We start from the raw sequence: 142,683 nt of genomic DNA on the forward strand, positions 1-142,683 counted from the left end.
TGTTAGCCCCATGTTACTACGGGAGAGGCAGATGCAGACATTGACATCTTTGCTGAGCTCTCAGTGCAGGCAGCGGGCTCAGCCAGGCTGGGGGCTCATCTCAGTGCCTTAAGCAGTGCTAAAAAAAAATGGCAAGAGGGGATAGTGCAGAATGGAGGAGGGTTGTCCTCGCTCTATGAAGCTGTTAATTTGAGTGGTACGGTTGCTCTGTTTTAAGTGGATAAACATTTTAAATAATGAAGAATTGATATGCATGATAGTAAAAATAAACTTGGCAAACAGAGCAAATGACCAAGGAAAACTGACCAGCTTACTTGATAACAGCCACAGTATGTGTGTACAGAGTAAGACACCCATGTTGAGCCTGTAGTTGGAAATGAAACCACATAAAAAACGCATAATTATTCTATCTCAAAATAATATTCATATGGTATAGTCTCCTGACAGAGTCACAGATAACAAATTGTATGCCAGATTGTCTGTAACAGGATTCTCGGACGAAAGTTCTGAAGGTTTCCTTGTAACCAGAGAAACAATATATTTGATTGACCTATTTTCAGATTCCATAAAAAGACTTTTTTAAAGCAAATTGTTCTCAGCCGTGCTTCCTTCAGTCTCACAAATTGCTGTAGTCAAATCTTGCCAATATGTTTGATAGGAGGGGTGGACTTTTCCAATTATAATGTGTAGGTTTCCTCTTTTATGTCCTTGAAACAAACAAAAAGAAGTTCCGTAACCTTCTTGAAGGAACTGTAGCAGCCATTTCAGTGTATTTAGGCAGGTAAAAAGCAAAAAAACAACCACGGTGATTCTGCCACCACCCTGGTCAGCCTGTGCAGGTGCCCAACCACTCTTTCAATGAAGAAATAGTTCCTAATAGCCAGCCTGAACCTCCTCTGAACTTTACCTGATGTCACGTTTTTGTACTTCGGTTCACTTGTTGCTAGTGCTGTACAATGGTTGCCTTCATACTTGGCATGTCTTCACTTCTGTGATGATGTCAATGTATGTATCTGATAAAGTGGTCTTTGAATGAACGGTTGGGTAATGGAATTGGGTTCTCTAGAAAGCAGTATCTTTCTGAGGAGTGTTATTTTTTTTTCTTTACATGGTAAAGAAAGGGCAGAAGCTGCTGGTTATTTAAACTGCAGGCTTACTGTAGTGGGGAAAATGTCTTCATTGGGAACTGCTGTCTTGCGATGCACAGGAAAATGGCACATTTTAAATAAAATCTTGCTCACCTTTAGCTGGTTGATGAGCTGTGCACTGTGAGCTTGCAGAAAGCTGTCCCCAAAGGCAGAGCTAACCAAGTGTGGAGTTCTTCCCAGGGAAACAATAGGCTGGTGCACCACACCACAATGGAAAATCTTACAAAATGCTGACAGGCTGTTCTGAGAGCATGTGTAGTCCTTCCATTGGTTGGGATATGAAATCCTAAAAATTGTGTGTTTAATCAGCCCATGCTCAGACTTCAGAACTGCAGGCTTCATGCTGGACACTGGTGGATGGTACAGCCACAGCACAGTTCTGTCAGCCTGTTTTGTTGAAAGGTAAATCCTCTCATAAACAGAAGCCCATTGGAGTTTCCGGGCAGGGAGAGCTGGGAGCTGTGGAACTGACAGGGAAGTTGGAATGTGGTGTGAGTGGGGTTGAAGTCCATACCACTGAGGAAACAGTGCTGAGTGTTGTTGGTCAGTGTAACTGCAGTGAGTGCTGCAGGTCCAGTGACATCTGTGTGATCCCAGCCCTGAACAGAGGCTCCCAGTGGGATTCACCTGGCTGTGGCCCCATGTTCCACATAGCAGTGCTGTGCTGCCCCAGTATATGCTTCCTCAAGAGTCATACTATCTGTATCCAGAGGTGCATTGGCTTATAGGGCCAAAGGCACGTGTACCTTCCAGGAAAACCCATCGACAGCTTTTTCCCTGTGGAAGTTTTAGCTGGATCTAAACTTGATGCTTCAGATCAAAGGGCTAGAGTAGCATTTCCTTCTTTTGAATCTTATTCCTAGTTGGTAGTAGGTTGTCTTTTAACGTTCTTACAGGATTAAAATACATGGGAGGTTTCTTCAGTTGTATTTACACACATGAACTGCCATGCTGTCTCCTTCACTTGTGCTGAGGAGAAGCTGTATCTGAAGACTGCAAGCCCCGGGGGCAGATTGGGTGCCACCCACTCCCCAGAAACCTTTGGCTGAGATTGTTATTGTTCCCTGTTGGCCTTGTGATGTATTTGACTCCTTTTCCCTGAGTTTGGCCGCTGGCTCTAATACAGTGTTCTTCTTAGAAGTAAAAATGAAATAGCTTTTTCCCAAAAACGTGTGGCGTTTCTCCATATGCAAATTGTGGTTAATTCACAGGAATGAAAATAAATCATACATCCTGCTTTTTGGTCAACACTTATATGAGCTGTCCACAACTTGAGAATTAGATTTAACGAAGCCCTCTGTGAGTAACTTCAGTGGTGAGATGGCAGTTGCAGCTGGGATGTACAGCATTCTGCCAGTTCTTGCTTTGGGGTGGCTGTGGTTTTACTGGTTCTTGTGTAGAGTTTCTGGTGTTGCTTGTAAGAAATAAACTTATAGTCATGAGTTGAATTAAATTCTGGAATCTTATGCATCTGGATATAATACATTGAAGTAACTGTTTTTAAAACCCACATCTCTTGGTGTGTCCAGTGAGAGCAGGCATGACAGCTCTCACCTTGTTCCTTACAAGTTTATTCTGAGCTATAAATCACCTTTCTGAAAAGAGTGGTCCAAACTTCATGCAGATTTATATAAAAATCACCTGCCTGCAAGCACTATTCTAAAGGATAACAGCTCTTAATTTACATTTCATCTTTTTTCTGTAGTAAAGCCTGTGTTCTTGTTTTGCAGCTTTTGTTTTGCAAAAAGTTAATATGCTTTTCCTGTATTGATTATCAGTTATGTGCCATTAATACCTCCATCTAATAACCAGTCCTGTGTTGCTCAGTGGGGCCCATAGCATATTATGTAAAGGTTAATGTGTGGATTAGTGATGGCAGTGCACAGCGTGAAAGTCTAGCTGTGGTACATATCTATACCTCACTCTTTTGTTTGTTACTTGTGGAGGGAGTTTGTGCTCCTATCTCATATAGGCATCTAACTGAAATACTTGGGATCCTTTGACACAAAGTATTGATACTGGAATGTTTCCTTTGCATGCTGTTGTGATAATCAGTTCTAATTCCAATACGAATTTGAGGTCACTTCCTAAAGAGTAGGTTAAACGGGCGCGTTTTAGCACAGGGAAATACATTTGGGATTGTTATTTAAGTATGTTGCGTTTGTAAGTGAATGTGAATCCCACTGATGTTATACTCCTACATTAAAAAAAATATTTTTTTCTTTATAGAACTGACAGTGCATCAGCTGACCAGGACAATTTAAAATACTCTTCATCCAGAGATCGGGGCAATTCTGCCTCCTATGGATTACAACCCTCAAATTCAGCTGTGGTGTCTCGACAAAGACACGATGATATCAGAGTCCACACTGACATACAGAATGAAGACAAAGGTATTCAGATTGCTGTTTCATGTATAAGTTTTGAGGGAATGTTCCAAGAAAGGCAGTATACTCAAAATGCTTGAGAAACTTTAAAAAAACAAAACAAAAAAAGGAAAAAAAACCTGAACCAGTGCAGCTTATTGCCACAGTATCACTATGGTAAGGGATTTATCTGGGATCAAAAAAAAGCTGTGGTTGATATGAGCAGTGAGAAAATATGTAGTTGCTTTAAGGGAAAAATGCAAGGAAAAACTTAATGCATTAACAGTTTTCCTGAAGAATAGCATTTTGGATGTGTCTGGTCTGCAAGTTGTAATTTCTTCCTACATAGTGCTTGGTGCTTCTGGGGTTGGAAATGGGCTGCCTGGTTTGAGGGACCACTGCTCAGAGCATCTCCTGTGGCTTTACTGTGGCAAACTGGAATCTTAGGGAATCAAATCTGTCTTTTGTCATTAAGGGAAATTTCTGCTTTTCTTTGCTTTAGTCTGACTTCATATGGATTGCACAATGTATGGGTTGTATTATTGCAGAGTTGTGTTGCTTTTTTTTTTTTTTCTGAGGGTGTGGGGAGGATGGAAATACTTCATCTAGAAGACAGCTGACATTTCAAAATGGTATCCATTGTGAAAGAAAAACTTGTAATCTCAACTCTCTAATTTCTAAATACAGAGCTGAAATATGAGGATTTTCTGCTTGCAGAATTCCAGTGATATTAGTGTGGAACCTCAAAAGCATTTGCACTCCCTCTTCTTTTCTATCTTGTATCTTTCTGTACGCAGTTACACACCACATCCTGGGGCACTACAGCTGGGTGCACTGATGCAGATTTACTTTGTGCAAGTAGTGAGTGCTGTTCATAGGAGAAAGGAGCATGAGTCAAGTTTCTGCTTATCTTCATGCTGTAAATGTTGATGAACTGATGGCCTTACTAGAAAGCAGATAGCAGATATGCTGACAATGAAACTAACATGGAGGGATCTAGTGTGTTTCAAATCTACTGGATTATTCTTAAATACCATGTGCTGGGATAGTGAAACAGCAAGTTGCATACAAGTCAGCAAGGAAGTTTTTCTGAATTTACTGGAAAGCAGCTCTTGGAGAGGAGGAATGTACCTGTCGCTCCCTCAAGTACTGTGTCTTACAGGACGTGTCTCTGCGAGCTCAGCACTTTGACTCAGCAGTTTTGTTCAGTTGTGACTTGAAAAGAGATGTGCAAAACCAAATTCCTTGTATTCCTTGTTCGCTTTTATGTTTTAAGAAGTTTGTAAGCTTACAGGTGAGTTTAACATCTGTGTTATTTTGTTTTTCTTGCTTGAGATTCTTCGGGTACAGCGTTGGAGTCTGCCAGCGGGGAACTTTTGTTTAAAGAACTTGTAGCTTCCCTGTCCTGGATGACCATAGTCACAAGCACCTGGAATCCTTGAGAGGTTTCTTTTTTCCAGTTTCTGATGTTGATAGCACAAAAGACTTCCAAGTTCACCATTTCTGGAAGTTCCTTTCTGAAAACCACCTGGGCTGCAGTTATGCACCTCCCCTAGCAGCCTGTTCACTGCTTTAGCACTCTCCTGGTTAAGGATTGTTTTCTTGTATGCAGTTCAAATTTCCCTTGCTGCAACTTGTCACTGTTAATTCCTGTCCTTTTTCCATCTCTGAGATTAGTTGGTCTTTTTTTTTTTTTTTCTTTTTTTAAAACAAACTTTCCCATTAGTTAGTGAAAGTCTGCAGCTAGCTATCTCCCCTTCTCTACTTTACATTCTGAAATGAGACAGGTAAGTTTGCAGACTTCAGTTTTTAAATTTAAATCCAAGGCCTCTTGAGGTTTGTATTCATAGATTAATGCTCCCCATCTCTGCATTTTCTGCTTTCTGGTTCGTTACTCTGTGTTACTGAAGGGGGAAAAAAAAAAACAACAAAAACAAACACAAAAACCTTCTACGCTAGTGTTCATGCTGTGGTATCTGTACATTTCTGCTACAATTAATAATGGTGACGTAGCTGAGCTTGTTCTTATTTGCTCTCAGATTTGATATTTTAATAGAAATGAGTCAGAATTTGTATATATTAGAATTTTCAAGTCTTTTGAGAGCAGCAGGTAACTGAAGAGAATTATGTAATATTTACAGCCTTAGTGCCTGAAAACTTGCCCTGCTGGTCTTCACTGACTCAAAATGATGGCAGTGCTGTGCTTGGTGTTGTTACCAAAGATGTACCATATGTATGTCAAGTGGGATGATGCAGGCTCGTGTCGAAGTCATGTCAGATAATGTCAGAAATGCTGGAGCACTTACCAATGCCTTTGCAAGCAACCAAAACCTGATGAGATTTTTGTATGCACTCAGGTTGTGAAGTAACACCAAAGTCCAGCTGTATGTGACAGCATGTGTTTGTGATAGCTGATGTCTGTGGTCTGAATGCATGATTCTGACACCCTCAGTTAAATTAACCTCTTGTTGCTTTACATTTTAGTGATATACTTCTCTTCAGTCATAAATATTGTTAGTAAGTTCCTTCATAGAACTATGATGATTTGTTATGGCAAATTGACCTGAAGGAAGGAGATGTGCTGCTTTGTTTAAAAACATGGTTTTATGTCGTAAGTCAAAATGTGCATAAATTATCTTTGCTGTAGCTGTAATTAACTAATTACAGATGAGATTCTGATTAGGAGTTTTCCATGGAATCATGGAATGGCTTGAGTTGGAAGGGAGCTTAAGGATCTGATTGGCATTTTTGTAATGGCACAGTAGTCCTGTGTGTAAAATTGCACAGACTTCTCCTGGCAGTTCACAGCTTCTTTTTATCCAAAGTTTTGTATTTGAGATGAATAACATTTTATGTCTACTAAGGTTCAAACTGACTGTGAGGTTTGGAAGCTTTTCACTTATGCTGCAGTCTCAGGAGGTTCCCTCCTCATGTACAGAAGCACCTCTCCTTTCCCCCAGGCTGACTTTTATGTACTGGTGCAGGTAAAAGTGTGGAAATGCTTTTTCTGAAGGAAGCCTTGCATATCCTTCATTGCTCCAGGTTTCACCTTTTTAGCTGAGCCATTGCTGTCTCTAGCAAAGAGAGAAGCTCAGAAGGGTGACTGGGCCAGAAAGGTGATTGGGCAGGTAGACTTCCAGGAGGGCTTCAGCATACTGGGAATGTACATAGCTGTCAGTTTCATTTCTGCACGGTACTGCAGAGGAAGGAGCAGCCCTTAGTGGTGGGGCAGCCTGGAAAACACCTTTGGCTTCCTCATTTGAGTGTGCAAATACTCTAGGAGTAAAATGAGGGGTCTCAGAGTAGAAATGATTGCCCTACTTGAAACGACCCTTTTATTTCTGTTTTGTACTGCTACTGAAGATGTACCATGTCGTTCTCAAGTGGGAGAGTGTAGGATTGCATTTAATTAAAGGTTGTGCAATATTAACATGTAAAAAATGCTGACTGCTGTATGTTTAGGGAGAGTTGTTCGATTTGTGTGTCATAGTTTAAATAATCCATCGCTTATTCAGAGCTTTCTCTTGGGTGTTTTTTGAATCTTGTGCTATGAGTTTATAATAAAAACAGTGTTGAAATTTGATTTGTGTGATGAAGATTGAATAAGTGAATGCATTGAGCTGTGTTTGATGGTAGGTTGATGTGAAAAGCCTTGTAAGATACAAGAAAAAAATATAAATAAAGCCTGAAATACAACAATTAGCATTTTAAAAAAACCAAACCCTTCTATTGCAATGGACTTTTATATGTGCTTCAGAAAAAGAATGAACAGATTCTGAACTCGTGCCCTGGAACCTCACTGGATTTAACAAAACACTTGCATGTAGAAGAAAGAAAGCTAAAAAAGGTGGTAGAGGTTTGAGCTGTTGATTTGCACGTGATTTGAGTAACTCCTAATATGCTGTTCTACTGAATGCAGCTTGTGTTGATCTCGCCTTGCTTTTTCCACAGGTGGCTACAGTGTCAATGGAGGATCTGGGGAAAATACTTATGGTCGGAAGTCGTTGGGGCAAGAGCTGAGAGTTAACAATGTGACCAATCCTGATTTTACCAGTGTTCCGCATGGGAATCGTGCTTTAGCCACAAAAGACATGAGGAAATCACAGGGTAAGGGTCTCATGGATTTTCAGTTAGGGGATCTCTTCTGGCCACGGCTTGTGTTCAGAATATTGAAAGAAATTTGCTACGGAATGGCTCCAAAGAAGTGAATCTGCTCTGAGAGTCGTTGAAAATTAATGCTTGAGTAAAAAGTTGCTAACAAGGAGTCCTGAGCGTGGGAAAACGTGTAACGGTGAGCTCAGCCGTTATCTGTTTGCGCTGGCCTGCGGGTCAACAGTCATTGTAGCAGGTGATTAGTCAGATATGTGCTCTGAACCAGCCATGTTCGTGCTGCCTCTTGCTCAGCTGCAGGTAGATGCCAGGGAGGAACTGGAGGCATGGTAAGAATGTGGGCACAGTCATGTGAGGTGCAGCAGGAGGAAATCAGGAGTTGCAAGAGGGTGAAAGAATGCTTGGCGTGCATTTTATTTGAAAATGAAGGACTCACTTTTCCTGCTGATTGGGCTTAAATAGTGTTTTTTATTAAAAAAAAAAAAAAAAAAAAAAGGCTGTTGCAAGGACATTGGAATGGAAATAGCGACTTTATTATGACTAAGTGCTGTCATTTATTGCATCACCTAAACTAAGTGGTAGCTGAGTCACTGTCAAATCTATGACTAGTTTATAAGAGGCCCTTTGTAAATATATAGAAATGTAGTCTTTCTCCTCAGGATTTTATGTTTTAGAGAGGACAAGGTGAAAAAGGAGCGTTCAGTGTGCTTTGCAAGTGGTGGAGCTGAATTGCAGGTAGCGATGTGTCTGATGCAAAAATCTGATCTTTGGGATGAGTTAAACTGATTTTTATAATCCCTTTCTGGTGCTTTGATATCAAAAATTTTCAGTGTTTTTTCATGTATTGTCATGTCTGTGCAGGGGCAACAAAGGATTGTTTAATGGAGAGCTCAACATAAATAGTGCTTTTAGGAGCAGAGTTAGGAGGCAGTCTTCTGTTAGTACTCACAGAAAGTTCAGACTGTTGTAGGTGTGTGAGCACCTCTGCAGCCAACAAAACGTTGGGAATCTTGAATGACTGCAGTCACAGCCTGCGATGTGTGTGCTTGTGCGTAATTTATCCTTCTCCAGGTGGCAGATCTTGAGTCTCCTTGTTAACTGGGGAGCTTTCACCATTCTTGTACATTTCAGTATGTCACTAAGATTTTTTGGAAGCTTCCGTAACACACACCAGGGTTATGCTGCAACAGGGTCTTTTAAAATATATGTATTTTTTCTTCTCTGCTATGCGTGTAGCAATTTTAAAAGTAGTTTTCTTTTGTGAGTTCACGTATGGCTGACAGCCTGCTGATTTTCCACAAAGTTGAAGTCTTATACGTGCCTTAATTAGTGCTCTGATTAGCATAGTTTCAGTCATGCTGAGAGTTATTTTACTCTTCTAATTATTTTTTTATTACTTTATCGTTGTGACTCAGCAGACAGCTAATGCTCACTGTCTTAGGGACTAGCATTAGTGTTTATGAGGTATTAATTGATAAGAACAAAGCTGCTTTTAGTAGAGAGATTTGAACAGTATGTCTTGTTCCAGTAGCAGTGGAAGCCTGTCTCACAGCACCTTGGTGGTTTTGTTTGTGGAGTTCTAGTTTTAGGATTTGTTTGGTATGTAGAACAGCACAGCCATGTTTTCAAAATAAATTACTGTTTACCACAAAGAGATTACAAATAAAATTAAACACAGAGAAGACAACACTCAAAAGCTGTAGGATGTGAATTCAAGGGTTCAAGAAAATGAAACCACTTCGAGTCTGTTCACTGTTCTTTTCTTTTGAAACTGAGGAGCCCAGTGACACTTTTCTTTTAAGGGACAGAGGTTACCTTCCAAAGATAGAGAATCTATTTATAAAAACTTACTTAGAAATAATAACGTCCAGTATTTTCCAAATGACTGCATCCTGTTTTGCCCTTTAAGCGCAGTGTCTGGTGACCCAACCCAGCTGATGCCTGTGTGGTTTCCAGCTGAGCAGCAGGGATCAGCACAGACAGGCAGGTGACTGCTGGGGTCTAGGCAGTGCTCAGCAGAGTGAAGCTGAAGGGATATTGTAGAACAGACGTTTCTCTTAATCAGGAGGCACATCTGTTATCTGGTAATGGATTGTGTTAAGGGGCTGTTGATGCCTTGAATTGTTCAAGGACAGGTTTATATCTTTCTTTTGAGAGGCTTTGTTTGTGGACAGTGTAGAAGAGAAAAATTTCTACATTTTGTTCAGCTTAGTCTTTAAGATGCATTCAGTAATATATAACAGGATGCTTTCCTAGTTGAGTGTTCCCATGGAATTATTCATGAATAGCAGTTGTACATTTTAGTATGTGTGTACTATAGTCTGTATTAATTTCCATCCTAACCAAACCATGTATGTTTTGTTTTCAAACAATTCCATTTGAGCTTTCCAAAAGCATTTTATTCCCTAGGGGATTACTGACCACCTACCACTGCCCAAGCTTTAAAAAAAAAAAAAGGCAGGCATGGTACCCTAAGGGCAGGCTGTATACTTCCTGTAGTCCCTTTCTTCCTTTTTCAGGTCTGATCAGATATTTTTTTTCCCCAGATGGCTCACTGTACCAAGTCCCTTCTTCTGAAGTTTGGCTATGTGTTGACCATTGGCAGGCAAGGATTCAGCTACAGTTGGTAGCTAAACTCTGGTCAGAAATAAAAGGAGATCCTCAGAGACAAGCAGATATAGTGCATATACTGCAGTTCTTAGGCTGGCATCGTCAGTCACTCAAATGCAGCTTCAGAAATGCTTTTGCTAGTCATCATTGCTTGTATGTTTCTCAGCAGGCATGGCTTTTCCTCCTCTATTGGAGACTGCAGTTTCCAGATAAAGCAAGGGAAAAGAAACTCAATTCTTCTTAAATAGCCTTTAGTCTTTGATGAAATCATAACATGTTGAAGCAGGCTCTTGTCATTACCTGTCAGCGTGTCTTGTGTGGATGTTCTAGCTAGGAAGAAAAAGTGTATTTGAGTCTTCTTGCTATTTTAATGTTTGCTAAGCCTCCCCAATCTTTCAGAATGTCAGGTGTCTTCAGAGTTCATTTCTGAAAATAATGCCTGGCAAAAAACAGGTTCTCAAAGCTGATTTTATTTATACTCTATTTTAAAATTCAGGAAATAGGTATGTTCCTAACAGAACAGGTGTACCTCTTTTCTTTTTCAAAGCAGAACTTTGATAGCTATTAGGCTAACTGTAATTGTTCTTCTGCCAAAATGACAGCTTTCTTGAGCTTAAATCTGGTTCTTTCCTTCAAGAAACAAGTTGCTTTTTTTACAGAAGGTTTGGTTTAAATATCATTTGTTGAACTGTTTTGTTCATACATTCAGTCACAAATCTTAGTTAACCTTGTGTCAAACCGTTTAATTAAAAAGAAATAATAATACGTGTATTTTCTCTTATATATGAGGAAGCAAAATTGAGGATTATGTTTAAAAGTAAAACCAAGTGTTGCTTAGTAGTGGAAGGGTTCTATCCAGATGCTGGCCAGACCACTGGAAGGCGTAAGATATTTTGGTGGCTGAATTGGATTCTGTGTTTTCTCCATATCAGGATGTTTATTCTTAACTTTTTTCCACAAATTACTATTAAGACTTTCTGAGTATGCAAATGCTTATTTCAGGCTATGTATCTTACTGATAAAACATTGTAGAGAGAAGAAATAATGGTCTTTTTTTTCAGAGCGATCGTTGTCTTATTCTGATGAGTCTCGACTGTCAAATCTTCTTCGGAGGATTACTCGGGAAGACGACAGAGACCGAAGACTGGCTACTGTAAAGCAACTGAAAGAATTCATTCAGCAACCAGAAAACAAACTGGTAGGTTTGTTTTGTAGTTGTTACTTTTCTGTAGCACTGGAGCATTTTTCTCTTCATAAAACTGCCTTTCAAAAAAAAAAAAGAAATTGGTATTGAAATCTGTCTGAGGAGTATATCTTATCTACAAAAAGGAAAGTGTGTTTCTGGATTTTCAGTTCTTTCTCCATCATTCAGGAAGTTTTCCACTGCTTGATTACTGAGTTGTGCATATAAATATGGCATTCACTTGTTTTTTGACTGTTTTTTTTTTTTTTTTTTTTAAAAAAAACATCCTTCAGTTCCTTTAGCAAAGAAATAAGGAAAAAGCAAACCAAACATGTTTTCATCTTGTTCAATAACTATTTCTGTATTTTAAATGAAAAATGTGCATTTATTTTTACAGTTGTCTGTGTAGCTCATTTTAAAGCTACTAAGCTTTCTGGCTAAGCATATACAAATACTAAATTGTGGCATAAGTACATGATGTCTTATCCAGGAGCCTTTTATCCCCATGTGCATTGCGTAGTATCCTGAGACGGCTATCAGAGTTTCCTTCAATAGCTCCCTGTGTGCTGGGCAAGGAAGAAAGGATAGTCTGATCCTTTGGAGAAAATGTGACAGGAGGTTTTTGGAAGGATGGCTCTCTTGAGAGGAAGAGTGGCAGTAGTTAAATGTTTTATTTCCATGGCTTACGTTTATGGAAAGAGTCTTGTTATAACAAGTCTCTTAGTAATTTGCAGTTTAATCTGAATCTCACCTGGAATACAATTGCTCAAAGCTGTTGACTCAGTCTTTGTACCATAAAGGGTAAATTCAGAGGACATGAGATGTAAGCAGTGCTGTTACGCTGTAATATTTTCTCCATAACTTTGCTCAGTTTGTGACACACTCAGTGGTTGCTCATAACTCTGAAGTGAATAGGTTTCATATGGCTTTGAGATCTTTTTGATAATCCAAGGCGTGTTGATGGTTATTTTAAATCAGCTGTTGTAGTGGCAGCATGTGTTTGGTTTTCATTTACTAGGCTGAAATCTAGGCAGATTTTTTTCTGGGAAGATGGAGGTATCGCTGTTAAACTGTGTGTAATGTTTTTGGTCTGGGCTTCACCAAGGCTTCGGTACAAGAAATGCTTCGCTTCCATTGAGTGATTGTTGGAGAGAGGGATGATCTCTGACATTGAGAATTGCAGAGATTTGGTGTTTGGTTGTGGTTTGATAGACAGTGAATTTGTCAATATTTATGTGCTCCTCTCACTTCCATGCTTGTCTTTCTACATAGATGTGACAGTTGCAGCCCTTATTTTTCAGTAATTGATACATGCTTCTTCTGCCATCTGTTTTTGAAATGTGCAAGATTTTAACTCTGTAGGTATTACAAATTAACTGCAGTGTCTTGTGAAAACAATTGCTTCCAACAGGGTTTTGCTTTTCAGTTATCTTAATTATAGCCATCACCTTATTAGATACTGGTAAATATGGGCAACTTAAGGAAGCTATGAATGCTTCATCAAGCATCTGAAGAGAAGCATAGCGTGCTCTTTGGAAGAAACGTGATAGAACATTCTGGGTGGTGAATATATATTTCAAGTCCTTTAAACTTGAAAAAGATCCCACAGTTTTTCAGCATTGCTCAAAACAAGAAAAGCACCTTGTATGTGGATCCTCTTTTGTGGAGTTAGGAATAAAATAAGTCTCTTTTTTTCATTAGGTCTTTGGTATTTGTTTGTTTTAAAATGAGTTTCTGAACTCTAAAATTGTCAAGTGTTTCTTAGGGGTTCAAGGGAACTCTTTCAAGGGAAACTTTCTCTTCTCCCAACTAGCAAATGGAAATAAAATTGGATTTCAAGTGATCTCTCCAATGTTGAGCATAAAATTTTATAAAGTACAGCTCTTAACCTATCTGTCCCTCTTGCAGTTCTGTACATCATTAAATGTAGTTTAACAGGGATCTTCTTGGTCTTGGGGTTGAAATGTAGGTGTGCTGAACAAAGCATAGTAATAAAAGTAACTTGGCAGTGCCCTTGCCATGGACTGGCAATTTATAAATTGTATGGGTATCTTTTTCCCTTTTGCTGTAACCTCTTTTGCAGATATCAGGCATGTTTTTCAAATGTTTACATTGTCAAAGAATTTAGTTCTCCAGACTATTACTGATCAGTTAAGTGAGTATGGCAGCACAACATTGATAAAGGTAGGACCCTAGGTCTGTAGCCACTACTGATGGGCTGAATGGTGAGTCTCACATCTATGATGTAATGTCAAGCCCCATTCTATATTTAGTTCTAGCTGATGACAGGAGGCTGCCAGTGTATTTTTGTGGTTACTGTAAATAAATATGAAATATAACATGTGGGATAATATTTCAGTATTGCTTAATATAGTTCCTGCTAGTCTGCAGAGGCCATGGAAATTGTAATAGCATCCTATTGGCAAACATAATTGCCAGGGATGTTCTTAATGTGGATATAAACAGGACCTGGTTTGCAGAGTTATTGTGGCATTATTATATTTATGCCTTTTATGTATTCTGTGTTATAGGTACTAGTTAAACAACTGGATAATATCCTGACTGCCATTCATGATGTACTCAATGAAAGGTAAGCAAGAAAAACTAAGCAGTTTAAAGGTTTTAAAGAAGAATAGTGATGATGTTAGGTTTCTTGTTTTGAGTATAGAAACACTGTAGCATGAAGGAAAGGTTGAAAGAAATTCACTTATGTTTCCTGGATATGACAAAACATATTAAAAGGATGGAACAGGAGGACAGCTAAGACTCTTAAGCATGTCAACAGTGCTTTTAGACTGTCCAGAGCATGCTTCACAGAGAGGATTTTAATGCATCTATGTGCCTTTTATGTTGTAGGTGGTGTGAATTCTGTCTCACTACGTTTAATTGGTTAGATATAGTATTGTGTTGCTGTGCTTATCTGGCTTTCCCATTGAGCTTTGGTTTTTTACAACCTGATTTGCCTTGTTTCCATGCAAGTAGGAACAAATGCAGAGGAAGCATAGGAGTATGTAGGCCTTTTGGTGTTTAGTTCAGTGCTGCTACCCAAAATTAAGTCTTTGTTAAGAACAACATGTTGCAAGTAGATTGGCCAATATATTGTATTCTTTTAAAGATACTTCATAGAAAATTTATTTTGTTATTAATTGCCATTTCAACCTTCTGATCATTATTGCAAATAAGTAGGAGGGAAGCAGCTTTGTTTGTGCATATATTTTTCTATTTTGGAAAAATGTTGACTCTGTTTTTGGTGGTGCTTTAACATCTGGAGACTCCACATTTCTTTTTTTTTCCCCCAAAATGCAGTAGCAAATTGCTTCAAGAACTGAGACAGGAAGGAGCTTGCTGTCTTGGCCTTCTTTGTGCTTCTTTAAGCTATGAGGCTGAGAAAATCTTTAAATGGATTTTTAGCAAATTCAGCTTATCCACAAAAGATGAAGTTAAACTTCTTTATTTGTGTGCAACCTACAAAGCACTGGAGACTGTAGGAGAGAAGAAAGCCTTTTCATCTTTAATGCAGGTAAGGCTACAAGTTAAAACAGGAATATTAATGACGTGCAGTGCGTGAATTAATGTTTAAATTAGAATGACCGGTAAGTAATGTCTGTGTTGACATAATAAGTAAGCACAGTTAAAACTGGGAGGGGACTTTGTATGAAATTCTTTGGTATTGATTTCGTTAGAAGAAAATGTCAAGTCTTTGTATGATAGTGACATCAAAAAATGTGCTTCTTAGGGTGTATTGCAAATCCAAAGTGAAGAATCTTGTTGAGAGCAAGACAACTTAACCCAAGCAAACAGTACACGTAGCCTGGCCTGTGGATTGCTTTTATGTGCCACCTTCTGTCTGTAATGTCGAGTTTGAATTTTATGGTATTTGAGACAGAATAGAATGTGTGCAGACAAACTTGATCCTTTGGTTCAAGTTCTAGGGTCTTATTTTGGGTGCAGAGCAAGTGCATTTATGTCTCCGTTTGGTTTCTGTTTTATGGAAACTAAAAGCTTTCAGCAGGAGAAATAAACCTAGAACAAGTTGGCCTTGGCTAAACAGTTGAAGAAAAACTGTCCTTAAACTTTAAAATTGTTTGTTATATCTCAAGCAAATATTCAGGTGAAATGGGTCTTTTGAGGCCACCTCTGTGGTGCTTTTTAGTGTTTTCCTCCCAGCAGGTGTGTTGAGAAGCTTAACTCAAAGCAGCTCACAGAAAGCCTGTCTCTATATTCTAGCTGTTTGATGGGCTGTGTTAATGAAGTGAAATGTCTAGTAGCATTGCTTTATTTTTCAGCTTGTAATGACCAGCCTACAGTCCATTCTAGAAAATGTGGATACGCCGGAGTTACTGTGTAAATGTGTCAAGTGCATTCTTCTGTTGTCCCGATGTTATCCGCACATCTTCAGCACCAATTTTCGGGTAAGCTTAATTTGTTCTCTGTATTTTTCTCTCTGAGGTAGAAAAGTTGCTGTTATCTATTTAAGTAACTTTTTTCCCTTCCGTTTTCCCCCAAAATTTCTTTACAGGACACAGTGGACATACTGGTTGGGTGGCATATAGATCACACTCAGAAACCTTCATTGACTCAACAGGTGTCTGGTGAGTTTGGCTGAAGGGCTGCAGATATCCATTCTGGCTTGCAGAAATTGGAGTGGGATGCTACACTAATCTGGTTCTACTAAGGTGAAAGGTGACAAAATGAAAATGAGTTTTTGGCTCTGCAACAATAGATTTTGTTCCTAATTTTTGAATTTTTTTGCCATTTTATGATGGAAAGATGGGACACTTTAGACTGTATTTAAGCATCAGTTAATTTGTGCAACTCCTTAACAATTAGTAGGTTTATGAATTTTAAATTCTCAAAAATTAAGTGACGAAAGATAAACTGTCTTTTATATACCTAAAGAAACTGTTGTGGGATAGATGCTTTAGTTTACAAAAATATCTTTTTTGTGCATTAACTAGTTCCTTTGTTTTAATTGGCCTGCTGTTTTTATGTAGGATGGCTGCAGAGCTTGGAGCCCTTTTGGGTGGCTGATCTTACTTTTTCTACCACACTCTTGGGTCAATTTTTAGAAGATATGGAAGCTTATGCTGAGGTAAATAAGGCTTGATTGTATATGCCAGAGTTAACTGTTACAGATTTCATTAAGACATACACAGCTGTTATTTAGGCATGTATTATCCTTGCAGAAAATGAAATTCTAGGGTTTTCCTGGGGAAAAGAGGGTCAGATTGCAGAGTATATATTCAAGTTATATGGAATGGCAGTTGTAGAGTGCTCATGGACTACTTGGACTGCAGTCATATCCAGGCTGTCAGCCCTTGTTGTTGAGAGTATCATGTTAAATAAAATCATAAAAAGAGAACTCCCTTTATTTTTAAAATGCTGCAGTGAAGACATTTTTACTATTTTTCCTTATTTTCTTTTTGTCCAACATTGGTGTGTTTTGGTAGAGGCTATTAAGAGGGGAGATGCTTATTGTTTCCATAGATTAATGGTAAATGTCTTTTTAAACAATAACAGTTAGTTCTGCAGAAAACAATGTAGCAAGAGGTTCGGCTCCTAATAGGAAACTGGAGCATAATGATTTAACTTTTCCTTGACACTGTAGCCTTTGCTTGTTAATACAGCATAGAGTTTTTCTGAAGCTGTCATAAGATGAAGAATTTCTGGCTCCTGTACATTTTTATAACTGGATTGTGCTGTAGTCTACATGTTAATGCAGTGCTAGCAGAATTGCCTTGCATGCAGATGGTATGGGTAAGGTTGTACTTCCTACACAATCTGTGTAACTCAAAGCAGAATAAATCGTTCAGTTCTATTAGCACACTTACACTTATGCTTTTACTTCCAATGGTACAACTCCAGCATTCACACATCTCTTTGGCTCTCTTCTGCCCACAGAAACTCGCACTGCTGTAACTATAGGCGCATGATTGAAACTATTAAGTTAGCATGGTAGGTTAATGCTTAGCAGCTTGTCTGCTGAACTGGACGGTCTGCATACTCCTAGTCATGGAAGAGCCCTGAGATAACATGTTAATTTAAGTTGTGGGGAAGGTGATTCAGGCTAGTGTGTTCAGTCTTGCCGTGGGGTAGACCAAGGCTATATCTGTACTGCTGAGATCAGCACTGGGAAGGCTCCCAGGTACTGCTGCCAGCTGGCATGGAATAGCCTGCTTCCCCAAATCAGTCTGCAGATAAAGGTAGCTGTGTGTAAACAGTGTGTTGGGGGTGGCCACCTGGACATCCTGATGCCAAGCTGTGGCTAGAAGTTGTTTGGGATGGTGGTATGAAGGAACCTGCTGCAGCAGTGCTGTGTGTCGTGTTCCAGAGACCAGAAGCATTATAAGGCTGTGTTTTAATTTTCAAGGTACAGTCTAAGAGCACTGCATTTTAGTGGCTAAGGTATGGAACGGCATTTAATTACTATTCCGTGACTCGCATGTCTTTGTGTGGCTATTTTCTGTCTTTGCAAAATTAAGTACATTGGATAAATACATCTAAAACTGTACGTTTGGAAACTTGCTATGATTAGTTCTAGTATCAAATGTTGGTCTTCATGTATTTTAACTGTTAGTAATGTATCCTGACATACCTGTGCACTGCAGGACCTCAGCCATGTGGCTTCTGGGGAGTCCCTAGATGAAGATATTCCTCCTCCCTCTGTATCACTACCTAAACTGGCTGCACTTCTTCGAGTTTTCAGTACTGTGGTGAGAAGCATTGGGGAGCGCTTCAGCCCCATTAGAGGACCACCAATTACGGAGGCGTATGTAACTGATGTAAGAATTGAAGTTTTTGCTTTTCTTCATTGCTGACGTGATTTATTATCATGCGGTGACAGTTTTTTTGATTGATGAATATATGCTAAGCTTGAATCAAGTATATTCCTTTAAAGAATTGTACTGCGAGAATTTTATTAAATGTTGAGGTACATTGTGGCAGTGGCATATTGGAAGCCTATGCAGAAGATGTGAATGGTTTCTTGTAGGCAGTTGATTTTATGCAGTTAGATTTGTGTCTGTTAGCTTTTTGTTACTGTGCAGTTACCATTTGTTCCAATTGCTGTGGTGTTATAAAATCTGAAATTGTGTGCTTTATGAAGTGTAGTTCTTACGTTATTTGTGGTGAAGTTACATCTAAGTAAAATATGATAGTAAAGTCCTCTTGTGCTATATAGGATTTTGTTCGTGGTTAGTGTAATACAGTGCAGTGTGAGAACTAGCTGCTATATTTCTGTGTCATGACCAGTAGAGGGTGTGAATGACATTAAAACAAAGATTGCACAAGATAAAAATATCTGTAATCAACGTTGTGTTGTTGTTGAGCTGCACAACTGGAATCTGTGCTCCTGCAGAGTTCTGTTAGGGACAGAACAACTTCTCAAATAAATAACAGTATTGATTTCCCAAGTAAAGACAAGAAAGTTGTGTAACTTGTCTTAATCTGCAGAGGATTCTTGTGATGTAAATTCCAGAAAGAGATTTAGTCTGTTTTTTAGGAAAGAACAGGAGTTTGTTATCAGTTGTAGAATGGACGTCTGGATAATGGATTTGGGTTTTCTGGGTCCATTCAGGCCTTTAGCTGATAAGAAGCAAGCAGACAGGAGTTTATTTCTCTTCTTATACCTGTGCAGTGCAATACCATGGTGTATGTGATTCAGAAAAATATTCTTTTGAGAGAGTATGCCATGATGCAGAGTATGTTAAGGGGTAGAACATCAAATGGATGCAAGTATAATTAAATAACATAAGGTTCTTGTCTCTTTTGGTTTTGAAATGGATTAATATAGATGTTTCTCTTAACTTTCCAGGTTCTCTACAGAGTAATGAGATGTGTGACTGCAGCAAACCAAGTATTCTTTTCAGAAGCAGTACTCACAGCTGCCAATGAGTGTGTTGGTGTTTTACTTGGCAGTCTGGATCCAAGTATGACCATACACTGTGACATGGTTATCACATACGGATTGGATCAAATGGAAAATTGCCAGACTTGTGGCACTGATTATATCATTTCAGTCCTGAATCTGTTGACACTGGTGTGTACATGTTATGTTATTTTTCCCATGAGGAAATACTGTTGTTTTTTTAAGGCAGAATGCTTTTTTCTGTCTGTGATAGATGTATGCTTAAAATTCTACTTTTCCTGATTACAAGCAAGAAATTTTATTGCTAGTATTCATTCCTGAAAAGCCTGTGTTGCTAGCTTGTTTTTAGTTGCTAGCTTGTGCTTTTAGTTTTAGCCTGAATGTTGTTTTTATTTTGTTGGCTTCTTTATGTCTTGCTTGACTGTTGGTCTCTGCAGTTGATGCCACAAGAGTTTGAGTGCTTAATATTCTCAGTTTTTCTATTGAATGGCTTATGCCATCACCTGGGAAATCAGAATTCTTCAGAATGGAGCTCTTAGAGCACAAGTTTTTAAACTCCATGGATGCAGGTTGATGGAGCCATTTTCTCTCAGCTATTCTGTCAAAGCCTCAAAATGACTAATTCTTTGCATGGGTTTGGGAGGGCAAATACCAAATATTTGTGTTGGTGGGAGACTTTTAAATATACTCTATGCAAGGTAGAAAAAGTGTTTTGATTAGTCTTTTGTAATTTATTGTAATATAATTAAAGATATTTATTTAGAAATTGGTTAAATACTTTTGTTTTATCCCCAGATTGTTGAACAAATAAATACAAAACTACCATCATCATTTGTAGAGAAGTTATTTATTCCAGAGTCTAAACTGCTTGTGCTACGTTATCATAAGGAGAAAGAGGTAAGAGAATTGTCTCTGCAGGTGTTAATACAGCCTTACACATATAAAGGGTGCAAAATGCTGTTCATTTTAAATAAGCTATAAGAAAGCACACGTAGCTAGTTTGTGATTTTGGTATTTGGGCTCAGTGAGTGTTTGCAAGTTTTCTGCCTGATACGACAATGAAGTGCTTAGTTAATGTGGCTTTCATAGTCGGTGTGCATTATGTGAGTGGTCTGGAAAGCACTCTACGGACTGTGGATGATGCTTAATTACAGAAAACTGAAGATTAGGGATTAATATTGACACTAAGTTATCCAGCTTTTAACTCTGCAGTGGTAATTAATTTCATTTTGATTCCACACTAATAGTTTGCTTCTTTATTTCATACTGTCAAGGTTGTTGCAGCAGCCCAAGCTGTGTATCAGGCAGTACTGAGCCTGAAGAACATTCCTGTTTTGGAGACTGCTTACAGGTTGATTCTAGGAGAAATGACCTGTGCTCTAAACAGTCTTCTCTATAGTTTACATCTTCCCGAGGCCTGTTCTGAAATCCAGCATGACTCTTTCAAGAAGCATGTATTCACTGTGGAAAATGCAAAGTTTGTTGTTATATTTGACCTCAGTGCCCTAAGTACTATTGGAAATGCTAAGAACTCATTAATTGGGGTGAGTAAAGATCATATAGATAAAGTCTGTGCAATTTTAACTTCGTGCATAATGAAAAGTGTTTTCTAAGGTAGAATGTCTTAGCAGGGTTATTCCTGAATTGAAGCCGTTGTTGTCGGAAAAATTCTGCTTTTGAAAGTTGCCAGATAAAAGCAGCTTCAGTGTCTCTGCTGGTAGTGTGTCAGCTGTGCAGAAATACTTGTTATGGGCTATTCTAAGTAAGCATAAACTACTCTTAACAAATCGTTTAAAAAGGGGAAAAAATCAGTTATGATCAAGATCAGGGAATTAATGGAGTTGTAAAACACTGTTTTCCATGGGAACAAGTGAAACAATGGTTAACTGTATGGAAGGCTGCACTTGAAAAGTGAATCCTATTTGTTGTGTTTCTGTGCTTATGTTACAATTTTCTTATAGATGTGGGCCCTTTCACCAACTGTGTTTGCACTACTGAGTAAAAATCTGATGATTGTTCATGGTGACATAGCAGTTCATTTTCCTGCTGTCCAGTATGCAGTGCTCTATACGCTGTACTCACATTGTTCCAGGTACGGAGGCTCGTAGTTCATCAGTATTTTAAGAGCACTAGGATGAGTTTATTTGAATGGAATAAATACGGGATGGAGGAATGTATTAAATAGGGTTTAACAATTAAAGTTTTGCCCAACACACTCTGATCAGTTTTTATTTAGTAAATTGCAGGGAGCCTGCATCTCAGGCAGCAAAGCATGCTCCAGCTTAAAGTTTGACATCTAATTTGGAGGAAGATAAGGAGTCTGGAGTTTGAGTAGAGGGAAGTGAGGAAGAAAATGTTTGGGTTTTGACATTATATGTAGTCGTGTGATGTTATAACCATATTAACTTCTGCTTCCTTTCTTTTTGTTTCTTATATACTGTAAGAAAATATCTTTTTTTTCTTTTCTTGCCTTGCCTTTCAGACATGACCATTTTATATCCAGTAGCCTCAGTTCTTCCTCTCCTTCCCTGTTCGATGGTGCAGTTATTAGTACTGTAACCACAGCAACAAAAAAGCATTTCTCAATCATACTGAACCTTTTGGGGCTATTGCTGAAGAAGGATAACCTTACTCAAGATACCAGGTAGCTGTCATTTTCTTATTAACCAGGAAATGTCTTCTCCCAGCGGAATGACTTAATTTGGAAAATGGGATTTATTTTCTTGAGTAAAACGTGGTGTAACTTTAACCAGTGAGATGTTTGGTTTTTATAAAACAAGAGTAATGGAGCATATGTGGGAAAAGTAGCTGCTCACTTTTACACATGAAAATTAAATAAATTGCAACCATCATATGATCTATACATTAAAATCAGAGCTGCCAAACTTCACTGAAAAAAGGGTTTTGCTAATTGAAAGTATCCTACTAGAAGAGCTGCGTGCCTGCTTTACCGAGATGTTGTGAAATCTAAGGATGATCTTAATGTTACAAAACCTTTTAAATAAAAGAGGAGGACTGTGGTATGATGTTGAACTGTAACATGAAGTAATTTAAGTTGTATTGAAAGGAATTTTTGTGACTGTATGGAGTAACTAATAGTTCTTGTTTTCTTTTTTGAAGGAAACTGCTTATGACATGGGCTTTGGAAGTGGCTGTTCTGATGAAAAAATCAGAGACATATGCACCCTTATTTTCTCTCCCATCTTTCCATAAGTTTTGCAAAGGACTTTTAGCAAACAGTAAGACTTTATTCATTGACTGTCTCTTTTATGCCATAATTACATACAACCTTTCTTTTTTACATATCATGGTTAACTGTAACTGTGATTGTTCTACTTTTAGAAGTGCTTCTGGTCTTTATTATGTGAAAACTTGCACTCCTGTCCTTTTTTCCCCGAACACATCCCTTGTCATGACTTAAGCAAACAGTTATTTTCTTAAAATAATACCTCATGGATGTGATGGTAATCTACATAAAACAGCAGCAATGTCCTAATTCTACGAGTATGATGTGTATGAGTATTATTTGACTAAGAAGCAGCAGAACAATTCCATAACATGATGCATTGTTCTGGACTTTAGAATAATCTGGAAATTGAGTTATGGGAACAAGTGCTTTTGGTAGCTTAGTACTAACAAGAGCACTATGTTTCCAAGATCAGGAGTTGCTAACTTTTATTCTTACTGGAAGTAAATGGTATGTGCCAATGAATGGAGGCCATAACATAATTAGCTGATCAGAGGTCAGAAAAGGTCGCACAAAGGACAAGTGAGGCAGGTGACTTCCTGTTAAACAGAGTATTTATCTGATACAGCAAAACTACCCAACTAAATCAAAACAGAAATAAGGCATAAAGCCTCTGAATAATAGCTGTTCTGTAAAAATACGTGGATGGTCTGCAGCAACCAGAGTAATGTGTCAGTTATCTGTTTCTAGCAACAGTAACTTTTTCAATTCCTTAATTTAGCCCTTCTGGAAGATGTGAATATTTGTCTTCAAGCATGTAGCAGCCTCCATGCCCTGTCTTCCTCCCTACCAGATGACCTTTTACAAAGGTACTTGCACACATTATATATGTTATTTGAATTATGCTGTTCATGGAAATGTTAAGACTTTTTTTCCACCTGCTTTTTGTTGCAGATGTGTTGATGTGTGTCGTGTTCAACTGGTTCATAGTGGTGCTCGTGTGAGGCAGACTTTTGGAAAACTTCTAAAGTCAATTCCCTTAGATGTGGTGTTGAGGTAAGTTTTTCAGATTCACTCCATATGGAGAATAGTTTTCTTTCTTTCTTAGAATGCTTTCTGTAGAATGAAAAATAATGCTTAATGGATGTTACCACATTTTTTTCTCTCCTACTGTGTGATTTAAAATCACTGCTCAGTAAACTAGTAAGAGTATGAACAAACTTGATAAACTATGCTGCACTTCTTGAAACAAATTATGACTACTTCTAAGGTCTGTGTTATCCAGAGCTTCAACAGCATTTTGTCTTACTCTTACCATAAAGAATTAAACCGATAAAGTGTGTTGTCTTATCTCCAAAGAGTATGCTAATTTCCTCTCATTGTATGTGTATAAATACATATGTCTTCTGCTTCATTTCTTTCTGATCTATTCAATTACATGGCTTGTTTTTCCCACTGTTCCTGCAGTAACCGTACCCACACAGAAATACAAGAAATTTCGTTGGCTATAAGAAGTCATATGAGCAAAGCTCCAAGTAATACATTCCACCCACAGGATTTCTCTGATGTCATTAGTTTTATTTTGTATGGAAGCACTCATCGAACTGGGTAAGAACTTCTTTTTAAAACTGAAATTAATTGATGTTGAATAAATAGTGAAGAATTTCAAACTGTCTAATTTAAAATTTATAACTATATTGTTACACTGTTTTATCTTCAGTCTTTTTTTTTTTTTTTAAGGTTCCTTTCAAGTATTTATAAATATCCTCAAATATACATATTCACATTATGCATGTAGCTGCTGAAAATAATCTCGTGAGAGATTTGACTGAGAGCAATAAGTAGCTGGCATTTTTTTTTGTGTGCATTATAATCGTGTTACTGTATGAACTTGTGTTTATGTACTGATGTTTTCTTTCAGGAAAGATAATTGGTTGGAAAGGTTGTTCTATAGCTGTCAAAGGCTGGATAAACGAGATCAACCAACCATCCCTCGTAATCTGCTAAAGACTGATGCTGTTCTCTGGCAATGGGCTGTTTGGGAAGCAGCTCAGTTTACTGTTCTTTCTAAGCTGAGAACTCCCCTGGGTAGAGCCCAAGATACATTTCAAACAATTGAAGGTAATGTAAAGATTCTTTTTTTGTAGGATTTTTTTGTAAGTTTGTGTGGCTAAGAAATTCATGTCCAAGGCAAGGAACGTAATGGTTTTATTTTTCAGTGATAATAGATTTTAACATATCTTTGTGTAAGGTGCTAAGAAAAGCAGAATATCAGTTGCATAATCATGATTTTTTGAGAGATTTTGTTTTAGCGTTGCTGTCTATGGACATGTTGATTTAAAGCGTTATCTCGTGAATGTTTTTTTTTCTTCCATGTTTTGGTGGCATATGTAGGTATTATTAGGAGTCTTGCAGCACATACACTAAACCCTGATCAAGATGTTAGCCAGTGGACTACTGCAGACAATGATGAAGGACACAGCAGCAATCAACTTAGGCTTGTTCTCCTTCTACAGTATCTGGAGAACTTGGAAAAACTGATGTACAATGCTTATGAAGGATGTGCCAATGCCCTCACCTCTCCACCCAAGGTTTGTGTCTGATGTTACTAGAAACCATCTGTTGACTTGAGGAAAACGTTTTCAGGATTGTGTGGGTCTTAAATCTGAAATATTTTGGATTCTACAGCATTTAAGCACATACTCTAATGAAACTTGAAAAGAACAGCTTCTAAAGCAGGGTTTGAGAATGTTAGTTTGTCTGGCTACGATGTAGTTTTTTCTTAGAAAATGGGGGGTTGGGAAGGAAGAGCTTATTTTTGGAGTATCAGCATGCATAGTGATAGAGCAGTAAGCAAATCCGAGTACCAGATTTTTATAGTTGTTGCTTGTCTGTATGTTGTCAGTAGTCCTCTGCTGTAGCATTATTTGGGATCTCAGATTGCCTTTTGAAGAATTAAAATTTGTAAGATGCCGTTTTCTGTAGTTTTAGATCCTTCACTGTTGAAATAAGTTAATTACCAGACTTTGATATTACAGTAATATGTAATTTAATCTTGAAGTGAATTAACATTTTCAGCTTAGTAGTGTGCCAGGTCAGCTGCATGCTGTGCATGATTTCTGGGTACTTGCATTCAGAACATTCAAAATGCAGATTTTTAACATGTTTCTTCTCTGAGGCTGAATTTTCAGCTGAGAGGTCAAGAAACCTGTCATGACTTTAATTGTTTTTCATATTAAGCACTGAATGCAATTATTTGTACAAAAGACAGGGATTGTAAAATTGTCCTTTTCTGTCTTAAAAGGTTATCAGGACATTCTTTTATACTAATCGCCAGACGTGCCAAGATTGGCTGACACGGATTAGACTTTCCATCATGAGAGTTGGGCTGCTGGCTGGCCAGCCTGCTGTGACAGTCAGACATGGTTTTGATTTGCTCACAGAAATGAAAACTAATAACAGTTTATCTCAGGTATTCTCTTTTAAAATGCTGTTGACTGTTGTAAAAAATATCCCTACTATGTCTTAAAATTTAATCTAATGCAATCAGTGGGTATTAAACCAAGTGTTTTGTAAGAGTGGCTTTTACATGAAACGCAAGTTTTGAGGTTTATACTTCTCTGTTGACACATTTTTGTGGTTAGGTGATACTGTGGATTGGAGACTGCAGTGACTCTGCTCATTCGGCCAAGTAACGTACATAAGTGAATGCTGTTTGAATTGAGCAGTTTTGGCTTAAGCAAAAGGCACTGCTTAAACCCTAAGAAACTTGCCATTCTGCTCTATTGGTTTGAGGTTTGTGTCAGAATCTGACTTGTCACTGTGAGCAGGAGGGGTGCATCGTGAGGGATTTTTTCCTGCACGAAGTAACTGGCAGATAAACATAGGGGTGGGATGAGGGAATCAAACGGTTGTTTGCTTAAAAAAATGTCAGCAATTTGGTTTGGTGAAACCTTTCAACTAAAGAGATTTGCTAGGTGTTTCTTACTCCTGCTTCTTTATGAATTCCTAGATTTATTTTTAGGTAGCTGTAGATCTCTGTACATAGTGACTACGAGCTATTAACATTCAAGATGGGAATTTGTGGCATGAATGCTTTCTTGAGTACCACTGCTTTTCCAAAGGCAGTGTTAATGGAGGGATGGACAGAGTACTACACTTGTGTGGGCATATAATGAAGAACTGCTTTACTCTATTCAAGCACTTAACATGCAACTCTTACTTCATTTGAGATTTGTTAAATAAAGGTTTTGGTTTGGTTTTAGGGAAATGAATTGGAAGTGACAATTATGATGCTGGTGGAAGCTTTATGTGAACTTCACTGCCCTGAAGCGATTCAGGGTATAGCTGTCTGGTCTTCTGCTGTAGTTGGGAAGAGTCTTACCTGGATCAACTCTGTAGCTCAACAGGCAGAAGGGCGGTAAGTTTTTGTTTTGCTTTGTTTTTTCAGATAATTGAATGTTACAAATTTGGACTTTGTTTCTTCCTATGCATATTTCTACTGTTTATTAAATCAAGCATTTTTAGATATTTTAATTTTAGTTTATCTGTGTTATCGGGATTTTGGTATAAATGGTGTTCAAAGGTTCCTTTTTTCTTAGTTTCTTCCACGTAACGATACTGTTTCAGTTTCTGTTGCAAAATATTATTGCTACAAATATCTTCTATTTTATGTTCTGGCCAGTGGCAAGATGTGAGTATTGGTCATGGTTTGCCAAGAGAAGTAATCCAAGGGAGATGCTTTGCAGATTTATTTTTCAGTTTAGTTTTAGAACAAAATGGCTTTGGCTACAGTTACTATTTGGTTGGTTGGAGTTCAACGTAGCATGTGCCAGAATTGTAGTGATGCTGTCTCCTTAAAGCAGTACATACTGTCTTCTGTATGAAATGAAAAATGGGCATTTTTTGATTAATTAGTTTGTCTGTTAGCAGAAGATTTAAAAAAAAAAAAAGACACTCAAGATTTTAATATTTACAACTATTTTCCCATTTTTGCAAGATTATTTAAAATAGTGTGCAGGATTGTAACGATACCTGAGGAGTTGCTCAGAAATATCAGACTTAATATGTGAATTGTTTGTTCTAGACCCAGTTTTACAATTCTCTATTAAATATTTAACTCATTTACTTGCATTTGGGTGTGACAGCGTGACAGTCAAATTTAGGTCTTGCATCTACTTCAACCTGGAATTGGTTTGAAGTTGGATTACATCTGAATGGAAAATCTTTGAGGCAATGCTAGAATCTAGAAATTCAACTCGCAGGCTTGTTTTGATGTTAATCAGTCTTTCTGTTGCTGAAAATAAGAAATGAACATTTGGATTGTTGTAAAGAAATGTTGCAAGAACACCACTGTACCAAAAAGAAAACTGATTCTGTAAAATGCTGACAAAAATATTAAACTATTTAAGGTTTGAAAAAGCAACTGCGGAGTACCAGGAGCACCTGTGTGCCATGACAGGAGTAGATTGCTGTATATCAGGCTTTGACAAAACTGTTCTGAAGTTGGCCAATTCCAACAGTGTGAATAACGCCAGCCCAAAGCACTCCTTGAATGGTCAGTATTTGTTGGTTTCTTCTGGAAAGTGTGTGCATAAAATTAGAATGTTCGTTTGTAGCATGTGATTCAAAATTAATTGACCTGTTTCTGCCTGCAGTTAAATTTAATCACTTAATGCCATTGAAATGAACATCACATATACATATGACAGTTTGCAGTATTGATGTCTAGCTGTGTGAGATTCATAGGTAAAGTATTGTGTTTTAGTAGGTTAATAAGACTTAGTGTTTACTGCGTAGATGTATTATAGCTGCACAATTGATTAAAGGTTTTCTGAGCTGAGACTTTGCTTCATTATTGTCTCATCTTTGAGAAGAGAGATCCTTTGTTCCTAATTCAGTCCTTCTGTTTTCCTATTTTGAAACTCCTTTAGATAGGTGGATGGAAGTTTTCCAAAACCTCCCTTGAACAGATCCTATATATTAATTTTAAAAATAAATAACTAAAAAACCCAACCAGGGGAAAACAGACGGAACATTCTTCCTCCACTCTGTACTTCCTTAACTATTATGTAACAGTTAAAAAGAATGATGTTTCTTGAGTAAAGATGTGTTACGTTTGAGCAACGTAGTTGTTATTTTGAAGCACGTAGGTATGTTTAGATGTACATACTGTTTTTTGTTGTTGCTACACAGGAGAAACTAGAAAAACTGTTCTGACTAAGCCAAGTGACTCTTCACCTGAAGTGATAAATTACTTGGGTAACAAGGCATGTGAATGTTACATTTCAATTGCTGATTGGTCTGCTGTTCAGGAATGGCAAAATATGGTCCATGACTTGAAGAAAAGCACGAATAATACCTCAATCAATCTGAAAGCAGATTTTAACTACATAAAGTAAGAATTTCATTCCTTTATTCAGAAGTGTCTTACACTATTGAAGGTCTTGTGGATTTTAGTAATAATGTCATTGAAATAAAGGTGTGATAAGTGTCCTCCTTAGGGGAGGACTGTAAATATCATAATTAACATTGTGGGGAGTTGCCGTGGCTTTCTGACCGTTGAGGTTTTTAAGTGTTCAAGAATAAAGTTTTTGAATTGAAAGCAGAAGTTAGCAAACTTAATCTGGTTCTGCTAGTAGAAGGTGAATCCTTTCACGTGGTTAACTTCTTAGAATGCCTGTCGTGGTACAGTTTTTGAAAGATACTCTAATGTAGAAAGTATATTAATATATTAATGAGGTGGATTTAGTGGCATAAATGTTTTTGTTTTTAATAGTTTTGAATTCTAGCTTTTGTGCTTCTTAAGCTTTGTCTGGTTCCTGAAAAATATTGATGATGTTGAAATAGGCCTTCAAGGTTTAAAGGTCCTTTCATTTAATTTGGCAGCTTTTGATTACTTTCCATTCCTGTTCTATTGCAGCTAAGCTTAGCAAAATCCTGAAATTACTTGAGTTAAATGAAGTTCCATCCCAAAGCTTACTTTCTATGCATAAAGGAAAAAAAAACTGTTTTTGTTTTTAAATTCTTGCATAGTCAGACTTTCTATGGTCAGGAAGAAATGGTTAGAAAAGTATTATTCATGGTCTGTTAATACATCATTTCCAGCTGCAAAGTTTCTTTTGTTTGAATGAGAGAGATTTAGTTTCTGGAATGAAGCAGGAAATGTGAAAATAAACCTGTAAAACTTGAATTGCAGATCTCTGAGCAGCTTTGAGTCCGGTGAGCTTACTGAATGCACTGAGCAACTGGAATTATTACCAGGAGAAAATATCAACCTACTTGCAGGGGGATCCAAAGAAAAAATAGGTATGTTAGTTGAAATAAGAAGTGACATGAGTTGAATTACAGAAGCAGATATTTCTCTGTTTATCTGTGTGACAAACGGTAACTTCTGAATGCAGTTTGCCATGTTTGGTGGACTGATGTGTAACCTTTATGAATTAAGCTTCAAAATGATTTGCAATGATAATTTGAAAAAATAACTTGTGATATTTAAAAAGTCTTTTGTGGAGTTAGTGTGTTGTGAGTAACTTGTTCATATGAATGGATAGGCATATAAAAGTGAATTTTTTCCCTATGACCGTTGCTTTCAAAAATTCATTCTTAACATGTGATATTTGGAAATTCTACTTAGTTTCAATTTGTTTTCTCTTTGTAGACATGAAGAAGCTCCTTCCTAGTATGCTAAGTCCTGACCCGAGAGAACTTCAAAAAGCAGTTGAAGTACAACTTCTGAGAAGTTCGGTGTGTCTGGCAACAGCTGTGAACCACATGGAACAGGAGCAAAAGTGGCAGTCAATATCTGAGTAAGTTACAACATGTTATAAATGAATGTAACCCACTGTGACAAGCTGTTCTACTTTTCAAATGAAACTTTGTGAGCTGCATAATCTGTACTTCAGCATTTATAGTACTGTTGACTCCTAGATTACTCTGTTACGAAGCATAAGCTTACTCAGGGGACATGAATTGGTGTTTAACTTGAGACTGTTGAGTCAACATGTGACTTGTTATGTTTTTGAATGATTTCTTGATCGTCAATATGCAGATGTAGGAGTTGCTTTTTTCTTCAGTATTTTTGATACTGTTTTCTAATAAATAGTCCAGCTAACAGAAATAACTGTTAACTTTTATTTCAGAAATGTTATAAAATACTTAAAACAAACATCACGAATCGCTATTGGACCTTTAAGACTTTCCACGCTCACTGTGTCTCAGTCTTTACCAGTGTTGAGCACTCTTCAGTTGTATTGTTCTTCTGCTTTAGAAAACACTGTCTCCAACAGGCTGACATCAGAGGTATGGCTGCGTGTTTTAGTCAAATCTACGTTTCACAGTGTTCTAATTCTATAGCCATGTTATGAAGTATTGAATGTAGAACTAAAGAATCACTGAGGTTGGAGAAGACCTTCATGATAATCAAGTCCAGATGTCAGTCAGAGCTACTGAGTTACATCGCTAAACCGTGTCAGTTAATGCCACACCTGAGCTGCCTCTAGGGATGGGAACTCCGCTGCTTCCTTGGCAGCCCAGTCCAGTGCTTGACCATCTCCTCCAAGAGGAAACTCTTCCTGGTGTCTGGTCTAAATCTGCCTGGCAGTTTGGGACTGTTTTCTTTGAACCATGTTAGTCACACTGTAAAAAGGCCTTTTTAGTTTTGTGAAGTTCTTTGACCATGTGTTTTATTTTAAATTTACGCTTCAGATGGATTTCTGTAGCTCTAAGTACACCAGTTCTTTCAACATTTCTTTGAAAAGCAACTTAGAATAAAATTGTAATAACACTGTGAAAGTAACCTTTAAATATGAAAAAAACAACACAATTAAAAACAATGTCAAACTTCAGTGAGCACAGATAACCTGTTTTCTGGAACAATAGGAACGATAGTGCTTGTTGGTGAGCTCATTCTTATGGTTGTCCTCTCAAAATCAAGCATGTCTTCATAGGTCTACATAATACATATTTGCTTTTCAGTCATACGATTTGACTGCTAATACTGATAATAAGAATGCTTGCTTTTCACTAAAGTAGTCTTTGCTTGTAATAAAAGCAAATACTTATTTATTAAGCTGTCTTGACAGCTGTACAACCTTCATGCCTCTTTCAGGACTGTCTTATACCTCTCTTCAATGATGCTTTGAGGTCATGTAAACAGCATGATGTGAGGCCGTGGATGCACGCACTGAGATACACAGTGTACCAGAATCAACTGATGGAAAAACTTAAAGGTATATAAGCTCTTATTTTAGTGCTAAAAACTGTTAAATACAGAATTTAAACTAAATTTTCATTAAAAGTGGGAGCTGCATCTTGTATTACTAAGATTAGTTTTTAAGTTCAAGGTTTTGTTATTTAGATGTTTTCCCTTATCTAAGTGTCTCAATTCTTACTGAATGCAGACTGTTGTTAAGAAAAAGGAGAGTTCTAATTCCACTTCAGTTGCTCATCTCATTGTACTTTATTTCATTTTTGAATGCTTCAGTGATAGAAAGTGGTCATGAAAACCCCGAAAGTGCATTTCTAGATCAAAAATAATTAAGTGACAGAAACATCAAGGAATTTTTAGGAAATGCAAAAGGGTTGACCAAGTTCTTTACTGATGGCAGTACACAAAATACTCCTATATTGGAGAGAAATTATACCCTGGATGAAATTATTGTTTGTTGTTTTTTTTTTTTGACTGTGCTTAGTATGTCTTGTTTTCTTCTTCAGAACCAACAGTCCCAATTAAGAGTCATCTAATGGAGCTGGGCTTAACAGCAGCAAAATTTGCACGAAAGCGAGGAAATATTGCCCTGGCTACACGGTTGCTTGCCCAGTGCAGTGAAGTTCAGCTAGGAAAAACCACCACTGCACAGGACTTGGTTCAGCACTTTAAAAAACTGTCTGCACCAGGTCAGATAGATGAAAAGTGGGGTCCTGAACTTGATATTGAGAAAACAAAGCTGTTATACACAGCAGGTGAGTATTACTAGCAGAAATTGTAGATTCTTGAGCTGCTTGTCCTCATGGCCAGGCTAAATCCTCTGAGTAAATCTTAATGGAACAGCATCATTAGTAATTGCTTTTATCCTATTAACTGTTGTCTCAATCTGAGTTTTCTTTGTAAGATACATTGTTATGAGCCTTATCTGAAAATACTGAATTTCAGAAGAAGTGTTTTGAATGAAGTTAACACCACTAAAAATATGCTTTGCATAATGTGCAGGTCAGTCAACACATGCCATGGAAATGCTGAGTTCTTGTGCCATATTGTTTTGCAAATCTGCCAAGGCTGAATATGCGGTTGCGAAATCTATTCTTACGCTGGCTAAATGGATTCAAGCAGAATGGAAAGAGATTTCAGGACAGTTAAAACAAGTATATAGAGCTCGTCAGCAGCAGAATCACACTGGTCTGTCTACCTTGTCTAAAAACATATATACCTTGATCGATCTCCCAGCTGTTAATGCATTGGAAGAGGAATATCCCAGGATTGAAAGTGAATCTACAGGTAGATTTGTTATTGCACTTAGTTTTATTTTGTTAAATTAATTTCTGATGGTTCCACTGAGGGATAGTGCTAGTTACAAAGGACAAATACTCCATCACTTCTATATATAAGTATATATATACATATAAATATATTATATGTACGTATAAGCAGTCTCTTTTTGTATATGCACAGTGTCTTTTTGAATAGGAATGGATGCACAATTAAAAAAGAAAACACAACAAACAAACAACCCTTGGTATTTCACTTTTCATATTTCTTTCCTGATATCTTTGTCACTTTATTTCTTGCCTGAACATGAAACTGTAATGTATTTATTTTTTATGAAGAGGATATAAAACCTTGTCATGCTTGTCTGCTTTCAGCTCTTGAATTTTTTTTTTTTTTTTTCAAAGTGTGAATGAGATCTTTTAGGTTGAGCATTAAAGCAGCTGTATTTTTAAGGCCTTGCAAATATGAGTCATGGTCACGTAGCTTCCATCTATGTTTAATTTGAAAATTTTGTTGTTGCCACTAAATACTCAATTTTCTGCAGACTTTTCATAGTATGCTTTCATAGCATAGCATTTTTGTGTTTCTGGAGATCATGAGCCTCTTGCTTCAGTTTCATCCTTCTGTGACAGAGAAAGCAGTTGTAGAGCACAGACAGTGGTTGTTAGCAAATGAAAAACTGTTTTGCAGTTAGTGTCAAAGCTGAAAAAGAACTGCTCTGGAAAATTTTACATGTGGGTACTAACTTAACCAAAAAATTATGTACTTAAAATAATTTGCTGTTATTTTATATGTTGAGGTAGTCAGAAGTACCTGTTATGTTGTAATGTATGTTGCTCCATTTCTTCTGTTACAGTAAATATTGGAGTTGGAGAACCTGACTTTATCTTGGGACAGCTGTATCACTTGTCTTCAGTACAGGCACCTGAAGTGGCCAAGTCTTGGGCAGCCCTGGCTAGCTGGGCTTATAGATGGGGCCGGAAAGTAGTTGATAATGCCAGGTAAATTCATCCTAATGCTTGAAGCATGATTACAGCATAATTAGTATATATTTTTTTAAGATGAGTTCTAGCATTGTATTATTGATTATAGCTTTTACTTATGGTCAAAAGTCAGATGTGAGCAGGGAACTGTGAGTGTTTTGACCTTTCTAAGAAGTGAGTCTCTGTATGTGATCAAAGATGAAGATTTATCTTTCAGGTTCTATATACACAATGTTAATGGTCTCCTCAAATAAGAATATAACTTATTAAATGTTACAGTCAGGGAGAAGGTGTTCGTCTGCTGCCCCGAGAAAAGTCTGAGGTTCAGAGCTTGCTTCCAGACAACGTTACAGAGGAAGACAAAGAGAAGATTTATGGGATCCTTGGGCAAGCAGTGTGTCGTCCAGCTGGGATTCAAGTAAGTCGGAGTTTTCCTGCTTAAAATATGCTCAGATTTGTGGTTTATTTTCTGTCCCCTACCTGTGATTCATATTAACTTCTGTAAGTGTTTTGTAGTTAAAATTCAAACATTATACAAGCTCTCTTAAGAAGCCAGCTGTTAGTTAAGTGGTGCACGGACTGTGCTAGTACAGTCACACAGTGCAGTTGGATGAGTTGCCCAAGCAAAAAAAAATGGATTAGCAACTAACAGATCCTTGTAGAAAAGGCTTGAAGACTTGGTCAAATCTGTTATCTCTTTATTTGTACTTAGGATGAAGATATGACTCTGCAAATCACTGAAAATGAAGACAATGAAGAAGATGATATGGTGGATGTTATATGGCGTCAATTATTAACAACTTGTCCCTGGCTTTCAGATCTTGATGAAAATGCAACAGAAGGTTTAATTAAAGTATGGAGGAAAGTTGTAGACAGAATCTTCAGTCTCTATAAACTCTCCTGCAGTGCATATTTCACTTTTCTCAAACTCAATGCTGGCCAGGTTAGTGTTGTGCTGATAGGAAAGTTGAGTTATAAAAGTTTCTAAATGATGAGATGAACTATATACTTAATTTAGAGGAGTATTTCTTTCTTTTAAGGTTTCACTTGACGAAGATGATCCAAGGCTGCATTTAAGAAATACTTCTGAGCAAAGCACTGATGATGTTATTGTGATGGCAACTCTAAGACTGTTAAGGCTGCTTGTAAAACATGCTGGAGAGCTTAGACAGTATCTAGAACATGGGCTAGAAACTACACCCACTGCTCCTTGGAGAGGTAGGTGTATGTTACCTAGCTCTTGAAATGGATTTTGACATGTCTTCAGAAATGTAAGCAGTATGATAAGCAGAAGGATAAATGTAAGCAGAAGGATATTCATTGTATTCTTGGGGAAAAAAAAAAAATTAAACACAGTGGAAGGAAAGCAAGTTCTCCACTTTCATGAAAGTTGTTCTACGTTCTGATCTTAGAGTACAGATTCTCCTGTACTGAGATGCTGAAAGAAGAAAGAAAATGTGGTTTGTGGAGAGTTGCATTATTTTAGCCTCTTAAAAGAAGTGTGTGTGTGTGTGTGTGTGTGTGTGTGTGTGTTTCTCCTCCAGCCACAGATTGAAATACATTTCAGAGAAATGTATGTGGCTGAAGCAGTAGCAGTTGTCTGTCAGCAGACTACTGGTTCAGTTTGATCGGGGCATTCCCCAGGAAAGATACCGAGTTATGTGGAAGGCAGCAGAGGAGGAGGAAGCCAACTGCTGCCAAAGTTTGTTCGTTTGAAACATCCGGTTTACTGACTTCAGCAACTATTGCATCTCTCCTGTTTTGTTTGAAATTACGTAACAGTGGAATTCATTTTCTAGTGCTTGATTGAACAGTGTCATCTGATGTGATCTGCATTTGAATTGTACGGCTAAATAAGCAATTCAGTTGCTCGTGCTCTGAAAGACAGTTATTTAAAAAAAAAAAGAGGGCTTTTTTGTTGGGAGCCTAGACTTTTCACAGAATCATAGAATGGAAGGGACCTCAGGATCATTTACATTCCCCCAGTGCATAAGTAGCATGCTTTACAAATGTGCATTGTTGAGCGTATAAAGGATCCAGCATATCCTCTTGTCCTGCTGCTATAGGTATTATTCCTCAGCTCTTCTCTCGCCTCAATCATCCAGAGGTGTACGTTCGTCAGAGTATTTGCAACTTGTTGTGTCGCGTGGCTCAAGATTCTCCTCACCTCATACTGTATCCTGCAATAGTGGGTACTATTTCACTCAGCAGTGAATCGCAAACCGCAGGTATGAAAGAAAAATATCAAATGTTCAAATGCTTTTTATCTAACATACTTTATATACTGGGTAAAGTGATTTTTTTTTTTTTCAGTATCAGTAACATTGTGTATGAAGGACTGTTGGGATCTCATGGATACTTTGTGCTTTGATTTACCGCTTTTGCACGTCAGTTCTGAATTTTGTCATTAATTATGGCCAAGTATATGTTACATGGGGTTCTAACTCTAAATGAGATATTGAGTGACACAGCTTTGAAGGCCAGAAGAGCATAGATAATATTTTAATATCTTTCGTTTTTACTTTCCTTTTCTCAAATTTAGGGAACAAGCTTCCTTCTGCTATCCCTACTTTGCTAGGTAATATTCAAGGAGAAGAACTTTTGGGTGGTGAATGTGATGGTGGGAGTCCACCAGCTTCTCAAGAAAGTACTAAAGATGATACAAAAGTTGGGTTAAATGAAGATCAAGCAATGATGCAAGATTGTTACAGCAAAATTGTGGAGAAACTCTCAACTGCAAATCCAACAATGGTATTGCAGGTTAGTAATTCAAATGTGTGTAGAACTGCAAAATACTTATCTTGTTTGTAGGGCTGCTGAAAGTTTGGTAAAACTTTGTTATGCTGTTATCTTTGTCAAGCTCTTTGTGTACAAATGTAAGTCTCAATACTAGTACTTTTAAAAAGTAATGTAATCTTTATTTTATATAGGTTCAGATGCTAGTGGCTGAGCTGCGCAGAGTTACAGTTCTGTGGGATGAACTTTGGTTGGGAGTTTTATTGCAGCAGCACATGTATGTCCTCAGAAGGATTCAACAACTAGAAGATGAAGTCAAAAGGGTCCAAAATAACAACACTCTACGCAAGTATGTGTATTGGTCAAATCAAGTGAAGATTGTTAGATGGTTGTTGGGGAGGCATGCCATCAAGGTGATCGTGTTGCACTTGAATTTGTACTGTCCTAGCTGCTTCTCTGTAAGTTAGTGGCCTTATTCAGAAGTATTTTGGTACCACAGCTAGTACTCTGATGTAATGAGAGGCAGCAACAGGGTCGATCTCTGAGTCTGTGTTGGGATTTCCTCAGTAATAATCTGTTAGAACCCAGTGTGAATTGAACTGTAGTTTGAGAACTTATAGTTCTTCATTTCCATGGTGTTTCGTAGAATTCAGCTGAGATGGGGACAAATGTGTGCAAGGATAAGACCTGTCTGGAGTTTACTGTAAACACAGATAGTTGGAGTAAACAGAACATTGTAATTTGCTTTTCAGTGTGCGGAAACAATTTTTTTTATCTCTTATCTGGATTCTCCTGTGAATGTATTTGTGGAAGGGGAAGGCCTTCATTGGATGCTTGCCTAAGCATAAAAACACCTCTTAAATTCCACAGTCAAGTCTGAAATAGAATGGCAGAATAGGATATTCCTCTTTTCCTTCTTTAGAGTGTGGTACACTCTCACGAAGTGGTAACAAAGAGCTCTTGTAACAAAGGAAATGAGTTTAGGGTGTTTTGTATTCCCTGGACTTCTGAAATCTGGGTCTGCAGTGGTGAAAAGCCCCACTGCAGATGTTTCAGTTTGAAGTATGATTCAGAGGAGCATTTCATTTTAATACAGTTGTTCTCAAAGACCTCGTTATAGAGATGCATTGGTTTTGTGATTTCTCTGATGTCTTGTTTGCAGCCTGTTTTAATGCTCTGCTTATGAGGTTGTTTTCATGGTATTGAGATTTTTATTTTTTTTAATAGAGAGGAGAAGATAGCAATCATGCGTGAGAAGCATACAGCTCTAATGAAGCCCATTGTATTTGCTTTGGAACATGTCCGGAGCATCACTGCAGCTCCTACAGAAACTCCTCATGAGAAGTGGTTCCAGGATAACTATGGAGGTGCCATCGAAAATGCACTGGAAAAACTTAAGAATCCTTTGAATCCTGCTAAGCCTGGAAGCAGCTGGCTCCCCTTTAAAGAGGTATTACATCACAGACTAGGGGTTGTCTCACTCTTTGGTGTCCTGTTGTTGTCTTCATGTTCCAAAATCGTGTCCTGAACTAGTCTCCTCTGCAGTCAGCATAGACATGCTCCATACTGAAGCACAGTAACTTTGGTATCTCGGCTGTCTGCCATACTGCACTTCTACCCAAAGGAGTTCTTTTTTAATATCAATTTAGAGGGTAGAGGGCTTCTGTTTTTTAAATTCTGTCTTTCTGAATCTATGTAATTTAAGCTTAGTAGCTTCAAATGGTAACAAGCTGATACTCTGGTCATCCTGAGCGATAGCTGTTCTGTGCTGCAACTTTCAATTACTCAACCTTTCTCAAAGGTACTTAGTCAATTATGTGATATTTGTCTTAGTTTTTTATGTGTTGAGGGGAAACAAAGTGTTTGTGTTGCCCACATGGATGTCCAGAGGCAGCCTGTTGTTTTGTAAATTGCTTGGTAGTTTTAAGTTTTCAGTTTTACACAGAGTTCCTTCAGCTTTGCAAGGAGCAAGTAGGCATGGAGATATATAAAGAGGAGGTTGCTAGAGGCTGCTGCCTTTGACTACACCTGAAAGATGTATAAATGCAGGAGCAAACCTCTTGAGGAGTTTGACTTCTTGTGACTTTGTTGCTTATTACCAGACAGGCTGCATTTGCTTCACTGAGTGTATGTCTTGGATTTTGTCAACTTCAATCTAAACTGTAAATGGATTAGTAAGGTGCCAAGGATGAAAAATAATTGAAGGAAATCTCTGTACTTTCTAGAAGAGGAAGACCATTAAGTCTGTTTTTAATTTTTGATGCTAGCTTTTAAGGTGAGCCTCAACCTAAAACAAAACATTTCCTTGGAATAGGTTATGCTAAGTTTGCAGCAAAGGGCACAGAAACGGGCTAGTTATCTCTTGCGGCTTGAAGAAATCAGTCCTTGGTTGGCTGCCATGATGAACACTGAGATAGCGCTCCCTGGAGAAGTATCCACCAGAGACACAGTCACAATTCATAGTGTGGGCAGCACCATCACCATTCTGCCTACCAAAACCAAACCTAAAAAGCTGCTTTTCCTGGGCTCGGATGGGAAGAACTATCCGTACTTGTTCAAAGGTAAGAAATTGAGATTTTTATTAAACAAGTTAGTATCTCTGATTGCAGACCAGATATCCTAGAGTTGGAAGGATGCATGTCGTCTTTGTGCGCAGTATGGACAGAATGTTTCATCCGCTCACTCTCCTCCCTTTATTCCACCTCACTATACGTGTTCAAGGATTTTTGCCTTCCAAAGCTATAAGTCAAGGGAGTTTCAGGTATCTTTTATATTTTTAGGATTAGCTGGATGCACTTTACCAGAAGCCTAAGAATCTCAGAAGATATCTTTTAAGACTTCATGTCTCCTTCAGTAGGGAAAGACCTGTTCACTACATTAGTTACTGTTTTGTATGCTGCTCACAGAGAGATGTGATAAACTGATTCTAGTAGGTAAAAGTTAAGTAAACATTAAGGTTTAAACTGAATGACTCATCTTTAATCTGCATAATTTGTAGAGCTGTTTGTAGTCGGAAATGAAGTAGGATTTCAGAAAATGCTTTTTGGGCTTTAGGATGGAATCTTAGTGTAGAAACTGAATTTTAAACTAATTTAACACAGGTTTAGAAGACTTGCACCTGGATGAAAGAATCATGCAATTCCTATCAATTGTGAACACAATGTTTGCTACCATTAACCGTCAAGAGACCCCGAGGTTTCACGCACGGCACTACTCTGTGACACCTCTGGGAACAAGGTCAGGCTTGATCCAGTGGGTGGATGGAGCTACACCTTTGTTTGGTCTTTACAAGCGATGGCAACAGAGAGAAGCTGCTTTACAAGCACAAAAGGTAACTACAATGTAGGGATGACTCAGAAGGGAAACTTCTGTTCTCATTTGGTTGGCAGTTCTAAGTAACATAGTTTAAAATAGACTTTTTTTGTTCACGATCATGAAGGTTGGGTCTGTGTATTTGCATTTCTTGAGGCTCTACCAGATGTCAATGAAATTATGTATATACATACGTGTATGTATATGTATTTATATTTATTACAGTAGCTAACATAAGTGTACTTTTCTGGCACAATAATGCAAGAACTGTTTTTGAACGAATAGAGTTAAACTTAGATTTCACATCTCATTCTCTACTCCTTTTCTATTTTCAATGTAGTCTTTACCACAGTATTTTCAAAACTGACCTTAGTAATTACTGAGTAAAGTTAGGCTAAAACAAAGTGTTTTGACTGTCTTTAGGTTTTCTTAGTTATTGAACTTCAAAACAGCTCTCTGCATTGTGAAGTCATTGTTGAGGAGTTGTTAATTGTATGTTATTCTCATTTAGACTGAATGTGGGAATCTTTTCTGTGGTAATGTAAGCTGTGACTTGTACACTAGCATTTTTAATCTCTTCTAGGCTCAGGATTCTTATCAGACTCCTCAGAATCCTGGAATCGTGCCTAGACCTAGTGAACTTTACTACAGTAAAATTGGACCTGCTTTAAAGGCAGTTGGGCTTAGTCTTGATGTGTCACGTCGTGACTGGCCCTTGAATGTGATGAGAGCTGTTCTAGAAGAACTGATGGAAGCAACTCCCCCAAATCTCCTAGCTAAGGAGCTCTGGTCATCATGTACTACACCAGATGAATGGTGGAGAGTTACACAGGTAAGTTACAACAAATATATTTTGCCTTTGAAAGATTTTTTTTTCTAATGGGATGAAGGTCAGCAAAGGCTTAGGATGTTAACAAGCAATGTTGCTGTGCAGTTTGATGAGTTAGCACTGACAGAGTTTCACAGAATGAGGAATGTTGGTAGGAAATAATGTAGTTGTACCATCTGGAATAAAAAATGTGTATATACCTGATTTCTTTACATTATTTAACTAGGATTATTGGTTTAAGAAATGATAGCTCTTGTAAGACATCATATAGAAAACAGCTTGAAGTATGGTGGCTTTGATTTGTCTTCTGCTTAAAAATATTGCTATAAGATAGTAGTCAGTCCAGTGTGTTGGCAGAGAATTCCCACAAATAATTTTTTCCTGAAACTCTCTTTAAAGTCTTATGCAAGATCCACTGCAGTTATGTCCATGGTTGGCTACATCATTGGTCTTGGAGACAGACATCTGGATAATGTTCTTATAGATATGACCACGGGAGAAGTTGTCCACATAGATTATAATGTTTGCTTTGAAAAAGGTAATTTAAAAATGCCTTAAGTTATTCTAACGATAGGCTTCTTTTTTTGGCAATTAAAAGAAACAAATTTTTGTCTTAAAGGCAAAAGCCTTAGGGTGCCAGAGAAAGTTCCATTCCGGATGACGCACAATATTGAAACAGCACTTGGAGTGACAGGAGTAGAGGGGGTTTTCAGGCTTTCTTGTGAACAGGTAAGTTTGGGAGTTTGTGGAAAACCTGAGGGCTGTCACTTACCAAATATAGTCTTAGATGCTTGCTATTAAGCATTCTGCTGTTGATTTATAAAGTCTTGAGATTTAGGTTGATTTACCCTTCTGTAATATGTAGCCTAGCCAAATACATGCTGCAATCAAGTCTAAGTAGCTTGGTTAAGGTAAAATTTGAGCCATGTAGTAATCTCTTCTCACAGGAAACTAGTCTGTTTGTTCACTTTCTTATATTTTTTTTTTCAGGTAAAAAGTGAATTACTAAATAGCTAAAATTATTAGTAAATTTCCAATCTTTGCTTACTGTAAGAATTCTGATGGATTTTTAAGAAAACTCTGATTCCCCCCACATAAAGGGAACACTTTATTAAGCTGTAACCCAAAATCTTAGCCAATGTGTTTTGGAGCTTTTTATTCTGGAGGTGCTTTCACAGAAGAAGGGCTTGCATGTCCCAAAGCAAGTGATTCCCAATGACTTCATTCTTTTCTTGGCCTTGCCAAGTGGGCGAGGTGGCTCTTTATGAGGACTGTAGCTAGTCATTTCCCATTAGACATTCATGAGGTTTGCTTACCCTTTTTCTTCAGTACTCTTCTCTTGCAAATGTGACAGGTCATTATTTTGTTTGTTTTTTAAATAAAAAATTGGTAAGCTCTGAATATATAGAGGTAAAGATGCTTCTTTCTCAAGTGTCTGTTGCTAGAGTTTGTGTGGAAGGCTCGAATTGCAAGACAACTTGGTTGTCTTTTTTTAGTTACTACGTGAACGCATCACTGAGTGATGTTTGTACAGAATAGCTGTTTGTACATCCTGTGGTGTTCTTCCTGTGTTTGAGGTGTGTGGGGATAATTGATGGATTTCTGTAGCTGCTCAAACACGATGTTTTATCCAAGCACGACACAAATGATTGTTTAAAATGCATGATGCAGGTCCTTCATATCATGCGGCGTGGGAGAGAAACTTTGCTTACATTGCTTGAAGCTTTTGTTTATGATCCTCTGGTGGACTGGACAGCAGGGGGTGAGGCAGGATTTGCAGGAGCTGTATATGGTGGTGGTGGCCAGCAGGCTGAAAACAAGCAAAGCAAGAGAGAAATGGAAAGAGATATTACACGTAGTCTCTTCTCTTCAAGAGTGGCTGAGATAAAGGTGAGTTCACTTCAGTTGTTTTCTACTATATAACCAAGTAGCTTGTACACTTTCTTGTCATTTCTTCACATCTGGGGATGGTGGAAGAGGCGGTCACCTATTAGAAATGGTTCACAAAATGTAGCTAAGTGGCACTTGTATTTAGGTGGGTGTTTATGCAGAGCTTGAAAGTGTTTATTTTCTGTGTGCTTAACTCTAAAACATATTCTAATATTTGGTCCAAGTTAAGGCTGGAGGCCTTTAAAAATAGGGTCATAGTGTCATCTAAATGTTGTCCGTGAAGCTTTAGGCCTGTAGCATTGGAGAGAGAATTCTAGATGAACACTTTTCTCTTACCTGTTTCAATTAAATCCTGTCCTATAAATCCTGTATCTTGGTTATAGGTTAACTGGTTTAAGAACAGAGATGAAATGCTGGCTGTGCTTCCGAAGTTGGACAGTAGTTTAGAAGAATATCTCAACCTGCAAGAGCAGCTGACAGATGTAGAAAAATTGCAAGGAAAACTACTGGAGGAGATAGAATTTCTTGAAGGCGCAGAAGGAGTGGATCATCCCTCTCACACACTTCAGCACAGGTACAGAGAAACTAGGAATTCTGACAGGAATCTCAGATTAATAGGAGTTGGTGGTTTAGTATGTACTTAAATATACGTTTTTCTTATTTAATTTATGAGAGAAATTAACAGCAGAGTAAAAACTATTCTTACAGTAAAAGGTCATTCCTTATGTAGAAGAAATACTAAATCAATTTTCCTACTGAATGATCTTAAGTCTTAGGGTTCGTACTCTCAGTATTACCTGCACTATTCCATGTTTTGTGTTTAACCCTCAGTGCAAGAAACAGAATAGTCTGAAAGCCTTCAAATAATCTGCAGCTACTGGTTTATAGAACAAAAATCTTTGAATCTGCTCCCAATTCTTAATGTTATTTTACAAGCTTAGTTAAAAACGATAAAGGATTTGAAGTGCATGGATGTATGCACACGTGCATGCAGTTGTTATTTAGTAGGAACTCGGTTATTATCAGTGTTTAAGTTTTATGTAATTGCTGAGAATATATTAATTTTCTGGTCAGTGTGGCAGTACAGCATCGTTCAGTATAGTTCCGTATTCCTTATTTTTTTTTCTACTATTTTCTTGTAGTATTTACTTGATTCTGTGGTTTCACTAATCCAGGTATTCTGAGCACACACAGTTGCAGACCCAACAAAGGGCTGTCCAGGAGGCGATCCAGGTGAAGCTGAATGAATTTGAGCAATGGATAACACACTACCAAGCTGCTTTCAGTAATTTAGAGGCAACGCAACTTGCAAGTCTCCTTCAAGAAATCAGCACGCAAATGGACCTAGGTATTAAATAGTGTTTATTTAAAATGGTTTGAAAATAACTAGAGTTGAATGCCAGGAGGCCCCGTGAGTATCTTCTACCTTAAAAACATGGTCCTTTCTATAATAAATTTTAAGAGAGGTTCTTTAAAGAGCAATTTAGGGCACTATAAAGCTTTTCTTCCAAGCTGCCTGAAGGAGCCTTTCCGTCTTGCCTTAGCTGTGCATGAGATTCTCTTACATTTAGGATTCATGTTAGTACTTTCGATCTCAGTGTTGTCTTTACTGTAGCTAAAAATAAAACAAACAGAAGCCCAAACTACATTAATGCTCAATATTTGTATTCTTCAGAGCTAATTAAAAAGTAAGCTTTACTTATCTGTCTTAAAAGGTCCTCCGAGTTACGTACCAGCAACAGCATTTCTGCAAAATGCAGGCCAGGCACATCTCATCAGCCAGTGTGAACAATTAGAAGGGGAGGTTGGTGCTCTACTCCAGCAGAGAAGATCTGTTTTACGTGGTTGCCTCGAACAGTTGCACAACTATGCAACAGTGGCTCTTCAGTATCCCAAAGCTGTGTTTCAGAAGCACCGAATAGAGCAGTGGAAGACTTGGATGGAAGAACTCATCTGCAACATGACAATAGAGCGCTGTCAGGATATCTTTAGAAAGTAAGTTGGCAGAGTAATGGGCTGTTTGAAAAACTTAATTTTCAGCTACTTTGGGATTTTAAGTTTCTAATTACAATAAATGATTTTTCTAATTAATCTAATTATAAAGCAAAACAAAATTAGGTTGTAATTTTGGGAGTCTGGAGGAAAACATTGTTTTAAAAATACTCTTCTGGAGTTTAATATGTTTACTGTGAAAAAAAACAAAACAACAACAACAACAAAAAAACACACACACACAAAAAAAAAAAACACAAAAAAACAAGGTAACATTGTCCTGTAAAGAACAAAGTAATAACAACGTGGCATTAGGGCTGTGATATTCAGGGAGTTTACAAACATTGAGTATTTAAAAATCACATAGCTCAACAAAAACTTTTTTTTTTTTTCTCCCTTTAAACCAAATTTTCAAGCAATTGTTTTTTAATTTTTTTTCTCTAACATGAGGCCATTGCTTGGCTTACAGGTTCTAGATTGTATTCAAATGTTTACACTGAAACTTCTTTCTTTCCTGTTCCTCACCTTCTCTTCATTCTGTCCTTTAGAGGACTATTGTTTAGCCTCCATCCTTAAATGTAATTAAGAAATAAGTGCATTCTGAGACTTTATGACTGTGTCACTTTGAAAGCCATCACCTGCTGTGGTATTTAAAGTTTGATGTGAAGTGGTATAGGAATTGTTCAAGTGTGGAGTATTTTTCCTTCCCCTAGAGCAGAACACAACATGCTAGAGCTGCAGATGGGGGACTTTAGTCCTTGTACTTTTGCCTTACAGGTATGAAATGCAATATGCTCCGCAGCCACCTGCAAGTGTGTGCCAGTTCATAACTGCGACAGAAATGACCCTCCAGCGCTATGCAGCAGATATAAATAGCAGACTTATCAGGCAGGTGGAGCGTCTGAAGCAGGAGGCAGTTACTGTACCTGTTTGTGAAGAGCAGCTGAAAGAAATTGAACGTTGCATAAAAGTTTTCCTTCATGAAAACGGAGAGGAGGGCTCGCTGAGCTTAGCGAGCGTCATCATCTCTGCTCTTTGTACACTGACGAGGTGAGATACCTCCTGTGAAACCTTTTGGTATGCATTCCTGTTTGAGAACACGTAAAGGAAATGTTTGAAGTTACATGGAGGATGCATGAATACATGGAGAAGGCACGCTGACTAACCACCTGTTGTAATCCTCCTAGGCGGAATCTGATGATGGAAGGTGCAGCATCTAGTGCTGGAGAGCAGCTGGTTGATCTGACTTCGAGAGATGGAGCCTGGTTTTTGGAAGAGCTCTGCAGCATGAGTGGGAATGTTACTTGCCTTGTGCAGTTGCTGAAGCAATGTCATCTTGTACCCCAGGACTTAGATATTCCTAACCCAATTGAAGCATCAGAAGCTGTTCATTTAGCTAATGGAGTATACATCTCACTTCAGGTAATACTTTATGTTAGATCTTCACTCATCCTCAACCTTCTTGGGCTTCATCTAAGTCATTCTTAATAGCTTCTTGCTTAAAACCAGCTGTTTTTATGATACTGCTGTGATTACTTGGAGGAAACTTTAGTCTTGGTTTTCTCTACTTTCCTGAGTTGACCAGCCATTCACTCTTATTACTGTTTGCATTTTTACTGGTCAGAGCAAACAGCTTTAATCTGTGTGGCAAGTTGTAAAAACAAAAAGACCGCTGTCAAGGAATCAGGAGCAAGGAGTTAGTAGCAGATTTGGAGACAAACCAGCTTCATGTCTTGCTTTCATTCCTTTACTCTGGTGGTGGTGGTGGCCCAGAACAGCCTTCACATTGTTTAACCTGTGTTATTTCCGTTCTGTCCTGCTAAGCCTCACTTATTTTCACCTGAAACAGGTAGTTGGAAACAAATTCTGAAAAGCTGTTTTATAGACTCCTATCTCCAAGACAGGGAAGAAGAGAATAATTTAATGAGTATTTTTGGCCCAGACTTTTGTTGTATCTGAGAGCTCCTTGTTGAGCTCTTGAATAAGTACGTGTTTCACTCAATTAAGCAGCCAAAATAATTAATTGTTTTGGTACATCTTGTCTCGTTTTGGAGACTGAGAGCACTGGTTAGTCCTTTCTGTAGCTGCATTTAGGTCCCCTGCTTTATGTCACTGAAGGTACTATTTTGTCTTACCTGCATTGATTTCTGTGGCGTGAGTAGGTCTCTGGCAATAAGTAAATACAAATTACAATCTGGCAAACTTTTTTCTCTTTTCCTTTTCTTGCAGGAATTGAATTCCAACTTCCGGCAGATTATTTTCCCTGAAGCACTTCGGTGCTTAATGAAAGGAGAATATACTTTAGAAAGCATGCTTCGTGAGTTAGATAACCTTATTGAACAAACAACTGATGGAGTTTCCTTGCAAACATTGGTTGAATCTCTTCAGGCCTACTTAAGAAATGCAGCTATGGGACTAGAGGAGGAAACACACACTCATTACATTGATGTTGCAAGGTAAATCTCTTTTTCTTTTAGGTATGAGAAAGAGAACGAAGACTGCAGAATCATATTACTTCATCTAAATTTGAGTATTTGAAGTATGGACTTCTTGTGCTCCAGAATGAAAAAGTGGTCTTGCTGCTTCTCTTGAATTCCAGTGACTCCATCAGCAGTATAATGAAGTGTTTTACTTAAGTTAATTTTCTTCCTGGTTTACCCATTGGCAAGCCTGCTCAGCTTGTCAGTTGAGAGTCAAAAGTTGTATAAGGGAGGGAGAGAATAAGACCATCCTTCCAGAGCAGCAAGCACCGTCCCAGCCATAACCTGAGACCTCATCTCCCACTCCTGCAGCCTGTACTTCATTACGTAATTCAGTCAGTTAATACATGTGTATTGTAAAAATGAGTACTTGCTTCTAAGGAAGGAATGGTAATATTTGCATCACTTAATATTCATAACACTTTTTTTTACCGTGCTCAGAGGAAGTACAATCTATATTCTCTACCTCTATTTCCTAATGGCTTTTTAATACAGTCCTGTCCTACGTAATATCCTTAACTGTTCTTATGAGTCCAGCAGTAGAACTGATATATAGAATCGTAGAGAGAGGGGAGGGGGTGGAACCTGTGAAACATTCACCTTAGTTCCAATCTTCTGTAGCTGTAGGAGCTATCAGTTTAAGAAAATGCTGTTTAATTTTTGTAGACTAAGTAAAAACATGTACTTTATTTATTTAAGAGTACTTCATGCTCAGTATGGTGAGCTGATTCAGCCAAGGAATGGTTCTGTTGATGAAACTCCCAAAATGTCAGCTGGTCAGATGCTTTTGGTAGCCTTTGATGGAATGTTTGCTCAAGTGGAAACTGCGTTTGGTTTATTGATTGAAAAGGTATGGATTTGTTCTTCTCAAAGTACGCTTTGAGCTTGGCATATGACAGTTCTATAAAACAAAACAAACTATTTCCTTTATGTTGCTCAGCTAAACAAGATGGAAGTACCTGTAGCTTGGCGTAAGATCGACATAATTAGGGAAGCCCGCAGCACTCAAGTGAACTTTTTTGATGATGACAATAATCGTCAAGTTCTGGAGGAAATCTTCTTTTTGAAGAGACTGCAAACAATTAAAGAATTTTTCAGACTCTGTGGTACCTTTTCTAAAACATTGTCAGGTAAATGAATGTTATTAAATACTTTCACTTTGTCCACTGCTCATCCCATTATTTCCTGAGAATAGAAAGACACTGTTATTTTAGCTCACCTTTCCAATGCGGTAAGTAATCAAAAGTTTTAAATAAATTCCTGTAATCTTCCTGTTTTTGTAAGTCTAATATTTTTCTAAATCCATCTAAAATTTAAAACAGAGGTGTTTCCTTTTTTTTCTTTAAGGAATCAGTTCACTTGATGACCAGAATGCAGTAAATGGACCCGTTCAGATTGTCAATGTGAAAGCCCTTTACAGAAACTCTTGCTTTAGCGAAGACCAAATGGCCAAACCAATCAAAGCTTTTACTGCTGACTTTGTGAGACAGCTTTTAATTGGCCTTCCAAATCAGGCTTTAGGACTGACTTTGTGCAGTTTCATCAGCGCTTTGGGTGTGGATATCATTGCTCAGGTAGAAGCTAAAGACTTTGGAGCAGAAAGCAAAGTTTCTGTGGATGACCTGTGCAAGAAAGCTGTGGAGCACAATATCCAGATTGGCAAGTTCTCACAGCTGGTCATGAACAGGGCAACAGTCCTAGCTAGTTCGTATGATACAGCGTGGAAGAAGCATGATCTGGTGCGCAGACTTGAAACCAGTATTTCATCTTGCAAGACCAGCCTTCAGAGAGTGCAGCTGCATATTGCCATGTTCCAAGTAAGACCTCATTTTCTTACAAATTGTGCCTGTGGAAAATGAGCTTTAGCTACCGTGTCTAAGCACTACAGGAACCTGATTATTTATTGAGTGAGCTTTAGAGTGTTTTAGTGGATGTCTTATTGAAAACTGCTTATCTTGTAAAATGAAAAGTGACAGGATAAGCTCTTTTTAGAGCAAATATAAGTTGTTTTTTTCAGTAACCATCAAATAATTTATTAGAAGAAAATAATTTATTATTTGGAATTCATACTCCATTAAGGTATAAGTCTAAAGGAGGAGCTTGCTTAAAACAGAGGGTACGTGTTGCTGAATGTCATCCATTAACTTCCCTTTTAAGTTGTAATGTGTTAAATCTCCCCTTGCTTCCTTTTAATCTCATGGAAAAATATAGCAGTGCTGACCCTGAAAACGTTGTTGGGTGGCGATGCTGTCACATACCTTGAACTTCACACCAGTATCCAACTGTACTGTAATATCAATGTTTATCTTATGGTATTTTGTAGGTTATGGTTAGAAGCTATGCCTAAGTTCGGTTACTAAACTATTCTATGGACTGTAAGCCAAATTGTCTATCTCTTACGCATCATAAGTGAATTATTTCCAGATATTGATGGGCTTCTCCTTTAGATCAAGGAAATGTGAATACATAATTTCTAGTTAATTAGTGAGTGATCAACACTAAAAAGTTCCAAGTCAATGAAGTGTAAGTTACAGCTACTTACAATTTTTAGTACTCAGTAATGTTTTAAACTTTTAAATGTGCTGGTATCACCTTTTGATATCTACTCTTTTAAGCCCTGGTAATAAGGTGGAACAAAGTACTAGAATTGCTGTTTGTGAAGCAGAGTATATTGTGATGAGTTGTTGACAATCAAGCGTTTGTCTTTTAAAGTGGCAGCATGAAGATCTTCTTATCAGTCGCCCACAAGCCATTTCTGTTACTCCTCCTCCTCGTTCTGCAATTCTGGCCAACATGAAGAAGAAACTTCATACGCTCAGCCAGATTGAAGCTTCAATTGCAACAGTTCAGGTATTACTGTTTCTGAGGAGGTTGTTGAGCAGCATATTGCAATCTGACTCTAACTACCTGCTGTAAGGTTATCTGCTACCTCCAGATTATCTATTGCTCTCAAAGTTTTTTTCTCTTTATTCTGTGTTAAGGTTTCTGTGTGCTGTAGCTGGCCTCAGCTTTTTAAACTTTTGGGTGTCAGTAGTGTAGGGTGTTTGTTTAAAATAAGTACCCTTTAGCTTCTTGAATTCTAATTGTTTTTAGTCATGAAGATACTGAAGTTTATATCCTGAAGTTGAATCCAGGACTAGTGGGATTTTTGTCTCATTTTTAGTTGAGAAACATGACTGATTTGCTTCCAAGGCAGATTACTTACTTTCCCTAACAATCAAATCCAGTCGTGATGCGTACTGAAAAGAAACCTTTAAACAGCATAAGCTAATATTTGTCATTAAGGGATACCACATTATTTTATATATGTGCTCTTATGAATGTGTCTGCATGTGTTACAGATGCATAATTTCTTTTAAGCCATAGGCTTAATGTGATACATATTGATCTGTGTATTTTTTCCTTCTCCCCCAATGCAGGAGAAACTGGCAGCGCTTGAAGCAAGTATTGAGCAGCGTTTGAAATGGGCCGGAGGGGCTAATCCTGCACTAGCACCAGTCTTGCAAGATTTTGATGCCACTATTGCTGAAAGAAGAAACCTTGTCCTGAAAGAAAGTCAAAGAGCAAGTCAGGTACTATATATGTGGGATTGAATTGATAAGTGTTTCACTCTATTTCTTGAGATAATGGCTTTATTTAGATGATTTCTTTTCCTGCTCAGCTTCAAAAGAGCAGAGCAATAACCACATACTACTGGGAATCCTACTGAATAACCAATAGGAGTAATCCAAGGGAGAGATGCCACAGGCTGGATTACCCTGAAATTATGCTATTACTGTAACAGAGTGGCTTACTGCTGTATTTAAAATTCTCCCTCATAAGTGTATGGAACAAATGCAGTTTGTGTAACATCCAGTTTAACTGGAATGTCGTCTTTGTCACTCTTGCTTTGATTTTCAGGTTACTTTCCTGTGCAGTAATATCATCCACTTTGAAAGTTTACGTACTAGAACAGCAGAAGCCTTAAATCTTGATGCTGCATTATTTGAACTTCTCAAACGCTGCCAACAAATGTGTTCGTTTGCATCACAGTTCAACAGCTCAGTGTCTGAACTGGAGCTTCGTCTGCTTCAGAGAGTGGTGAGTAAAGGCCAAAGCAGAATATCTGGTGTTACTGACTTGCCATAATCAGAGTTTGCAATTTTTCTTCCATCTGAATAATGTCATATGTACCTCCTGATGGGCTGCGTGGAGTTCATTCTATTACCTCCTACACACTTGATGATAACACTGATTTTATAATTGAATTATGTCTCTATGTGGAGCTACAGAACTTTTTTTCTTATTACTTTTAGGGCACTGGTCTTGAACATCCTATTGGCAGCTCCGAGTGGCTTCACTCAGCCCTCAAGCAGTTGACACAGGAAATAACTACACAGAGAACTGTCCAGGCAGAGAGAGAACAGCAAATAGAAACAGTTTGTGAAACTATTCAAAATCTGGTGGATAATATTAAAACTGTGCTCACAGGTCATAATAGACAACTTGGAGATGTCAAGCATCTACTGAAGGCTATGGCAAAGGTATGCCTGAAACGTTATTAGACTTACTACTCAAAATGATGTTGGTATAGGTAAAGAAAAACAATGCTTGTAATGCTGTGGGTTTTAAAGTATATAGGAACAGTGAAATGGGCTCATGCATATGGAGTCCAGGACTTGAATTTCTAGAAATTAAGCAAATGTTGTAACTTCTAGAGTTAGGTTAATCAAGTTCTGGTTGAATTAAGCCCTTCATTTGACAGCTTAAGGGTTTTCTTTATGTACTTCTAAAAATCTTCCTGGCTTTTCATCAGTAAAGCATTTACTCATTCCAGTTTATTTTCTTAAAATATAACTACTGAAAATGATTGTTATTTTTAGTCAGATGACAAGCTGAGGAGTTAAAAAGGCTAAAAAATGCTTTTCGTTGCTGGATTTTGGCAAATGGAATAAACATTTCACCTTTCTCGCATGTGTTTGTTGCAGGATGAAGAAGCAGCTTTGGCAGATGGTGAAGATGTTCCCTATGAGAATAGTGTTAGGCAGTTCTTGGGCGAATATAAATCATGGCAAGATAATATTCAGACAGTTTTGTTTACGTTAGTTCAGGTTATGGGTCAAGTCCGCAATCAGGAACATGTGGAAATGCTGCAAGAAATAACCCCCACCCTGAAAGAGCTAAAAACACAGAGCCAAAGGTAAGGAAGTTGCCTTCTGTGAGTCGAGGAGCTGGGGCTCTTCAGCCTGGAGAAGAGAAGGCTCTGGAGGGGACCTTACAGTGGCCTTCCAGGACCAGAAGGGGCCTACAGGAAAGCTGGGGAGGGGCTTTTTTAAGGGCATGTAGTGACAGGACAAAGGGAAATGGCTTCAAATGGGAGAGGAGAGATTTAGACTGGATATGGGGAAGAAAGTTTTTACTGTGAGGGCAGTGAGACACTGGCACGGGTTGCCCAGCAGGCTGTGGATGCCCCTCCTTGGCAGCATTCGTGCCAGGAGGTGTCCCTGCCTGTAGCAGGGGTTGGAACCAGGTAATCTTAAACCCAAACCATTGGAGTACCTAGTTGATGGTTGTCCCAAAATGCAAAATGTTTTGGCTAAATATGACTTACTGTAACCTTCTTTATGAATTTTTTGGTAGCTCAAGTAGTTCAATGAATGCTTATCAATTCCATTATTTTTTTTCTAGTGTCTACAATAATCTAGTGAGTTTTGCATCACCCTTAGTCACAGATACATCAAATGAATGCTCAAGTCCAACATCAGCTGCTACATACCAGCCAACCTTTGCTGCAGGTAACATTGAGAAAGTAGAAATATTAAACAATAAGAATTTAAATTAGAGAAGAGAGTATAACTTTTCAATAAATTTTGAAGTATAGTCTTTATGAGGTGATATAAACCTATAAAGGTTAATTATTCAACATAAAGGACTGAATGACCATCTGACAGTAACCCTGGAGATCTGGATTTGCTCAGCAACAGATCCCATCTATTCTGAGCTTTGTGTAAACTGAACTTTAATTCCTGTTGAAGTTACTGTTAAAATTCGTGGTGATTTTGGAGTTAATCCTAAAACTACAAATGCATTCATGTTCAAAATAACGTCATTACTTTTCAAAGCATGAATAAACTTTCTCCTAAGCATGGATTTCTTTCACTTTAAAAGCTTATTCTGCTCAGAGCATTTGGGCACAATTTCTAAGCACAATTTTCTGTTTTCTGTAAAGAGCAGTAACTGCATTTTTAGACCTTCCATACCAAATGATAAAATTAGTGAGGTTATGAGAGTTCATAAAAATGTGCTTAATTGTAAACATTTTGTAGTAGAATAAAACTTCTTGCTAAATTCTATTCAAACTCTTGCTTAATAAGTGGAAGAAATCACAAAATGGTAAGACTAAAGAAAGAAGAACTGGAACAGAGTTTTAAAATACACCTTTAAAGTGCATTTGTTAAGAATGAAGTACAGATAACTGCATTTGGTGCACACTTCTATTTTTTTCTTGCATCTGAAACATCTTTTAAATGCTTCAAACTTGAATTTTCTTTACAGCTGTACGTAGCAATACAGGGCAGAAAACTCAGCCAGAGGTGATGTCACAGAATGCAAGAAAGCTAATTCAGAAAAATCTTGCCACATCAGCAGATACTCCTCCAAGCACAGTCCCAGGAACTGGCAAAAGTGTTGCCTGTAGTCCCAAGAAGACAGCCAGGGACCCTAAAACAGGAAAAGGTAAGTACAGTTGCAAACTGGACTTTAAAGCACAGCAACTAAAAAAGCCTCAGTTGGCTTCTATGCAGGAATGTGAAACTGAATTTTGTTTTGTGCCTTTAGCTGTGCAGGAAAGGAATTCATATGCAGTTAGTGTGTGGAAGCGAGTCAAAGCCAAGTTGGAGGGCCGAGATGTGGATCCCAGCAGGAGAATGTCTGTTGCTGAACAGGTTAGTTGAAAATAGTAAAGTTCAAATACCAGACCTTGCCTTAAGCATTTGGTATTAAGCATGAATTTTATATGCATGCTGAGGTATGCCTTAAATACTGAAGCCCTGCTGTGAATGGGGAATCCCTATGGAGAGGTGCTATTTAAATTCCAAAACAAGTGGAGGTATGCTGTTGTCTTGCATTACTGCACTGATTATCAAATGAGTTTGTTTCTTATATCAGAGTTACAGACCCATGAATCAGATAAAATTGTCTTTTGTACATCAGGACGCTAACCCTTGTTTCACAGCTGTTGGTATCCAGTGAGAACGTGAGGTTTGTAAAATGGTCTAAAGGACAAGGCTTGGCTGCTCGCTGGTGTAACACAGCCATACTTTTCCCGTAGGACCTGTCTGTGGACTTGTGAATTTGAGAATGTTGTGACTATGGTCAGGTTAGGAGTTATGAGTGAAGTGATGCTTGATTGCTTTTTCCACATCCAGTACAGATTCGTGTTTCTTATGTGAACTACAGAAGGCTGCATGGATCAAGTTTACAGTGAACACAGCTTCATTTTTGTTTTTTTAATGAGATCTTTGTGTTTGCAGGTGAAATTTGACAGTAAATGCTAAGATTTCTTAAGCACTTCAGAAATCGAGCATGTTTTAATTACTTGTTTGACCTTTTTAATAGGTTGACTTTGTGATTAAGGAAGCAACTAATCTAGATAACTTGGCTCAGCTGTATGAAGGTTGGACTGCCTGGGTATGAGTAGGGAGAAAGCAGATCGGTCTGGTTCAGCGAGGTCAGACATCCACCAGAATCAACTCGGCCTCAGGCATCCGTAGCCACACCACAGTCGGTGGTGATGCATACTGGGGCTTAATCTGAGGAAACCTAGGAAATCTCGGTGCACTGGGAAGTGAATCCTGCAGGATAGCTGCACTCAGGGATACGCTAAACACAATGGTCTGCAACCCCCAAGGTCAAGGGTGCAAGTTCACCGCTTGAGCAACACGGTTTGTCTTTCTGCTACGGAAGAACTGCAAACGTGTGTGGGGGTTTGCTGCAGAAAGAAATCGGGATGCTACAAACCGCAGAGTGATTTGGAACTCAATTCCACCTGACCCTGTGAACAATTCAGGAAACACCGAACCCTGTTCAAAGAAAAACAGAAAAAATGGGGCCACGAAGAAATCGCAGCAAGGAAGATTTGATGCATTCAGATTCTTGATACTCTTGTTGCTTGGCAGCAGTGCTGGTTGAGTTGACCAGTTAGTGCGGAAAAAGGCTACGAAACGTAAACTTCAGAAATGGACTGAAAGCAAAGAGCTGTACATCAGAAATACGCTGCATTGGAAGAACTTCTGAGATAGAAGAAAAAGCCTTTGTTTCTTTTCCCTTTCCTCTTTCCTTTCTTTCTTTCCTCTCAGCCTCTCCTCGCATACACCTCTTGGCTTCTTCTTGTAGGCTAGGCGTACTTCCAATATACTTTTTATTTCAATCCTTCTACTTCACAGTTTAGTCAAATGAACAACTTCAGTTTTGTTTGGTTTAAAAAAGAAAAAATTCCAAAAGCACTGAAAATATGGAACATCAATGATTACTTATGAGTTGGATGGTCAAATGCGAAATGTAATTTTGGTTATGTTGAAGTCATTTCTGTGATTCTATTATGTACAGTTTCTCAAAATTGTCACTGTGCATTTAAAAGTAATGAATCCTACAGGCATTTGATTTCATGTGCACTTCCCTCTGCTTGCAGTGTACACTTTTTTGTAGTTCAAATTGTCCCTCCAATCTCATTCTACTGTGATTGCTGTAGTTTCTTTCGTACGACGTAGCTAAACCGATGTAATCTTTACCTTTTTAAAAACCAGGATAGAGTCTCTAGTAGAGTTTTACATTGTTGATGACAGATAAACAATAAAGTGATGTTCTGGTGGAGGTAGAGTGATACGCTTCTTACTTCACTTTCCTAATACTTTTAGTTCACACTTGTAAATTACAGTGCTTCAGTTCACAGGGGTGTAATCCAAGAAATGAAGGACTCCAATTTTTGTTCAACCAGCTCTGTAAAGATTTTGGCAGAGTAATTTTGCTTTGCCGAGTTGATTTTATAGATGGTTGTTCAGTAGCGCATCCATAGCGAATCTTTCACTTGTTTTTAATCAGTTCTGCGCTGAAAGTGTGATTATGATCAGAAAAGTCTCTCTAAAAATGGCATCTTCTCAGATCTGCTTCTCTGCCAGTTGTCTGAAATCCATCTCATTTCCTTTCTAAAGTGGGACACCTCTTGGAAAAGGCAACTTCCTTTTCTTACTGCAAATAAAAGTAATTTGGGTACAGCTGCAGACTCTTACAGGTTCTGATAGTTGAAGCAGAAATGCACACTGGTGTTGTCAACCATTTGCAATGCTACATGTAAAAAGTTTCTCTTTGGTAAACTGCATTCAGCTGCTGAAAAAGGACAGATGTAGGGAGATCCTCTCTGCCATTTTAGTCTATTTTCAGAGTAAAAATACACCTCAAATACAGCATCTTTTTTTTTTTTTTTAATCAGAAGTTCAGTACTGAAGGATTTGAGCCAAGCTCACTAGTGGCAAAAAGGTTCATTCAACTGCATGGATTTGAAGCAGTTTGTCTAAGCGGAAAGCGTGCCTAGCGATTTTCGGATACCATGAATTAACACCAGGCACAAGTCAGAAACTTGCAGAATTTCAGTGTTTGCACTATGCTTGCTGCTTTGCCTCCTCAGTAGGTCTCAGAATTAATTCACTTTCTCCAGCTTTTCGTGGACATGCACTTTGAAGTGTAAGGATTTTCAGAAGACGGCCTTCTCTGCAGTCTGATTGCCTGACTGTAACTGTAGGGAGGCCACAGGCTTCATATTTAACAATACCCGTGCGAATGCATTCCACTGTCATTGCTTCCTGAACCCCCTGCCGTGCTGTGCATTGCAAGAAGGAAGGTGTTTGAATGTTGCAGTGAAGAACGTTCATATGCAGAACAAGACACTTGATGCTGTTGGCCCTTTTTATTTTTTTCTCCAGTTACAAATAACCTTACGAACAATCTGTTTGGAGTACCGTAGTAACAAGAGTGTTCAACGTGCTGTTTTATTTCTTGGAAGCCGGGGGAAAGGGAGGGGTAATGCACTCACCTGTGGCTCATGTATTACACCTCTGCCATCCAGAAATGAAACACTTGTGTGGAGATGGGTTCTTTACTGCGTCATTTAATAAAGTTTTAAAAAGAAACACGCGCACTCATAATTTCCTTGTATGCCAAACTACTCGTGGTGTTGAAAAAAGGGAGGGGGAAGAATAAAATAATATAAACTAAAACAGATCAGCTCCGGTCTGTTACTCTGAAAACAGATTCTGTGCTTCCATGTGCCATGTTAAATGAGGCTGCATTAATTGCAGATGTGTTTTGGAAGATACAGTAAGTTCATTATTTAAATTAGGAAAATGCTTCCTCCCCCTGTTTGTGGTTTGTTTTTTTTTTTAATTTTAAGAAAAAAGTGAGAAAATAATCTTCTAAGTCTTTGTTATGAAGCTGCTGTGGAGGCATTGGTGACACATACATGGGGAGTGAGTGTGGCTCAATGCACACACTCCACCATAACCATAAATCCAGTGCAAAGTACATCTGGCCACGCTGTCTGAGAAAACTTCAGTGCTTCAAAAGTGTCCTATAATGCAAAATAAGTAAAACAATCATTTCCTGTTATTTGCAGCTATTCCCTTTTAGGAATTAAAGATCGTACTAGCAGAAATATTTAAAATGACGCTGTCATTCGTCTTCTGCTTTCAGAAACCAGCATCCAATTGCTACATGAAATCTATATTGTGTCTTTAGTGGAGAAGTTATTCAGGAGTATGGTCGTAACACTTTACTAAAGAATGTTATTGAAAAAGACTTGTTGCACATGAAATTATTGTTGTACTGAAATGCATCACTGAGTAGAGCAATTTTGCCATCCACCAGATCCACCTTTTATCGTTAACATAGGGAAGAAGCCTGGGAGGTATCTATTGTGTTAGTTTGGATAGGTGAGATGTGATGAGTGGGCAAAAGACATAACGTAAAATTGGTGTCTGCTCAAGGCGCACAGAATTGAATTGAATTCAATTGAATTGAATTTTGAGGGGGCCTTGAAGTTAGCTTGGGCATTGGATTTTCCTGCTGCAGTGTGATCTGCATTGAGGTACACAGCAAACAGTCTGTTTTGTGTAGTTCAAGTAATGCATGGTAGGTGGTAAACAGATAAATGGCACTTCTGTGGGCCTGCTGTGAGGGGAGAAAAGCTGCAGAGGGGCCCTGAAGTGAACGTTTGACAGTGGGAATGGAGGTGGTGGCATTCCTGCCTTTTCTCAGTGGTAAGTACTCGTTTACATGGAGAGAACTGCACTAATGGTGAATGTGGGCAGGAGCTGCAGGCACTGCGAGCGCTGCCAGCAGTGGTAAAGGCAACACGTTGTGTTCTATTTGTGCCCACTTCCTCACATGGCTTCCATCAGAACGACTGCTGGCATCGCTTCCTCGGGAAATCTTTTGTCCCAGCCTTGCTGTGTGCAATTACGGGGTTGGAGGGTGGATTCCATTGCTGCTAAGTGCAGAACAGTGCACATAGACATGCTTAGCTTTCAATAACGTGTTAAGTAAATATGAAAGTTGCTTGGAAATGTATGTGTGATTTACATACAAACCTAAACGAGCCTGAAGAGAGCCGCATAGGGCAGCCAATGCTGCGGTACAGCTGTGCTGTGCTCCTGAAGCGCCACCCAGCGAATCCCGCTGCACCGCCGTGTCTGCCCTGCTCCTCTGTGGGCCGGGAAGAAAGGATGCCAAAGCACTGCAGTTTGAGCCCCGAGCGGCAGCCCTTCGCTCTCCTTTTGGAGCAGTTATGTTGTAGAAACTGTGATGGAGCTGGGATGGCTTCTGGAAGCAATTACAGCAGGCTGGGCCGCGCCTCTCCAGCACACACGGCCTCATGCTTGCCTGCCTACTAGTGATCCCAGTATTCAGGTTATGTGGGGTAGACTTTTTCAAATAACAGCACGCCCTCCAGCGCTGACGGTTCTGGGCTGCTCGAGAACCAGCCCGGCCCTCACAACATCCCACCCAACGCCCGCTACTGCCGCAGTCGCATTGCGACGGCGGGGAGGGAGGAGGCGGGGGCACCCCACGCTGATTGGCTGGCTGCCTCCATTCGAATCCCATCAGCCAATCGGCTTCAGCCGGGGCGCGGCGAGAGCTCTGCGATTGACTCGCGTCGCTTTAGAGTCGGCCTATCATAACTTCGAAAAGGGGCTGCGGAAGGTACAAGGGACGGCGGTGGCGGCGGTGGCGGGCGTGGCCGTGCTGCGAAGGCCGAGCAAGATGGCGGAGGGCGACAACAACAGCGTCTACCAGCTGGTCAGTGCGGCCGGGCCGGCGGCTTCTCGGGTCGGTCAGGGTGCCCGGAGGCCCTGCCTGCGGGTGGGCGAGGAGGAGCCGGTAGTCTCGGGGAGCTGGGGCCGCACGCTGCCGGGCCGTCTGGGCGCGGACGATCGGCTCCGTACGCGCCCCTTACTGCGAGCGGCCGGCCGGCTGCACGGCGGGCTGCTGTGCGGGGTTGGCCGCGGGAGCCGCCCACGTCGGACTCCGCTGCTCGCCGGCCTCTGGAGTTCATCGCCGCGTCTGTTCTACGCGATCTGCGGGGCTGGCGTTAAATATGCCGTCTCTGCGTGGCGGCGGCTCTCGGCTGCGCCGTCAGCCGGGGAAGCCGCGTTACGCTGAGCGGGGCGGGACATCCGAGAGGCGGGTGGGAAGAGTTGAGGAGAGGAAGCGCTGAGGTGCTGTTGATCGTCTGGGAGGCGGTGAGAGGAACGCGGAGAGCTGGAAGGAAAGGCCGGGTGCTGCGGAGGAAGTGCTTGGGGCTGCGTTTCAACGGCGCGTGCGATATTCTGGGGGATGGGAGCTGTGCTCAGAACAACGGCGCTTATGGAAGCTCGGTTTGTTCGGGGAGGGAAAAACGAGCGATGGTAGCACAGCGCGGGCGGGATCTGGAGTGAAGGAAGGACGGGTGCTGGCAGAAGCTGCCCTTCAGCTGTCGTCTGTGCCTGTGGAAGCACAGTCCCAGTGGAAAGCAGCTGCGGACACTTGGTTCTGACTGTGGGTAATAATGCTGTTATATTCCTGCGTGCTCCCCATTGCACTTTCTCCTGCTCATAATGATAAATGCAGACAGAAGTAATAAAGCAGAACAGTTGGCTATCAAATATCCTGTGGAGAACCTGCTTTCTCTTTTTTTTTTATGTGCGGACTTGCGTTTATAACATGAAATGTATGTAACGAGCTGGAAGGCATTCAGCAGTCTGTCAGATAGCCTTCCATTTTGCTCGGTGTGGAACTGTAGCTTTTCCAATAATTTCTGATAGAATCCCAGGTAAGCTCTGCTTTGCAATGGCAGCTGCACTCAGCTGTCCTTATTCTAAATCCACTCTGTCTTTGTGCAGCACACGTTCAGGGCTTGGTGACTTTTAACCCGTGACTGTGTGGGAATGTCAGTTCCATCCATGGTTACAAGAGTGCTTTAACCTGAGATCCCTCTGTTTTCCTAGGGCTCACTGTTAAGCTCTGCTAAATGCAGAACACCTGAGGTGAACTGCTTAGGGAGCTGCTGTCAGAGCAGATGGGGCCTCCTCACAAAGGGTGTGTGGGGAGGGATGGAGGAATGACGCAGTAGGAGTGTAAGGGCTGCCTGCTCTGTTTTGAGCAACTCATGGGAAAACTTTTTCTTTGTGTTCCAGTGTGATCAGTTTGGTAACTTCCATGTTACAGTTCTGTGTCTTTTTGTCTGTTTTCCATGTAACAAAAATGGGTGTTGGGCAGCAACTAGAGAACTCTAATGTGTTAAAGTTATCTTTGGAAATACCTATATGTAAAATATCTCTCATGTGCCTGGAAAACTGCAGCTTTGAAGGGCTTGTCCTTTGAAAGACTTGCCGTTCTGCTGAACTGGGGAAGGGAGCACCATAAAGGGAAGACTGGGGCAAAACACCTCAGTAAAGTGTGCAGGGAGATTTGTTTGGTCTGGTGAGATGTGCTACTGCTTCATTAGGTTCTGGACTGTTTTAAAGTACCTCTTCTACAGTGTTATAGCAGTGAAAATTTGTCGTTAATAATTACTCTCATTTATGACTGAGATCCTTGAGACTCTTCTTTTAGCTGCTGTTGTGTGGGAACTGATCTGATCCTCTGGTTAGAAATCATGCCTTCTTCCCTTTTTTTTTTTTTTTTTTTTCAGGCTGCAGAAACAGCTAGCTTGGAAGAGCAATTGCAAGGATGGGGAGAAGTGATCTTGATGACTGATAAAGTTCTTCGCTGGGAGAGAGCCTGGTTTCCTCCGGCGCTGATGAGTGTTGTTTCATTTTCTTTCCTGTAAGTAGCTCTGTGCTCTCCTGGCTGGTAGCAAAGCTATTAAACACATTGGGACTATTAAGACGGCTTTAAGAGGCCTCTTTATTAAGAAGACTCTTCAGGTTCTGTTTCTGAATGTATGTAAACTTTGAAGAGGAGAACCTGGAAGTACTGGGAGCAGGAAGTACAGCACGGCTCAGATCCTGCCAGAGGGGGCAGTGCTTTCTGCAGATGTTTGTCAGGCCTGGTTGCTGTAGGTTTTCACTGGGTTCGACTCTGTGCCCTTCGTTGGTGTGTTCATGTTCTGCCCTCATCCTTTCTATCCTGCTTCTTAATCACATCTGGCCATCTTCTGTGGCTTACTGCTGAAGCTCACACACTGTGATCCAAAAGGAAAGCAAGGTTCCATAGGGCAGGCTTTCCTTACTAGATATTTTTTGTCTTTGGTGTGGTTTTTAGGGACAAGTTTGGTTGGTTTTACACAAATTAGAGAAAGAGGAGAAGGGAGCTGAAGGCTGAGAATAACCTCAGAGTAAGTCAGCAGGGTGGGAGGTTGTTGCCTTTCTCTTTGCTAGAGATGCAGTCAGGAGACTTGGGCTTGCTGAGGCTTCTGTTCATGACTGTGTAACACTGTAATAGTCCACGTGGCTCGTAGTTACCACATAGGTGTAGGTGCAAGCAATGAGTGTTGGACAGCCGTATTTAGCAGTCAGTGTCCATAAACCATCTCAATGTTGTTTTTACAGGATGATCTACTACTTGGATCCATCCGTTCTCTCAGGTGTCTCCTGCTTTGTTATGTTCATCTGTTTGGCTGATTATCTTGTTCCTGCTCTTGCACCCAGAATCTTTGGCTCCAACAAATGGTGAGTGAGGAAGGCCTTACATTAAAATAGCCCGAGTGTAAAGAAATTGATTTCTATCCAAGTGAATATCTGAATTGCAAGTGTTAAATGATTCCTATGTGTCATTGTCATTGTCAATCTCTGTGGTTTATGAATTGTGGACACTTGTAAAATGCCCTGCATTTTTCTTTTTCTGAAATAAAACTACTACAACATAATATTTATTGTTCCTTCACTTCTAACAAAGTAAGATTTTATTTTTGAAGGAGTAGGGGCATGCTTTGTTCTGTTAAGGATTTCATTCTGCAAACTGGTTACTTAACTACTTAACAGTGCTAACAACCAAAGTATGAAAGGAACTGTGTTCTTTGTTTAGAATAGCACTTGTAAATGTGATGTAAGTAGAGTGATGTACAGGAATCTTAAGAGTACGATGTGATCATAAGTGATTGAAATGTATTCAGAGAAGGACAAGGCTTATATAAAAACAGTAAGCTGAAGGAGAACCTTATTATTTTGAACTGAATTTTGAATTAAAAATAAATTGTTGTGTATCTGCTCTGAACTACCTAGTTCTTGTCTATCACTGTGCCAACAGAAGAACCCAAGCAATTGCTCACAGCAGATCAAGATGAAATTCAGTGCTCTTCTGGCTAGAATAGGAGTTGCAGTTTTGGAGCCCGTTTGAGAGATTGTGTACTTCATTTCATAGGCATTGCATTACAATGCTAAGTAGAAAAAAGGTACAAAACTGAGTGTAGCAAGTCGAGATAGGTGCTTTTTTTTCTGCTGGGAAGTAGTATAGGAGAGTTCTTAAGTTTCAGATGAGAACATGAATTCTTATTCCTGCTTCTCTTTATTTAAAGGACTACAGAGCAGCAGCAAAGATTCCATGAGATTTGCAGCAATTTGGTCAAATCTCGTCGCCGAATTGTTGGGTGGTGGAAACGTCTTTTCGCGCTGAAGGAAGAGAAGCCTAAAATGGTATTGAGTTCCAGGGGTTCTCCTCTCTGTCATTGTAAAATATCTCTTTGCTTTGTTCAATCTTAAGCATTTTAGCAGAGAACATGTCTGAATAGAGTATTTCAGGGTGCAAACTGACTGTTCTGCCCGTGACTTAATGTGAGCCACACCTCTTACTGCCTCTTACACTTACCTCTTGCCTGAGTGGCAAGATTCTCAACCTGGAACTTGTGGTGTTGTTCAGTATGAGCATAGCCCTGATACTAAGATAAACTGTGTTTCTTTGGGTCATTTTTTTGCAACAGAGCTTGTAAAAAGCACACTGAGATTTTTGTGTTCAGTTTACTACCTATCTGAAAAAGGTAGACCTTAATGTTTCAGCTTAATTATGTTAATTAATAGTTATACTGGTCAGAAAGCTTCAGGTGCTGCGTGAAGCACAAGCTGTATGGATATGGGGATTGCACAGTGTGAGGGCTATTTACAGCTGCCATACTGTAATAAAAGTAATGGTGCTTAAATAATTGACAATGTACAGATGTAGTCTCTGCAGTCTCAGTTCTAACAAAGCCCGTGCATAGATATTGCATGTGGAAAGGCCAGTGGACTTGAGTCTAGTTTTAGACTTTGAAATGTTGCTCCATACTGAGGGGAAGGATGAGAATTTCCATCAGGTCAGTGGTAACTGTTCCCTTTTCTTTTTTCAGTACTTCATGACCATGCTTTGTTCTCTTGCTGTGGTTGCCTGGATTGGACAGCAAGTTCACAACCTCTTTCTGACATATCTTATTGGTGAGTGTATAGTGTGCAAACCATCCAACTTTGTTAGCTGTCTAAAATGGTATGAGGCTGGTGGAAGTGAGATGTGAGTATTTGTGGGCATGTGTTTGTTTTTAACCTGAGACATTTATTTGTGTGTTCAGACTGTTGGTGGAGCTTAAGGGAGGCAAGGAATTGCCAGGTGACAGAAGACAGAAGTTAAAACGTTAGTAAATAATTTTTTTTTTGTTTATTTCTGCAGTAAGTTTCTTGCTGCTGTTTCCTGGACTGAACCAGCATGGGATCATTACAAAGTATGTTGGAATGGCAAAAAGGGAAATAAACAAACTGCTCAAGCACAAGGAGAAGAAAAATGAGTGAAGACTTAAGTGCTGTTTGCTCTTGTAGAAGGTTTTCTTGGGAACAGTTTTGTGAATTAATGTATAATTAAGATAATAGAAGTTGTATTGCTCACTGGCTTACCTTTTTTATTGGCTCCAATGAATTGAAAATGTCACTCTAGCATCTGCTATGGGTTTGTCTCTCTTGTGGGGTTCTGTATCTGATTTCATATGAAAGATCTTAACCTTTGACATGTGGAGCTTAAATTCTTCACCAATTTAAGAGGCCTCATAACTACCCTATCTCAAAAACTTACTGCAATTGATCACAGCATTTCCATACCTGTTAGCTTCACCAGTTAATGGTTTGTGGTTACAGCAAGTACGAAGGCGTTCTGAAATCTTGCACTTCTGAGCAGCTTCTTACTACTGAGTCTTGTGGAAAGAAGACAAACTGAGTAAGTGATGGTATTTGAGCGTGCCTGCCCTCATGAGGGGCAGGAGGTGGTCCTGTTGTCTCACTGAATGTTTGCTTTCTGTGGCAGCATATGCCAGACTGCCTGCTGAACTGGGATCTGGAGTACATAGATTTCTGGTAGAGTTATTTAGCTGTAGTACAAACTTCAGTTTGTTGCACTGAGACTGTAGAGAGCGAGTTAAGGTGTGTGTGTGACCTTACAGCTGATTGTTCTAAAAACTGCTGTTATGGAGCCATGTAGCACGTTTGGTTTTATGAATGTTGTCTGTGTACAAAATCACTCTGGATACACTCGGTCTGTCCATTGTAAATAAGGCTGAGTGTTGTGCTTTTCTATCTCCTCCCCTCCTTTTTTTTAAAAAACAAACAAACAAACAAGCAACTTTTTCTTTGAAAAGCTAAAACCTGTGTTAATGCATTTTAAAAGTTTACTGTTTTAAGATGAAGTCTCCTCAGTGTATTGTAACTGTTGAATAGGTAAATATAGACTCATGAGAAACTTCTCTCAGTCTCGTTCTTTGTGACTGTTTGGAAAGTGATGGATGTGGATCTGGAGAAATGGAACTGGAAATAGCGTTTGTCGCGCGGCTGTACCCGCACGGCGTGCGTTTGTCATCCCTCGCTGTAAGCAGCAATCTTGGCAGCCTGCCGGGCCGTGGTGCCGCCCGCAGCCGGTTATCGCGGCTCTCGGAGGCTGCGGGCAGCCCGGCGAACCGCGGCGCAGCGTCCGCGTTGCTATAGGAGCGCGCGTGGCGGCGTTCTCACCAATGGGGATGGCCGACCTCGGCGCGCGGCGCCTTCCGGATAGGATGTCGAGTCTCGCGAGATCGTGCCGGGCGGCGCGCGCGCCACTCCGCGTTCATGGCTTTCCCATAATCCCGCGCGGGCGCCCGGCCTCTTCCTTTTCCGCCATCTTGCCGCACCGGTGAGTAGGGTCGCCGCCTGGACCCGGTCGCCATCCGCCGTGCCTCCGCCCCATCCTCGCTCCTCCGCCGCCTCCACACCCCTTGCCGGGTGCACGAGACCGCGGCCGAGCGGTCCGACCCGCTTTGAGCCATCGGCGTCGTCCCCTGCGCTCTGTAGAACCTCCGAAGCGGCGGGTGGGGGGGAGCACCGCCTGCCAGCCCAGAGAGATGGAGGGAGGGGGACTGAGGGCGGCGGCGGGCCCGGGCCCGCTTGTAAGGGTGCGGGGCCGGACGGTGGGGCGGCGGGGAGCTCCCGGCTTAGAGGCGGAAACCGGCGTGTGCGCTACGATCTGGGCCGCTCTGCGATGGCTGCTCCGGGCCCCGCCAGCAGCAGCTCCCGCCTGGCTCCGGCAGCACGCGGAACGGCGGGGTCCGGGCACGGCCTGCCTTGTGCGCGGAGTGCTCGTGGCCTTAGCCCTGCGATGCAGGAGGTGATGCACGGTCTCCCTTTAAGAGTGATGTGTTACTTTCATCCCGTAATGGCATTTTTTATTATCTTTTTGCAGGTAGAGAAGCTAAGCGGTATCTAGATTATTTAATACCATGTGTGACATGCTTTTTTGGATGGGGTTAATATTGAACTTTACAATCTAAACCATTCCCCTGGAAAGGGTGTCATCTTGATGGCATATTGCTTTTTACATGCTGCTTTTTAAAAATCTTTGTGTGTGTGTGTGAATAAAATCCAAGTTGAAGGCCTGATGTGTGTGATTTCCAAAGTTTGACAGTATTTGAATTCTCTTGAACAAAACCTGAGCATGTGTTGTGACTTGCTAAGGCTGAGTGCAACTTGTTACTACTTTTTGGTTCTTAAGCTCTAAAACATGCTTCAGAAGTGCCTCTCTGTGTGGCTGTGATGGATGCATGTGTATAACTGCCTTTCTCCTCCCCACAGGCACCATGGTGCGCATGAACGTTCTGGCCGATGCTCTCAAAAGCATCAACAACGCAGAGAAACGTGGGAAACGCCAGGTTCTCATTAGGCCATGCTCCAAAGTAATCGTCCGGTTTTTAACTGTGATGATGAAGCATGGTGAGTGTGGACCACAGCACTGATATTTCTTTCATTCACAATTTCTGTGTAGTTGACTTTAGTGAAGGAGATCTGTGGGTAAAGTTGGAGCATCTTACTGAATCGGTGTTATGTGTGGGGTCATGTTTTTAGATGAGTGTGCTGTTAATTGCTGAGAGGAGGGCTGAAGCGGAGTATGGTTTTTGATTGTAGTATTCTATGTGCATTCTGAATATTGGAGCTACCCAAAACATTCTGCAGGTCTGAAACAAGTTCTGGAAACAAAAGCCAACCAGAAAAAATCTCATGGCAGTAATTCTTCAGTGTTTAAAATGTGTTCCAGCTTTACAGAATGTAGCTAAATGCAACTGTACTTCAGTATAGTGGAATCATACCAGTGGGTACACTGAAGTTAGTCTTAATTGCTGAAAACTTCTGAAATCCTGTGGGTGATGTTTTCTTCAGGTGGTTTTTAACTTAAGTAAATCAAGATGCTTGCAGTTGTTTTGGATAGCTTGGTTAAGTGAACTGTATTGTAGCTGCGTATCATGTTTTGATTTGTCTGTTTTCTAATCTTTTCTAGGTTACATTGGTGAATTTGAGATAATTGATGATCACAGAGCTGGGAAGATTGTTGTCAATCTCACAGGCAGACTCAACAAGGTAGGATTTGTTTTCCTGAATTCAGTTATCTAGAAAGCTGTGTAAATGAGGCCTTTTTGTCTGCTCTAATTCTGAAATAATTACTTGTGAGAACTTGGGATTTAGTCTGTGTAAGTGAGAATAATCTGCCTGTTATCAGTAGTTATTGTATGTTATGTTTCCTAAATTTGTAATAGTGTGATTGACATAATTGCCATTAAATGTGCAGTACATAAGCTAGATTTTTGGAAGTCACTTTTCAAGTGTATTTCTCATTAGGGGCTTTCTGCCTCCCCAGGGATTTCTTTGTTATCTAGAATAGTTTTGTCCCAAGAGAGTGACTTTGCTTTCCAGTTGATGTTTAATACCTCTAAATAGTGAGGAAATGAGCATTTCTACTGCTGCTGAGGTTGGCTTTGCTTGTGGTTGAGGCAGAGTAAAATGTTGTGATAATCAGTGCTTTTTGGGTTCCTGGGGTGTATGAATCATTGCTGAGTTTGGGCAGTTTTTAAATGCATTTGACTTAAAACATTGAGCTGTCTACTTGTGATGAATTGCTATGCACAGAGTCATAGAATCACCAAGGTTGGAAAAGGCCTCCAAAATCATCCAGTCCAACCATCCACTGTCACCAGTATTTCCCACTAAGCCACATCCTTCAGTACAACATCCAAATGTTTCTTGAACATGGGTGGTCATTGTTTCCAATGAAGCCATTCAAATGAGAGGTGGTTTTCAAGTAAAGAGATGTAGATATTAATTGGCCTAAAGATGTTGGGGGCTATCTCTGTGATGAGCAACTGTTGCAGCTGAGAATTGTTTGAGTGTAGTAGCAGGGAATTCTGACACAACCCAAATTTCTAGTGGTGTATGTCTGTAATAAGAGTAATAGAGGTCATATTTGAGTATGGTGTTTCTTGAGGTCTTTCTGGATGATTTTGTATCAGATGTTGCAGAGTTAACTGGATGTGATGTTTCTCCCAGTGGCTGCAACAAGGAAGGAAGCTACTTGGTTCAGGAAGGTGTCAGTGCAGTCAGGTGTCCTCTGCTGTGCTCTTGGATGTCAGGGTGGTTGGAGCTGGTCAGGTCACTAGAGGTGGTGGTAGTGATTATGGTTGATAAGTAATAGGGTTAACTTGAAAGTGCTGGTAACTTCTGTGCATGTTGATTTCTCTTTGTTTAACATCACAGGTGTTTTTGCTAATTCTTTATAATGATTACTCAAGGACAGTTTACTTCTAACGTCAGGTTTTGGATGATGTAGGATACTCCTTAACCTTTAGTAGTTTATAGCTTGCTTTTGTGCTCTCCCAGCTGTACCAATTAAATTATTAGTGTAGCCTCAACAGCAGTATATCTCTCTCCACTTAGGCAAGGAGGAAGAGACAAGGATAAAGAAATAAAAGCTGAATTACTGTGTGAGAGCCTTGGCTTCTGTGAGAGAAAGCCATTCCATACTATGGAATGTGGCACATTCTGCTTGATACTCTCTAGTCTTTTGCTGCTGAGTACATTTTAATTGCAGTTGAATTTTTTCAGAGAGCTGGAATGACAAATGTACAGATCCAGTTTATACAGTTCTCTGGTTTGTAATGGAATTCTGTTTTATAGTGTGGCGTAATCAGTCCCAGATTTGATGTGCAACTGAAGGATTTGGAAAAATGGCAAAACAACCTGCTGCCTTCACGTCAGTTTGGGTAAGTATGGAGAGGAGTTCAGTCTGTCATACATAAGCTGATTTCTTTTTTTAACTACACTTTCATACTGCCTGAATTAGATTCACCTGATGCCTTTCATCTCTCATTAGTTTGAAGGCAGATAAGAGTAAAAATTCAGCTTCCGTATAAATGCTTTTTAACCAGTTCTGAAGGAGTGCTACTAAGCAAGAACCTTTTTTGTTGTTTCACCGTTTCCTTAGTCTGGAGGATTTTTGTTCATTATTTTACTTTTATGAATGGCCATTAGTAGATGAAGGAGTAGTATGAGATGAATGGGATTGTGTTTAAGTTGATTAAATACGAATTAACGTAAGACTCGGCCTCTTCAGTTCTGAATATCCAAAACATAGAAAATGTTATACGTTTTTCTTTCCCCAAATTCTCTAAATTGAGAATAATAAATTGCAGTGGCTCAGCAAGTCTGCCTGTTGGAGGCAGGATTAACAGTTCCTTGTAATTTCCTTTCTTAAAGCTCCAGTGATAAGCTGTGTAGTCAAGCTGTACCTATCTACCTTGCTAGTATGTATTGTCATACTGAGATTTTTCAAGAGTATTTATAGAGCAGTGGGACAAGAGGTTTTCAGACACAAAGCTGTGTGAACTATGCTGATAATCCAAATGCTGGCATAAGAAGTCACTAAAGCTGCTTCAGTTGTCAGTCCAGGTTCAGGTACTCGTCTGGAAGCATGAGCAGTGTTCCAAGCACTGAGTGACAAAGCCTTCAGAGCTGGCACCATAGCAACTCTGATCTGCTCTGAGGAAAGATCCCTACTTGAAATAGAAGCAGTCTTGGTCTATAGACTGTAGACTTCCTACCACTACAACAGCAGAACTGACTTTACATTAGCAATGTATGATGAAACTGGGGGGAGAACTGAGGGGAAAGCCTGTGAATGTACTTTGTGTGCTTCACAACTGGGAGGAGTTTCTTTTTCATTCTCTGATAGCATGCTGTCTGTGTTATGTCCTTTCTGAAAGAAACATCTTTCTGTTGTAGTACAAAAATTAAGTGCCATCAGCCCTGCATGAACACGGAAGAAAACTGACAATGAACTGAACATGTGTTCTTCCTCAATAGGTACATAGTACTGACAACCTCAGCTGGCATCATGGACCATGAGGAGGCTAGGCGAAAACACACAGGAGGCAAAATCCTGGGATTCTTTTTCTAAAACTTGTAAAAGAGGATACTAATAAATTGTTCAAACGGACTCTGGTGTTTCCAGTTGGTATTTCAATAACTTCTAACGCTACCTGCAGTAGTGCTTGTAACAGACAGCTCTTGTGCTTCAGTTCTGCCTTCAAATAATGCTGAGATTCCACACTGTCTTTGTTTACGATTTTTTTTTTCTGTTAATGATACAGCATGCTATTAATTGTTACCATTTTTTGAATGACAGGTACGGGTAGCTCTACAGAATAGCCTCAGTAGAGAACTTACAATGTTAGACTGTACTTTGCTATCCTGAGCTGGGATTGCTCCTTGCTTTTTAGGTCACGTAGTTACATGAGTGTGACTCCTTTCACTTTCAGAACAAGTGGAACATGCCTTTCTAGAAGCTATTTCCTGCTTGTTAAGATTATTTAAGAAGTTGTGAGATACAAGGTGGTGAAATAATTAGATCACAAACTTCTTTTAAATCATACAGTGTTAAGGAGTAATTAAGGTATAAGGGTTAATTGTTATTTTTCCCTTTGGTTTGCTGCTTGTTCCTCTGTGCCTCTGTGCACATCAGAATGCTCATCAATTCTGAAGGCGTCTGTGCCATCAGAATTTTGGGCAGGGTAGCTGCTGTGCAGCTGCTTTGCATCTTGCCCTGAGGATGTAACCGTTTGGGATGTCTAAAAATCTCTGGTGAGAAAAAGAAAGAATGCATATGTTTAGTATGGAATGAGTTGTTACCTTTATTTCAGGTAGGTGATGTGTAGCACAGTGTACTCAATACAGAAATTTCCTTAAAGCGGCACACAGAGCAGCTGACTGCAGCTGAAGAGCTACCTGTAGATGGTAAGGTGGTAGAAATGAGAAGTAGTGGGCTTCTGGGTTGGTCGCCTTGCTTTTAAACTAGTTTGCAACTAAATAACCTATTTCAGTTTAGTTTCTTGTTCCTATGTGCACAAACTGGTCTTAACTCTAGACAGGCAGTCCAGTCTCACCTAATGTGGGTCTTTGAGGAGCAAGAAGCTAGCAACTATGCTGCAAAGAATAGTTACCATAAATATTGCAGTAGTTACCATACATATTGTTAGTGCCCTTTAGCAGAGACTTACAGCTTAGCTGAGAAGAGCAGGGAAGCTATTTAAAAGGTTACAGCTTTCCTGCTCTGTCCCACTCTGCTAAAGGCAGCAAGTCTGAATTGCAGATGGCATCAAAACATTCAGATGTGGCCATGTTCAGCTGAAGATAAACATCTGTACACTAAATTACAAAGAATGGTTTCAGTAGAAATTTATTGACCCTTTTTTATTGCCAAATCCAGCTTCTAACAATTTTTTAAAAACTTCTTGTGCTGTTGTTGTGGGACCCTTAGTGGGAGTGATTCAGCATAAGCGCTGACTGCACACACAAGCAGAGCGGTTACATTTCTTGTTCAGAGTGACCCTGACAAACTTAACCTTTTTGTAAAATCTTGGTTTGCATCAGAGCAGAGCAGAACACGTGTTCTTGAGGGATGCGTTTAGGAGGCTTCTCTTGGATGTTTCCAAGGGCTTTGGGCTCCTTGAAGATCATGCACTAGAAGGTGCCCGTGCCTGTGGCAGGATGTTTGGAACTTGGTGATTTTTGAGGTCCCTTTTAGGATGGTTCCTTGGTTCCATGGCATTTCTGTTCTAAACTAATTTCAGAAAACACACTGGTCTTGCTGCACCACTTTACGTGTGTGCAGTGCTTCACTACTGCACAAGTGTGCTGTTGTGACCCAACAGACTTCCTGAAGCCAGAGCGTTTCTGATACTCTCAATCATCTGGGAATAGAACTGTGTTAATTTATTCCACAAGGCAGCCCAGCACCTTTCTTACAATTACTAAGTGGAGAGTAGAGCTCAAGGATGGAAAGAAGGACTTGGAGGGGAGCATGGACCAGCATGTACGACCAGCCTTTTGACATTCAACAAATGTAGTCCCATGCTGGCCTAATGCATGTGGAAGTGAATGCGGCTCAGTTCTCAGCTGATCTCTGAAAAAATCCTAGAGTCATAGAATGGCAGTTGGCCTCATACAGGGAAAACTGGGGGGGTGGGGGACAGCTGAGGAAAGCACCTGTACTGCAAACTCCTGACTTGGATATTTGGAAGTGGGTTTCACCTCTGTACCCTCTTGAGAAGTAGAGAGGACCTTTTGGCTTGAGGTCTGCTTTGCTTGCTAAGCCCAAACACCAAGCTCTGAGAGCAGGATGGCAGGGAGCTTGTGTGGCCAGCTCGAGTGCCGCGGGACAGGCTGCTGTTATTTGAAGGCTACGGGTAGTGCAGGGCAATGCCTGCAGCCCCTCCTTACTGCTCTGTGCAGCTGACCACACGGTAGGTACCAGCAGTCCGAGGCACAGGTGGTGAAAGGGGATCAGAATGTGGTCTGAGTTATGCAAACTGCTTACTAAGTTGGATGTAATGTAAAGTAAGAAAAAGTTTGAATAGCCTGATATGCATGAAGTATTTGCTTTTGCAGGGCAAAGTTGTCAACAGATGGCAGCATCTGACTTTGAATCGTTGGAGACTTTGAAGGTGGTGTCTATAGTGAGAGGAGTCCTAAGGGAGCTTTGGCATTGCTGCTGGTCTCTGCTCTTTGTATGGAGCTAATCATCCTGAATTTTCTTGTGCTCTGCAAAGAAATTTCTTCTGTCTTTGATGCAACAGTGCCTAACTTAATATGGGAGATGAGAATAAGCACGGATCTTGAAAAATTTGCACCGGAGTAAAGCCTTGGGCATGACAGTAGGTACACTGGAAAAGCAATTTCTCCTGTCCCTTCTGTTGGTTCTCTGCCACAGGCAATTCATTCAGCTCAGTTCTGAATGGAGTGTGCGTGTTTGGTTTCTCAAATTTGTGTGTCAATTACTTGCACCAGAAACACAAGCAGTAATTAAACCTTGACTGCAGTTGTCCTGATGGTTACTTAGTGCCTCTTTCACACCTGTTGGAGTCTAGACAAAAAAACAGCAAGGACAGAAAGAATGCATGTTGCTGTGCTACAGAAATCATGGGGAGAAAATGGGTTTAAAACAAGACTTGTGTGTTGCAGTCAATGAAAGCACATAGCATGCTCTCAGTAGCATCAGCTGTTCCTAGAAGGGCTGGGAGGCACTGCCATTTGCTGGGGAAGGGTGGGGTTGTAATGTTCCAGTCAGCAGCAGATGGACTTCACATTGTGCAACAGCCTGTGATGTAACTGGGGGCTGGTTGGGATGTGCACTTCATTAGGGTGCCTAAAAAAAAAAAAAAAGGGTAGGGAAAAAAAAGCTTTGGCCTTTTTTTTTTTTTTTTTTTTAATTTTTCCCCCCCCCCCCCCCCCCCCTCCCTTTATTACCTGGAATTACCTGATATTTGATTACCAAACAAATTACAATCTGGAAATGTGTGATACAACGGTGTTGTTATCGTGCTGATAAACCACTGGCTGAGGGTGGGGGAAGAAAAACTGCAGGCCAAAAATGCATACAAGGACTATTGAGACAACTGTCCTACCTTCTAAAATCTGAGTCATGAAGGAAGTACAGAGTGGACATTATTATCTTCTTGACTTCCTATCATTCCTGGTGAATTTTACTCCCATTCAGTGTTGCTCGGGTGTGAGGGAGTGAATGGAGCAGGAAGGTGCTGCAGTGGAGAAGCTGCCTTTACAAGCTACGATGATTACTTTCAGCAAGCATCAAGCAAGTTAAAACCCCTTTATCAAAGTCTGGTATGAGCTGTCAACAAGCTTTGGTCTAACAAGGTAATCAAACATCTGGTTTCCTTAAGAGATTAACTGCAGCCGACTGCGCTGCACCTGTACTGTGTGTCCTGCAGCCCTGCTTCCATTCCTTTATGTGCTGGCTGTGACACTGAGCTGCTAAAGATAAACCCCCAGGGACATGTATTTTGTTCTGGGGCTGGCATTGGGGCCATACTCGCTGCACGGTGATAGTTGATCAAATTTTAGTGCTGTGCACAACATGGGGTGCTTGAGATCAGCAGCCACCGCTTTTGTTTTTTATAGTGACATAAAACACCGTTAAAGCAGATGCCAAATGGTCTATAAAAGCAAATGGATTTGGTGCATATTGTAATGAAAAGGGTGGCTTGTTCTACCTGTTCTGGGCTGTGTGATGACTGTACTTGGGAATTTGTCTTCAGGCATATAAAAATGGGTCAACTAAGAGATGTTTTTACTTCAAGCAAACGTAGGTAGCTGATGCCCAGCACAGTACTCTTCTCCTGCAGCAATAACTTGTTTTCGTGTTCAGCTTTCTGATACATCGGGTTACCCAGTACTGTTAGCTGATGAGAAATGAGGCACAGTGTGTCCAAGACTGCTTACAAAATATGGCAGATGAAGTGATTTTACTCTTCATGAGTGTTCATAGATTTCCAGTGCCTGTAGCTCCTGCGGCTTGTGAAGACTCAGAGTTCCCTCAGCACTCTGCAGGGACAATAACATATTCAGGCTTGAATTCCTGTGTAAGTCCTACTATAGTGTGTAAGCTAGCATGTACTAGTGTGTGAGCCCCCATATCCTGCATCTGCACTGATGTGCCATGAACTTGGTGACAACAAAATGGCTCTGGAAGAGCTTTGGGCTTCTTCCATTCAGGCAGGATGTAACAGGCTGCCCAGAACTGTGGGTGCCCCATCCATGGGGGTGCCCAATGCCAGGCTGGGTGCGGCTCTGGGCTGCCTGAGCTGGTTTGGGGCAGACAGCACATGGCAGGGGGTTGGAATTGGATGGTCTATTACATCCCTTCCAACCCAAGCCATTTTAGGATTCTGCATGCACTCCTCCTGTATTGCCTGCCTTCAGACCCCTAGCAGGGTATGTGCACTGAACAATCCAACCCAAACTTCCTGTTTGCCAAGGGGCTGCTTTTCTTCACAATTTGGGGGTAGTATACTGCAATGGGGCAAGCCATGGAAATGGTAAGCATTCCTGCTACGCTGTGATTGTTTGCTATTCACTCCTGGTCCCATCGTTTATAGCCAGGAGTTGAATTGTTTCAAATTCCATTTATTTATTATTCCGGCTCTGTAATGACATCATGTTACCCCTTCTACAGAAAACAGTTTTCCAGAAACCTGCAGTCCCCAGCCTGTGATCTCTAGATGTCTCTGTAGTCCCAGTACCAGCATATATGAAAAAGGCAGGGTTAGCAGAACACTCGGTAAGTGACTTTACATACTGCTTTGTGCAGCACCTGTCCATCTTCTCATCCACAGCTAGATCAGAGTGTATCTCTCTGTTCCATTGTGGGGAAGAAATGCAGTTTTGCCATTCTTACTCTTTTCCACCGATGCACAAATATTGTGTTTTTAGCAGGACTAGGAAGGGTGAGAAGAAGAGTGAGTTTAAAAGAAAAGCTGCTGCTGAAACCCACCTCTGTGGATAGAGCCTTACCAAACAGTTGGGTTCATTGTTTCATGCAGTTTGAATTTGTTATAAAAAGGAAAGTTCTGGAAAATCAGTGAGAACTTCAGGTCTGATTACTGTTTAATATCTTTAAAAATCTATCTTTTTACAGTACCAGTGGAAAAAGTCATGGGGAAAATGAATTTCTTTTTCTTTTCTCCCCACACCTCTGCAATTCATGAGGATGCTCATCTCCTCTTGTGCAGCAACATGCCTAGCTATATTCTTGAATAACAGGATTCTTGATCTGAGCTGGTAATTAGCATCAGCCCTCCTTCAGTCCATGGGGTTCCTTCCTCAGGGCTGCAGCATCCACCCCTCAGTTGAACATCTGCAGTCCTCAGCTGGGAGGTCATGCCCGTGGCTGTGCCTGCACTGTCAGACTGAGAGGACTGGTCCTACCATGCAGGGCACGGGTCTGGGGACCACAAGCCCACTGCATGGCAGCAGCCTGCCCCATCCCCCCCTTCTCCCCTGGAGCAGGAGAACCCAACAGAATATGATCCTAGTGCTGATAGGTAGTGGCTCAACAATAGATACAGTGCTGACAGGTAACACACTGGTAGCTGAAATAAAAAGAATTAAATTGTACAAAAGTGCACTTTAATTGCTAACTCTCTCCTGTCTTCTTGAATCATGAGAAATAAAGGTCTCCTCTTCTGTGATGAGCAGTTCCAGGCAGAGCAGACGTGATGGGGAAAACATGTTTGGAATAAATACTGATGTGAATGACACTTATTAGCTACAGTGTGGCATATTTATTTCTCTGTAGTTAGCATAATAGCACAGCTTGAAATGAGAAGGGTTCTTTACTCTTGTCTACGTGTGCATGCATAAAAATAACAATGGATTGTTATGGCCAGAATGCAGATGATTTTTCTGTCTCTCCAATTAGCAGCAGCGTTGGATGGCATCACGTGATGGAGTTGAGCAAGTGGCCTCAGCAGGGCTGTGCTTGGAGCAAACCTTCCTGTGCCAAACAGCAGATGAGATGATGGCACAAGAGGCCAGCTCTTCTTCCCTGTCTCCATAGCTTGCTGTCCTTTTGGTGCTCCTAGAAGGATGAGATGCCCTGACCCCATGTCACTGCTTTCCTGGCAAACTGCAGGGAGCACTGCTCACTTCCCAGTGTTTGCTCGGTCATAGATTATCCCAAGTTGGAAAGGACCCATAAAGATCATCAAGTCCACCTGCGTCCTGCTGGCTGCGCTGGGTCCTGGTGCCCTGCTGCTCACCTGCCCCTTTTATAGTTTTTCCACTATAGCTGACATTTCTTCTCCATGTTTCTAGAGTCCATGTCATGCCTCAAGTTGCACTGAGGTTTGGGGGTGCCATGTTTGCAGGAAAACAGCACCCAGTGAGAGCAGAGCTTGTCCTGCTGTAGCTGTGCACCCTGACGTGCCCACACTGATGCAGCAGCTTCTGGGCAAATCTGGTAGTGCTCAAGTGGCTCCATGGGCACCAGCCTTCCTGTCACTGCTTTGAACAGGTGTAAGACTTCTCATCTCTTCTGTTTATAATTCAATGGAAAAACACAGAAATGGAAAATCTTGAACAAGTGCCTTGTTCAGACTTAGAGGAATTGTCTGGTGCCTTGCTGGGTTGGTTGGAGAAGGGAAGATAATGGGCTGGGCAGACGGGCACTGCCTGAGTTCTGTTTCCTTAAGAAAAATCATGAAGTATTTCAAATGAGGAGCCAAGAGCTTCTGAGGTCGTCTGGGAATGCTGAGTGCTGTCTCGAGAGCCATTCTGGAAACCTTTTCATTGAGGAGAATAATTATGGTGTGGCAAAAGTATGTACTTGCCAGGTATTTGCCTGCTTTCTTTGTACTGTATTCTTCTGTTGCTGAAATGTAAGATGAAAAACCTTAAGACGTATGCCCAGGAGTAACTAACTTCCCATCCTTCTGACATTCACGTGACTGAGCGCAGGTTTAGAAATACTATAAAAGTGCCAGGCTGGGGCTTGAAATATCTCATTACCAGGTGTCAGGCTGCTTATAACTTTCATTCAGAGATTGTTGAGGTTTTTTGTGCTTTTCTTTTCCTGTTGGTCTTCTAATGAAAATGCCAAAAAGGGAAGAAACTATTAAAAAAAAAAAAAAAAAAAAAAAAAAGCAGCTGCTTAGATTGAAAATAAAACTGCTGAGCCAGCAGTAGCTTTCAATAGTTCTTGCAAAGTTTCATGGCTCTGACTGTATATTGTTTCACAAGGCCATGGGATGCTGCCTGGGGTGAGGGTCTCATGGGCACAAAGGTGCTGTTTTTCAGCATGCTGTGGATGATTTATGTTGATGTGGGACCTGACAAGTAGGCAGGGAGTAAAACCCCACGTGCTGAGTTACAGCAGTGAATTGGCTGAAGTCAGATAAGCGTCCCCTGTAGCAGCTGAGGACTTGAGGATCTCCACGTCAGCTGGAGCACGTGCTGCTGGGGACAAGAGTGTCACATTTTGTGGACTGGCAGCCAAAGCCATCTTGTTGCTGCCTCAGCAAAATGGACCCTGGTGCAGGGAGGTTCCTGCTGCCTGAGGCACACTCAGAGCCACCTCAGTGCCACTGTGGGAGGTGACAGTGCCCCAGAGCAGCGCTGATGCTGTGGCCCTCTCTTCCCTGCTTTTCATGGCAAATCTGGAAACATGGAAACTTGGAGACATGGCAACCGATTTGAAAATAACAAACACTTCAAACTATATGAAAAGCATCTTGCATGGAAAATGAGACAGGGCAAAAGAAACAGCACTTAGCATCAACATAATGCAGCTGAAATCTTTTTCTTAGAAACAATCATCTCTGACTCCAGCAGTAAAAATAAAGGACAAAAGCTGGAGGAAGGCAGAAGGCGCAGCTGTGGGAGTGAATCTTGGTGAAATTAACATTAAAAACATAACAAAAGGCATAGAATTAAGTAAAAACAGAGCTGTCTGTCTAGAACAACAGCTGAGATTATATGGGGAGCACAGGGCAGTGTGGAGAATGGTCCTTGTTCAGGTCCTTGTTTTCAAACTCAATCTGAAGTATATGGTAATCTATGGTCAGTCTGGAGGATAAGGGCTGATCCTGGTCAGCGCCCACTCCTGCCTGGTAAAGTCCATTCCTGAACCAGTGACCTTTAGTAGAGAGTACATTCTGAACTCATCTTTCTCAATGAATTTCAGTGAAGTTCACGTTTAAAGGTCTGTGCAAGCAGTCTTGATCCAAAGCTCAAAAAACTGAAGGTAAGACTTCCACATGCGCAGATCCACCTCCCACCAGGCTGTGATGGCTTTGAGAGGCAGTGCTGCCCGATGAACCCAGCTGAGAGCCGTCCATGGAGTTTGTTGGTGTTGCTGCTGTGTGGGAGCGTGGTGCAAATCGGAGTCACAAAATTGGGCTCTATGTGATTTTTCTCGCTTCAGGCTTTAGGTGATCATTTGGAGAGCCTATGTTTAAAAATACATGTTAGTTTTTGACCTACAGGTGATACCTGGCCTTTTATCGAAGGAGACCAATGTGTGCTGTGAATACCTATGTCTTGGGATTCTTTTGGGCTGACCGTGATGAATTTGTTACGCTAGGTGTCATAAAAATCAAACTCCTTGAAAAATGATGTGCAATTTCCCATAACACCAGAAAAGCACCTGGGGCCCTTTTGGTTCTCACAGACAAAGGTGCAACTCTCCTGTCTGCTGCTGGCTGCTCTCTTCCAGAGCTGCCATGGTATTTTTAGATGCAAAGGAGAAATGTCTCCTAACTATATGCTAATCACATTTTCAATGCTTCAGCTGATATTAGAATGATTAAAGTGTTGTCTGAATTCACATACTTTTGTTTGTTGCATTTTGTGGCTGTGTATAGCTTTTCATGTGACTGTGCCTATGTTCTACCAAAATCATTGTTTGGGAGCTGCCACGCAACAAAGGATGTTTTTATCAGAGAAGATCTTTTGAGTTATTCTTGGCTACAACTATCTGAAATACAGGCTTATGCACATATATTTTCTCTGCAGGCAGAGAACAGAGGCAGGAATAGACTTTATAGGCACACTTCTCAAATTTTATTAGGCAAAGGGCTGCCTGACCTTCAGGAAAAAACATGTCTGGGAACTGTCATGTCTGATGCTGCCACCCTGGTGTTCATTTATGGCCAAATAACTTTTTTACAAGATATATTTTTTATTAGTTTTTGTTTGCTCTTTCATTTACACGCTTGCCTGGATGGGAATGGGCTCCGTAAATCTCTTTGTCTCTCCCCGTGGGTCACTGTCTGGTGTCTCACACTGCACCCTCAGCCCACAGACCACACAGTGCTCTTCTGCCACCACCGTGGCCTCGCTTCCATCACTCCTAGCAAGTGTCTGACAGGCTGAGGGAAACGGTCGGTTTTCTGCAGATGGCACGGTGAAACCGGTCCTTTTTGTAGCAAAATGATGCTGCATACTCAGAGCAGCCTGAGCGTGAAGAAGCTGGAGGACTGGGCCCAGACAGTGGTGCCGAATGGAGGCAAATCCAGCTGGTGATTGGCACCAGTGGTGTTCTCCAGGGGTCAGTATTGGAGCCCATCCTGATAAAACTGGACAATGGGACTGAGTGCACCCTCAGTAAGTTTGCAGATGACACCCAGTTGGAAAGAAGCACTGACCTGCCTGCATGTAGGAACACCCTGCAGAGAGCTCTGGAGAGGCAGGATCTGCCCTCCGCTGCAGTCACAGTGCTGCTTCCGCCATTTTGGCTCCCCTTTGCTGAGCTGCAATTGTGCATTCCGTACCTCCTGTTCACATGGCAGCTCAGCTTCCTCCACACCGAGCCCTTCATGAGCCTCATGGCCCACTACCAGAACAGCTGCATGCTTTTCTTCTGGCACACTAGGCCATCAATAGAAGGAAGATCCAGTTTGGAGGAATGTTTTTGGAGGAATTAGATATCCCTGCAGCTGGCAGTAGACAGACACGGCCCAGCAGCATGAGGAGGGCTGTGCTGCTGAGGGCTGCCACCCGAGATGGCTGCCGGCTCTGCCCCAGCTGGGGCTGCTCACAGCTGTGCTGGGCCCGGCCCCTCCTGGTGGGCTGGTGAAGGTGACCTGCATGGCAGTGCTGGCTGGGTTCTGCCTGCTGAGGATGAGGTGAGCGAGGGGCCCTTTTCCCTGTGGGGTGGGTTGGTACTGGGGCACGTAATGGCAACTGACCCCACTGTGGGGTCACAGTGTGGCTGCAGGTGTGCTGGGGTGGTCTGGTGCCTCGTTGGAAGGCTTTGCTTGGGGTGCTTGTGTGCATGGTTCCTTCTGCATGCCTTCCACGGGCCCACGAGGGCCAGTTTGCTCCAAGACTGCCAGCCCTGAGAGGGAACAGCGAAACCGGTGTCTCTGGAGGGATGTGAACGGCTCTGCCCTCCTGTGCCTGCTGGGGGCACTGGTGTAAGGCAAAAGGTCAGGCTTTGAGTGAAAATAATCTTGTGCGAGGGCTTGTTTTTTCTGCCTTCCTTCTCCTCGCTCCATAGATTTAGGTTTGTACCCTGATCTGCAAGGCGTCGTAAAGCTCTCCCACAGCTTAGTGTTTGCATTTAATGTATGTAAACATGTGATGTATTTAGGACTGAGCTAAACCATGGGGTGATAGATTTGGGAACCGACAAAAGTGCAAACGGAAATGTTTGTGTATGATGGAATTAAGGCAGTGCCTTAATAAAATATGGGAAAGAAGACAAGGAGAGCCTCGTCTCTGCTGTGGTATCAAGCACATTGTGACTAATGCAGATATATTTTTTCCCTATCACTACCAGAATAGAAGTCTAAAACTAATTGTTATCTGCCACCTGCTGTTTGTAAAGCAGCTTCTCTTAAATAGTCCCTATATATTGCGTTCAGCTGTCAGAAGGAGCTGCTTTTTTCATGGCCAGCAAAATGCATTTCAGTATGAACACAGCTCCATGCAAAGGTCACCCCATCAAAAATGTTTTCCCTCAGCAGTGAGTGTAATGGCAGAAAAAGCATTTTGCAGTCCATTCTCACCATTTTACTTTATTTCTTAAATGGTAGATGTCTGGACGTTAAATTCCCTTTGATGGGCAGAGTTTGAGGGTGGATGTCTTATAGCATATGCTGAGCTGCCCCCTCCTTTTCCTTTGTGCTTCAGTATGGGCTCTGCAGTAGCAGCTTATGACAGGTAATATGAACCATAAAAAGAGTGGGAGACAGAAGAAAATTACCTATTCTTTTTCATTGGCTACCGTTCCTTAGCACATTAGTATGTGTTCCTGTGTGTGTTAGTGTTTTAATGGTAGTTTGGTCCCTCGATGCTTGAATTAGTTTCCCTGTCAGTGCTTCTATTTTCTTGACATGTCTCAGATATGAAAAGGCTTTGGGAACCAGCCCACGGAGCAGGGGAAACTAAAGCATCTGTAAATATCACTACAGACAGTAGGCAGAGGTCAAAGACGGGGGGGCTTCTGCTAACACTGTTCTGCAGAAGGGTCAGGCTAAGGCAGCCTGAAGTTACAATTACAGGTACAGCCATGCAGGAGTGCCTGCCCTGTGTGTGTGCTCACAGACCTGCTTGTAGTATAAACTGCTGGAATAAAACATAGGTCCATCTGCTGTGCGGTACCTGTAAGCTGATGTTTCATCTTTAGGGATGTAACTTGTAACTGTTCCACCCAAATTTTTACGCTGTCTTTGCTAATGGTTTGAAGTTGTGGAGAGGAAGTTTGGTGAAAGCTTTATGTGTCCCAAGGGGAAATGGTTGGTGCTGTGCTGCCTGGGTCAAACCATGGTGACCCTCCCCAGAGGACTGTGTGCCCACATAATGGAAACAGCAGCTCTGCATGTTCACCTACCAAAATACGAGGAATGGTTGTTCAGCAGTAGCAAAGGGAAGCTCAGGATTACTGGGAACATAACCCCAGCTGTTCTGTCTTTTCTAGAAGAAAGAAACTGTTCTTCAAGGAAACATTTCTTCCAATTTCATCTGCAGTTTGATTGTGAGCACTGATTTAGGCCTAACTCTGCTTATGTGCACAGAGATCTTAAAGTAGCAGAGTCTGTCCTTGCTTTGTGTGAAACCAGGGAACAGTAACAGTTTGGAGACCTTAGACATCAGCCTTCAGAGATGCATGTGGATGTGGATGGAACTCAGGGTGTCCAAATTGCTGAGCCTGGGCTGTCCCTGCCTGATCTGAAAAACCAATCTGGTAGTGAGCAGCAGTAATAGATGGAAATTTCTGTTGTACCTGCTTCTGAGAAATCTGGTCTAAGAAAAAAACCACTCAGTCTGGTCTCTTCTTTGTTCTATGCTTCTGAGTAGCCCAGAGAGCTCCTTTGTCTCAAACTGCAATGAGGATGAAGGAGTCCTTACTTTTTTTTCTGGGCCACTCTGTGAGTGGCAGTGACCACAAAATAATGTCTGTTCAGAAACTCAAGGTGGATCTTTGGAAAATAGCTAGGAAAGACATAAATTAGCTTCTGTATTCTGTAGTCAAGGGCATGCCAGGAGGATGCAGAAAAGTTAGGAATCACCTCTATTCTGTTTTTCTGTGGGTGAAATCAACAGCACAAAACTTAATAAAAAACCATGTACTTTAGGTAGAATATTGCACGTGGATGAAATGTGCTGCAGTGTTGGACTCTTTCTGTCACTGGTTGATAATAACTTGCAATTGACTTCTTTAGGCAAACTGTGGAAACCTCCAGCATCAGGTTCTCTGTAAAATGGATTTTGCTGCAACCAACAGGGGTGATGCAAGTGTACGTTTGCTGACATTCCTGGGATCCTTGTCTATTTTTGGGAGAGTGCTTTGAAAGGCTTGATTGGGAAATTCTTTCTGTCAAATCATACTCATAATTAAACCTGTCTGTTTAGTCATGAGTTCAGGCAGGATTATTTTTGTTTTCTAACAGATTGTGCAATGTATTGTGCCACACATCTGCTGCTTGGTGCGTGCTGGGGAGGGTGAACACCTGGTGTCAGTGGAGCGAGAGTAGTGGAGTGGAAACAGCGGCCTTGCTGGGAATTTCCTTTCAAGAATAAAAGCCCTGCATGGCTATTTGTGAAGTATACGTATATTTAAGCAGCAGCATGGGTAGATTTGTCACAAAGCTGGAGGTGTTGTAAAAGCAAGTAACTGCAAGTTGGCCAGGTGCTTAAAGAGGATCCATCAGTTGTGACAGGTGAACTTATCTGGCAGCAACACTTGCACCATGGCTGTGTTGCACACAGGTGGTTGTTACTGAGAAAGGCATTTGCACCACATACCTTGTGCATATGTTGCATATGTTCTAAGATGCTGTCTGTTTCTGTCATATTGTCTGGTGGGTCAGACGGAAAATTACCTGCATACTCAAGTACATGGATGACAGCTGGATCTGCTCTCCTGAAATTGGGGTAATCTGGAGGAGGAAGGGGAATGTTCCCTTCTGGACAGTGGTAGGAAGGGATGGATGTCTGAGCACTGCTTCTGCCACGTGGACGCTTGAGTCTTTGCAATACTTAAATCACAGAAAATGTGTGTGCTTTTCTTGTTGTGCCAAAGCCAGACAGCCCTAACCCAGCTGGAGGAAAATAACAATTTGAGAAGAGATCTCATCAAGCAAGATGTTCCAGGTCGTTAAGAAACAACCTACTGTATGCTTTAAAGGTGCTGCAGTGCATAAAAAGAAATGGCTCATGCTTGTTCTGGAAAATCTAAAGTAGAATAGGCAGATACTGACCTCATCTCTTCATGCTGGAAAATTACTGCCACATAACTTGGATTTCTTGCCATCTTAAAGTGGTTATTGGAGTCAGCAATGTGGAGGCAAGCACGAATGTGGCTCTGTTGTGTACGCTGCAGCAAATTCTCTTGTTTGGAAACATGTATAATGAATGGAAAAGCAAGTGGGCAAGCAGTACTGTTTAGCTGTTTAACTGGCCTCTTCCACGTGTCAGGAAAGCCTGGGAAGAATTCAGAGTGAGCTATGTTGCCTGACCCTTGCACTGAGAGCAAATTGCTTCTGCTAGCCATTGTACAAGCTTTTGGTCTGCTGCCCCACATGCTCATTTGGGAAAGAAGGTCCCAGAGAGGTCCCAACTGAGGAAGATAAACCCATACTGAGATACAGGCAGAGCGTACTGGTCTGTGAGGATCCAAGCAGGCTAGCAGTACATGTTGCAAGTGCCTGTTCCAGCCTCTCCTATCCCCTTGCCAGTTCACAGTTCTGGACATTTTCTGCAACTGGAGAGACCTGGTTGGCAGCCCTGTAGGTGAGTTCTGCTCACAGCACGCTGCTAGGAGGCGAGAACCTTGCTATAGGTGGGCCGTTGTAGCTGAAATGCTGAGTCGCAGCTTGAAACAGTGATTGAGCACCTGGTGGGAAGACAGGGCCAACTCAGAAGAGCTCAGCTGCATGTAATGTACCTGAGTGACTGGAAGGGTAGAGCCAGGATCTATCCCCTCCCAGACCTCATTTAAGGGTTGGCAGTGGAGGCAAAGGTATTTTGCTGGAGATTTCTCTGTACGTGAGGCCTTCAGAAGGTAAGAAGATTTTTTTCATTTGTTTCTGTGTCTATGGCTGCTGCATTGAGCATATCCTCATTTGCAGCCTAGGACTTTGCTGCTACACTGTCATTGCTGCACTTTCCATCGTGTTATAGCATTACAGCTATGATTCTTTTTTGGACTAGAATATGATTAATAAACAGGTTCTGTTTCTGCATATAAACTCAGACTTTGCTGGGAGAAGGAATTATGGGGCAGGGGAAAGACTGGAAAATTTTGAAATGCGGTGGAACTGCTGGGTAGCTGAGCCAAGACTCCCTGTGTGGAGATGGAAATTGCTCTGGGAGTTTGCCGAGAGCTGAGGAGCTCTGAGCCTGGTGTGGTCTGGAGGTCCCCGGGTTTCCACAGAGCCTGCCAGGGGAGTCAGAGCCAACCCTTGGCTTGGGATGGAGCTCTCCTTGGCTTCAGGCTCTTGGTTTCCAGCAGGACAGCTGTAAGCCAAAGGCCATTAGCCTTGAGGCAGGCCACGTGGGAGGGGACCATTGCAATATGTCTGTTTGGCATGCTTGGATGGAGGGTAGATTAAGAAGATTAAAGTACATCACCCGGCAGCGATACACTTCCTGGTGGGGAAGCCTGCCATTTCCCCGGGGAAGCTATTTCAATGGTTTAATTACTTTCACTTCTGGTAAACAAATTTTCATTTCAAGGCTGAATGTACGTGACTTCAGTTTCTGCCCATTGGGTCCTCTTTTGATGAGGCTTACTCTTGGCTATCTCTTCCCTGTGCAAGTACCTGTGAGTATCAGTTGAGTTGTCCCTTTGTTTTATTCAGACACATCAAACTCTTAGTCTGTCTTTGCAGGAGTTCTTCAGGCTGTGGTTTTGTTTTGGCTTTTGTTTAAGCTCATTTCTGTGTTTCCTTGCACTCTGAAAGCTGGCTCTTTGCTCTGGGAGCAGTTCTCCTGGGGACTTCTCAGGTCTTCATACAGAGCAGCTTGCCCTCATGTTGCCCAACTTGCAGCCATGTAAGACTGGCATCAATACCTCAGAGAGTTTAAGTAAAAATTGTTTTCCATGAACATTGCTTCTGTGAATCACTGTTTTCTGTCTTGTAAATGTAACCATTTTTTTGGTTCCTAAATCTGCAGCCTTGCAGTAATCCAGTGAAGCAATGTGCTCACAGTGCAGCTGGGTCTGTGAACAAGTATTAGCACTGCTTGCCAGGTTGCTGTTTGCTACCAGGTCACTTGTCTGCATGTTATTAGCACTCCCAAAGAAAGAACGTTCTCCCTCTGATCTCTGTTTCAAAACCATTTGCTTGCAACTTAGTTGTCCTTTGTCAACATGAGATGATTTCCAGCTAGCTTCAGGCTTGGCTAGGCTTCAGCTGGGTGGGGAAACATGAACTGCTTGTGTTGGGACCACGCATTTCGGTGGGATTTTGTACCATCAAGATGGAAGGTGGGGATGGGAATGTTGGAGGGGAAGCTGGGTCTGATACCTATCATGGAGGCGTTAGGTACCACGGAGATGGCTCATTCTAGGTGTGTGAGCAGTTAGAGAGAAGCTGCTGACTGTGATTCAGAGCCTCCATCTGCCATGTGCAGGCTGTGCTGTTGGCCAGAAGAGCCATTGCTGTTTGTGATGAATATTTCTTTCGCTCTGAGCTCTGTTATTTGGCTATTTAGCATCAGAGTTGGTTAACCCTGTGAAAACTCACAAGGTGGGCAACTCAGAAAGTGAGTCATTGTTTAATTACAGATTAATGTCTGCTCACCTGTGCAGCGTGACACATGAGCAAAATCTGGGAGGACTGGGGAAGGAAGGATGGCTACCACCCACAAGAGCCAGTTTGCACATCGGAACAGCGAGTGTCTGACTGTTATGAAACTGTGCTGGAATGAAGAAAAGCTCATTCATCCCACCTGTTCCACTTCCCTACTGTCTGACTGTGGCGGAGGCTCACTGAAGCCGGTGGGATTTTCACGCAGCGTTTGGACATGGGTTTAATTTCTAATTTATCATATTTAGGAGAGACCAAAGTAAGTGCTGAATGCCTTGGTGAATGGAGATCTGTCAGAGGGGAAAAATAAAGGGGGGATAGGAGCAGAAATCAGAATGGGAATGCAGGATATCTTCACTAATAGGGTTTGTTTTCCTATTTAAATGCAAATATTTCTCATCATCATCCTACTTGTGGACAAATAAGGTAATTGCTCCTTGTGGCTATGCTGAATCTGCTGGTATAATGGGCAGTCAGATTGGAAAAAAAAATATGCAGGCAGTTGGGTGAAGATGGGATGTTAAATGTTGTGGAGCCTGGAAACCCTGTGTCAGCCCACAGCTTGTAAAGAGAAAACCATCACTTGGCAGAGACAGCTTAATAGGCTTGTAAAATCTGGCACTATCAAAGCCATGATTTGGATTTTATCAAAGCATGGCAGGGGAGCCTTGAGAAATGACAGCTGTATTATCTGTCTTCAGATCATTCTGAGAGCAACATCAGGAACAGACTGGAAACGGTTCAAAAATAATTTCATGTTGAGGGCTTGCTGGGGGCAGGAACGTATAGGGAAAATTGAAATTATAGAATTAATAGCAGTATCAGTAACCTTCTTACAGCAGCTATCAGAGATGACATGAAAATGACTTGAAAGTTGTCATCTACTGCATGTTTTATTCCCATCAGAAAGGTTTGAGAGATGAGAGGAGAATCCAAACAAAGCAATTAATACTGGAACAGGTTGTGGAAAGGAGGAATGACTGTTCTGTAGAACCTTTAAATGCAATTTTCCCCGCTAAGCACAGTGGCTGGACCAAATGGATACAGCGGAGCAAATACTGGAGTGAACAGATTTCTGGAGTGACAGCAGGCATTTGCAGTCTCTGCTGGTATGCACAGGGCAGTCTGTGCAAGATGACGGTGACTGCAGCAAAAGGCACAATGCAGCTGTTCCTGGAAGCAGAGGCTGGAGCTAGCGTTTCATACCAGCTAAAACCTGCGAGTCGCTGAGCGTGGTTCAAATTGACTGAAGTCACTGCCAAGATTTCTAGTACTTTTTCTGGGCTGTGGACCAGTCCTGCTCAGTCCAATCCAGTTAGTGTGGGTGTAGGGGATGGCAGACATCCTGCTTTTTTTCCTCTATGTGAGCTGACTCTAGCCATTTGTATGCGTTTCTTTTCTCCAGGATGGCCTGACTTGCAGCCAGGAGCTCTCTGTATTTGTCCCAGACTTTGGCATTCTGGGCCCAAACTGGGGCTATCCATAGCTACTAGAAGAGAGAGCCCAGCACGTAGGTTAAATCACATGTAAGTGATGGCATGACTGAGGCAGCCAAGCTCTATTTCTAAATGTGACTTAGTTACATAATAACTGAAACTGCTCAGAAAATGTTCCCCTTTCTGAGGTCCAAATGCTTTCCAGACATTACCTAACTCATCAGGCTGCAATGGGACAGACTATTGTGATCCCATTTGCCAGTTACAGGTCATTAATGTGCAGAGGAGAAGGGACTTGTTTTCAGACTTTCTTAGAGGCGGCAAGTTTCTATTGCATTTAATCCTGAAACTTAGCCTCTAAGTAATCCAGAACTGACATTAATTTTGATCAGTATTAGCTTTTTTTTTGCCATACAGCTGACCAAACCTGCATGTTTCCAAGATTAAAAGAAAACAAAAAAGCTTGCTGTCTCCGTTTTCTAAATTAGCACTTGTTTGTCTGAGTGCTTTAGAAACTGATCAGAGAAACTGGAGAAATCACTTGCAACTGCGGTGAATTGTACCCAGTTGTGCAAGGCTAAGAGCGCAATATTGCAAGGAGAAAAGTTTGAGGTAAGCAAGTTGGTCATTGCTTTCTCTTGCCTGCAGCACAGCCTCTCTAAAACTAATCAGCATCTCCTTCATAATGGAGGCACATACAAATAAAGAGGCGTACGCTGTTGGGTGTATCCAGGCGCTGAGCTGTCTGCTGCTCTGCTGGAAGAGGCAGACCAAGGGCTGCCGAACAGCTGGAAATCAGCGAGGAAGCAGCTTGATGGCTGCACTGAGATTGGCAGCCCCTGTGCAGCTCAGGCTCTTGCTGTGCATCTGGCAGGACCTTGCAGTTCAGTCCTGTGCCTCCATCCACTCCAGAGAGCCCTTTCCTGCTGCCCTCTGCCCCACAAAATGGGCTGTGATACAGGCAGACTGCGGTCCCTGAAGCAATGGGCGATTTGTGCTGCTGGAGAGCTGGCTTTGCTTGTTGAGTGGGAATGTGTCATCCTGAAGAAGAGCAGGGTTAGAGATGCACTCACTCAGTGTCTGTTCCCGCTTGTTGTTTTCCCTTTTTCAGAAAAAGAGAAAGTGCCTTTCTAAGGGGAAAAAAGAGTCAGTGTGTTCAGTGGTTGTGGTGTGTAGTGATTCTCCTAGCCAAAATAGCCCGTGAGCACCCAAAGTGAGAAAAGACTTCTGTGAATCAAGGTACTTTCTCCTCTTGAACATTCACTTTTCTCTGCTGTTTAGAGCTGATTTGACTGGGAGTTTTTCAAAGGTACCTGCCAAGGATCAAAGTCAGACCCAGTCTGTACAACGTCTGTGCCTTTTCCATTTGGTTTATGCAGATATTAATGAGGTGCATTTCACATGGCTTGACATTCACATCTTCTGTTTACTCTGGTGAGGTTGTTCTGCCGTCCTTCTTGTTTCAATAAGCAGCAGAGATGCCAGGATCGTGTTCTATGAAGATATTTTTCCACGTTAAGATTAGCAGAAACAAAAAAAGGGATGATAATATTAACAGGCATAAAGCATCAGGATCTTGTGTCTGATGCTTTCAAAGCAGTGCATTCTTCTCTGCTTCAGCTACTCACAGGTTTCAAGCTAATGCATGCATTTCTTGCCCTTCTATCTCTCTAATTGTTTTTGCAAGTTCATTAATGATTTTGCAAAAGCTGTAGTGAAACTAAATGACATGCTCATAAACCTTTAAAGGAGAATATACCCGGCTGGTGATGGGAAAAGTCTCATTAGTCTTTTCAAATCACTCCCAGCAGGTTTTCCTACCTACAGGATTCAAACTTGTTAGGCACATAAATATCTAATTCAGTCGGCTGTGCTGATTGTGTGACAACTGAGGCTTGCTCTGCTTTTAACAGCTGCTGAGAGCCCCTTTCCAGAGCAGCAGTTCTGAGATCTAGATTGGGGCTGAATTTCAGGTTTTGTTGTTTTTTGTTTGTTTGGTTTTTGCAATCTATGGAATATCTTGGGCTACAGATGGCATCTGTGCTTTGTTTCTAAGGAAGTCCAGTGGTAGCTCATCAGAAAATCCCTGGTTTTATGTCTGTGCTGGGAATATTAGGTGATGACAGTGTAAGAGTATAAGCCAAGGTTAAAGACGACTTGGGAGCTTTGTTGGGACAAAAACTGAGTTCCAGTAGGATTAGTGACAAATTAGTAAGTGAGCTTCTTAGCTACCTCCACAGAAGATAAGTTCTAATGTGTGTGTGGATGAGGGGCCAAGAGAGGAGCTGGCTGTAGATGAAGGCAGCTGCAGCATCCTTAGGAAGACGCTTAGTGAGCTGTGCCACGGTCTCCCCCTGCCCCAGCCAGGGGGAGGTAAGGACAAAAATATTCCTCACTGGTATGCATCAGCAGGCTTTGGCCATGAGTGAGTGCAGCGAGAGGTAGGGGAGGTGTGCAGGGCTGACCACAGTGGGAGGCAGGGTGGGGAGGAGGGCTGAAGGCTGAGTGAGGTGGCTGTCCAGGTGCGGAGGAGCCGTGGGGAAGTGAGACCAGAAGGCTCATTGCTTCTGCAAAGTGTGGAGGGTGGCCTGAATCAGTGGAGCAGCACATTGTCCCTCCACAACACCCGTTTCAAAGACATTCTGCCTATAAGGAGGTAATGAAACTGATTTTCAAAGTCTTGAAAGTACTTTCCTTTGAGTTAGCGTAGATAAGGATGTTTCTACCACACAAACCTTAATTAAAGTACTTGATTTCTCTTTTGTATGTGGAGTTAATTTACGTGGCACAATTAAAATACGTTTTGTTTATATGATAGAACTTAGAACTGGTGTAGGTGATTAAAACAACAGAACATTCTCTTCTGAAGGTTTAATTTTGCTAAAAACATAATGATCCTTTGACGTGATATTCTACTTAAGCATTTTTTAAAGTAAGCTAAATATAAAAATGCATTTTAGATGAATAAATTTCCATGCAAGCTTCATTTTGTGTCTGACGTTGGAGATCTTAGAGTTTTAATTAGACTTAGACTAGTCAGGGGATAGTAATATGTGTTTTGGCCCTCATTAGCCCTGCTCTCTTGACTCGTATCCAGATGTAGGACTGTCCTTGTTGAACCTCATAATGTTCTCTGTCCAGGTCTTGCTGAATGGCAGCACAGCATTCTGGTGTGTCAGCCACCCCTCCTGGCTTTGTAGCATCAGCCAACTTGCTGAGGGTGCATCCAAATAGGCTCTGTGCTGCTGATTACAGCCCTTTGAGCTCCACCAGTCAGCCAGTTCTCAGTCTACCTCACTGTCTGCTCCCCTGTCACACAGTTCCTAAGCTTACTTATGGGGGTGTTATGGGAGACAGTGTCAAAAGCCTTGCTGAAGTCGAGGTATGCGATATCCACTGCTCATCTACTCAGCTGGTCGTGACACTGTAGAAGGCTACCAGGTTGGTCAAGAGTGATTCTCCTTAGTGAATCCATGTTGATGTTGAATACATCCACTTACTACTTGCTTTCTCAAGTCAGACAGTGAGTAGTCTTCGGCAACACTGAGGAAGAACAAAGCTCTTTCTCCATGCAAGTAAAAACTAAAACATATCTAATCTCAGAAGTAGAAATGAAGCTGCATGAGGACTGGCTTGTATTGCTGCTGACCAACAGCTTATAGCACAGACGTAGCTGTGAGCACAGTTGTTATATTCTTGTCTTGTACAGCCTCTGTTTGAAGGGAGGCTCGGCTGTAACTCTATTTTTAAGGTCTCTCTTTGTCTGAGGCTTCAGTGAAGTTGTAAATAGCTATTTTTGGTTGTTGTAACTGACAGCTGTCGTAACCTGTACCTTCATACAGTGCTGCGTGTATCATAGCAAAGTGCAGCCATCAGTCCTGGCTAGCCCAGAGAACAAGATGTGTCTGCTGACATTTAACCTTGACTCTGCTGAAAAGAGCAAAACCCTTCCTGAGGGTTAATTGCTCAGCTGAAATGCCTTGGGCTGGGTTGTGAATGCCCATATGTGTAGGACTCTTCTGACCTCGGGAAACTCTTGCTGAGTGCTGCTGCTGGTGGCTGTGGGCGTCCTGCACACCAAGGTATATATTCTGCAGGGCAGGAGGAACAGAAAGCTTGGCAGACAGCAGTCTAAAAGCTGATACCTGCAGGTGTTGGGATGACCTGCTTTCCTTGGTCTAAGGCTACATGCAGTGTTTGCAGCACGTTGAGTCCCCTCCTCTACACAGCTCACTGCCAAACTGGGTGAGAGTACTTCAGCTGATGAGGAATGGAGGGGACACAACGCAGTTGGGAAATGGGATAAGGGAAAGGTTGTGCCACTGGTTCTTTAAGAGACCCCGCTGGGGAAATGTCCCTAATAGACTCCCTTTATTCAAATGAAGAAAGCTGAAGCTCTGTCTCTTCTTGGGACAAAGACAATTGAGCCTATCCATTATTAATTTCCTCTGATTCTTTGCTGCACTGCGTTAAATGGCTGAATCCACAATGTAAAATAGCAGGAAAAATGCCCTGTGGGCTGTGAGAAGAGGAGACAAGAGAAGAATAGATCAGGTTTGAAGATATCAGTGCCCTGTGCAGTGTCCTTCTGTACTCTGGGGCACAGACACGATATGGAAATGAGGAGAGAGAAAGGTCGGGGTTTCCTTGGGATCAGAGCTCAATATTTCTACAGAACAAGAGATGATGGGAGAGTGCTATTTTCTGCAAGGCTCTGAGACCGTGTTTGGTTTGGGGCCATCTGAAACTGCAGAAATAGGATTCTAAATCCCCATTTAAAATATTTTGCAACCTATCTAATTCTATAACAGGATAACTGACAAAATTCCTCATAGGTTTTGTTTGCTTGCTCTTGGGTATCAAAATGTAGAAATCTTGACCCAGCTTCTTGAGTTGAACTGGGAAAGGGCAAAATCTCAATTTTTTTTTTCCCCATCTCAGAACAACAAAAAAATTTCTGCGCATCTATTGAGCTGTCATTATCCGAGAGTCACAATTTCCAGTCACTCATCACTTAGGCTATTTTAGTGGTTTTTTTTAGCATCTAACTTGGATTCATTGTTCTCAGTTTCTACAGCAGAGCAATTTTCTCCTCTCCCGGCGTAGCTGTACTGCTGCATTACTGTGTGAAGGCACTCAGATCTCTGCATAGGAGGTACAGCTAGTGGAAAGTCTTTCTGTTACACATGAGAAAATAATTTGCAATTAAGTTATTGGATGAATTCCTCCTTTGTTCTATCTGAAAAATGGCCTGTGTGCAGATTGCTAAATTCTCAAATGATTCATTGCAACAAATTGTTTGTGAGTTTCTTGCCTAAATAATTCCTGGTCTGACTAGAATAAGCAGCTCACAGTGCATGGGGAGAATTCCTAATTTCTTAGTTTCTTGAGTGAATAATGTCCAGAGAGAGGTTCCCCATTTAATGTGAAATGCAAGTAGCAGAAGACAAGGCTGAGAATTTGCTTTGGATTTGTGCTTTAACACTGAGATGTTTAGTTGTGATCGGAGTTTCATTTTCTTAAGGGATGGAGCCCAAGGTGTTGTAGGTGAATGGGTTAAACCTCCATTTCAGGCGGGTATTTGCAACGGGGAGGAGGCATCTGTATGAGGAAAGGCTGTGTGCTGGGTTTGGGGTGGGTGTAGATACATTCCTTTGAAACTCCCAGATAACGAGTGGGAGGAAATCTGGGAAAGAAGAATATGGACAGCCCTTGGACTGGGGAGGAAGAGGGCAAAACACTCTTCCTGCGTGAGCAGGAGCTGAGGTGTGGCTGAGAACAGCACAGAGCCAGCAGCTGGTGATGGGTGGGCAGAGCAGCCTGCCACGTAGCCCGGTCTGGAGGTGCTGGAAGGGGCTGATGGCAGAGCTCTCCTTGGCCAAATCATCACCCGGCCTCTCCAGCTTGTAAATATTACAGCAGCTGAAAAAATGAACAAGAGCATAGCAGGAAACATCCCTGCCTGCGCCAGGAACTGCAAAGGGCTGAGCTCGGTGCTGTGACACTGGCAGCCCCTTCCGTCATTGCTGCAGTCACAAATCCTCCTGCTTGCAGGCAGCTGTCAGCTATCGCGATCTGCATTCCTCTGCTCTTGGGATTTGGAAACTGCACAGGATGCAAAAACCAGACGCCAGTTCTTGCTTTATTGCATTCTGTTGCTTTTTGGCTGTGGTGGGTTTGTTGCCTGACTTGGTATAAAAGCTGGCTGAAGCACTTTATTCTCTGTGCACTAAATCTCATTTTTAACACTGTTCTTTTCCTCATTAGGAAGAGTTGCATGTGACCTGACCAGTGAAGTTGCCTGTGCTGGGTCACTACGAGCTGTTAAGACAAAAGCGAGCACTGGCTAATGAAGGTGGAAGCACTAGCTAATGAAGATGGGAGCACGGGTGTTCTGGCTTACTCATTTTCCAGTCTGTGGTCTGATTATCTCCCTGCCCCTGCCACAGCCAACGTGGTAGCATATACAACAACATGCACTTTGTCAAATTTTTGGCTGTCCTTCCAGCTTAGTGCAGCTCCCGGACCAACTGCACTGGCATCGACAATTAGTTCATTCTGCATACGTTAATTAAAATAAGCTAAGAGTATCACATGTTATCATGGCTTTTAAAGCATTCTGGCATGCTCGTGCCTATCAACTTGTTCCCATGGCTGATCTTTGTTGACTGATTTGTGTCGTGCCTGTTGTAATGGTGGCTAAATCTGGAGCGGAACAGGAACAACAGTTAGTGAAACCCAGAAGGTTTCTTGCTTCTCAGCTGTCTTTAGCTCAGTGGCAGCTTATATATCCACTGTTTCACTTGTGAAGCATAAAAATTAACCTTGTCTCACTGTTGGGGTGGTGCAGTGTGAACTGCTGAAGCAGGAGTCAGCAGATGGCAGTGTCAGACCCTGCTGGGAGCTGGGGGGCTGCATGCAGCGCAGGTACAGCTCTTTGAGGTGTGTTTGTGTTTGCACTGTGCTTCTCTCCAGGGCAGATCTAAGCGGCAGGCAGAGCTTTTGTCCCCTTGGTTTCTGCCTGGTGATCAGGCTCGGGTTACCGTGCTTTAGCTGGGCTTCCTGGTGGGAGGCACAAACCTCTCCACCTAGCTCACCACCTCTGCTTAGGGATGGAGTCAGACACAGCACTCAGCATCAGCTCTGCAGGCATCTTCCTCCATGCAGGATGACCTCTGACAGTGCTCAGCTGGGTGTGATGTTCTGCTTCTGACTTTGTGAAGGTCACCTTGGTATTTGTAAGGGGCTGGGAAAGCTGTGCCATGGCTCTGAGGCAAGGTGATGCGCAGGTCAGCACTGTGCTTTTCTGGCATGTATGATGGTGATTCCAATATGCTCAAATTGCAGTGTGGGTTTGTAGAAGATAACTATTTCTGCACATCTGTTAGCCTCATTGCCAAAGGGATGGTTCCTAGAAAATTAACTAGCATTGCTGTAAAATAAGGATTGGTGGCTTAATAGCAATCATGGGAGGAGCTCCAGGAATCCCTTTGCTGTACAGTCACCATCCTGCACAGGCTTCTGCTCTCTAAGTAACACTTTGCTTCCAACTTGTGAAGTAGATGCTGAGCTGGACATCAGTTCATCTGTCCGTGCACTGTAATATTGTCAGTGACATCCAGTACTTTGGGGATTTTTGATTGCTGACTTTCAATGACATTTGGAGCAATCTCCGTAGCCAGTGTGAGATACTCCTCTGTGCTAGAGAATATAAAAGAGACTGTTGCATTTAATATATTCAAGTACGTGAGAGACAGCAGCAGTTTGTGTGATTCATTGGGAAGAGAACAGTGCATCATAGCATGTTCTGTAAATACAAGCAGAAAGAAATCATGGTACATCCAGCTGTAAATTTTCTTTATTGCTGAAGTGTCTAAATTAATAAGTGCAGGAATAATGGATTAATTCAAACAATTGGGTCTAACACAACGACTTGCTCATTAAATGGGAGCACACTTGGCTGCCCTGAGAAGGGTACAAGGTGAGGTGGTTGGGTGTCATTTAGGATATGGCCTCAGTCTGTGGGAGGGGTCAGTGCAGGGAGATGGAGAGGCTGCTTTCTGTTTTGCAGCAATGTGCCATGTTGAGAAGCATGCTCCTGGAGCTCCTGCATCTTACACAGAAAGCTGCCTGTGGCTCTTACTGCCTCCCATCCCTTGACTTCTTCCTTTTTTTTTTTTTTTTTTTTTGAGGTTTTAATGCCTCTCAAGCTCGAGGTGGGTGATCTCTATGTTGCAGTGACCAAATATCTCTCATGTTGGAGTCTTGTTCACTTCTATTTTCCTTGAATCTGGAAGGTGGAAACAGGGAGAACTGAACGTGGTTTCTTTGTGCAGATTTCAAAAAAGGAAGAAATGTAGGTAAATACTTGCATTTTTAAAAGAAATATTGATTTTTGCTTGTGATGAGGCTGACAGGAAAGCAAAGCTGGCGGATGGGAGGCAGAGCAGTGTGTCTGCTGTCACATCTTGTATGAAGTTTGATGCAGCCAGCTGGCAAATACCAGCGGCTCTCCTGAGCTCATTGCTCACCCTCTTTGTGTTGACATTTCTGGCAAGGAAAGGTAAAGAGTTATCCTAGCTATGATAACCTGTGAGATTTCGCTCTGCGTTTTTCTTAATTTGCCTGAAATTAGTCTCACCTAAACAGGAGCCATCTGTGTGCCAGCGTTGTTACTGCTGGCTGGGAGAGCTGCATGGCAAGGGAGGTGGCATCTGTAGTGATCCAGCCCCACACCGATGCCTCCAATGGAGAAGCTGATGCTGACAGGGAGCTTCCTTTCCATGTTAGGGTCTGCTTCAGAGACATTCACACAGAGCCCCCCCCCCAAAAAAAAAGAAAAGAAAAGAAAACGAAGCCAGAACAACAACTACAAAAACAAGGGAGGAGAAACAAGCCAGGATGGACTGGCCTCTTGCAGCACTGTGGAAGTGCATGTACTTCAAACACAAACCAACATGGGTTTGGGAAACTTGAGGTTCCTTGCAATGGTCTTGGGACACAAGGTATCATAGAATGTAGGTTTTTGTGGGGTTGTGTTTTTTTTTTTTTTTTTTTTTTTAGCACATGAAGCCATACTGAAAATATACAGTGGATGTGAGATACTGGATTGGTATTTTAAATAGTTACAGAAAACCCACAACTGATGCTGAGGTCTGAAGAACAGTTTCTTTCATTTGAAATAGATACTGGGGAAAAAAAATCTGCTATTTTAGTAATGTAACTTTACTGAATGTATTTCTGATTAAAAATTTTGTCCCTTGAATAGCTGGAATATGTCAAGTGGTTGTGTCATTATCTGATATTATTTAATAGCCTCAATTGGAGTCTTATTGATGGCCAAATAGTGATGATAAATCCTTTTCTTGTTTCTAAGAACATGGTGCACATACCCTGAGAAGAGCAATGGGGGCATGCTCTGCTGGTTCACGTTTTCCAATTGTTGAGAGATATCCGTGATTGATGTTGATGTAAATAAAAAGGAAGGTTTTCTTATGGTGTTTTCTTCTTTTAGTTAGAATACAGTTTGGAGAACAGAGGTTACATGTCTGGAAGGGAGACAGATACAATGCTGCAGATCATTGCCAAGAGGGTGTGATGTACTGTGCTCACATTTCTCCTCTGCATTGGCTCCAGGTTTGGCTTAAACAAGTGTCAGGAAGAAACAGGCTGCTGGGCAGGCAGTACTGCAGTACTGAGATACTGCAGTACTGCAGATTGATGTAAAATTGAAGTACGGCAGGGGAAAACACAATGCCTGTTGCCCATGCTACTGTTAGAGCACAAACTTTGATCTGTCCTCACAAAATATCTAAACTGCTCTAAAATTGAGTCTAAATGTCACTTTCTCTGTGCTCTTCTCCTTTTCCCCTAATGAAATAGTCCTTGTTGTTTTTTTCCCCTAACCAAGTTTTTCAGGAGATTAGATTCAACACAATATGGAATCATGTTAGCTGTCAAATCTGCTAAATGAGAAGACATCTGTTTTCTGAAAAAATAAATAATGTCCTCCAGACAGCCTTCAAGGTTTGCAGAGGGTATTTTCTCATTGCGTAGAAGGTAAGCTTCAATTTGAATCAGTACTTAGTGTTTGGTGGAAAGGAACCTGGAGGAATGCAAGTTATTGATAAATGGTTTTAAATGTCTTTGTTTAAACTGTTGTGTTATTTATATCTCTGAGTCCCCTGGGAGCAGTAAATTGTCACGCTTGGTTTCAGTGTTAGTAGTTCTGCTATCAAGTCTAGTGAATTTGGTTGTGTAGGTCCTAAAACATCTTTAAAAGCCTTCACACCATCGTGTGGTGCTGCTTAGAGTCTTTGTCAGAAGATTTTCTGGTTAGAGTTGGCATTATAATTGTAAAAGAGAAGAACTTAATGCTGACTGCATGGGAAGCTGTGATGAAGTGGCAGACTTGCAACTCAAGTTTCTGACAGGCAGAAGATGTCTATGTTGGGGGGGGGGGGGGGAAGCAAATGCTGTTTTGTCACAGTGGGTTTGGGACGTGCCAGATCATAGAGTCTAAGGCCTTGCATAACCAAGTGGCCAAAATATGAGGATCACTAATTCTGTAGTGCTTGTGTGCTGCTGTATAAATGCCTCATGAAGCCTTCTTTCCCTCTGACTTGATAAGCAAACAAAATATATTTTCCATCCTTAATAGCTGACAATTTACCTTCAGAGAAGAGAGGAAATTAAAATTTAAAGGAACCCCAAATGAGTTGACTCTCTTGCTAGCATCCTGTTTCTTTAGGCTTTGCTCCAGTGCTTGCATTATCTGTGCTGTATAACACTGTTTTCCCTTGGAATTTGGTTACTTCTATATTCTTCTCTCTTCTTAAAAATGTGACCTTCGACTTTTGAGCTTTCATAACTGCTATTAATTTGTTTAATAATGAAAAAATAATAGAAAGGGCAAAAATTATGTTCTGGTCTGTCTGACTTCAGCTTTTGAACCTGCTATTATTTTCTGTGGAAGTTTTCCATCCCCCCCTTCCCACCTTGGGGATGCCAACTGCTGCCTGGAGGACAGCTGCTGTGAGCGCGTGTTTCCTCATCTGTGCATCAGCTACAGCTTCATGCAGAGGCAGACGGGCTTCCTCTTGTTCCTTATCAGGCCTTGGTGTCCTGCCCTGCTGCTGGCTTTCTGACCTGCTGTTTGTATTCAGTAGACACATCTCTGGCTCAGCCTTCCGCACCTTGCTGTGCAGGCAGCTGCCCCTGTTTGCTTTCCCCCCAGGGCTGTGACTGGGGTGCAGCTTCATTATTCAGAGCCTCAGACATGGGTGATGCACTGTGACAGCCCTGTGATCAATGCTGGCCCTGAACTACCTTGTGTTTTCTTGTACCTTTTGCAGTTCTGGAGCTAAGATACTTTGAAACTCTGAGTAACTGAGTGATGAGAGGTTGCTTTTTTTTATTTTTCTTTCCCCTCTTTCCAGTCCTTTGCAAGGAGTTTCACTCTGTTTCTTCAGTGCAGTTATCTTAAGTGGAATCTGGACCAGACTCTGTCCCAGGTGCCCCCTGTCAGAGACACCTTCTGTTGTTATGTGGCCTGAAGCGAATAATATAGGAGAAGGCTTGAGGCCAGAAGATTTCTTTCCTCTCAGCATAGCCATATGTACTGTGAAAGCATCTTTCCAGCACCTAATACTTGGATAATTTTCCTCCTTAATGCCTGAAAGCTTTGCTCACCTTGCTGGCTGCCTGAACTCAAACTGCCTGCCTCTCCTTCCAAGACGACAGCCAGGAAATTATTACAGCACAATTTAAGGACCATAAAATATAGGATGAGCAGATGGCAGGTCACTTTACCTTCCCATGAACAGTCTGTGTCACCGTGGCACTGCTTTAGCATATGCTGAGCCACACTTGCAGCCTGAGCAGGAGCTGTCTCTGGAGGAGATGTCTGTCAGAGCACCAGCCCAGCAGCGCAGACCTTACGACTGTGACAAGGAATCTGGGCACTGCTGAGGAGCTTTAGCAACAATGAGCTTTAAATACCTGCTGCTAAAATAATCATGATAATCTGTCCACCAGCTTTTTCCTAATGTGCGTTTTCTAATTCGTTGTGGGAAGTAAAATCGTTTGACCGATGGAATGAAGATGTGACACTGTGGCCGTAATTTAAATTATTAAACAACTGGAAGAGCAGCTATCAAACAGCAGAAATCCTACCCAGAGCAGAATAGTAGCCTTCACAGATTAATTTAAAAAAAAAAAAAAAAAGATTGGAATATAATTCTTCATAAAAGGGAGTTCTTGTTGTAAGGTAGCCTTAGTTCTGCAAAAGATTAAAAAAAAAAAAAAATAAATGCATTTCCCTGTTGTGGGATTTGCTGTAGTTCTGTTCCCCATCTGATCTTTTTGAGTCTACCCTTGGAATATGGGATCTCCTGCTTTCTCTCTCCCTTTGTGCCCTGTGCTCTGCTGTATTTCATGCAGACAGGATGCTGAAATAGCTGGTATGGTCATTCCTATCATCCCAGACAAGATGTTCTCAAGCAAGTGAATTTCTCTTCTATTGAAATGTGAAGAGCAAAGCTCTGTCATATACTGGTCCTTGTTGCAGCAGTTGAGCTGATCTCCTTATCCTTTTGGTGTTAATTACAGAAAGCCTGTGAGCAGCACTGCGCCGAAGAAGGCTGTCTGTTACTTGTTAACCACCAACACAACCGAGCGTACCTGATGAATGGGGACACACTGTGTGTGAAAATTGTCACAGTTCCTTTACTGCTAGTGGGGTTGGAACAAAACAGGGGTATGATATCTAGAAATTTCGTGGTAGAATTTCTTAGAATTTCGTGGTAAAAAAAGGCGTTAATTTCAAAGGAATGTATCTTCTCAAGAAAAAAAAGTGCTACATGTAAATGAGCTCCTCAGCTCTAACAGCAGGACAGGCAGGTAAGTAACGTGTACTGAAAGCAGCACAGTAATTCAGAAATAATTCCTCACATAATTTATTTTCATTTAATGAAGGTGATTGTTTTTCCTCCTGTCGCACCCAAAGGGAGTGGGGAGCAAACGTGTTGCAGATTTTCAACCTGCAGCCCAGCAAGGGCTGGGGACCTTGTAGCTGCCCAGTAGCAGCCCAGTAGCTGAGGACCTTGGGGCTGCTGGTGGTCCCTGCCTCAGGGGACCTCCTTATGCAGGTTTGGATAGTGCATGAAATACACTCTTGGTTCCCTCATAGCTGAAATGTTTTGTAGTGTCCCCCCGTTCCCATGTGTGTCCATGCCCTACAGTGGCTATATTTGGCACCTTTGCTGGCTATGCCCCTCTCAGACACAGATGCTGATGGAGTTGGGAATTGCAGCTCTCTTCTCAGCTCTGGGAATGGCCCTTTTCAAGGACGTTTTCAAGAGGCTTGCATTGCTGCTTGCTGTTTAAGCTAAGGAATAAATAGCACTTGACTATCTGCAGCTGCTTTTGGCACCTTTCACTGGTGCCAAAATTCCCCTGGTGATCTGCAAGAAAATAACCACTAAAATCACCTTCATTTTCTAAGAAATATTTCATAGTAAAATGTCATCTTTCATATAGGGCAGCTGAACTTTGTCGGTTCCACCGTTTATTCAACAGGGAGCATTCCAGTTTGCACTTTGCATTTCTAAGAATTGAATTTGCTAAATGGAGCACTTCCTCCTGACAGAGCAGGAATCATACGATGGTGTTTTTTTTTTTTTTTTTTTTTTTTTTTTTTTGGTTTTTTTTTCAGCTGGAAGCCATTTTTCCTCGCATCATGGAGCTTCTGAGCCCTGTTGAATCTGGCTTAGTGTTTCTCAGGGGACAGAGGAAGGATTGCTAATAGCTTTCCGACCCGCTTTAGTCTCTCTATTCATAATGCAAACGCTCAGCAAAATAGGCTTGAGCAAGGTCCTTGTCCTGGATGACTTTTTGCTAAATAAGTTAGCAATGCTCTAGTTAGCAAAATCTTTTATCCCCTCTGGATGTGGTGTGAACTTAGTGGTATGCTATAGCATGGCCCTGACAAAGATAATATGAGAAATGCCGGGAGAGGAGCAGTGTGGCTGTGTCATGTTTGATGAATCCAGTTCCTGATCTGCATACTTGGATGTGCCAGAGAGATAAAGTCATATCTCGACCTGTAACAGGAAAATTTCCTGAAGCATCTGAATACGATCAATCTTTTTTCTCTCTTGCAGATGGACAGACAGAGCTTGCTGTTCCTCTTTAGAGGGCAAGGAAGACTGTTGTTCTACATGAAACGTATTAATTAGTAAGTATTTTCCTCAGTAATCTTGTCTTCTGAAAATATATAACCCAAGTTCTGTTGTACTTTTAAGATTTCCCCTATGGAAGTTGTACATTGTAAGGTCATAGAAAAGAGAGTGGGGACTCATAAAAATTCATTGCAAATTTTGCAGACTTTTTTTTTTCCTTTGCTTTTTTCTTATTCTGGTCATGCAGTGAAATGAACCTTTAGATGACAGATACCAGACTCTGACAGGTATCTCATCTTGTACTGAGGCTAGTGACGGCCCGAAAGAAATTGCTCATCTGAGTCAACAGCCGGCTTCTCCAACTGTGTTTGTCTTCAGTGCTAATTTCATTTCTTTGCTCAGTTTTCCTGGAATCTAAACACACACAGCGACCTGATAAATAACTGAAGCCAGCAATAAAGATAAAGGAAAGTTCTATACTCCAGAGGTCAAGTTAGCCTCCAAATCATATTTTCCCCTAATGGGGAACAAATTCAACGCTACCAAAAGTCAAATAAATGTTTAGTCACCTGAGAAAATACCATTATAAGCTGAAATGAGCTCTCATTACTTTTTCCATTTTATTTCTTTAATTTCTCCTTGGCTTCTGCTACAAAACTAAAAATAAGGCCATCAGTCACAGGGTGCTTTAGAGACACCTTCAGGGCAGGAGCAAGGTTCTAAGGTAAATCAGAGCTGGTGGCTCTTAAAATGGATGAAATCACTTGCATTAGGCCTTCAGGATGCATATTTTCATTTACTTGATTTATTCTTATTGTTTAAGTTGTAATGAGAAGTGACACAGATGCTGTGGAGCCAGACTGAGCAGAACTTTATAGTGAGTTGCCAGGGCAGAAAATCCCATTGCGAAGGAATCTGTTACTCAGACTTGTTTATGAGCATGGAGCAGCAGAAAACCAAAGAGATGATTTAAAAACAAAGAGGAAAAAGGGCAGACACGTGGTGAAATAGGCTGTTGGGCACTATGTGCTGGACAGTCTGGTACAAAGGGCTGTGGAACTGGGCAGAGGGCAAATCGGACCTCTTTCTGCTGGTGAGGTGCTGATCTCTTTGTGGAAGTGAGGAGGATCCGTCAGGCTCTCATCCTAACTGTGCAGCCACCTATTTCCAGGTGAGCTGGTCCCTTCCTTCTCCACCTAGCCTGGGAGATACTAGTGACTTGTATCTTGATTACATCTCTGCCATCTTACATTCTTTGAGTACATGAATATTAAGGCTGCTTATTGTCTGAAGCAATATTTCTGATAGCCAAACCTGCTTGATTGAATCCCAAACGATAGTGGAATTTCATTTTACATCATTGTGATGTCAGCAGATTACGTTTCCATGTCACTGTACCACAAGCATCCTAAAAAGAAGGTTGTGGGTAAGGCGTGTTACCAGTAGCAAATGTTTGGTAGTTACACCGTCTTCTGGAGAACTGATGTAATCAACAAGGCCAAATACCTTTCTAATAGCATTTCCAAGACTTCTTGGTGCAATTTGTATATTGAAAACTTCATAAGCCACATTTATTCTGCACATCATTGAAGGAGAGTAAGGAATTGCTGTGGAGATAGATGTTAACACAGACTGGGAAGAGTGGATAATCATTTATACATCTTACTGTATTGCTTACCTCAGGTGATGTCTGCTTCGTTACTTCGGATGCACGAGTCCTGATTGTTTATGGAAACTTCTTTTTAGTTCAGGTGCAGTTGTGGAGTTCATGAAGGGCAGCCATATAGCTCAGGTTTACATACAGAGGATGGAAATGTTTTTTTGTTCTTTAGAGGTCACTTATTTATTTTAGAAATCTCTTTGATTTGATGAAGTAATGAAACTTCATCTGGTTTACGTATTATCTTCTAAAAGGATGGCTATGTCAGTGATGCCTGTGAGTTTCTGTACTACAGAAACTTAAGTGTATTTTAACAGAGTTAAAATACCCTTAAAATACACAGAGTTAAAATACACTTAGAAATACTGTGATAAGATATTATCATGGAGCTGGCTTGTCGCTTAAACAAAAGTGTTTTTACCTATGTAAGATGGTGTCTGGGTTTTATAATAAATTACATTGGACAAATTATTGAGGAATGTTTCTTGTGTATTTTGTGGCTTTTAGCTGCTTGTGTTGCCACTGCAGTGGGACATCACTTGGTGCAAATTTCTTGTAAATGTCAAATCCTCAAGAAACTCCTTGCCTCTACTTCCACAGAACCAAAACATTTTCAGAAGAAATTTATTTTTTTTTGTCAGAATTATTACATTTTCAGTAAATAACACAGGCAACTCATTTAAATGTTAAGATGAGCTGCCAGAGATACGATATTTGTAGCAGCGGATGTCTCCCTCTCATTGGTTTCCAGCTGACTCCCCAGGTGCTGGGATATCTCTTTCCTCATGGAGCTGCTGGATTTCTGTGTCAGTGATGTGTGTGGGAGATGAAGTCCAGCATCAGAGCCAGGCTAAAGAGGAGATGGAGGGCAGGAAGTATGCAGCTAATAGTTGTCATGGGCAGCTCCTAGACATTTCCCAGTCAGATAAATCAGCTGGTTAGGTTTTTTTGGAGTGAAGTTATCTGGATTTTTCTTCTTATGCATATCCCTTGCTCTTATTCAGAAGTCAGGAGGAATTCTGTTTTTTTCCTATTTCCTCCCTCGAAGGAGTCAAAGCCAGTTCTAGGAAAGCATGTCACTTTCTAGCAAAATGTCCAGTTTTAAAGACAAATTATTTTCTGGAGGAGACAAGTTTGGTGATTTGCAATTGTAGTGATGTATGTACTCCAGGGATGAAGTTGGCCAACTGTTTATAAGAGCACACATGATATAACAGATGTAAATGGAGTATGTATTGTTTGGCAGTGGGAAAAGGAGTGCTGCTTTTGAGATAAAAACAATGAAGTGGATGAATCTGAGAGCTAATGTGATATCTGGCACTTCTCTGTATATAAATGAAGGAACAGTACTAAAAAGGCTGCTTTTCAGATTTTAATAAGATGGTGTCTGACAAGACTGCATTTTGGTTTATAGTACAGTGTTTCATTTTTTTTTTTTCTCAGTTCTTCAGAATCTTTTTTAATAATGCATATGTGCTTATATTTTGTGGTTGCAAACTTTTACATCACTAAGTCAACAAAATAAATAAAAGAGAAAAAAAAAAAGAATAAAAAGCTAAAAATTAATGTAAATTCCTGCTGGTAGATGAGTTCAGTAGCTCATCTGGTCAGTAAGATACTCCTGAACCAAAAGTTATGGTACTATGTATGAGAATTCTGGGTAACTGGGAATGTTTGGTTCCATGTCACCAATGCCATCAATAGCAGATGGCTTTGGAGTTATGCCCATGTCCTGATTTTGACTGAGATAGAATTAATCTGCAACACCTCAATCAGACTGGCCATGTCTTTTCCAGTAGTAAAGAAAGTAAAGCTGTTTTTCCTGTCCTTATGTTTAATATAGCCCTTACCAATCCATATCCTACTGGATAACAAATCTACAGAAATCCTTCCATCAAAGGAAATCCCTGGTGCTCACTCAGCAGCCCTCCCTGGCATTACGATTTGCCGTACTGTTTGTAGGATGGCATTATGTACTGGGCTCTTATTCTGGTCGTGCCTTGCTACTAGATTTCCTGGGAACTGAAGACAAGAGGAAGTTTAAAAGCTGCTGGTTTAATTTTTGTCTCGACATCTGTATATGGAGTGAACAAGTATGCACTGCAGCAGTGCTGTGTCTCTCTCAAGTCCATGTTTAGTTGTTTGCTGAAAAATAAATAATGTTTGCAGTGGTGAGCGAATGGTCTGCTTAAACCTCTTTTTACTTTGGGCTCCTGTGCACTCCCATGTGTGTCTACATATTTTTTTTGCTAATAGGCAGCAGTATAAACAACCCGGCAAGTAAAAATTGCATCCCTGAAAATTCTTACTGCTGTCCGGAGTGGCAAAGAGTATTTAGAGCTGAAAGCTCAGAGCTGGCCTGTGCTGCTTTTTTAAGTGATTGGAATGGAGTAGAAAATGTCATCACTTCTATGTTTAAGTGAGTGAAAATGTGCAAATCGTGGACTATGCAGCAGTGTTTTAGCTCTCTCGAGGGCTAAATGGATCTGTATAAGCTTTGCTGCTACTTGCTGATGAAGCCAAAAGTAAAGGGAGAAAAAGCTCACAGAAGTTATTTGTTGATTTAAACTCACTGTTGCTTAGCCTGAGGTTCTCGTGCAGGTACTTTTGCAGTAAACAGCTCAGAGGAAAGGTTGCTCAGAGTGGAACTTCTTGGTGGGAAGAATTATGGATTTATAATATTTAACACCATTAATTATACCTGATATTTACTTAATGTTTCACATGGTCAATTTGAACTGATTTATGCAACAATTAAGATCTCTTGTACATCTTAAACACCAAGAATAAAAGCAGGATGGTGAAGCTGTATGCCTCACATCACCCATTAAGTCAATGGCAGTGCTAAGTTGAGTCCCATAGTCTCCAGATGCACCCAAGGCCTTGTTCCTCCTCTATTTTACTGCTCATGAACATTTGTTTGGCTGAAATTTAATAAGAATTCAACTTCTCATGAAAAATTATGTATCTGTGATGAAGAAGAAGAAGATGGGCAAAAAGTGACAAAATTATTTTAGGAATAATCAGATATGTTTTAATTGGCTGAGAGGATCAATACGCAATAGTGAGTGAGAAGCAGAACTAAAGATGGGGTACCAAACAGCTGTCAACAGATGTTCTCTCTGGTGACCTTGCAAGCAGTCTGTGCTGTTGGATACATTAAGCATCAGCTGTGAATAATGAAGAAACTTATAAAAATTAATCTTTTTTTTTTTTTTTTTTTGAGGGGACAGTTAATGAGCTGAAGAACTAAATTTATTGAACAAGTCGTTGATTTAATAAACAGTTTCACTTGGGAGTATGGTGCCTCTGTTGCAAATCATAGCTAGATGTGTGCAGAAAGGGGCCTGTGTCTTTCAGGTAGGTATATACTGCATGTTTTATGGCAGATTTCTGGCCTTTCTAAAAAAAATTGTGAACACTTAGATAATGACAGCAAGCAGAATGGAAATTGTGTTAAAGTTTTCCTGAGGAACATCACTGTGGCCAAGCTACAGCAAGAAGAAAATGGGCATTGGGCTTGTAATTGAATGAGCAAGAACATCCAGAAGGGTAATACTAGCAAAATTTGGAAGAGAATTATTATGTTATCTGTCAAATTCCAAAGTAAACTTTATTAGTGGCTAGAAAGAGGCATTTCTTTTTTTTTTTTTTTTTTTTTTTTTTTTTTATGAAAAGATGCTCTTCTGTGTCCCTGCTGCAGGGCTGTGGCAGCATCTCTCTGATGGATCTGAACTGCCTGGTATCCTGCAGCAGGGCTGCACCATTCAGAGCTTCAGCAGCTCTCACATGTTTTGTAGATCTCGTAGAGGCTTCCAGCACAGTCAAGGAACAGACACGGATAACAGAGGATGATGGAAAGGCTGCATGCCTGTTTCCATGACACAATTTTAATTGCTTCTTTTTCCTGAGGTATGTGGGATCGGTCAGTGGATGCTTGACTAGGCTGGTGGATCCCATAGGGTAATTCCCACACAGTTTTCAGTCTTTCTGATGTTAAAGCAAGACTGGTCTGGGAGAAAAACTTAGTTTTCTCTTTATTTGCTGATGCCTGCACTGATGCGTGGAAGGAAATGTCTGATCGTAAGCCACACATCCAAAGCTTTACCATGGCAAGGAAGACAATTCCCAGCACCTGCAGTATATGGAAGAGGATGCAGCGTGGCTATTTTATAGTCATGGGAGTATCTCAGCCGTAAGTTAGTAATAAGGATTAATGAATGATTATTTCATTGATTAAAAACGTGTAGCATTTGTGTATTGCTGGTGGAATCAGGTGCCAAGGAGAAAACGTGCTAAGCCATTTCTTTTAGCCTTACGTACACTAAAGAGTAGCAAACAGATCAATAAGTGCTTCTCAGAGAGGAATGTTTGGTGCTGGTTAAATGCTCAACATGCAGGGAGCTAGAGGAGGAAAAGCTGCTGTAGTAAAAGGGATTTAGTTGTTAAAAGCAGGGCCATACCAGATTTAAAAAATTTTAATATAAAAAAATAAATAGAAAACCTTACCCTGAGTGAATAAAGCATCAATTTTCCTACTTTTAAAATGAGATCTAAAAAGGAGCTCAGTAATAGTTTTGGTTGCCATGGCGTTTAAAGGTGCAGCTCCACAGACATTTCAAATAACAGGCGATGCTTTTATCTGCCTGCATGGCCGAGTTAATTTTCAACTGCTGGAAATGTTCATGTAGTTTGCTTTAATTATTCTGTATTGGCAGTTCATAAAAAGGCCCAATTCTGCCATCTTTATACGGAGAGAGCTCTTTTTTCCTCTGGAGAAAAAAAGATAAGATGAAGGCTGAACTGGTCAGGAGACGCAAAAGGGAATGCTGCAGTTCTGGGCTTGCAGAGACGTATGTAGAAACTCTGCTGATGGTGCAGGCGTCTGCTGAAGTGTGGCTCAGGGCTGAACTGAGCAGAGGAACGTATGGAAAATTCACAGTTAGTGCAGGCACTGATACTATCCCATGTATTTGCTTAAGGGGCTGTTATGGCTGGAATATTTGGTCTTGTATCCTTGCAGGTTTTGCCCTTCTTTCATTTGGAAAAATAAGAATCCTGGCTAGGAATGGTTATGGACTGAATGAAAAGATTACTGAGTAGGTGAGACCTGCAGTTAGATTCCCAAATCCATACCATACACCTTGATCTGACTTTTGACATGCTGAACGCTTGGCAGTTCCCCCTGCCTTTGGTGATATGTGCTGGTTATTTGCTGCTGCTGATAGCAAAGCTCTGGGGCAAGTGCTCGGATCCCCATCCCTGCACTCTGTGATCTCATCCCCATGCCTGGGCAGAGCCTGGAAGTTTTTTCAAATCTTGGCGTGTGTACAGAACGTCTTGATCCTGTGTCCTACTGTCTGTGTATCTCACTGGCTGAGCTCCCTCTATCCCATAGTGTTTTGAATACAGCCACCAGTCCCAGATGGCATCCCTAAACTCAAATACCTCTTTCCTGTATTTGACTGTAGCTGAAACATAGGAAGGAAGCTGAAAGGAAAAACTGCCAACTGATGATGTGATATGATGCGGCCCTTAGTAAATTTGCTATCATTTGAAATAGGTGATCAGTAAGTACATTCATTATGTTTTCTTTCCAAATATTAGTTGTCATATAATCTGCAATAAAACAGCATTCAGAGACTCAAGGTCTACTTTGGTGAATTATTTTAGTGGTGTCTAACATTTCCCTGCCTCATCTTCCACTTACAAGAGTGAGTCAGGAGCCCTCTGTTATTAAAAGCAGTCCCAGTTGTGCACACCTTTAATTTCCTCTGGATTACATTAATTGCCTGACAGCTAAAAGTGATCTGGGTTTTTCAGTCTTCAACACTGGACTGCAAGAAATATTTACAAGCTACAGCAGGTTTATAAAGATGCTACTGAGATGCCTTGAGAGTAACAATCAGAAAACGCAGTGGCAAAACAACACTATTTTTCAAGGTTAAATGCTCAGAATGCTAAAAACAAATCGCCAAACAAAGACTTGGATTCAACCTCTTTTTTTCTTCTACTTGTCTCACATAACAGTAATATGCTGGTGGTTTAAAGATGATGGCACAGCATCACATAACAATTAGAAATTTAATAAGGGAGCTTTAATTTTAATTTGGTTTTGGTTTTGTAGTTCAAATACCCCTTAGTGTCAACGCCCTTCCTCTAGTGCACGGTCATTTTCTTGTCATGCATGCCTTGCTCCAGGTCTTTATAGGAATTACTTAGCTGAGAATGGCTGCATGGTGCTATTTCAAGAGCAGCAAACATGAAGGAGGGACTGTCCGGGCTGCTGTTAGCACTTGGGATTCGTCCTATGTGACTTTGAGAAGTCACAAAGCCTACCTGCACCCTGCTTCCCAAGTGTGAACGGGCATTGCAGCGCTGCAGAAAAAGAACCATCTCAAAGGCAGCTCAGGCTTCTCAGTGGTGAGGAAGTTGCTGACCCCTTTGCTATTCTCCAAGCTGTGTCTTTGTAACACTACGGGTCTGTGCTGGGAAGTGGTTTGAATACAACCTGATCGGGGGGAAAAAGGGCAGCGAGAAGTTCTGTAGTGGTGTAATCTGCCATTAATAACAATTGAGAACTTACTGGCAGACACTTCTTTGGTTCTAAGCCACCTTTGAGGCTGTAATTTCCCTTAGGGGTTGAATTAAATTTAGTCTGTTCCTCCACGGTCTGCTGGAAGGTATTTTTTTCTGTGGTGGGATGGAGGGGAGCCCACCGAGCTGCTGCAGGCGGCCGGGGCAGCTTAGTTTGGGTGACCTGCTATTTAGCAGCTGGGTGGAATTGTTTTGCACTAGATAGGTGACCCGGGTACTTCCAGCAGGCAGAAGCTGTGCTGACAGCAAGCGCTGCAGATTGCTCGCAGTTTAGCTCGGCAGGCGGCCGGTGCCAGCAGAGCTCGGCGCTGTCTGCAGTAACAGGGCAGGGTGTGTGGTGGCAGAGAGTTGTTCACTCTAGTTCATATCCATGCTATCTACTTTCAGTTCAAACGAGGTGCTGGGGGGAGGCTGAGGTATATACCCTAATTATTGGAGGGAGCTACATTATTATATAGGGGCTTGAAAGTTTGGATTCGATTACAGTACGGACTCTGAAAAGTACTCTGGCTTTAATTTCTCAATCAGTTTCCAAAGTGAGATGAGGAAATGAAATATGACCATTACTATGTAGTTGAACTTTTCAGCGGTGTAATGGAGTCTTAAAGATATGTATTTTTACCAGATTGGTTAATTTATAGTTATTTTTTTCTGAGACCATTTTGTAGATGAAGCTTTAAAATCTTCAGCTCTTGTAGACTTAAGGGTAAGTGGAAATACTTGTTCTGAGATGCGATTTTTGTGACTGGTTTAACAAACTGATTTTTTTTCTATCTCTGAGCTATTTTTTAATGGGATCCTTATTTTATAAACATTTGCACAGAATAGGGATTAATTTCACAAATGGATACTTAGTATTTCTCAGTTATTTTATATACTTGACCCTCTTTTGCCAACATTAAAAGAGCTGTTTTATTTTCTCAGCCCCTGGAGTACTGGATTGCAAATGTTATTAATTCTGTGTGGTTATGTCATATTGTGGCTCCAGACATATTCTTCTGTAATGAGTATGGATTTTATTTGTCTGTGAACTGGTACATTACACCCATTATTATTTCTTTTTTTCCCCCTCTGCTTTTAAGTTGGAAGGAAGTCCTATACCTTGGAAATGTTTCTCTTTCTCTCTTGCTCTTCAAAGTCCCTCAAAGCCTAAAACTGGCTGCTATAATCCTACCTTATCCTTTTTTTAACCCATACAAAGAATTACTTGTGAATCTACAGTATTCATTTTTGTTTTGTTTTCATTTTCAATTTTCCCTGTTTTTTTGATGATCCAACTCAAACTGTTACCACATATTCTCCTTCAGGGAGTGGCTTTGGGGGACTTAAGCTCTTCTTTAATCCCCCCTCTAAGAAGCAAACTACTCAGAACTCTTGGAATGGAGAATATGTGTGTTTGTGTGTCTGCATAACTTGACCTGCCTGAGGGTTGCTTTCTTTGGGCTTTGCCTTACCTGTTCATAGAATCAATTGTGATTGCAGAAGGACAGACCCAACGGTCTTCAGATGCAGACATTCTTTTGCAGATCTGAGAGGTGTCAGCAGCAAAAATCTGCACCAGTCCCCTGTCTGTGAGTCTGTACTGTAGTGTTCTGACTCCATGGTAGGAATGAAGGGGAAATCATTAGAAGTGGGGGAGATGCCCAATGGAGAGGATGGGATTTGTCAACTGCACTGCAGCAGGGACAGTGCTGAGAGGAGGGAGCAGTAAGGTCCCTGATGAGCTGGGAGGACTTCCACAAGCAAAAAGCTGTAGTTATTTATCCAGTGTATTCTCTCTGCCTCAAGATAGTAAGAGAAAAGGTAGGAGATTAACTCACCTCCCTCTGTGAAAGTAACTGCTCCAGGGAGAAAAAACTTAGTCTTCAGAGCAGCGTTGAAATATGAGGGCTGGTTCTGTTCTTCGCATTAGGAAGAAGAAATCCTTCTTCCCACTGCTGCAAACCAAATGAGTATCTGACTGAATGAATTTGAGGCAAGCAGCTAATAAAATCTAAAATAAATGAGATTACTGAATCAAATCATAGGATGCAAAATATTTGTGTAATTGTGTAATTCAAAGCTGTTTCAATATTAATGAATATTATAATACAATGATTAAACACAGGATTCATTTTTGTTTTGCAAATGTGCCTAAGCCCTTAATCTAGCAGGGTATTTCAACACAGGTAAATTTTGTTGAACCTGTGCACAACTAGAAACCCCTTCTTGTTCAAAGCCCTCATCATCACTCAGCCTTCTCTTTGCTCTGCTGCTTCCCATTGTTTCTGGCTCACCTGCTGAAGATAAAATAAGGCTCTGCAGCTAAGAGGGCTCACTGAGCAGTGAGAAACCCGGGGTATAGTTCAGCACAGCTGAAGTCCAATTGCCTAAAGCACCCTCTTATTCAGATCCTGCCTTTGCTTTTCCTGCAGTCTGATTTTAGCCTCTTGTATAAAGTGTTTTTCTCTGAGTAATCTTGCTGATCACATGGAGCTGTTTAAGGAGCGAGGTCCTGCTTAAATAGCACAAAGTGAGGCAGAAAGGAGCCCCAAGAGAAACCAAAAAATCTTGTCTGCATACTCGTTTGTGCTAACCTCTACTTACGTTTGGTTTACACAGCCTGAAGTGCCAACATAAGCCAAGCAGTGCTTTCTTTTGCTGTGATTTTTTGGACCATCTTCTCTTAAAAAAGGTTCTAACACCTTTGTGTTTCTTTCTGCAGGAAAGGTGCAGAACTTCAGTCCAGGCTGAACAAAATTGATTACTCCTATTTTCTGCTGGCTGGTAACTAATCTTGGCTCCTTGGAGCCTTGCTTTAAGTTGTTCTACAGAGTTTTTGTGTTGCTGTAAATCACTGCTGTTGTCAAGATGGAAAAGTTTTGAGATTTCATCCATCCATAATGCTCTCTACAGCAAGGCTCTTGGCTTGTCTCTGGACTCTGCTTCATCCTCACTAGAAAAGGGGCAGATTTCTTGTCTGTAGCCTTCAGATTAGCACTGTGAAGGTTTTATTCTATATCCTGTGAGGGAGGGCAAGGCTAAGAAGTTGCCCATCCCCGCTGACTATCCTTGCTGGTATCCTTTGTGTTTGAATCTGTCTACAGTTAAACCATAAGACTGAAGCTCTGTGGGGAGTTGGCATGCTATGATGAACAGCTGAGGGGCTCCTGTCCTGGGCAAGCCAGGTGGTTTTTGGGTTGTTGTCCCATGCATTTCTGCCTTGGGTGGGCAACTCTGCCTCCTGCTCTGTCCCTGCAGTGCTTGCTTCCCCTTTTTTTTCCCCCTGCAAAGCCAGTGTCAGCTCACAGAACAAGTGCCAACCAGGCCTTATCGAGCTCTTCAGGCACCAGTAGAATCATCCCACCTGGTTTCTGAAAACCAGAGAAGGAGCAGATGTATTATGTCTGGAAATAGCTATACGTTTGTGCTGCAGGGGGGATTAATCATTTGAACAATTTACCTTGGATTGTGCTGGAATCATTGCCACATTAAATCTTTAAATCAAAACTGGATGCCTTTCCTAAAAACAAGATCAGCTCAGAAGTTATGTGCCTGGTAAAGGACTTCCTGGGTAAAATTCCATCTTGCACAAGTTGGAAAAAGCTGTGATGACCATTTTAGGCCCTTCTAAGGCTAAAATTCTTACAAAGCAATGCTATGGGTCAATCTCTCCTACCCTTCGGGGTTCCCTTTGCACTAACCAGGAATGAAGGATGTGGTATAATGATTACATGAGATATCTTCATGTTATTCATTCCATGTACTGAAATCCATCCTATGCGATAGCTCTAGCTCAGCTCCTGTATGAATTTCTACACTTTGGAAAATCGGATTGGTTGTTCTCTTTATGCACTATTCCCTCAGAAGTACTGTCATGGGTGACAGATATCATCCCTTTATCCTATTAATCTTCATAACATTGTAATCATTCTGGCATCTTGGAAAGGTGTGGGCACCTGTATTCAAGTTATGCTAAATCATAACAGTGTAAATAATACTTTGAATGCTTTGATGCAGGAGAATAAAAACCTTCCTGTAATAGATTCTGCTAGCACTCTTTGTCATAATGGAAATATAATCAGCTGATTTCAGTACCGGTAGATAATATGATAGGATCCATTCTTTGCAGGATGCTGAAGGAATTTGGCAAAATGAGTTGATTCACAAAACGAATTGCAGAATTATTTAGTAGATCTAAACTGTTTATGGGCATACTTCTCCCCCTTCACCACACAGTTAGCAGTGTAGCTCTCGTTTCCTTTCATACACGTACAGGCTTTTGTGCATCAGTTTGTAAACAGTCTGAGATACAGATTCACAGGCTCAAAGAACACCAAGCCAGCATGGGCGTGAGGTTCCTTGAGAGGCAGTGAGTGCTATGAACGTGATACTATTTCTTATAATAAGAAATAAGAAAATGTATTTGGGACAAAATTCAGGTAGTTTTCTTCCTTGCAGAAGAAAAAAAACCCTCATCATTTCAACCCAGATGTTTTATTCAATGTGAAGTGAACAGCTCATTTTATTTTCAAATGCTAAACTTTTAAGTTTTTGCTTTGAAAAGAGAAACTGTCAAAGGTAATATCAGTAATGACTCTGGAAAACACAGTAGGGCAGTAGGATTTTCTGGTGTTTTTCTTTCTTTGATTAAACTCCCTGCCAAAGTCAGTCCAAATTTACGAAGTATGAATATGCTGTTAATTCAGTGTTCCTGTTGCTCTGCTTACAGTACTGTGTTGGTGTAAGGGTGAATAGTTTGATCCTTGCAGCCAGCAGATGAAGAGGTGAGGAACAGGCCAACACTGATGCTGGGCTGCGGAGGCAGGATGACTCTGCCTCTGTGGGCTCTGGACTAATTGCATCGTTTGTATCTATGTTTTTAGCATTAGCCATATTGTTTCATGCATGTGTTTGTTTAAGAAAGATCTGGAATTGTTTGTAAGGACTGCTTTTACCAGGAACTGCTGGCGTGGTTTGAATGCACAGCAGTATTTCATTTCACTGTTCTGTCACTCGAGATGGTTGATTTCTTCACATTACAAGCAAATTACATTCCCTAACAATGATTTTATGAAACAGTATATTTTTTCCAAGCTCAGTTTTGCATTGGAAATTACTCAGGTCAGTGTCTTCAAGCCTGTAAATGAATTGCAGGTGCAAATGGGGCTAATTGGACATCTCTGACGGTGCAAATTTCAGCCCTTTGAGACTTCAAAAGGCTGTGGATTCAAATTATGATCTGCAAAACAACAAATTTAAACTATGTCTGAAAGTCAGGCATTTACTGAGTACAACTGAGCTCCCCCTGAAGCTATTAAACCGATGAGAGGTGATGAGCACTGCTGGAAATTAGGCTGTGAGAATTTAAATGTCTTAACTGTGAGAACTCTTACAAGTAAGCGAGCTTCCAACACAGCAGCTACCTCCTCAGTGCACAAATACTAAACCTAGATGTTTTCCTTTCCACATCCATTTTGCATGAAATATGTATTTGTACATTCCTATTGTTTATTTTGTACTATTTCTCACGATGCATATCGATATTGCCTCTGATATTTTGTTATTTGCTCCTTAAAACAACAGTCTGCTCAGGTGTGCGGTGTGGATGATGTGCTGTGGCCATGTGCACTTTTAAGATGCTGCACTCGTGCCAGTAGGAGGAAGAAAGGTGAGGCCAGAGGGAGACTTGTGGAGGTCTGGTTAGAGCCAGGGTACAGTCTGAACTGGCTCACTCTCTTGGCAATGGACTGAAGGAGCTTGGAGCAGAGTCAGACCACAGCCCTACAGACCAGGTTTAGCAGAAAAGGAATAGCAGAAAACAACTTGGATGTGTTTTATATTTCTCTGTGGCCAGAATGATTTTCCAGAGAGTTTCTCAGTGTGGGCACGGGGATAAAGATAAACGTGAGGATAAACTTTGAAAAGGCCTGCAAAAGGGAGTGGGTGGACTGTGACAGGAGAAGTGTCCTTTGAATGAGGAGATGCATGGTAAAGGAAGGCAGTCACAGAGAGGCAGAACTCTGAAGGTGTTGCAGTGAGGCTTGGCTGTAGATGGTGCGTGAAGGATCTGTGTCTGAGGACCTACAGGATGAAGAGGAGTGCTGTAGTCAAATCAGCAGGTGGCTGCCAGTTGAACCAAGCTGCGTTATAACTAACAAGTTTTCCCCTGCATCGGACATATCTAACCTATTTTCTTTGGCTTCTGAGTAAGGGAATAGGTTTTCATGTGTCCTCTCTTTCACTGTGGTCTATATTACCATTGCTGAAATGCACCTCGGCCGATTCTGTGTTGTTAGTGCCTTTCTGCAATCTCCACTGCCGGGACACTGGGCATCAGTCACTGTTGTAGAAGTGTTTTTTTGTGTGTGTGCACGTCAATTCTGGCAGTGAAACAGAGCTCAGTTGTGCACTGAGCTGAGTGAAGAGGTTTGTGTCTGGATGGATCAGAAATGCAGTGACGAAAAAGGAGTGGGAACGTTCACAACCCAACCTTCCCTTACAGGTACGGTGCTGAGCTCTATCGGAGGCTCTAATGTATCCCCATGTCTAATACAAGCCTAGAGCCATGGTTACCTACCCAGGCAGTGGCTTAGCATTAGCCACAGGATTTACGTTTTCTCAGTATCTGAAAAGCAAGTACTATAAGAACAAATGCAATTTCACGGTAAACATGGTCCAGCTGTCATTTTAAGTGGGAATAGAGCGACTTTGGAATGAATTGCATTATGCTGCTCCATTGTGTTAAACTGTTCGACGAACTTTGCGGAGCTGCAGCCCTGCCACTGATTAGGAGCAGTGCACATGCATCATGCTACCTACCCTGTCAGCAAAGTTGCTGGAGGGCTCTGGGGACTGCCAGCAGCTGCCTCTGAAGGATAGCTTACTGCCTGAAGTTTCTCAGCTTAATGCCTATTGCTTATATTGCTTGAATTTGTATGTGAATCTGTTCTGAGTGTGCTGTTTTGAGATGGCCTCTGGTGTTTGGATACAAATCCTGATTTTTTTTTCTTCCTTCCCCAAATTAGGAGTGCCTAGGGCTTTCTGAAAATGGGCTGCTAGTGTTTCCCAAACCTGAGAATACCTAAGCATATGTCTTTTTGGAAAATACTAGCTCTCATCCAGCTCTCCCTATGTTCATGTAAAAAAAAAAAAAAAAAAAAAAAAAAAAAAAAAAAAAAAGACTAATTAGTATTTATTTTATCCCAATGCTTTGTAAGAAGACTGAGTTGATTTAGCATCAGCATGACTCTGCTACCTGGTTTGAGGGCAGGATTCCTTTCTGCACGTGTTCTATAAAAACCAGAATATCCTACAAGAGCCAACAGGTTTGGGTAAGAGAGGAACAGCTCAGAGATAAGAGGGAGCCAACCATCTCTTGTCAGTTGAGCAGATGCAGTGGCATCCATTCCTCTTTCCTGGGGATGAAGCAAAAATAAATGGCAGGAACTGCTTGCATGAATGTGGTGTTTCATGAGAAGGAAGCAGGACTTCCAGACAGTGAGATGTCAGTGGACACCAGAGGTGGCTGCTTTGGCAATTGAAGTGAGTGCCTGAAACTTCTGCTGCCACGAGAGAAAAATCAACCTGCTTGCTGCAAAATAGCTCTCTTGCAGTGGTCTAGCTCTTCTCCCATAGAAGTTTGGATTTTATTGAGAGCACAGTGAGATCAGCTTTACAAGCTTTCAGTCTGCCTTCTCAGCCAGCATTTTACTAATCGTGTCAGTAATCATTTGTGTAACCATCAAAATCTAGCTGTGGGAATCGTGACCCCATTTGAAAGTATTCCATTTTGCAAAGCAGAAGCTGTGCCTTTCTATGTGGCAGTACTAATTTCTGTATAAAATCTCTCCCTTAAAGGTGTTATTGCCTATACAGACTCTGGGCTGTTTTTTTTACAGCTGGATTTGCTGTGAGCATTTATGTGATCGTTCCCTCATTGCCCAAGCTATGGCCTGAAGGCTGCCTTTGACATCCTCTCTCTCATTTGGCATGAAGACTTCTTCCTCTCAATTCCCCAGTCAGATACTTACCGGTGTAACTGGCCACAGGAAGGCAAGGAATAATGTTTCCACTTGATTTCACACCAGAGTATCACACAAAAAGCTGTGAGTGAAAGGCTGCAGAGAGCCTCCAGAGAAATTGTATCTGAAGGTGCTGCTCTGAGGAAGGATCAAGTCAGCCCACACAGCTCCCAAGACATCTCACAATCTAACTATTCTTAACAACTGCAGTGAAGGGCTTTTTGCACATCCAAAAGCAGCATATCTCAATTCTTTACTAAGAGATTTTTTTTGTTAGTGCCGAAAAAGAACTTTTGCTTCTAATAAAGCACAATTTTTTCTCCTCCTTCCTTCCTGCTTTCTCACTCACAAGGGTGGAGAATAACCTGGAATTTATAATCTCTCTATAATAGCCTTTAATGTATGGAAAGCCTATCATTGGCTACCACACTGGCTTTCTATTTCTTAAACAAAGGGAACTCCTTCAGCCACTCATTAGTGCTCATTTTTCTCCCGATTCTTCTCCCATTTTGTGTTTTCCACCAAAATTCATACATTGGAGGAGGCTCAAAAGATCAGTGAAACATCACTTCTTCTGTAGGGCCCCATCCATTTAAACAAAGACTTTTGTTTCTTTTCATTTAAGAATTATTTGAACGATAAATATAAGAGAGAAAATATGGAAATGTGGAACTTTTGCAAACCAAAATCTCTCTGAATATCTACAACTGCTTGACAAGTCAGTTTTAAGCAGCTCTGTTTCAGACAGTGCAAGTAAGTCATCACCTAAATCAAGAGTTATTTTCTTATTTTCTTGCTAATTTCTTGCAGTCTTCATCTGCAGGCCATGCTATCTGCAAGAGTAATGCCCTGTTCTGCATCGCTGTTCATTCTTCAACTCTATGCTACACATTAATTAACAAAGGCTCTATTTTATTCATTCATGCGATAATACATGTTTTTTGTGAAATGACAGTTTAAAAGCTAAGAACAATATCCCAAATCTGGAAAGGGCATGATTTTAGCATGTTAGATATCATGTTTTCATTCTGCATGATAGTATTTCTTGAGCGTCCTCATCTGTAATGCAATTTCAAGGGATTTGCTGGTGTGCTGCAAAACTTTCCATCTAGTGAGCGCACTCTGGGGTCTCCAGTCCCTCTGACTGACAGATGATAGCCCTATCAGTACTCCTTGCATTACATCCCCCTCGCTGGCTGGATGCACCATAGAATAGTTAGAAAATTCTTTGCTGGAGAGAGAAACAATTATAAAACATTTTTAGAACAGTGAACTGAATGTTTGTCATAGCTGGCAGCTTTTATTTATGACAAGTAGTAATTGCTTCAGCTGGTAAGAAGAAAAAAAAACACAAGAGAAAAAAAGATATTTTAAAGGGAATTTGGTGCCCTTAGATCTGCAAGTTGGATTCTACAGGCACTGGGTAACTTCAAGCAGCTAACACTGAGGGTGCTGGGAGGGGTGGGCTTGTTCTGCACAAGGCACTGCTCCTTGAGGGTGGTGCCAGATCTAAAGAGATGTAGCTATGTGCAGACCAAGTGAGGGTGAAAGAATTTTTAATTTAACGAAGTATCTTTCTTATTGGAAAATCACACTAAACATTCCTTTGGAAAGTGATATCTTTCTGTGGGTTCCACGTAATGTTGAAGTAGAAGAATCCTCTACGCCTGAACAAGAAGGGCAGAAAGAAGCTGCCAGGACAGTCCTGAAAACAACATCGGCCAAGGAGTGCCTCTGCTTTGAGGCTGGAAGCTTGCTTATCTAGGCAGCATCAGTCTGACTCCTTTCCAGTCTCTGCTGTGTCTCTTCCTGTGCAGAGGCTTTAATGCAAAGCTGCAGCGGGAGGCAAAGAAGAGGGAAAGATCAGTGGTTACTGCGAGCTGGCTATGGCAGCTGGGTTGATAGAATCTAAGAAGTGGCTGGCATGATACGAGCACCCAGGGAGGCATTTGGCTGGGCTTTTTTATTTTGACAGTGAATTATTCTCTGTGGAGGTCTTGCTTGCTATCGTGTTGTATGACATTTTGGGTAATATTTCAAGACAAATAAATAGTAACAGTAATAGTTCCCTTGTGCTTTTCTCCCAGCTGCAGGATTTTGAGAACCCTTGGTACATGTTTCTTCCAGGACTTCGTTTGAAAGTGCCTGTAACAGGGAGAAGAAAAACAAGAGATTGGCTTTAAAAACAAAAGGACAGTTAAGCTCTCCATTAGATCTTGCACAGATGAAATCCCAAGCACACTGATTTTACATTAGTATTAGCAGACCCGTAATAGAAGTGTTTTCTGGGAACTGAGAACCTTTGGGCTCTTCTGAAAGAAATCAGCATGTTTTAACCAATATGTGTTACGTGCTTTCCTGGGCTGAGGTCTCTCATAATTGCTTTCTGCTGATACTCTGGAGATTTGCTGGATCTCCATGTTCCATTGTATAATTAACTGCATCAGAAAAAAGCCATTTTATTGATAGTGTATAGGGTCTATTTTTGGAAGAGAAATGAATAACGTATTTGAAGAAAGTCTATTATTTACCCTCCTCTCTGCCTGACTGTAGGAGGGGTCAGGCAGGGACACCTGACTTTGGGTTCCAAAGCTATCAACATGTATTTTCATTAGACATCTTGTGCTGAAGTCAAAGCAGAGCTGTGTCTGCTCATATCAGCTGAAGATTCAACCATTTTGTGAGCATAAGAAGTGACTTGAAATCTCAGGCTGCCACAGCAGCAAAATCTGACCAAAATGGTTGGGAATCACGATCTACCATGTTTTGTTTCAGGCTGTGTAAGCAATCTCGGCCAAAATAAAACCTCAGTCCTGCCAAGATGGATTTTCAGAGGCAAGAGAATCCCCCAAGAGGTAAAACATTCTGGTGAAAAGAAGGAAGGATAATTCTAAGAGCTTAAAGAGTCATGTTATAATTTTGTATTATAATGAAAAGTTCCCCATTGCACCAGCACATGAGTTATTATTCCTAAGCATGCTTAGTGCCTCCCTAAATGTACGCAGGCTTCTGCTGTTAGGATGCAAAAGTTGGAGCCTGGAAAACAGACTTTAGGAAGAACTTCTTTCATCTGGAAAGCCAAAGTTACTCTGAGAGTTCTGTACAAGTGCTGTGCAGGGGCTCAGTACTGTGTGTGGTTTTGCCAAGATGGTGAGTGGGAGGAAACGTGCCATGGGGGAGGTTAGGTGTAGGGCAATGGGGGGAGAGTTCCCTAGTAGCAGAGTTGGAGCTTGTGCCAGAACCATGGTGACTTGGATTAGGCTTTACTGCTGGCTAAATCCTCACCTCTGAGTACGGTGTTCCAAAAGGAAAATAGTAACTATCTGTCTTAAGGCACTTGTTGGAGGAGACACTATGAAATACTCATGTACTAGGTATTATGTGCAGATATCAGAGAGGCTTTATCTATTGCACTAGTGTTTTCCTGCTGTGCTTAAAAAAGTATTTTTTTTGCTGCTATGGTTGCTTTTTGGAGTGGTGAATGTATCTCACTGAGCATTGGAGATGGTTTGTTTTCAGCTTTGTAGGTTTGGGAGGGAGAACCGAGCCAGTGATTTGCTAGCAACCTTTATAAACATGGCCTTTTGGCAGAGAGTCAGCTGTTGGCAGAAGGCTTGCAGTTGCTTATAAAAAAAAAAAAGAAAGTCTTTCATTTCGCCATGTCAAACCTAACTGCTTTTTTTTTAAAAAACAAAACAAGTTGGCCTTGATTTTGAATTCTTTCAGAGTAAGTTTTTTCAGCGTCTGGTTAGCAATGGCTCTTGGATGGGTTATTTGATTATCAGTTAAGCATAGGTTCTCATACAGAATATGTGCATTTGATTTATACCTGATCTAAATGTCTGTAATTTTTTTTGTCCCACTGTTGCCTTGTAAGGGCTTGTTTCCATCACTGTATGGCTGCGTGTGTGTTTCAGAGCTGGTATAAGTAATATAACCAGATCTTCAAAAACATAAATGCACAAGTGATGGTGCGGGCTGGTACTTGGCTCTCCTTTCAAGGTGCGTTTGCTTGGAAAGATGGAGCTAAAATTTGGCATCCTTTTTTCCTCACTGTTTCTCCTGCAGGTGGAAAAACATGTCCCTATCTGTGCTGTATTTTCTCTTTAATGAGAGCAGTCATGCTTTGTTTTTGGGGAGAGTTCTAAATGATTGGAGGAAGGTTCTCTGCATCGTCTGCCTTGCCCCTACGTGCATAATCCATCTCTAGCCAGTTGAAAGGATAAAGAAGTGAGCTGACAAATGCCAACACTTTTTTTAGAGCACATTATAAGGTAAAGCCCAAAATAAATTTGCTATTGCTTTCACATACTTTGGACATAGCTCTATGCCCAGGATATGTATCAAGAACAATTCCTCTGCTTACAGTCTAAAAATGAGCTATAGAGTACTTTCTCCAACTGCCAGTTTCCTGGGAAAAAGGTTTGCCATGACCATCTATTATCTCAACTGCAAAAGAAAGTAAACTCTTAACCACGTATAAAATTCAGCAATTCCTTTCTAGCAATAGGAGTTTGGCTTTGGTGATAATAAGTGTTGGTTTGTGATTTAATAGTTCACTACTTACTGTGCCTATAATCACAGAGTAATAAATAACTATTGGCAAGATGGATAACAGCTTGATCCAGGAGAGGCACGGAAAAGATAAAGCAATAGGCACAAATGCATAATTTATATTCATAGTAAATGGGTCCTAGCCAAGAAATGTGAAAAAAAAAAAAAACAACTGCTAGAAGAGCATATTTTTGTTAGATACCTCTGATTTGGAGGATGGCTAAATATCTAAATTAAATATCTAGTTCATACTAACTAGTTTGTCTTTCTAGTTTATCAGACTCGCTTTGTATGTGTTGCATGGAAAAATCCCTTCCTGAAGTGTTAACTCGGAATCTCGTGGATCTAGGCCACGCACCACCTTTTTGGGCCCTACTGATCAAAAGTCTTTTTGCATGCTTCCCCATTCAGCATTCTCTGTAGTTGCTGGGAGTTTTGCTGACTTCTGAGTAACAAAGTGAAGCCTTCAGATCTATTTGGGCTTGATAACTGCAAGCCTGGGCTGCACTGTGAGCACTGTTAGACATGGGTTTCAGGGGCCAAGAGCCTTGAGACAAAGCCTTGACACCTGATTCCTGTGCTCCTTCCTGCTCTTCTGCTGCTGAACAAATGGTTAGCTTCTAATTTGCTGGCTACTCTCTCCTGAGTGATACAGCAGTTTATAAATGCAATATATGAATGACACGTAAAAATCTATTCACTTCCAAAAGTAACGCTCTCCTCACTGGAATTTTGGCTGCCTTATTTTTAAGTGTATCAGAAACTGATAATTTCATGTTCTGCTATTACTGTTTTCTCCATTGATGCTGATCTGCAAATAAGAGAATCTCACCTTATACTTTGACTTCTTAATTTCAGTATTACATTAGTTGTTAACACTTTGATAGATGACACTGAATATCCTTTAATTCCTTCAGCTGTGATTCTGTTGTTTTTCCTGAAACAAGAGGTGAGTTATTTAAAGTTCCAATAACTGCTGGTTCCAGTGATGAGATGATGAAATTAAAAATCCTTCTCAAATGAATGAGGAAAAAACAGTTTCTGGCCCGTTGACCTGACTCATTGAAGCCATTCAAGTGCCTGGATCCTGCTGGTTCTCAACTCTTCGGAGATTTGGGCTTTAACGATTCGAAGCCTGTAGATGTGATAATTTAGTTGTCATTCATCCTGGTTACACAATTTCAATTTTTTCAGTCTTCTCTTGTAAAGTAGCAGCTACAGCTCCTTAATTACTTCTGTTACTTATTTTATCTTTTTTGCATGCCATCTTGAATTTTTTGGCAAGGTTTTTGCCTTCCAAGGTTTTCAGCTTGTGTGTCAGGAACATGGCATGGCTGAGAATAGACCAGAAAATATGGTTCTTGCTAGTCTGCTTCTATAGAGAGAAAATGAAATTCAACGTGAAGAAACACTTGTTCTCCAGCAGAACTTGGTTAATGTCATGGGAAAGTGAGAAAAAAAATAAAATGGCTGCAGGGATAGTAATGAGGAAGTTAACACAAATGTGATATGGAAACTCAAGAGAAACAACATGCAGATGGTACATCGTTCCAGCAAATACTTACGCTATTTTCCTGTCTGAATCCATTGATTTGATCTGAGAAATGCGTTGTCTGTAATCTATGCACTCCCCTTTCTTGGAGACCTTTTGACAATGCATTTCATCTAGTAAATCAAATTGTATTTGCATATTCAGAGGCTCGGGCTCAAAGGCACTGATGTATTTACAGTTTGCAGGGAGGCGGGAGTGCTTTTTGTTAAGGACAATTCCTTGCATGATCAACATGTGTTTCAAATGGGGAGATTCGCTTTCATGACCAGCCAGGCTCAGTCTCACAGACAAAATGCACTGCAGGGTGCAATAAGAATTGCATCCCTCTTTTCTCCTTCTTAACAGCAATGAGAAATCTGTAAGATAAACCAGAAGGGTTGGCAAGGGCTCAGGGAGCCCAGAAGGGCTGGGAATGCCAGAAGAGTGGAGTAGGGAGGCTGCATCCCTCAGCCAAAACTTTCTCCTTTCCTTAACCGATTTAAACCTGGAAGAGACGGTCGGTCAAATGATGAAATTTCATCTCCCTAAACCACCCTATGGTGAGCATTAAGCCTCTTTTATTTTTCATTCTGGTTATGTTTGGTGCAGGATATGGCTGGTAACATCTTTTTTCTGGCATTGAAGGAACATCAGCTCAGCATTTTCAACAAAAGCAGGAGTGGAATTAACCCAGCTTGTGTATGAAAAAGGGAGGAAGAGCTTAGAGGCTAAAGAGCAGATGACTTTACAGGAGCTGCTTTGAAGTCTTTCTGTGTGGCATGATACTTCTCTGTCTTGGATTAACAGAGGAGTTCTCAGCCAGAGGAACTGACCTGCTGAAAATAAGAGTAAAGGAAAGGAGATTTAGGGACAAGATCTGTGAATTTGAGCTGTTCTGTTTTGGAAGACAGAAGTGATGTAAAGAGAACACGAACAATTAGAGCATATGCTGTGTTTGTTTATCTTCAGAAGCCTGTAGTAGGTGTGCCTGTGTGCTGTTGTTCAGCAATTAGCAATAAAGGCAGACAGCAATTAACCACATGTCTTCTGTGAGTGGTAATGCCTGGATTTTTTATTTAACCTTCATGATTCATGAAGCACTTTGATTCTGGAAACTAGGAAGCACAGGAGGGAAAATCTTAGAGCCTGGTGTAGCCACGTGAAAAATGATCATACATTGTTAGTCAGTAATGAAAGGGCTTCCATATAAATATAGGAGGCTTTCCTGTTATTAGAAAATCAATCTATGTTTGCATATGTCTACACATACACATATATCTATGCATCTATATGCCTATATATATGTTATCTGTTGGATGTCAGTAAAGTTCTATTTCTGTGAATTTTAGGCTTCCTTGGCTTTTAGGACCTCAGGCAGATACATACTTGGAGACAAGTGGACTGGATTGAAGGACAGCTTTTGTGAAGAACTCTTAGGAACAGAGCTTGGTCTTTTTTTAGTGTCCTGTCTGCAGTATATTTAAAACCAAAGAATACCTGTCTCATTATTTACTAACAAAGAGATAAATATTGCATCAGGATTACATATACTTTAAGGCCACTTCTTTTTCCTTAACCAGACTTCTGTCATAGACCTTTTATTTGGTAGAATGAAGATAAGAAACCAGTTTGTCTCATCATAGGTTAAAAAAGATTTGGAAAGTTTTCCACTGATCGTGATGTAAATTTAGGGCTTAACTGTAATGAACTGGCTCCAGAATGCGTGCTGGAATAATGATTTTTGTGAATTAATAAGATATTGTTTCCAGGTTTTTATGGATTAATACTTAGCTACAAGCTGTTTAATATTTGGACAGAGAACATCCTAGTAATAAAATGCAATTTTGTTTGGAAACAGATGGAACAATTGGATTGGTGGACAGCCTGTTGTGAAGGGTAGCTGGGGAGAGGCAGAAAGTGCCTGCATGTGTTGTTCTTTCAGCACAAGTCATTGCGATTGCCATTTGAAAAGGAATCTAGTGAGGGTTCTTTGGAAAATGGAGTTTTGGGAGCTTTTATTTTTTCTTGTGCCTAAAAATGTGGTTTTAGAAAAAACAGTTAAAATGAGGTATTTTGGAAGGAAAATGATCATTTTTTAGAATAGAGAAGATCATTTACATTGTATCCTCAATTATGAAAATGTATCAGTTGGCCTGGAACCGAGAGATTATTTAACGCTGCTGCAAACATGGGATCTGGGAACTCAAATGTTTTCCAAACGGCACTTTTTCAAAGATGGGTTTTCTTGGGAGCGTTTTTCTTTTTCACATCCACCTAATAAGTGTGCCATGAAGCTTTTCAGGTGTTCCATGGTGAGCTGGGGAAAGGGAATGATGTTGTAAAAGGAGCTGAAGGACGAGGGCAGCGACTGGAGCTGAAGACTGTCAGACCTGTCAGAACATTTGGTCAGGGCAGCACAGCAGCAGGCTAAGTGTGTCGCAGAAGCAGACTGACAGAAATAAAGAGCTGCTCTGAAACTGGTGCTCACCCTGGGAAGTCCTGTGTGCTTCTGGGTACCTGTAGCCTAAGGGAAGAGATGGGGTTGGTGGGGATGCTATTTTGTGTTGCATTGGTCCAAAATGACCTTAGCTACAGCATTCTGGAGGGAAAAACAAAGCCTATGTGTGTTGCTATTCTTTACTTGATGATTATTCATGTAATGTCAATTCTAATTTAAAATGAAATGCTGAGGTAACTGGTTTTGTAGAAGTTAATCCACAATTATTCAGCTAAGAGCAATGTCAAAGGCATAGTCTTAAGCAGCCACAAACACAGCAAATAGCCATTGGCAGAGCTTCAAGAAATGTGTTCGATCACACATGAAATGTGTTCCCGTGCCATGAAGAGACCTGTAGCAGAACGTACCTTAGGGAGCAGGTTGCCTTGAAATGTAAATCAAATTCAGCATCACCATACTTCGTACTGTCTTTGCTGCTTGGTAACTAGGAGCACCTGGAGCCTTGACATCTGGCCAGCCGGGCATTAATGAAGCACACCATCAATTCAATCAGTGTTTTAACTGGGAAACATTAAGGGGAGATGTGTGAGTGGGTGAGTGTTGTTCTGCAGGTAATATAGGGAAGATGTGAAAGCCTTGAATGCTCTTTGATTGTGAGCAATCTTTGCAAGATCTCAAGGATACCAGTACACAGGTGAAGGAGCCCTGTGTCTGCTCACTGTGCTACAGATGCCTCATGCACTGGTATCCAGGTGCACTGATTTGCAGGTCTGAAAGAAGCAGAGCTCAGCATAATCCTGGGCAGTGTCTGGCTGAGCTGTGGGAAGGATTGGTTTGCAGCCACAGGATTACCTGTGAGATGCTTCTTGATTGGAAAAGAAATATTTAATCAGGTCTATCTCCTGTAACTGTCATGTTGAGAAAACAGGTCTCCAAATTGGATTTTTGTGATCGATGGGCAGGAAAGACCTTTTTATCCACCTTAGTGGAACTGACTTACAAAACTAGGGTTGGGTGACAGCAAAATGTCTGTGTTCTGGCAGGACCAGCTGTCTGGAAATGCAAGCTGTTCTGGAACTGTACACTGATCATCTGTAAATTTTAGCCACAATCCGTATGTTTTGTATGTCAAAAGAAAAATAGTTGCTGAGTTCAGAAATAATATGATTCTATTTCACGAGTTTCTGAAGACAAGTGTTGTTTCCCAGGAAGATGCATTGAATGTTTGGGTACCCAGATGTATGTTAGAATTTAAGTGCATTGTGAAGCAGGAATCACTGTGTTGTGTTTTAAAAGCCAGGATCACAACAGGTAGCATGGTGCAGGAACCTGACCCAAACTGAACTGGCTTCAGAAGAGCAGATATGGATCCAGGCGGTTTATAGACACCAAGTGACAGGGGCAGCGGCATCTGCCTCTGCTAACAAGCTCATGTTTGCCTGTTCTGTGAAGTCCTCTTTTAAGCAATGTTCTATAAATGAATGAATCTGTTAAAAACACCATTCCAAAACAGAGATCGGGATCTACAGAAACAGCTCCTTACTTCAGGAAATTGAGCTTTTCTGGATAATACCATCTTCTGTCATGCCTACTGAAACTAATTAAACAACACTACCGCACTTTAGTAATGTAATTTATCTCTTGCCTAGGTGAACAATATTCATGCTTCAGTTACTCAAATATTACTGTTCTCCATTTGAAGTTATTATGTTATTCCGTGCTGTTTATGTTCCATGATATCCGATTGTAATTAAGCACTTGGGAAGTTGGGTATTTCCAAGCTCAGAAAAGCTTATTTGGGGCATGCTTAGTTTCCCAGGTGAACAAGCTGGACTTGGGTGTGTCCTTCTCTGAATTGCATCTGACGTCCTACACAAGCCAAACATTTATCTGTGAGCATTAAGCATGTGAATAGCCTATTTAACTAAAAGCACAAGTTCACATTATTTAATTGAATTGGGGTTTGGAGGCCAAATTTATTCCAGCTGGAGATCTGGCAGGGAAAGGCTAATATTCTCGGAAGGAAGGAAGGAAAGAAGGCAGTTCTAAAGCTTAAAAACATTAAAGAAAATGCCAGTAGAAAAAAATGTACTTAGTTTAAAATATATTAATGGCTTCCATGAAGCATGCCTCTGATGTAGCTGTAGTTGCACTAATGGGCACAGCATCCACCCACCATTGAAGCCAATTGGAGGAAGCACTTCAACACCTCTTAGGGTGCAGGACAGCCTGAGACAATGCAAAACCTTGCCCCAAAGGACTGATGAGTTTTCCTGGTGATTGCTTGTAAACTGCTGCTATCTGTTTGGATAATGTGTGGATGACAGATCACAAAGCAACCAGAAGATAGAGAGAAAGCAGAGCAGCATAGAACTGTCATGGTGTGGCCTGATAAAGGGCTGACAGCTTCTGGATGTGTGAGTGGATGTGCAGCAGGTTAGCAGGGAGACAAGGACATCTTCTGCCCTCCCTACTGACCTGCTGCATTTATAGTGCCAACTGAGCAGGCTGAAGGCCACTCTAACTTCCTGTCCATGCTACTTGCCTGTCTTTGGGGCTAGCCCTGGGGGGACTTAGAGGAAGCATCAGTGGGGTTTGGGTTTGAAAGTACATTCAGGAAAGACATTGCCTGTGCCCCTCATCAGTTCTTCCTGCCTTGGGCAGATAAAATGGGCTCTTTTCTGCTTGATTGGATTTTTTCTATGTCAAGGCCAGTGGAGCATTGCAGACATGTGAAACTTGGGCGGGATTCAAGCAGCTTACGTGCAAACTCCTGGGAGTACTTGGGCTGAAGCAGGTCCTGCAGGACCACTGTGCTTGGGTGGGTGGCAGTGGGAAGAGCAGAACCTGGCCTCCAGATGCAGCACTTCTCAACTGCACTCTGTGGCACTCGGCAGCGTAATGCCCCAGCACAGGCAGAGGCATCAGTGTGATTTTACTCAGGTTGATTTAAAGAATTTCGCAGCTAAGCATAAGCAGCATTAAGTAGAACGATGTGTGGGGAATGGCACCATGCTGTTTTTTTAATTTTGGAACCTGGCTTTATATATACAATGCTTTGCTAAGCAGGTTCTTAAAAGATACCTGTTGAGTAGATTCTGTCTTGTAAATAGATCCAGATGAATTTCATTAAGATTTTTTGTGTAAATCTTTTCTGCCATGCCTTAGGTTGACTTTGGCAGTTTATAAAAGCTTCTAAGAACAATGAAAAAGATGATGTTTTATTCTCTCTGAATATGTGTAATGCAAATTTCCTCAGGTAAGAATTAAATCTTTTTAGGATTTTACTTGAAGGGAACAATGACTCACATCCATTGATAAAGCACACCTTGCCTCCATATTATTAACAAGTGCAGTCAGGTGAATCAGACTGCATCTGCCATTGTGAATAGAGATGCTTGTTTGGAGGACAAGGCAGGATTGCACTCCCAGGATGTTGTGTTTATGGTTCCAAAACCAAAATACAGATTGGAGATTTGTCCCAGGTCAGTGTCTCCATGACAGCATGTGCAGTGTTGCATATCGAGTGCTCCTGCATAAGATGGCAAAAAAGTGCTCTGGAGTAAAAAACAGGTTCCAGTGTCTCACGCATTCTAGGAATAAACCTCTCATACTGCCAGCTGAAAATGCAGCGTAAAACAAAGCAAAAAACAAAGCCACAATCAAGCTGACAAAGCAATGTGTAAGGTACAAACTGGCAGAGTGTTTAGTAAAAGAATAGGAATTATTTTGAAAAAGAAAAACATTATTGGAACGGTAACTGAATGGCACGTTGCTTCTGTTGAATTTTCTGTTGTTAAAATAAGAAAAATCCGTGATATGGAGCTGTTCATTAGTGTAACTGTGATTTTACTGCTGCGTTGCATAATTTTCTTTCTACACTGGGGAAACAGAAATAAATATGCCAAAGATGGAGCATCTATTAACAAATAAGTCAGCTGGGACAAGCAGAAATTTATGTAAAATGCTATGAGCATGATAAGATCCAGAAAAGGCATAAAGACTGAAGAAAATGATAAAATGCATGGCAAAGAAAGCAGTCGTTCTGTGGGGAAAAAAGCCTTGTGGCAGAAGCAAAGCTTTAGCAATTTATGCAATGAAGGAAATTAATTGAAGTTGGAAGAAGCATTACTTTTTTTCCCAATTTAAAACTGGCTTTATATTTATAAAACTTATTTTGTACTTTTTCTCTAAAGTCTGTTTGCATATTTGGTCTATAAAGTGCTATCAGTTGTTGTTTTGCATTTGGTCTCAGATGGCACCTTGAAATTTAATGTCAAAGCAGAGGTAGGGAAAGTAGGGTAGGGAGTACAGAGTAAGCAGTCTTACTGTTGGTGTAAAGTTTATGGTACTAGACTGGTGGATTAAGCAAAGCTAGCAGTAAGAAAAAATACCACACTACATAAAGAAATGAGTTGAGAGCCTGTATTTGATTGCATTGCCAGATCCTCCACATTTATGGCCCTACAGTGTGTTGCAGAGGTGTAGGCACATACAAGATCTATCTAACTGCTGGAATATTCCCATAATGAAACTGCACTGTTCTTGTTCTACTGATGTTCACTTCAAGAAAATGCATGTTGGTCTCTTCTGAAATACCTACCCAAATAATACTTCTGAAGGGGACTGTAGGAGAGGGGCAGCCTCTGGCCTTGTTTGGGTGCTAAATATAATTCCCATAGTTGAGCGTGGTCTTGATAAGGTAGCAGCCTGGGATGTGTTCTCAGCTCTGCCCAATTTAGCTGCCAAGTGTTGAGGAGGTCCTGTTCTGAAAACAGAAGCAATAAACTGCTTTTCCCTCCTCTTGTTCACACTATGTCAAATTGGATTCCATAGCATAGCTCTTGCCTTGAATATTGGATGTGATTATCTGATACCAGCACAATGGATTTCATCCTTATTCAGTCTGGAAGGTATTGCCCTGTAATATGTATGATAATGCTTTAAATTAGAAATTCACCATAGTCATAGGAGACAGCTGGAAAACTCATCAATTATATCGTGCATCACTTTTAAAAGGATGACCTGAAAATCTGCAACTCCTGAATCACTGTCTGCACCAACGCCACCGTCAGTCTGTGCTTAGTATTTCTGCCAAAGCTGTGGCCGTGCAAACCCTGTGGCAAGCAGCCAGCCTGCCCTGTGGGTAGCCAGGGCATCTCCCTGCATCACCATGGCAGTGAGGAAGTGAATAAGCTTCAATAACAAGTGACCTCTCTCAGCGTTGTCCTGGAAGAAAATTTGACAACACAGGTTTTCGTTTAAAAGAAAACCTAATATAACTGCCTGAGATTTGTCTCAAAATCTGAGACCTCTAACAGTAACAGGGTAAGATCCTGAGTTAAAAGAGCCTCATTCTCCTCTCCGCCTTCCCTCCCCTTCTCCACGTGTCTCTGCAGCCCAGCCACGCAGATGAATCACAGCAGAATTTAACAGGTTCAAGAGACGCTGAGTGAAAGTGTTGGGTATCTCTGCCAAATTTATTGCTTTATTCATTATTTATGCAGACAGCAGATGCAATACAGATTTAGGGACTGGCTGCAGTAAATAGAAGTCTGACGTGGCCCAGCCAGACACACTAAACACTTCAGCACTCCACTGCTATTGCATCAAGATGCAAATTTTAAGTCCTAACAGCAGCAGGAGAGGTTTGGGCACTGGCATTAAAAGCAGCATCTATAATTTCTGGGTGCCTCTCAGCACCTCTGCACTGGGGGCTTGTGGAAAGCAAAAGCAGAGCACAGGTGGGTGCTTACAGCTGAGGGACAGCAAGGAATCACTTGTACAACGAACTGTGTGTCTGCGGTTCGTTTGGGACAAATAAGATACAGCTGCTGGTGGCTCCTGGCCCTTCAGTGATTGGTGGGCCTTAACGAGCAGCTCTGAGGTGGCACCTGTGGGCCCTAGCAGTTGGGGAGGCGCTCAGCTGGCTGTGCTGAGGTGTGGGGAGAGCTGCTTCTAGAAATAGCGGGCAGTCGGGCTTTGTCCTTGGAGCTGTGGTGATGGGACTGCAGGTGACCTGGTGAGTGCCTTGCTGCAGCGATGGTTTCCTGTGAGGGGAAGGGGAGGCTGAGGTGAGATGCTGGGAGCTGGGTAGGGCTTGGTGGGTCGTGAGAAGTGGTCTGGCTGGGCAGCCTGCTGGAAGGCTGCTTGGAAAGCATTGTTTTCTTGTTTTCCTCCTGGTCTTTCCCATAAAGAACTCAGCTTTCTGGAAGGCTGGAGTCCCTTTTCTATATTAGTTTGTTTGGAGGGTAGTTGTTTGCTTGTGTGAGCGTGCTTCCAGGTGCTGTCTCCTGCCTGAGCAGGTCCTGTTAGATAACGTGGTGGGGCTTGAGGCTTGGTGCTGCTGGTGGCTGCTCCAGGACACTTGGAGAGCTGGAGGAGCTCTACTGCATGTGAGGCCCAGGCTGTGCTGTGTTGGGTCTGTTGCTGCTGGTGGCTCCTCCAGGCTTCTGTGGTGAGAAATTGAGACTACAGCAGTGCGTGGATGGGAGAGAGAAAAATATTATAGCCTGAGTTGTGTGGAGGGCTGTGACTGGTTGTGAGCAAATGGAGAACCAAGGGTCTTTTATGTACTTATTATTTGATAATACAGATTTTTTTTTTTTTTTTTTTTTTTTTTTTTTTTTTCTGCTGGTTGCTGATGATGTATTTTACATATCTGTCACATCCAAAACACAACTTTAATAATAGGCATACAAGTGGCTGAAGGTTGCTATCTTTGCATGAAGCTTGCTGAATTTTCACTGGTGATGCAGCCTCTTGGTGTAGTGCAAATAATATATTCCTGACTAGGGGTACAGGCAGTACTCCACATTAGGTCCCAGTCTGCTATTACAGTATCCCTTACACAGTCTCTGTCTTGGTGTGAAGCCCCATGGCAGTGAGAGGAGCAGTCCCTGGGGCGCTGTGACAGGACAGTCTGTGCTAGGACAGTGGGTGCCCTGCTTCAGTGAGGACCCGTGGTGCTCTCTGTCACTGTACTTACTAAGAGTTTGTGGCATTTACCTGCAGTTGGGCCATTAACCCTGATGTCCTGGCTAAGCTCCAGCCTAATTGCATTTTGTGTGCGAGCTAGTATATTCCTGCTTAAAGTTCAGATGTAAAAATTCTTCCTCTCCTAACAAGTGTTATACAAAGGGAGACTTTTCCTCTTGGATAATCAATGAATATTAAGATGTTATAATTACAAAATAAACAAAAGAGTTAAGCAAAGCAGATTATAATAACAAAAAGAGAATAGATAGAAAGCTTACCCGTATCCTGGGCTTGCTTACAAAACTCCAGCAGAGTAGATCTCCAAAAGAGATCCTTTCCCACTGGTACTCAGCTCTTAAATGGGTCTAGGAGAGGTGCAGCCAGGCTTCACCCCTTCCAGCAGTGCAGGTGAATTGCCTTCATCTCATTGCTTGCCTCAGGTGATCAATCAGAGGTTCAGGCCATGCCTCAGCAGTTCCCATACACCTCTGTATTCCTAAAACTGGATTGAGGGCCATCAAAGAAAGCAGGGCCTTCAAAGCATTTGCCCAGTCCCCTCTGGAGCAGAACCAGGCTGCAGAATGTGTTTCTCTCACTCCTCTGTGAATTTCTCAAGTTCCTTTATTAATAACCAGCCTCTTAAAAATCTGTTTAAGCTTATTACTTGCAGCAAATAAAAATACTTCACGTGAAAAGAAAACAGATGGTCCTGAATGCTGAAGATCTGTTTGAAATGTATTTTCATCTCACTGTCTGGAACTTGTCTCAAGTTGTAAAGGAATTGCAATTTAATTGTGAGCTCTGCAATGCTAACAATGTGTAACCAGGGAATTCTCTCATACTGGCCTCATTGAATATCAACGTAATTAAAGTCCTTGTTCAAGGAAAATATTTATACACTTGTTTGAAAGAAAATAACTCTGGGTTGGGGGCTTCCTCTTTAGGACTAGATTGTTCCTATGTTTGATTTGAGGGTTTGTGTTAAGCTGGAGATGGGATTTATGATATTTGTGCTGATGGCATCCTATGAGTGGATGGCTCCTACCAACTCCACATTTACACTTCAGAGCAGAAGCTGGGCTGTGGTGCAAAGAACCCCTGACTGCAGCTATCCCCTGTGCTGCAGGGCCAGCTCTGGGAGCCTGTGGAGTCTGAATAATATTCTCATTTCTCTGATCTTAAAGCTGTATTTGGGAAAGTGTAGGCTTTAGGCAGAAGCAGTGGTTATGGCTTTTTTTTCCAAGGGGACCCCTCAGGAGGTTAATTCTATCTATGTTACTCAGACTCCTCGGTTCCTGCTGACGCATCATCTGGTTTTCGTAGTCCTGCTTCCAGCTGAAACCCAATATGGTACAATAGCAAAAAACCCAAACCCACACAGCTGCTGTCTTCTAGACATTGTTCTCTTAGCTGACTCGTAGACACGCATCCTGTCAGATAGACGTGGCCACCCTGAAATAAATGAGCTAAGAGTGAAGGAGGCTGGGGCTTGGTTTGGCTCTAAGCAGGAGGGCTCTGTGTGGGTGCAGCAAGGACAGCATCTACAAGGGAGCTTAATTCATATCTTAATAATAACAAAAGCTGTTTCCAAGTTATTTTGGCCAGTTCATGAATCTTACAGATTTTTTTTTTTCTTAAGACATGTTAAAAGGTCTGTGGGCAAGGAGGTTGTGTGAGTGGGCACTGATACTGGGCGCTGATACTGGGTGTTCGAGTGCCTGGGGCTGGTGATACTTTTCTGCCTGGGTGGATACTGGCAGGCTCTGTAGTGGTACAACAGCAAAGGGTGAATAACGGGCATCTCTATGAAGCTTTAAATGCATAATTTAAGGAATTGCAGACTGCTGAATTTATACTTGCCAAGCATCAGTGAATTCCAGACTGGTAGTCAAACATCTATAAAATTTAAAAAAAGGCTGTTGAGTAATGGGTTTTATTTTAAAAATTAATGACTTATATGTAGAATTTTTATGTAATGCATTTTGGTAGAAATCTTATTTTTGCCTCAAATCTAGGACTTGTTATTTCTCACTTCCTCCCCTCATTCTTTCACAGGAGGAGTTGGAATAGCTGTAAAAAGTAGCGCTTTATGGAGGAGGCATTCTCAGCTTCCTCCTAATGAAGTTAGGGAGAAAGAAAAGACGAAGCAATGTTTCTCATCAGATTTTTCTGTCAGCTTTTCTCCTTTATCTTAACTGAAAAATAATGACAGTTGATCACTTTTTAAGAAGTGTTGTAACAAAATCTTTTCTTATGTTCATAATTTTCTCCCAAAAACGGTGAAAGATTTCTAACCCTGAAAATGTTAGAGCTTCCCCACCCTCTCCAGGGCCTCTCATGCATCCTCCTTTACTCCCTGCCGAAAGTCCAGCCAGCATCACGCCCAAGTGAACTTGTGAAGATTTCTCAAGTTTGCTCTCCTTATAAGAGGCAACAGTTCTGGGTTTGTTTATTTTGTTGGTTCCTTGTTTAGGTCATAGAAATCTCTATTATTGCAAAGTAAGCAAACGCATCCTTTTTTATCCTCAAGGAAAGGAAAACCCAAACACGCTGGCCAGTTGTTTTAAATTTTTGCCTTGTTGAGATCTTGGCTTTCCAGGCTGCAGTTGTGGGCAGAGCAGTGGCAGTGCTTGGGAACAGGGGCTCTGCATGTCCAGTGGTGCCTTGCTCCCGCCGCTTCTGGGGCTGGCCTCCCTCTCTGCAAAAGCACCAACAACTGGTGCTGCTCATTTTTATTATGAATTCTATGAATTTTATATGAAATTCTATATGAATTTTATTATGAATTCTCTAATCCCCTGGGACCTGCTTTCCCTCTCTGCAGAGGAGGCTCAGGCTTTGTTGGGATCCTGGAGTGGGAGTTTGGGGAGGGCTGAGCTACTGCTGAGCATCTGCCCAGGCAAATAGCAGCACTGGAGATGGCGTGCTGCTGCCAGAGTTCCTTTGAATTAAATTGGATTTGAATGAGTCTGAAACTATACTGTCTTCTGATGTCTGTTTTTCAGCTTTCTTATTTCTTCATCAGAGAATATTTTTTTCTATAAGAAGGTTATAAATTGTGTAAAATTGTCCTTCCAATTCTCCTCAGTAGAGATCAGAAAGATTTTTAAGTTTCAAAACTGCAAAATTGACAGTGAATATTTTTATTCATATCTGTAACATTTTGTTGTGGCCCCATAGCCCATATTCTTCAGTGGGGACCAAAGACAGAACAAGTCAGAGGAAGAGGATGCACTGGGAAATACCTTCTCATAGAGGACTGATAGACTTGTCCTTATGCTTTTTCCTCTTCCTTGCACACCTGCCAACAACAAGATTAGATACATTTAGGGCAGTGATGGAAAATCTACAGTTGCACACTGCAGTATTTCTTTCAGTGTTATGAAGTAATGCTCTAACCCACTGGAGGAGCTTTATCTCCAGTCAACTTTGAGATGCCCACAAACATCAGTCTGTCTTTCTTCCAGTGAATCACAGAATGCAAGGGATTTCAATTTGAGGTTGAAAAAACATCCAAGATATCTAGTCTGACTGTAACCATGGTCATGTTTTGTGTGCGTATTGCTGTGTTAGTGTATATTTTGTTTTGATCTACCAAGTTCTTATTCTGGAACCTGTCTCCAGGATGCACATAATCCTTCCCTTTGCAAGTGGTCCTAGGAACCTCACGTGTGTGGCAGGATCCCTGTATCAGGAATTCAGATGAAGTTTTAATAAATACTCCGCTTTGCTGCTGGTGACATTGTCTCCTCCTCCCCTCTATTTCTTTGCCTTTAATGCATTAATGAAACATGCGGTCCTGCTATCACTGCAAACTCAAGCAGCTGGTATTAACCTGGGCAGTGTCAGCACCTGAACAGCAGGACTGTGTCCTCCCCACACCAGATGATCTGTTGTGAGCGTGCTGCTGCTCAGTCCTGCTCAGCAGTGTGTGTCCCCGATATCCCACTGAAACCCCTGCAGGAAGGAGTGGTTTATCTCCAGTGGGTTTTAAAATGTGAGGTTTGATGGCAATTTCCTCCAAGGTTTAAAGTTAAGCATTTGTAAGTAACTTTGTTATGGCTCTCAGCAAAGTGCAGTGTGTGGCCTCAGCCCAGTCAGCTTTTTAGCACTTTTAAAAACATTTGAATATGGTTTATGTTTTTCCAAAAGATGGATTCTGTCCCCCTCTCAATCAACATGTAACCTGAAAGCGCGCTTTAGGCTTTTTCTTATGCAGATTAATGCCCTAGAATGGTATTTTATGAAAATATAGGAAAAAAAAGTGAATTTTCTAAATGCAAAACATGGTGCAGCTGTTTTAAATGCCACTGAGCCCTTGCCTGATGGTATTTGTGCCTGCATTTGGACATGCAGGTTAAGATTACATGCAGCAGAATTTCCCTACCAACCGCATTGCAGATGGTTTCTTCCTTAACATACAGCTTATTGTTCTCCAGATGTAATTAGACCAAGTGTTATGACAGTTGGTGGGATTACAGCACTTTGATAAATGACTTGTTTCTTAGAAGAGAAGGTTTGTGAAAACAAGACCATTCATCTCATTTCTTGCTTATTTTCTCTGCCCAACTTTCTTCTTGAAAACGTACAGATGGCATTAGATGCCTCCTCAAGGACAGAGCTGGGTGTTTCCCACGGCCTGTGGCTGAGTCCCTCTGAGAGCCAGCCGTGCCCTCAGCATGCCAGCTCTTCCCCTCACCTGGATGTCATTTACAAGCCTGGTAAGATGGCTGTTGTTAGCTCTTGCATGTCCCTGATAAGCTGTGGAAGAGGATAGGTTTCAGAACAGACTTGTGCAGAACCCTGCTTAATAGTGGCTTCCCAGTGCTCATGAGCTCCTACCTCAGTCCTGCCAGCCCTCTGCTTACCCATCTAGTTGCATTCTGGACCATACCTTAAGTGTTATAAATCATTGTGGGAAAATGTGTTGAAAGGGAGAGGTTGTGGGAGTCAAGATAAATGGTATCTACTGCTTTTCTCATCCACAGCTCCAGTCATACTTCCATAGCAGGCAGTTGGGTCAGTGAGCCCAATTCACCTTTGGCCAGTCCATAGTAAGCAATTTCAGTTGCTGCCGTCTACTTCAAGCCCAGTCCCAGAGGACTCTGATTTTCACACCAACCAATGCAAAGCTGACTGTCCAGGCTCTCTTTCTGGCCTTTTCTGAAGATAGGTGCAACGTTAGTTGTTCTACAGTCTTTGAGGGTCTACCTTGATTATGACAACTACTTAGATATGACAGGAGTGGCTATGACATCAGCTTGTCATGTTGTCACCTTTGGGTTCAATCCATCTGATCCCACGAGCTTAAAATCAAGAGATGGGATGAAACAAATCTTCCACTTCTGATTTACTGAAAATGTGCTGTGCTGAAGAGATGAACTTAGTGTCATGGCTTGTCTAGCCACAGTCACTGATGGACCTGTTCTGTGCATCAAGGGAATGGGTTTCGTCTTTTAGCACAGTCACCTTCCATGAGATTTTGATGACTAATTCGTATGTAGATCTTCCTGTAAGAAGATCTTCATGTAATTCTATGTAGATCTTCCTGACTATACACTATGTGCTTTCCTGACTATACCAAAGCTTTAGTGTAGTCGCAAGGTCGTTTGGATACAGCTACTTTTCCAAGTTAGTTGGAGCTGGGAAGAAGGGCTTCCCTGTGAAGTCCTGCACACTGGAGCTGATCATTTATCTATTTTCTGAGTAATTTGTGTGTCAGAGCTCAAGACAGTAGCTTTCCAGAGGTTTGAACAATGGTGACTATCCATTCCACTTTACAGCATATTTTTTAATCTGAAATTGGGTTTTAGGCTTTCTTCTGAGCTGTGTGACTGATCTTAAAAGCTTCTTGATGTATTACCCAGGCCTATTAGATTCTGCTAGACCTCTCCATCACCAAGAATTGATTTCCCCCTTCTCTCCCCCTCAGTGCTTGAACTCAGAAGGCCCTTAGGGCTTCTGGCTTAATTAAAAATTAAATTTACAGATCATTTCTCAAATCATCCCTTAAGCAGCCGGTAATAATGATCACCTCTGAGTGGTATGTGTCACTGTCATTTAATGTGCTGTGTTGTAAATAGTAATGTGCCCCCACTGTGAACTCTGTGCAGAGCAAGCTGCCCTCTGGTGCTCTCCTTGTTTATGTGTATGAGACAAAAATGGGTGTGCTTCAAGTCCTGGGGTCCTGGTTCTGGCTGGACATGCTGCTTAGACCTATTCATGCCACTTTTTCTCCTTGCCATACAGAAGAAAAGAATGAATTGTCCTGCGCTTAGGAACACTTCTGTTTGTTCTGAAAACTATTTTCATCTTGCCCATTGCATTCCCTTATTCTTCTTTTTTTTTTTTTTTCTACTTGCTACTTTCAGTTTCCTCTTAAAATCTCTTTTCTTCCAGTTGAAAGAAAATTCATGGTACATGGAAGGAATAGGTAAAGCTGCCAATCCAAACTGGTACAAAAGGTTCTTGCTGTAATGATTCTTGGTAAATACAGCGCTGAGCTGTCAGGTGCTTCAGCGTTACAGGTAGGCAAGTTCCTTGCAAACAAGTTATCCAACACCAAGAACTCTTGGAGTTTTTATGAGCCAATCCACTGGTGATTTTTGTTGCGTGGTTTGCTATCATTTATTTAATCTATGAGGAACCTGCCTAGAGCTTTCTCTGATTGTTTGCTACTCATGCTACACACAAAGCATTTGCTATACCTGTCTTTTTTTGCTACTTTGCAAGTTGTTTGTGTGTTTTAAAATGAAGAATTAATGTTAATGAGCAATAGCTTTGCTGATGCACAAGCACCTTTGCTCTCATGCAGGGTAGGTACCGATATGAAGCTGCTTCCAAACATTGGAGCAGTAGCACACAGGTGGTTTCTGCTACACTGTGAATGTACACAAATAGGCGTTTGAGGGCTATATCTCCATGTTTGCTTTTTCACTAGATAAGGGTGTTTTTCTGCCCTCTGTATATTTGCATATCCTCTCAATTCTATATTACGCTTATTTTTATTTCCTTTCTGTGTCCTTCTGATCCTCCCTTTCTTTCTTCCTAAAAGGTGCATGCCTTGATGTTTGAAATTACTCTAGCTTTCGAGGGAAACATGACTCTACCTAATGCAACCTCTGTAGCTCTACATGAATCCAGAAGAGCCTTGGCCTTGTCCCTTGGTTTGATAAGAAGGCTGTCGTGGGGAGGATTTGGCCTGGAGATAGTTCTCCAGATTGTTTGCACTCAAGGTTGGGTTTTAGTGGAGGTGAACTCTTAATGGCTCTGCCAGCGGTCTGAGCTGAGGCCATGCGGTGATTTTAAGAATAGATTGAAGAAAAAGAAAAATCCCCTTTTACCAAAATAGTGAAGAAGTTACTGATTGTTTGAATTACTTCAGCAAATGCCCGTTACACATCAGGAAAGATCTCTGAAGAAAAATAAGCTAGTGACATTACCCCAGCTGAGCTGCTGAACGATTGACCTCAGCTCTTGATGAGACTGTGCCCACACGAAACAGCTGTTCGGCTGGTGCCATCAAAGAGGGGCTATTCTCCTCCTCCTGGGGTGGGCTGGGGGGAGGAAAATGTTTTCTGGGTTTTTCATAAGACCTGTTGAATGTATCAGGGCCTCTTTAAAGCAGCTGGATACATATTCTGGGATTTGTAGAGCCCTGAGATGTTCTCAGTGGAAGTCTGGGCTTCTGCCTGACACGGGAGGTCTTTGTGCAACAGCCCCCTGGGAACAGCAACAACCCAGAGCCACTCCTCTGTGCTGACCACAGTCAGCCTGAGAATCCACTGCTGATCCTGGGGCGCTAGGGAAGAACTGTCCTACAGCCAGGGGGTGCTGGGGGTCCTCTGCTGGGTCATTCTGAAAGCAAAGCAGCTGAGCTGCAATGGAGTAGAATTAGAGCAAAGAAAAATATTTGTGGCTCTTCTCTTAGAGGTGCTGTTGCACTGCAGAGCAGCATCTCGGTGTGCAGCCTCTGCACTGATCTGGGATTTAAGTAAGAGACAGGGTGTCGTTAATCTTCTGCTGGTGATTAGTTGTATTTTTCATTTCCTTCCTGGATGTGCAGAATAAACTCTCTGTTACCACTTGCAGCTGCAGCAGTGCAGGAATACTTGTCTAAACGTGTGCTGATTTCTGATGAACACGAGCAGGTCAGCTTTCCCCAGGAGCACCATGTGAAGGCCAGATATCCAGGTCAGGGTAAACTCTTCCTCACACAAATATAATGATAGCTCTTAAAATGAAG

At 41.2% G+C, this 142,683-nt stretch overlaps 3 protein-coding genes across 4 annotated transcripts; all 3 read left to right on the forward strand.

Moving 5' to 3' along the window:
- Positions 1-3,381: 3,381 nt before the first annotated feature.
- On the forward strand, positions 3,382-57,344 carry SMG1 (SMG1 nonsense mediated mRNA decay associated PI3K related kinase). Its single transcript, XM_042827767.1, has 62 exons — positions 3,382-3,541; positions 7,466-7,621; positions 11,296-11,432; positions 13,949-14,007; positions 14,724-14,937; positions 15,704-15,829; positions 15,937-16,009; positions 16,412-16,509; positions 18,026-18,199; positions 19,231-19,455; positions 20,080-20,181; positions 20,559-20,828; positions 21,246-21,376; positions 21,767-21,928; positions 22,405-22,523; positions 23,253-23,340; positions 23,426-23,527; positions 23,939-24,079; positions 24,393-24,592; positions 24,866-25,062; positions 25,776-25,943; positions 26,737-26,891; positions 27,883-28,028; positions 28,667-28,868; positions 29,670-29,779; positions 30,132-30,279; positions 30,613-30,772; positions 31,581-31,701; positions 32,186-32,434; positions 32,682-32,966; positions 33,814-33,958; positions 34,220-34,358; positions 34,653-34,883; positions 34,981-35,158; positions 36,007-36,168; positions 36,483-36,700; positions 36,871-37,025; positions 37,904-38,126; positions 38,991-39,237; positions 39,778-40,007; positions 40,572-40,820; positions 41,217-41,355; positions 41,437-41,546; positions 42,489-42,707; positions 43,091-43,281; positions 43,883-44,055; positions 44,423-44,702; positions 45,477-45,749; positions 45,887-46,121; positions 46,929-47,155; positions 47,879-48,029; positions 48,120-48,309; positions 48,527-48,996; positions 49,892-50,029; positions 50,599-50,751; positions 51,080-51,259; positions 51,475-51,702; positions 52,147-52,358; positions 52,847-52,953; positions 53,714-53,893; positions 53,996-54,102; positions 54,776-57,344. Exons 2-62 carry the CDS (start codon positions 7,606-7,608, stop codon positions 54,851-54,853), a joined length of 10,596 nt encoding a protein of 3,531 aa, XP_042683701.1. The 5' UTR covers positions 3,382-3,541; positions 7,466-7,605; the 3' UTR covers positions 54,854-57,344.
- Positions 57,345-59,405: 2,061 nt separating this feature from the next.
- ARL6IP1 (ADP ribosylation factor like GTPase 6 interacting protein 1) lies at positions 59,406-65,381 on the forward strand. Its single transcript, XM_042828293.1, has 6 exons — positions 59,406-59,506; positions 61,380-61,513; positions 62,239-62,358; positions 63,204-63,321; positions 64,008-64,092; positions 64,322-65,381. The coding sequence occupies exons 1-6, from the start codon at positions 59,471-59,473 to the stop codon at positions 64,438-64,440; spliced, it is 612 nt and encodes a 203-aa protein (XP_042684227.1). The 5' UTR covers positions 59,406-59,470; the 3' UTR covers positions 64,441-65,381.
- A 364-nt stretch (positions 65,382-65,745) lies between these two features.
- Positions 65,746-70,426, forward strand: RPS15A (ribosomal protein S15a). Of its 2 annotated transcripts, none has more exons than XM_042828236.1 (5): positions 65,746-65,803; positions 66,739-66,876; positions 67,439-67,518; positions 69,109-69,194; positions 70,294-70,426. In XM_042828236.1, exons 2-5 carry the CDS (start codon positions 66,744-66,746, stop codon positions 70,385-70,387), a joined length of 393 nt encoding a protein of 130 aa, XP_042684170.1. In that variant the 5' UTR covers positions 65,746-65,803; positions 66,739-66,743; the 3' UTR covers positions 70,388-70,426. The 2 variants fall into 2 exon arrangements, with proteins under 2 accessions (XP_042684170.1, XP_042684171.1); XM_042828237.1 differs by lacking the exon at positions 65,746-65,803 and adding an exon at positions 66,355-66,365.
- Positions 70,427-142,683: the final 72,257 nt, after the last annotated feature.

This window comes from Centrocercus urophasianus, unplaced genomic scaffold (genome assembly GCF_019232065.1).
Source record: "Centrocercus urophasianus isolate 14NV4802_14NV808 unplaced genomic scaffold, USGS_Curo_1.0 seq_29, whole genome shotgun sequence".
Classification (NCBI taxonomy): domain Eukaryota; kingdom Metazoa; phylum Chordata; class Aves; order Galliformes; family Phasianidae; genus Centrocercus; species Centrocercus urophasianus.

Coding starts and splice junctions, on each gene's coding strand:
- SMG1 (XM_042827767.1), top strand. Junction 11,433..13,948: donor AGCAACCAGAAAACAAACTG/GTAGGTTTGTTT, acceptor TCTGTGTTATAG/GTACTAGTTAAACAACTGGA. Junction 48,997..49,891: donor TGCATATTGCCATGTTCCAA/GTAAGACCTCAT, acceptor TGTCTTTTAAAG/TGGCAGCATGAAGATCTTCT.
- ARL6IP1 (XM_042828293.1), top strand. CDS start 59,471: ATGGCGGAGGGCGACAACAACAGCGTCTACCAGCTG. Junction 62,359..63,203: donor ATCTTTGGCTCCAACAAATG/GTGAGTGAGGAA, acceptor CTTTATTTAAAG/GACTACAGAGCAGCAGCAAA. Junction 64,093..64,321: donor CTTTCTGACATATCTTATTG/GTGAGTGTATAG, acceptor TTATTTCTGCAG/TAAGTTTCTTGCTGCTGTTT.
- RPS15A (XM_042828236.1), top strand. CDS start 66,744: ATGGTGCGCATGAACGTTCTGGCCGATGCTCTCAAAAGCATCAACAAC. Junction 66,877..67,438: donor AACTGTGATGATGAAGCATG/GTGAGTGTGGAC, acceptor AATCTTTTCTAG/GTTACATTGGTGAATTTGAG. Junction 69,195..70,293: donor CTGCCTTCACGTCAGTTTGG/GTAAGTATGGAG, acceptor CTTCCTCAATAG/GTACATAGTACTGACAACCT.